The sequence below is a fragment of the Micromys minutus genome (assembly GCF_963924665.1).
Source record: "Micromys minutus genome assembly, chromosome: 22".
Taxonomy (NCBI): domain Eukaryota; kingdom Metazoa; phylum Chordata; class Mammalia; order Rodentia; family Muridae; genus Micromys; species Micromys minutus.
Genome location: NC_137957.1, coordinates 21,378,921 through 21,523,099, shown reverse-complemented (window position 1 = coordinate 21,523,099; position 144,179 = coordinate 21,378,921). Strand labels below are relative to the sequence as shown.

The 144,179-nt window shown below is 39.4% G+C and overlaps 4 protein-coding genes across 4 annotated transcripts; 1 reads left to right on the top strand and 3 right to left on the bottom strand.

The window, feature by feature from the left end:
* Positions 1–10,291: 10,291 nt before the first annotated feature.
* LOC308435126 (small ribosomal subunit protein eS7-like) lies at positions 10,292–10,921 on the bottom strand. The gene has a single exon (XM_080935741.1). The coding sequence runs from the start codon at positions 10,893–10,895 to the stop codon at positions 10,311–10,313; it is 585 nt and encodes a 194-aa protein (XP_080791867.1). The 5' UTR covers positions 10,896–10,921; the 3' UTR covers positions 10,292–10,310.
* A 6,819-nt stretch (positions 10,922–17,740) lies between these two features.
* Positions 17,741–44,617, bottom strand: GLIPR1L2 (GLIPR1 like 2; the record flags this gene model as incomplete). Its single annotated transcript, XM_080935370.1, has 6 exons — positions 17,741–18,012; positions 18,094–18,120; positions 25,855–25,940; positions 26,962–27,065; positions 29,113–29,364; positions 44,387–44,617. 6 exons carry the CDS (start codon positions 44,615–44,617, stop codon positions 17,741–17,743), a joined length of 972 nt encoding a protein of 323 aa, XP_080791496.1.
* A 24,324-nt stretch (positions 44,618–68,941) lies between these two features.
* Positions 68,942–74,919, bottom strand: LOC308434907 (GLIPR1-like protein 1; the record flags this gene model as incomplete). Its single annotated transcript, XM_080935369.1, has 3 exons — positions 68,942–69,046; positions 73,312–73,554; positions 74,710–74,919. 3 exons carry the CDS (start codon positions 74,917–74,919, stop codon positions 68,942–68,944), a joined length of 558 nt encoding a protein of 185 aa, XP_080791495.1.
* An 8,738-nt stretch (positions 74,920–83,657) lies between these two features.
* Positions 83,658–130,195, top strand: CAPS2 (calcyphosine 2; the record flags this gene model as incomplete). The annotated part of the gene is made up of 17 exons (XM_080935738.1): positions 83,658–83,735; positions 85,578–85,627; positions 87,736–87,781; positions 87,873–87,998; positions 88,963–89,118; positions 91,486–91,602; positions 96,537–96,604; positions 104,924–105,043; positions 108,434–108,508; positions 109,159–109,254; positions 109,338–109,431; positions 112,594–112,712; positions 118,315–118,394; positions 121,090–121,244; positions 124,094–124,219; positions 126,422–126,518; positions 130,020–130,195. 17 exons carry the CDS (start codon positions 83,658–83,660, stop codon positions 130,193–130,195), a joined length of 1,779 nt encoding a protein of 592 aa, XP_080791864.1.
* Positions 130,196–144,179: the final 13,984 nt, after the last annotated feature.

Below are 144,179 nucleotides of genomic sequence, written 5' to 3'. Positions count from 1 at the left end.
ACTAGTTACAATGAGCAAAAAGTACATGTAAAACAGGATGTAACCCTGAATTAGTCAATGTTTTCTTGGTGTGTAAGGATTGAGCATAACGATTTTTTTTTTTGTTTGTTTGTTTTCTTTTCTTTTTTTCTTGAACTTCACACAGTCTATGAGTTGTTTCTGGGGCAGTCCGAGCCTTTGGGGTTAGTATCCCACTGTCAGTGACTGCATATTATGTCTGTTCTTTTGTGACTGGGTTATCTCACTCAGGATGATATTCTCTAGATGCAACCATTTTCTTAAGAATTTTGTTAAGTCATTGTTTCTGATAGCTGAATAGTACTCCATTGTGTAAATGTACCACAATTTTTGTATCCATTCATCTACTGAACACATCACACTTGTTAAAGACACAAAGACTAAACCTTTCTCCCAAAATAGCATGTCCTTAAGTTGAAAACTAGAGTATCTTGTATCTTGTATTCTCTCCCACAGAAATAATATAAGCACAAAACTCAGCATCATATTTTGGAAGAATATAAACAATTAAGTTAATTATAAATTCTCACTAGCCGGCATCTGAGAAGCCACGTGGCCTTAGTGGCTTTAAATGTTCACTTTAAATGTTGAAAACTATTTTAAGGAATCAAATAGTTACTAATCTTTTTCTCGTTCTCTTTTCTCCCTTTTTTCTCTCTATCTTGTGTGTAAAGTCTCGCTAGCTGCCATCTGATGAGCCACATGTCCTTAGTGGGATAATTCACAAAACTATCACTTACAAATCAATAAGTAAGCAATGTGTAAAACCAAGACCTTGGTTTATGTATTTTGATCTGTCTAGAGTATCAGATCTTTATAAATAACTTCCCTAATATATGTCTGTATATACTCTGACACAGATTTCTTATCAATGAGAAACCGTTAACCTGCATAAACCACCACTCTCTAGGAGTCAGTGACTAATCTTATCTAATTCTGAACCAACATTTTATACATTTACTTAACAATCCTGTACTCCTGGGGACACTAGCCTCTAAGGCTTTCTTTACCCCCAAGGAAAGAAAAAGGCCTCTGCCTGCAGCACGTCCCTGCTCTCTCCAGCTGGGAGGAAACAGGGCTCAGGCTCCACCTCTTCCCACACAGGCTGACAATACTCTCCCATCAGGTGTTCTGCAGCCTCTAAGCCTTTGCATACAAGGCCCTGGCATGGTGGCAGCTGTTGGCCTCCACTTGAGTGCACCAGGGTCCCAAACAGCCTCAGCCCAGGGCACCATTCTCCCTTTCATGGTTGCCAGTGGCCCAGACTTCTGCTGCCCTGGCCCTTGATGTCTAGTCCTTCCAGATGTTTGTAGGGCACTCCTGAAAGCACCCACCCATCTCTTCAGTTACCTTCTCTGGCCGGAACGTCACACCACTGTCCTCCAGAGCCACTCTGGGGCCCATACTGGCTGTCTGGAAGCCTAAAGAAGCAGCCTGCAGCCAGAGCCCTCAGGGCTCTAGGGACTTGTCCATAGGAAGGGGTAGTACCATGTCTGCCCCTGGTGAGTCCCTGTGCTGCAGCCTCCTGAATCAGTTCATGACACTGAGTGCAAAAGGTATTGGATACCTATCCCTCCCCAGGGCTTTACAAGACATGTCTCCATGAATAGACATGTCACTGGCCCAGATGAGCCCTGGACAGAGGAACCAGGAGAGCTGTGTTTGTAATGAGCTGCAGGGCCATTTGTACTGCATTTTAAACTTTTTTTGTTAAATTGTGAAATGATGGAGGAGTTTTATAGAAAATAAAGTGAGATGGGAGCAAAAAAAAAAAAAAAAAAAAAAAAAAAAAAAAACAATCCTGTAAATCTAGGACCTTAGCCCAAAGTATTTTGATCTCTCTTCTCTCTTGGTCTGGAGAATCAGATCTCCATATTAATACCTAACTTAATATCTATCTGCATTCACTCTCTGGTAACTTGTATCTCAATTCTTTATACCACCTTAAAACAACCTTTTTAATTTTTGAAAACAATTTTTTAAAGAATCAAACAGTTATTAATCCCCTTTTCTCTCCTATCTCTTTCTCTCATTTACCTTTCTCTTTTTCCTCTATCTCTGTGTGTACTTGAGTCACCTGCTTTTTTGCCACAGGACACTATAGCCTGTCAGCAAAGGCTGTCTCTTTAAGGTTCCCATGCTGAAACACCATGTGACCAAAAATGGCTCTGATCTGCTCTTACTCAGAAAATGAACACTTTAACTCTTAGGCTTATAGTCGTAAACCTTTTATTGGATTCTTGCCTAACAGGCTGGTGTGCCACCTGTTGCAGTAAATATTAAATATAATTCTTATCTCTATCATCCCTGAGGTCTCACTCCTCAGGCCCAACCCTGATAAGGAGCCTGGTTCCAGCTGGTTGACAAAACTCCCTTCCCTGGCGGTTTTCTACCACCTATTCTCTGCCTCTGTCCCAGGGTATTTCTGTAACCCAAAATCCCACACAAACACAACTTTATAGCCCAATAGCTTTTCATACAGGTTTATGTGTTCAAATCTCAATCCACAAACCCTCTATGCAACAAGACTGCATCAAATAGACAAGCTGCCCTTTTATATGAGATACTAGACCTATAAAATCCTTATTCATAGCTATTTAATGCCAAGCAATATCATCTGGGTCTAGCTGGTTCTTGGGAAGCTCCACATCACCACGACCTTCCCCCTCCATTTTCTGACCTCCTCAGACCTCGGACCTATTCGCCTCTCTTGCCCCGCCCAGTCACTGGCTTTCTTTTATTTTACTAATTAAAATGGAAAGGTTCCGTAAGAGTCACGTGACTAGGTGGCCCTTTTCTTGGGGAAGTGGAATTAACATTAAAATACAAACAGCTTCTGGATAATCTACAGTTTTGTTTTTTTTTTTTCTGAGACTAAATTCAGATAGGTGAGGATTGAATAAAAATCTAGGCACCTCATAGGCAGTCTTGCTATGGGTACATAAGCAAATGGCCTTGCTAGACACAATCTCAAATTCTGTCTAGGATGCTGTTTCTAGAAGCATTGTTTTCTAGCATATGAATAGACCAAGCACTTTCTTAGCTGACGCTCAAGCCGTGTTTAGATCAATGTTGAAATAATCACCAGTGAGGAGGTTCTTCCTTGTAGGCCGAGTCTGAGTCTGCTTTACACCCCCTGATGCATTAGCTATGCTAGCTAGTTTTGTTTATTATTATTATTGGATATTCTCTGCATTTACAATTAAGGTGTTATCACCTTTCCACCAGTCCCATCCTCCCTCCCTCCCTCTCCCTCTCCCCCTCCCCCTCCTTCCATGAAGGTGCTCCCTCTTCCAACCTCTCTCTCCTACCTCAGCGACTTGTCATTCCCCAACACTAGGAAAAAAACGAGCCTTCACTGGACCAAAGGCCTCTACTCCCATTGATGCCAGAGAATGCTATCCTCTGCTGCATATGCACCTGGGGCCATGAGTCTCTCCATGACAACTCATTGGTTGGTGTTTTAGTCTCTAGGAGCTGTGGTGGGTTTCATTAGTTGATAATTTTGTTCCCATGGGGTTGCAAAAACCCTTTCAGCTCCTTCAGTCCTTTCTCTAGCTCCTTCATTGGGGTATCTGTGTTCAGTTAAATGATTAGCTGCAAGCATCCTCAACTGTATCACCAGTATGGCTCTGGCAGAGCCTCTGAGGAGGCATCCATACCAGGTTCCTGCCAATTAGCATTACTTGGCATCAACAATAGTGTGTGGATGATCTTTTCTCTAATCCCTACTCTTCTATTTGTCCCACTATTTCCTCCCAGGAATGTTTCGATCTCCCTTTTAAGGACTGAGGCATCCTTTTTGAGCTTCATAAGGTTTGTCAATTATTTCTTGGGTATTCCAAGATTTTTGGGCTAGTATCCATTTATCAGTGAGTACATACCATGAGTGTTCTTTTGTGACTGGGTTGACAGCTTCAAGTTCCATCCATTTTCCTAGGAATTTCATGAAGTCATTGTTTTTAATAGCTGAGTAGTACTTCATTGTGTATATGTACCACAATTTCTGTATCCATTCCTCTACTAAAGCACATCTGGGATCGTTACAGCTTTTGGCTAGTATAAATAAGGCTGCTACAAACATGGCTGAAGCTTCTTTTGGGTATATGTCCAAGAGTGCTATAGCTGGGTTTTGAGGTACTATGACCAATATTCTGAAGAACCACCAGACTGACTTTCAGAGTGGTTGTACCAGCTTACAACTCAGCCCACAGTGCAGAGTGTTCCTCTCTACATCCTCACCAGCATCTGCTGTCACCCGAGTCTTTGATCTTAGCCATTCTGATTGGTGTGAGGTGGAATCTCAGGGTTGTTTGGATTTGCATTTCCCTGACTACTAGGGATGTTGACCATTTCTTTAGGTGCTTCTCAGCAGTTCAATATTCCTCAGTTGAGAATTCTTTGTTTAGCTCTGTACCCCATTTTTAATAGGATTATTTGATTCTCTAGAGTCTAACTTCTTGAGTTCTCTGTATTGAATATTAGTCCTCTATCAGATGTAGAATTGGTAAAGATCTTTTCCCAAGTTGTTGGTTGCCATTTTGTCCTTTTTGACAGTGCCCTTGGCTTTGCAATTATATGAGGTCCCATTTGTCAATTCTTGATCTTAGAGCATAAGCCATTGGTGTTCTGTTCAGGAAATTTTCTTCTGTGCCTATGTATTTTAAGCTCTTCCCCACTTTCTGTTCTATTAGTTTTAGTGCACCTGGTTTTATGTGGACGTCTTTGATCCACTTGGACTTGAGCTTTGTGCAAGGAGATAAGGGATCGATTTGCATTCTTCTGCATGCTGACTGCCAGTTGAACGAGCACCATTTGTTGAAGAGGCTGTCCTTTTTTCCATTGCATGTTTTTAGCTCCTTTGTCAAAGATCAAGTGACCATAGGTGTGTGGTTTCATTTCTGAAAACCTAGGCTACCTAGGTTTTGAACACAGAACGAGAAACAGAACTTTACCAGGGAGCAAATTTAGTGTCATTCCTGGTTGCTCTAGCACCCCAGTTACACACATGCAGCTCTCTATCGTCCTGAAATGTGCCCTTGTTTTTGTTTCTGCGGTAAAATTTGTAGAAACAAGTTGGGCGAGGAAAGGGCCTATTTGCTTTATAATTTCACACCACACCCAATCCATGAGGGAAGTCAGGGCAGGACTCAAGGAAGAACCCTGAGGCAGGGACTGAAGCAATGGCCAAGGCCAGCCACTGCTGGCTTGCTCAGCTTACTTCCTGATAGCACCCAGGACCTCCTGCCCAGGGGTGGCACTGCCCACCGTAGGCTGGACCTACTTACAGTTGCCTACAGACCAATCTGAGGGACGCAAGTCTTTACTTAAGGTTCCCAGGTGACTCTCGTATGTGTCAAGTAGCCAGCACAATATTGAAATGCCCAGCTGTTTTCTCTACGCTCTAAAATAACTAAAAACAGTGTATCGTGCTATTTAACTTCTCAGACCCAACCCCCACCTTCTCTGTTCTCTATACCTCTCTGCAGCCAAAGCGCAGGGGTGGTTTACCACAGAGCAGCGGAAATGAACCACAGAGCAGCGGAAATGAATCCTGCTCGGTTCTCTGCAGCTTTACAAAGTGTTGGAGGAAGTGCTCTACCCCTTGCCTTCAGAATTTGCCACAGTGCCATTTTAGCAGTCTTTCTGCTTTTCTGTATTTTCTTTTACAAGTGGACCTATACTACCTTTTATAGTAAAAATTTTAGAGAGTTATATATGCACATTAACACACAGATACTGACTGCATGAGAGACCCGTCCACAGATCACAGCTTATCAGTTTCCCTGGTATTATTAGTACATGAGAGGGTGGAGGAAAACCAGCAGAGGAGCTGGTACCCTCTCACCCTGTCTGATTCTGGAAACTCAAGACTTCAAAAGCCTTCAGTAACTGCAGTTCAAGCTGTGGGTCTTGACCCCTTTGGAGGTCAAATGATCTAAGACCATAGAAAACCAAGTATTTATGAGTTACATTTCAATTTTTAACTGTAGCAAAATCAGTTATGAAGTTGCAGCAAAAATGATTTTATGGTTGGGATCTGTCACTATGTAGAGGAACTGTTTAAAGGGTCACAGGACGAGAGCCACTGCCTTAGGGACTTTTTCAGTTCCCAAAATTGTTCTATCAGCCACCTATTCTCTTTTAATAAGGTCTATTTTAATTTTGGTAGCTCATCTCCTTTCTAACCAGGAATTCTGGCTTTGGGTTTGTGTTTTGCTTTTTTGTTTTTGTTTTGCTATGTAGTCATACTCTCTAGCCTAGGTTTGCTTCATATTTGTGATCTTTGTGTCTCACCCTCGAGACAAGCATGAGTTAACACACCTGGCTTCTAATTACTGTTTCCAGACAAGGTCTTTGTAGTCTGTAGCCCTGGCTATCAGCACTTACTGGTTCTAGACCAGGCTGGCCTTGAACTCACAGAGCACCACTGGTCTTACCAGTGCTTGCATTAAAGCCATGTGCTACCAAGCCCAGCAAGATTCTTTACCATACTCTTTTTAGTCATGGGTATAAATAGAAACATAAAAATACATATAAATGTGTGTACATATACATATATACACATATATATGTGTACATTTGAGTACACACATGCATTTCAAAATTTCAGTGTAGTCATAATTTTATGCATTTTGTATCATTTTTCTATAACCATAATTTCATAAAAATGCTAGTGCTATGATAACTATACTTTGAGCTGTATTTTCTGCAAGTTAATGTACTATAATTTGCATACTATTACACACATATATACACAATATATATAGGCTATTCAGATTCTTTTAAAATTTTTCATAAATTATGTGGAATTTGCTAATTTATCTCATTAGCATATACTAATGTATATTATCATTAGCATATGCCTATCAGTCTGACTTCTTAATAGACACTAAGAGACTAAAGATTGTCTTTCTCATATTGCTAGCTAACACTAGAGTGAGACAGTAATGCATTGCCAGGACGGATTTTGTTTGGAAATCTCAGATCTGGGCTCACTTTCAAATACAATAAAGACACCTGAGGAATTATAGTTGTCACTAGCAATGTTAACTCAGTTTTAACACCAAGTGGTTGTCCCCTTGTTCTCTGCTTCATAAGATAGGAAGTTCGGAAATCAAAGTAGGAGAGAGGAAACACCCTCTGAACTGTTTTATTTTTGCTAAAGTTGGTCTATAGAGGTCTAGCAAAGGGTCCAAGGTCAAGGCTCATTACAGTGAGTGCTTAGAGTGTCCAGACTAGTGAAGAGTCTGTCAACACTCATGACTTCCCCTTTCCTTCCTTTTGCATGTTTGATCTTAACTGCTTCCTAACTTGAACTCCATCTTAGGGTGCAGTTTTCCCAAAGATGGATCTGAACAGGAATTTCCATATTTGCCCATGGATTTGTGATGTTATCTACCATGAACAAGAGCTCTCAACATTCCTAGTGCCAGGATCAACTTTGCTCACACAATAATGCCCTAAAAATGGTTTTGAAGGCAGTTACCAGCCAGGTTTCTCACTGCAGTGGCAAAATGCCCAGGAAGACACCTTAAGGAAGAAGAGATGGGTTTTTGTTTAGGTTTTCAGTGTGGCAGTGTCTAGGTTGGGGTAAGGCAGTGCCAAGAAGTCCAGCGAAGAGACAGTGCTGTGTATGCCAAGGTAGCTGGAAGCAGAGAGCAATGGGGAAGGATTGGGAGACAACATGTGCCTTTCCTGGGCATGTCACTAATTACCTCCTTCCAACTGGGTCCCACCTTTTGCTTTTCATAAGTCCAATAATTTCTCATGAACTAATAAGTTTCTCAGGGCCAGCCAACCAGCAATCACACCCCAAATGCATGAGCCCATGGGGACAGTTCTGTTTTTCAAATTATAATAATGCTGACACTGAAGACCATGCACATCTAAACTCTCAAAGATGGCTATAAATTACTGCAAATATATGTTATACTTTCCCAAGCTCTGGTAGGTTTCAGATATTTCAAAAGCATTTATAGTCTGCTGGTACATTTGAAGCTGAAATATGAGGAACTGAAATATGCCTTACATAAACCTCAGAGGTTTGATGTTTGAATCTGCCTGTGCACTCTGTCCAGCTTCACCAGTGAAATCTACTGGAGAGACGTGTGCCTCGGTGGTTACATTAGCAGATTCTAGTTATTTGAGAAGACCACTGTGCAAATGGAATGCTGTTTAGAAAAAGCAGCTCTTCTGTGGGATGGATAAGAGCTGCTGTGAAGTAACTATGGTAATGGAACTTCCTCTTTGGCTCTTGAACTCTGTTTGGCTACACACTTGTGCCTTTTCAGCTCTATGGATTTGACCCTAAGACTAAGTAAGGCTAACATACCAGGCATATGACTCTGGCTTAAAAGGGGCAGGTCACTGTGACCCGGGACCTTATGATTTTTTTCATGACCCAAGGTGCTGGTATTTCAGGTGCACACCAGACCTCAGGATAGGTACATATCTGATGAGTCCACAGGCCAGAGTTAGGAAACTCACTCAAGTTTACACAAAGAAAACAAAAAGTGAACTTAGGTTTCCTCTTTTCCTGGTAACAATGGCTTTCAGACCTTGGTAGCAACACAGTGACTGGTGATTTTCCTTTGCTCTTCCCAGAGCTTCGGGGACAATGACAGTTGGATAGTCACTACTAGATACCACAATGCTTTTCTCTGATGCCATTATCCCTGCTAAGAGAGGGCTTGGGCTGAATCATGTATTTCCTTCCCCATATTTTGGTATGTTGACATTAGAATCTTCCACCACAGCTTCCCGACTGCCATCACCAGGCCTCCCCTTAGTAACGTTTCACATGTGAGATTTTATACAAAATTCTACACTAACACCATCATCCTAAGATCTCTTTGATGGTCCTGGGAGACTCTGGCATTGGCCTATGAAATCTTTATCTCCATTTGAATTATCTAATGCTCTCCTGGACCAACTGTATTCTATGGCTTTTTAGCAAAATATGGAGTTGTGGAGACACTTACCAATTAGAATTGCCTCTCCTCCAAATTCCCATCCTTTGGTTGTATTGTTCTTGTCCTTGGTGCTTAATGTCTGTACGGCCTGCAACCAGACAGATGGTGGCTTCAGGATTCTCATATGTCTCAGCCTGTCATCACCAACTCTAACCCCATTTTTGCAAGCCCACAAGCCAGGATGCAATAATTACAAACATACCATGCACGAGTCTCCCTCTTAGCAGTGTAACCAGGAACCAGGAGTATCTGAAGAACTCCTCACTGCCTGATGAGGCCCTCCACACACATGCACACAGGTGTGTGCGTGTACCATATGCAAACCCATTGCCATAAATGCACATGAGCATGCATACACCCAACACCCACAAATCTTAGGTCTGGGGAGATGGCTAAGAGGTTAAGAGTGGCGAGAACCTGGCTTGAATCCCCAGGTTCATGGCAGCTCACACAACTGTCTATAACCCAGTTCCAAGGTTCTGATACTCTCTGCTTTCCCCGGGCACCCAACATACATGTGGTACACATACACACATGAACAAAATAGCTATACACATTGAATTATAAAATTACAAAATTAGAAAGAGGAAATGAAGAAGGAACAACAGACTCTTGGGAGATTCATATACTCGAGTTTTCATTCCTGGACAAGATTTCACCACCATTCTCAGTACTAGTCCAAAATACCTTACTTTTAGTAACTAGGAAATTCTAATAATGGAAGAAGTGTCTTTGACTACAGCGATTCTTTTTTAAATAGAAATATCCCGTATTTATCTGGTAAAGATTCCTTTTGTCTGGGTTGGAGTTCAGCAGTCAAGAGCACTGACTACTCTTCCAGAGGTCCTCAGCAACTACATGGTAGCTAACAGCTATCTGTTAGGGGACCCAGTGTATTCTGATGTATCTCAAAGACAGTGACAATGCACGCACACACGCATGTACACGTACACATGAACTCCTATATGATTCCTCCTGTTAAGGCCAAGTTTTCTCTATCTCCAATAACCGAAAGGGAGATATCCCTCAATTGCATTTTATTAGGTTAGCAGCACCCCCTCATTAAAACATTAAAATTAACAGAAAAGCTATAGATCAGGGGTTCTCAACTTTCCTAATGCTTCAACCCTTTAATACTGTTCCTCATGCTCTGGTTGCCCCAACCATAAATTTTTTTCATTGCCAATTCATAACTGGAATTCTGCTACTGTTATAAATTGTTGTGTAAATATCTAATATACAGAGTGTCTGATATGCAACCCCTGGGAAAGGGTCATTTTTTTTTATTATGAATGACATTTTATTTAGTCATTTTCTTTACAACTGAAACTCTGGGAATTCAAAATTAACATCCTTGCCTGTGAGCTTCTTGTACACACCAGAAAAAGTTTCGACCTTGTGCTCCACGTTGTTCTGCTGTGCTTTGTCTAAATGAACTTTTATGAGCCAGCTGCCATCCAGTTTCACACGGATTCTCTTACCCACAATTTCACTTGGGAACACCAAGTCCTCAAGGATGGCATCGTGTACTGCTGTCAGGGTGAGGCTTCTGGGGCGCTTCTGCATATTTTTCGTACGGCTTTTCCGGGTTGGCTTGGGCAGAATCCTCCTCTGAGCAATGAAGACCACATGCTTCCCACTGAACTTTTTCTCCAATTCACGAACTAGCCGGACTTGGATTTTCTGGAAAGATTTCAGCTGAGGAACCGGCACAAAAATTATGATAGCCTTTCGACCACCACCAACTTCAATTTCCTTGGCCGCAGTGATGTTGAGTTCCTGCAGCTGCGCCTTGAGGTCTGAGTTCATCTCCAGCTCGAGCAGCGCCTGAGAGATGCCAGACTCGAACTCGTCCGGCTTCTCGCCATTGGGCTTCACAATCTTGGCGCTCGAGCTGAACATGGCTTCGTCCTTACGGAGTGCCGGCTTGGAAAAAAGCGGAAAAGGGTCATTTAACCTCCAAAGGACTGAGACCTGAAGGCTGAGAACCATTACTAGAGACCCATGCTTTCACTAGAAGTAGATGCCAAAAGTCTCAGCAACATATCAAACCAAATAAAATATTAAGAAGGAATGCCAACATGGCTCAGTTGGTTTCATCTTAAGGATGCAAGAATGGTCAATGTAACAGATACAACCTAGTCTCAGTAAACATAGATAAGGAGTTTGCCAAAAGTCCAACATTCCTTTAAGATAAAATTCATGAGCAAATTATGCATATGATTGCTCAATGTAATATAGGCTCTGCACAATAAATGCACAGCCAGAACTGTACTGAGTGTGCGGGGAACTGGATTGAAACATACTATTTTAAAAAGCTGTCTTGAGGTTGTACAGGCAGTTAAACCTGAGCACATCTGAAATATTAGTCTTCAAACACAGGTTGGTTCATCTTCAACTTCACTCTTTCCAAGTTGCTTTCAAAGGGAAGAGAAAGTATGTTAGCTATACGAAAACATTCACTGTAGCTAAATGACGAGTCCCCTTTCTCAGCTCAGTAGTCTGAAGACTATTCTAAAACCAGCAAGCAGCAGTAAAATGACACCGTCAGCCTCTTAGGCTCTTCATCCTTGGTTCATGATTACTGGCACATGGCCTTTCCACTCATGTGTTTATTTGAATCTCATGATCATCTGACTCACTGCAGGCATACAAAGAATGGAAAGAATGGTGTTTGTCAGAGGGAGGGAGGGATAAAATAGAGACAACTTTAAGTGTTTAAACAGTAAGTCACTTCCAGAAAAATTACTCAGATGTCAGCATTCCAAACCAAACCCCATTGTAAAGGTTGAGTTGTGTCCAACTCTGTCCTAGTTTGGTTTCTGACAAACACTATGACCAAGAAAGCATCTTAGATAAGAATACAATGATTTCATCTTACACTTCATCATGTATGAAGAGAAGGAAGAAACCTGGAGACAATCCCCTCTCCCCTGAAGCAGAGATCAAAGAAAAATGCTGTTTGCTACATTCTTGCTCAGCTTGCCTTCATATATAACCAAGAACACCTGCCAATGGGTAGATCCGCCCATTATCAATCATTAATCAAGAAAATACCCCACAGACATGCATACAGGTCAATCTGATGAAGGCAATTCCTCAGCTGAGGTTTCTTCTTTCCTAGTGTTTCTAATTTGTGTCTACCGGACAAAACTAACCAGCACAACTAACTACCAAAAAGCTGAAATCCTGATCTCTAATGCAGAATGTGGAGGTCCTTGAGGGCGCAATTGAGTTAAACGGGAGGCCACTTGTGTTGCTTTGCCCAGTGTAACTGCTGTCCTTAGGAATCAGACAGCACCATATGAAAAGAGACAGGAGGAAGAGGTCATGCACAGATGGAGGCAGAGAATGGGCTTATTTACTAGAAGGCGAATAATTGCTTGGGCCAGCACCCATCCCAAGAGTCAAGGCATATGCTCCCTGGCCTTGGAAGGAACATGGTCTGTCCAAGACCTGGATTTTAGGGTTCCAGCTTCCAAAAATGTGAACAAATTTCCGATTTTAGTCATCTAGCTTGTTGTACTGTGGTATAGTAATCCTAGTAAGAAAATACTGTCTAGTCCCCATTAGGAGAGAGAAAGTATTGCTTCCCTGTGTCAGAACAGAGAGGGTGAGAACATAGCACAGGATCTACTTAGAGATTTTTTTCTTCAGTGCCACACAGGGAGGTTTCAAAAATAAAATCCCTGTACCTCTGGCAGAATCAAACCAGGAATGGTACGGAAATCATTCACAGCTCAGGGGTGAGGTTTCATGATGAGACATGTTTTCATTTACCTGCAAAAATATGTTCTAGCTTCTATGTTACATAAACTGACAGATCGTGTTAAAAACAAAATTATAGTCTATTATAAATATATACATTTTCAGTTTTTAAATATTAAAATAGAGGAACCGTGATGCATAGGCCACTTTGATGTTAACATATTTTCATTAAACTTATAAAAGCTATAAAGCTCTTAAGATAGAGTCCAGGCTAAAATGCAAAGATGCATCATGCCATGGGGTGGAAGGACAGGATGGTAAGAAAAAAACAACCATGAAAGAAAAGGGGGTTCGGGCAGAGAAAAAGGCTGGGTCTCTATCATAGGGCTACACAGCATTTTCCTTTCATCCAGGAGAGCTGAAGTTCCTGTCAACAGCCAGCCACATCTGTGTTGACACTTCTGCCCACATATTAGAACTGCAACTGTGGAGAGATGATACTCTGAAGGCCCAGAGGCCAAATTGTGTCAGACAACCTTTAGTCCCCTTTATTATCAGCCCCCTGCATTGGATTTGTGAGCATCTTGATAATTAGGATATAAGCAACTTCTACCCTCCACCTAAGGTCAAACAAAAGCATGAGCCCACCAAAGTGCACTCTGAGTTTATTAGGCTTCCTAATAGAGCACAGGTAAGTGGTGACTCACATAAGTGTAGGCACTCAATCCCAAGTGCCACACACCAGAACTCTATCAAGTAGAAATGACTTATAGGTGCCAGATGGAGGCCCCCCCCCCCACTATATACTCTAGCTTCTTCCAAGAGTCCTTGTGACATTATGGTAAAATTACATACAACAGTCGGTAGGGGTGACTGGTTACTCTGGTAAATCTTTCTCTTCTCATCCTCTATGAGGTGACATAAATAGCCCAGCTTAGAGGATCATTTGCAAGCAGGCACAGCCGAATTCCTTAAAATGGCCTTTGTTTAGCTCCCAGGATAGTTGGATAATCCAATACCTCTTCCCTTCCCTAGTCCTCCTTTCTGCCCTCCTCTTCCCAGAGGTTCTCAGAGGGTGGTGATGTAGCAGTCTATCTGTTCTCTTCTAAATGGAGTGAAGGGACGAACCCTGTGTCCTTGCATGATGCCTTCACCTCACAGCTATGAGCAAGTTAGGGGTTGTTGATGTGTATCTCTTACTACAAAACCCAAATGAGGAAATGGATGAGAATACAGGAAGTTTCCCAAATGGATGCAGACTGCACTGCTAAACAATGCAGTAGAAACCACGAACTGCAGCAGCAAACCCAAAGACAGAGAAGTCTTTAGCTGATGGTTGCTTACCCGGTCGCTGAAACCCTCCTGGCTATAAGTTTCTACTTCCCTGTACCAGGTGCGAAGTGATTTTTTTCCCACGAGAAGTTGTTCTTAAGGCTGATCAGAATTTGGGTCTATCCATAAGCACTCATACCACAGCTGTGACATGTGGCACATGCTGCCTGGCATTGTGACTGACCCAGTACCCAGAGCTGAACAGGACTTCTAGCCTTAAATTCTCTCTGGCCGTCTTAGCCCAAGTTCTGCCATTAGAAAAGCTAGGTAGAAGGGAGTGGACACTTTGGGCCCAGTCAGTCCCGTTTCTCTGTCAGCCAAAGCAGGCAGTATCTTTAGCAACTGAGCCTTTAGACATTCCGTTCTGAAATGCAGCTAACAACCGTGGCACGTTTCAGTGGTCTTTGAGGACAGCACCATGGTTACCAATTGTTTTAGTGTGACTATTGATTCAGTGAAACACCGTGACCAAAACTGACTTGAGGAGGAAGGGGTTTGCTTTGCTTACCCATCCACAGTGCTGCTGAGCATCGAAGTCAGAGCAGGAACTCAAACAGGGCAGGAACCTGGAGGCAGGAGCAGAGGCCATGGAGGAGTGCTGCTTACTGGCTTTGTCCCCCAGGGCTTGCTCAGCCTGATTTCTAATAGATGCCAGGACCACCCACAATGGGCTGGGCCTGCCCCCATCAACCACTAATTAAGAAAATGCCCTACAGCCGGATCTTACAGAGTATGTTCTCTATTGATGGTCCCTCTTCTCAGACGGCTCTAGTCTGTATCAAGTTGACATAAAAACCAGCTGGCATACCAAATAATCACCTCCATGGCTTCTAAGAGCATCAGCTGTTACCTTTTGGATACTCTTTTAACACGTGCAGGCACAATCTACTGCACACTTTCCCCCATTACCTTGATGGTTATCACTTGTATTCGATCCATACCTGGAATGTCACAGAAACACCTGGCCTTCTGCTCTATTTGTGATTTAAGGCCCCAAGCTCTTTTCAGATGCCCGTCTCTTAACCAAGTCTCTAAAGCAGTAAACTACTCAGAGTTGAATGTTATGCTACCCACATGTAAGAAGATGTTCATACAGGGGCTGGGCCTAACATGATGCAAAGTCCTGTGCTACCCCAAAAGGAATAGTGGCAGTGTGGACATAATCCTTGGCGGGATACCTTCAGGTCCATTGATCCCTAGAAACGTCAGTTTATCAAATAAGTTGAAAATGACAGGCAACCTTGGCCACCTCTGCAAGGGAGCAGCTAGGATGGTTTTCATCCTTAGCAGGAGGTACTGTGGGAATTGGTCGCCTGTTCCTCTCTTAGACCGAATTGCTGGTCTGGCCTTAGAGCCCTCCACTACAGGCTGACCAAGTTGTTCAGTTGCCCACCAGGTTTGTCTGTAGCGACCCTGGCTAGGTGCAAGTCCATCCACATCTGCATTAGGAAAACGTAGAAAGGAACTTTGCCTGGCCTTCTCTCCTCTCGATTTGCCCCGCTGGTTCTAGCACCTTGTGAATTACACTTTACACGCTGACTCAGAATGGCTGGACTGATCTACTTTACACAGGTCCTCGTAGCTGACTGTCACCAGCATTCAGTTTCTTTCTTGGGTCTCCCATAAATGCAGTCCCTCCCAGGCCTGTGACCTGGTCATCATATATGAATTCCCAACACCCAGTTCCTTTAGTAGTACCCACCCTTCTTCAACTGTTCCTTGTCCTTGATAGTCACAATCGACTACAGCTTCGATAAGCTCAAGCCCTAATGGCTTGTCTGAGCCAGTGCATCGGGGAATGATTGTCCCAAGACTGCCTTGCATTGTGAAGGCATTGTCTTAAAAAGGCTCCATTCCTATTGCCTTGCCTTTCTGACCCACAGCACTCAAGCTGACCCCAGCCGCTCACCTGGACCACAAGGCAGGTGGTAAGGGGCTCCTTTACTGCTTATTTGAAAATTAAGATATTAATGCCAGGTGCCTCATAGAAAACAGTAATAGCTTCTCAGAATGGTGCTGAGTGTTAATAGTTATGAGGAGGCACTCCGGGATGCTAGCAAGTAGAATACAAATGTACAATAATAACAATCAGTATGATCACTGTAGAGAACCATCTCTATTTCTCTACCCAAACCTTTTTCTCAGGATGCTGGAAATCCTGGGGATCCAGCCCATATGCAGCCACTAAACCCACACACTATTGCTGATGCCAAGTAGTGCTTACTGGCAGGAACCTGGTATGAATGCCTCCTCAGAGGCTCTACCAGAGCCATACTGATATAGAGGAGGGTGCTAGCAGCTAACCATTGGACTGAATACAGGGACCCCAATGAAGGAGCTAGAGAAAGGACTGAAGGAGCTGAAAGGGTCTGCAACCCCACAGGAAGAACAAAATTATCAATTAACTAAACCCACCACAGATCCCAGGGACTAAAACACAAACTAATGAGCACACAAGGAGAGACCCATGGCTCCAGTTGCATATGCAGCAGAGGACAGCATTGTCTGGCATCAATGGGAGGAGAGGCCTTTGGTTCAGTGAAGACCAGTGTAGGGAAATGCCAAGGTGCTGAGCTGAGAGAAGGTGGTTGGGAGAGGGAGCACCTTCATGAAGGCAATGGGAGGGGGAGGGGGATAGGATTGGAGGGAAAGGGGATAACACCTGAAATGTAAATACAGAGAATATCCAGTAAAAAAGCAGATGACTTTATAACAAAGAGCACATCAATTTCTAAAATTTACATCTCTTGAAAAACAAAAGAAACAAAACAGACAATAAGACCCTAGAAGCTTAGGTCAAAAGCTGGTAGTTCTTGTGTTTGTTGTTTTGGGGTAATTGTCACTTGTCTGACTGTAGAACAAGCTTTTAATATAATGTTGGTCACATAAAATGATTAGAGGTTATAAGAACAGATTTGATACAAGTTTGAGTATTTTGTCAGGCTAACATTTTATTCAATGAATTGATCAATATTACTATTCATATGTCAACTTATTTCTCCCACAACTTACTACTAAACATACTGAGTAACTATAAGCAATAACTTGAACTCTATTATGTAAATGTAGAGACAGCTGTATTGCTTACTTACAATGAGTGACTTTTTTCATTTTTTGGACTTATTTGACAAATATTACAGAAAGTCTGATGAATTACTGGCTATGAAGTAGAAATTATACATTTATATTCTGACACGAGGAATTAGTATTGAGTAAAATATTTTCCAAGTATACACAAAATGTAAAAACATTTGATGTTTTGATACCACATGGAAATTATAACCATTACCGATAACTATAATAGTAATAATAAAACAAGCTGATATTTATCGAATGCCTATTCTAAACTCAGAGTGGTCCTTACCATCTTATATGGACAATTTAATTCAACTTAAAACTTCAGATACTTTTAAACTCATATAAAAACTCTACACAGAGATAGAAATATGAATTATTTTCTGTTTTAATCAGACACCACAATAAAAGGCAACTTTTTGTTGTTGCTGCTCCTATTATCCGGTCTCTGGGTCTTTAAGAGCTTAATATTTTCTGTACAATTCAAGCCTTGTATTCATGCCATATTTGCTTTCCAATTTAAATTTGTTAAATAAGTATAGAAAAGAAATGAAAAATAATTAATTGAGGCTTGTATATTTTGTTTATAAAGTTCAGCATTCTATTTTTTGATGTTTTGGGATTTTTTTTTCCTATTGGGAATTGGCTTCTATTGGGTTATCCTCTTGCTGGATCTCTTCCTCTCCCTCCTCCATCACTCTTTCATCCTCAGGTTTTAGTCCCCCCTCTGCTGAAAATACCATCGGAGTTTCCCGTAAGACAACTGGAATCTGGGACTGTATTACCAGAACGATGATGACGCATAGTATCAGAGCTGACAATCTCAGGAATAAGGTGAATAAACACACTGGATTACACACGAGTGGGCGGGGCATTTCCCACGGTGGGTACCAGAACTGATAGTCTGTAAAAGAAGAGGCAATTGAGGAAAGCTAGATTCTACATAACACGGTTGATTTGTTTAACAAAAGACAGCAATACGTACATGTAGCTTTGTCACGATCTGCGTTACCTAGAATGAAGAAGAAAGACTATAAATACATTTTTTGATCTCTTTAAGAATTGTTTCCCAATAGCAGTACCACCATTTTTTTTTATGATTGTAGAGTCTAAGGCAGCTGTTCTCAATTAGTGGTTTGTGACCCCTTTGAGGTCACATATCAGATATCCTGCATATCAGATACTTACATTATGACTCACAGCTGCAAAATTAGTTAAAAAGTAGCAACGAAATAATTTTCTTTTTGGTTGGGGGTCACTACAACATGAGGCACTATATTAAAGGATCACAGCATTGGGAAGGCTGAGGACCACTGGTCTAAGGTGTCGAGTTCTTTGATGTCTGCTCCAGCAGAAGTACACACTATTCTTTTAAAGTAGAAGTCAGCGTGGTTGGTGAGGGAAAGGCAGAACTAGGCAGATATGGATTTAAGTGCTGTTGATGTCTCAAATGCTGGGGCACGCACTTCTGTACTCTCGAGGTCCTTTTCACACTGACCATGTAGAGCACCACAGTTCTTCCATCTTTCTCCACATTGTTACTCCAAATTAATATGGATTTACTCATTTCCTCATGCAATTCTTATATTTCATGAAATTCTTATATTTTCATTTCCGAGACTGCAAGGTTAAGTCTCCCACCTGAGTTTCATTGATTTTAATTATTGTTTTCAATGTCATAATTACATTGGAAAGGAGACGAATTCCTTCTCATCTGCTCCCTGGGTGGAGGGGTCAGCCAATCATCTTATTTCCCTTTGATTGAAGACAGATTCTTTTCTCACACAATACACCTGGTTTCAAGTTTCCCCCTGCCTCTGCTTCTCCCAGCCCCTTCCATCTGGACCCATTCCCTTCCTAACCAATCATTCTTGACTTCGACTAAGATAAGTACACATATCTAGGAGTGAAGGGTTAATGTGGGCTTTGTCTGGCATTGATATTATCTTTAAGGTGATATTTACTACTTATTTTTGAGGGCTCTTGGATATGAACTGAACTCCGTTGTACCTTTGATATATTTTAGTATTTTGATACTGGTCCTTTATACTTTATGTGGTGACTTCTGTATTGGAACATCCTTCAAAAAAGAACCCTTGTCTGTATAGTGTGTAGGCTCTCTTCCTGATGCATGTGTATTTATTCTGCCTTAAACAGAAGCAGGAATGTCACAGAGCATTTTTCTTGGCACATTTTTTTTAACTTGGTACCAATTGTTCTTGTTTATTATATTCTTTCATATTTGTTTAATTAAATATTTAAACTAACTTACATTTGTTTATAAATATATTGTTTCTCTACTTTGGAAGGAAAGATTTTAGACAGTGTGTGTGTTTATCTGTGATACCTGTATCCATGCATACAGGTGCGCGGAGGCTGGCGGGTGTTCTGTCTCCTGAGCTACCTGAACACTCTGTCTGTCAGCTTCTAAGTCTTATTTTTGGCCACTAGATAAAAAGTATAGAAAAATACAAATTGACATAATTCTCCCATTAATTACATAAGTTTAATCTTTTATTTTTGATAATTCCATATATGTATACTATTATTATTTATAGTGTACTAATTAAGTATACCACATATTAACCAGGTTTTTTCTTTTTTCTTTATTCTATCTGCATCTATCTATCTTTCTATCAGTCATCTACCATCTATCTATTTACTTATTTTAGTTTTTCAAGACAGGGTTTCTCTGTTTAACAGTTCTAGATGTACTTGATCTCACTTTGTAGAGTGGGTTGGACTCGAATTCACAGAGATCCATCTGTCTCTGCCTCCTGAGTGCTGGGACTAAGGATGCTTCCCCACCCAGCCACTTGCTCCCACCTTTCCCTGCTACCTGCTAGTATCCCTACTTCCCTGGAGCATCAAGTCTCTACAGGATTAGGCACATCCTTTTCCACTGAAGCCAGAAAAGCCACATATATGCCAGGAGCCAAGGACCAGCCCATGAATGTGCTTTGGTTGGTGGCTTAGCCTCTGGGAGATTTAAGGGGGTCTGGATTAGCTGTCCAATGGTTGGTAGTAGTATCAGCATCTGCCTTAGTCACCTGCTCATAGAACCCCCCAGAGGACAGCTGTGCTGGGTTCTCGTCTGCAAGCACAACATGATATCAGTAATAGTGTCAGGGCTTGGCACCTGAACATGGGATGGTTCCCAAATTGAGCCAGTCTCTGAATGGCCTTTCCTTTAGCCCCTGCTCCATTTTTGTTCCTGCATTTCCTTTAGACAGAAGTAATTCTGGGTCAAGAATTTTGAAGATGGGTAGGTGGCCCCATGTCTCAACTGGGACCACGTCTAGCTACTAGAGGTAGTCTCTTTATGTTCCATCTCCCTACTGTTGGGCATTTCTGCTAAAGTCATCCCCACTGGGTCCTGGGAGCCTTTCATATCTCTAGTGTCTGGAAATTTCTAGAGGTTTCCCCTGCCCACCCCCAATTCCCAATGCTACTGTTTTCTATTAATTTTCCTGACCCTGTGGAAATCTCTAGTTCCCCCCCCCCATACCTAATTCTGCCTCACTTTTTCTTCCCCCTTCCCCTCTCCCACCTAGGCCTCTTCCTTACTCTGCCTCTGGTGATTATTTGTTCCCCCTTCTAAGTGGGATTGAAGTATCCACACTTGGGCCTTCCTTCTTGTTAAACTTCATATGGTCTGTGTGTTGTATCATGGGTATTCTGAACTTTTTGGCTAATATCCATGTCAGTATGTACTTGTTATGTTTGTTCCTTTGGGTTTGGGTTACCTTATTCAGGATGATATTTTCTAGTTCCATCCATTTGCCTGTAAAATTCATTATGTTCTCATCTTTAATAGATGAGTAGTCTTCCATTGTGTAAATGAACCACATTTTCTGTATCCATTCTTCATCTGAGGGACATCTGGGTTCTTTCCAGCTTCTGGCTATTACAAATAAGGCAGCTTGTGTCCTTGTGGTAAGGTAGAACATCTACATGCCCAGGAGTGGTATAGTTGGGTCTTCAGGTAGAACTATTTCCACTTTTCTGAGGAACTACCAGATTGATTTCCAAAGTGAATGTATCAGCTTGCAATCCCACATGCATAAAGAAGTGTTCCTCTTTCTCTACATCTTCCCCAGCATGTGCTGTTGCTTGGGTTTTTGGTCTTAGTCATTCTGGTTGTTATAAGGTGGAATATCAAGGTCATTTGATTTACATTTCCCTGGTGTCTATTGATGCTGAACATTTCTTTAAGTGCTTCTCAGTCATTTGAGATTTCTCAGTTGAGAATTCTCTGGTTAGCTCTGTACCCCATTTTAAAAACTGGGTTGTTTGGTTTTTCTGGAATCTAACTTCTTGAGTTTTTTAATATATTTAGGATATTAGTTTTGTGAGGTCCCATTTGTCAATTACTGATGTTAGACCCTGAGCTGGGTCTCTGAGTGATCAGGCTTGTACTTTGGTGGTGGATCTGAAAAGCATTCTAAAGACAGAAACTGAACTTCAGAATGAAAGCCCACAGAAGAAACCAGCTTGGAAATTCTGACCTGGACCTAATCGGGGCATGCTTCCACAAGAGCCAAAGACTAAGAAAAATCCCAATTCCAGGCCTAAGAAGTTCTCTTATGAGTTCTTGTTCTGTGGATTCCAAGAGACTTCAAAAATATTATAGACTATTTTTTTTTTAGTTTTACTAATTCAGTTCTTTTTTAAAATTATTTATTTATTTGATGTATGTGAGTACACTGTAGCTGTCAGACACACCAGCAGAGAGAGAAAATCAGATTTCATTGCATATGGTTGTGAGCTACCATATAGTTTTTGTTAATTGAACTCAGGACCTCTGGAAGAGCAGTCAGTGCTCTTTTTTCTTTCTTTCTTATTTTATTTTATTTTTTTAACAATGAGCAAAAAGTACATGTAATACAGGGTACAACCCGGAATTTGTCAATGTGTTCTTGGTGTGTAAGGATTGAGCATGACTTTTTTTTTTGTTTTGTTTTGTTTTCTTTTTTTTCTTGAACTTCACACAGTCTGTGAGTTGTTTCTGGGGCAGTCCGAGCCTCTGGGGTTAGCATCCCACTATCAGTGACTGCATATTATGTCTGTTCTTTTGTGACTGGGTATTCTCACTCAGATGATATTCTCTAGATGCAGCCATTTTCTTAAGAATTTGGTTAAGTCATTGTTTCTGGTGGCTGAGTAGTATTCCATTGTGTAAATGTACCACAATTTTTGTATCCATTCATCTACTGAAGGACATCTGGGTTCTTTCCAGCTTCTGGTTATTATAAATAGAGCTGCTATGAACATTGTGGTGCATGTATCTTTGTTGTATATTAAAGTGTCTCTGGGGTATATGCCCAGAAGTGGAATAACTGGGTCTTCAGGTAGTACTATGTCCAATTTTCTGAGGTATCGCCAGACTGATTTCCAGAGTGGTTGTATCAGTTTACAACCCCACCAACAATGGAGAAGTGTTCCTCTTTCTCCACAACCTTGCCAGCATCTGCTGTCATCTGAGTTTTAGATCTTGGCCAATCTGACTGGTGTGAGGTGGAATCTCAGGGTTGTTTTGATTTGCATTTCCCTAATGGCTAAGGATGTCGAGCACTTCCTTAGATGTTTCTCAGCCATTCAATATTCCTCAATTTAGAATGTTTTGTTTAGCTCTGTACCCCATTTTTAATAGGGTTGTTTGATTCTCTGGTGTCTAGCTTTTTGAGTTCTTTGTATACCTTAAATATTAGGCTTCTATCTGATGTGGAGTTGGTAAAGATCTTTTCCCATTCTGTTGGCTGCCGTTTTGTTTTCTTGACAATGTCCTGAGCCTTACAGAAACTTTGCAATCTCATTAAGTCCCATTTGTTAATCTTTGACCTTAGAGCTTGAGCCATTGTTCAGAAAATTTTCTCCTGTGCCTATGTGTTCTAAGGTTTTCCCTACTTTCTCATCTAATAGTTTCAGTGTATCTGGTTTATTTGGAGATCTTTGATCCACTTACACTTGAGCTTTGTACAAGGAGATAAGAAGGGTCTATTTTCATTCTTTTGCTAATGTACCATAAGAGAGCTCACTAACAAACTAAGGGTGACAGAATAGTCTTTACACTGGAAGGTGACTAACAGAAATGATCCAAAATCTCTAAAGAGGAAAAGAAAAGAGAGAGACAAAAAAGGAATACATCGAGAGCATCAAGGAACCAACTGGGAAATAGCAACACCTCCTCTGTGTATGTCACACAAAATTCTAGGAGGAGACCTAGTGAGGTGGTGTGAAAAAATACCAGAAAGGAAGGAAAATGGCTTAAGACTTTCTGTGTCTGAAAAACATAAATTAGAGGTTCAAGCAGTTGATTATCCAGTTCACAGAATAAACTAAAAGCAACCCTCATTCCAAACATCACAATCAAACTGCTGGGACTAGATCAAAAAACTACCTTATAAAAAAAACCACAAATAACTAACTGGATTTCTTATCAGAAACCATTGAGGCCAGAAGGAGGCATTGCTGTAATTTTGAAGTGGTAAAATGAATAGACTACTCCAGAATTCTGTGTCACCCAGCAGTTAAAATAGTCTTTTAGGAATGAAGAAGAAGAAATAGAGACATCTACATCAGGAGGAACTCTAAATTGAATTCTAAAAGAATTGACTGCTAGTAGGTCCGTTGTGAAAGCGCTACTGAGATAAATTCCTCACGTAAGAAATAAATGATACCAGAAGAAAGACAGAAGATGAGGAACGAAGAGCCAAGAAGATGCAGACATAACTGATGAGCGGTATAGACACAATACATTCTGTATGTGGGTTATCAGCTCTTCAGTTCTTTGAAATAGAGTCAAGTACATGTCAGTGATGTTATTCTCAAATCTCAAGGTTTTTGTGGAATAACGTAAGCCAACTGTGGGATGTGGGGGAGAGTAAGGTGATCTCTATATTCCAACTGAAGAATGTGAACAGCATGAAAGTTTAAGCGTCCATGCAGTTATTACCGAAAGAGCTGCTGAAACTCTTAATACAGAGAAGTATCGGTCATTGTAAATGAACTGAACCGACTGCAAAAAAAGTTTTTAAAAATTCCAAAGAAAAGCATATGTAAAGAAAATAGAAAAAAATAAGACTTAAGCATAAACATCCGAGTCACCTTTTTCCTTATGGGTGGTCTGAGCATATTATATGTTAGCAGACAACTTGCATCTTGATTCAGGAAAAATGAAGGCTTGCAAGGGTAAGGCACATTCAACAGAAAGTGCTACACTGCCAACTAGTGGTTTTAGGGCAGTTTTTTTTTTATTAACTTTTTTTTTTTTTTTTTTGATGTGCACAAAAGAGAAATATACTCTGACCTTATTGCTCATGGTATTTACTAAGTGTTTATATCCCAGCTGTACTTATAGCTTTGGATTATAAATTCTTATATCTGGAGAAAGTAAAAGAAAAATTAAACATGACATACTTTCTACATTTTTTCCCCTTTGAGTATTTTAGGGAATATCTCCCCATTGACAGAAGACATTTAGGAAAGGCAAATAAGTAAGTTTCTGGAGATGGCCACTGTTTTGCATGCCTGTGACGGGTGAGCTCTGGAGAGCCGCAGCCCCAGAGGCTTCATCCCAGGATTGCTTCTTGCTGCCGATATGTCTTTCCTGCCGCTGTTACAGAGACTAATGGTTCTGGAGCATTACCCCACCCTACTGAGCAAATGTCCTGCAGAACAACATGAAGATGACCTTTCATGAATTAATGCTGTTTAGATGAATCAATTATGTTATAGCACTCCTGATTTGATTCAAATAATTTTAGAAAGTTTAAGGAGATGGTTTTAGTTGTTTTGCCAGAAAGATGTAATAAAGTTAGAGTCAAGAATAGAATGTGCCCCCCTCCCCAGGATAGTAAGTAAAGTCAGCACAATAAGAAATACAACGAGCTTCCATAAATTGCACTAAGAAGAGAAAACAGACTTAGAACAGATTTTTGATCAGGGACAAAAACATGCAAAGTTAGGCCCAAGGTTGAGGCCACAGTATATATTGTGAGAATGAGGCCACGTGAAACAGTTGCTTTGAACTTATAATGACCTTACAGAATGACTCACGGATTTGAACTTAGTATCAACATCCTTCTGCAACTCCCTTCTTGTGTAAAGTTTTGTCTATGAGGTAATTTTTCAAAAACAAAAACAGACAAACAAACAAACAAAAAAACCCAAAACCCTCTGTCTAAGAAGGCATAAAAGGGCAGAGAAAAGAAAGAAAGTGTGGCTGCTGGAGCTCGTCCCCATTCACCAAGTGTATATGTGTGGCTTCTGGGGCTCTGTGCTACCCACCAAATGTATATATCTATATATGTCTGTCTGTCCATGTGTATGTACACTTAGAAGTTTAAGAAGTTTACAGATTCTTGCTGGGCCTTCGTGCCGGATAACTAAGTTTTGTTCCATCCATAGGGCTGACCCCACAAATCACCTGCTCCTGTCAGGCCCCCACCTACCCCTGCTGGTTGCCATCCGCATGGCTCCAATTGCCAGCTCCCTTTCACTGCCTGCCTCCGTGAACCCTGAGATGTCAAATCTTGCTTTTGACGCCCCAGGGACTAAACAATTCTTAAATGTGTTACTTTACTATTTTTTTTCTTTTTGGAAACAGGAACAGGAACAGGTGACGCTGACTTGTTGGTACAGTGAGAACATCAGAGTTGGGGTCAACATTAACAGCACAATAATATGAGTGTCAACGGCTCTGTTCCTCCCTGTCTTACATCTTATGGATTTATTTTTATCTTACTGCATAGGAAGTCTGTGCATTTGTCTTGAGCACCACACCGAGAACAAAACTGCCCTGCCTGATAAGGCCTCCTTGTCAGTGATCCTCTAGAAAAAAAAGAAAAGCAGGAAGTAAGAAAAGAGTCAGGTGTTATGTTACAGAATGTTAATTAAATTTATGTTAATTGTGTCATTAATTTATGTTAATTAAACAATGTTGTCTCTACGTTCTGCTATTTTAAGATGGAAAATTTTTTAAGTTAGAAATATTCATTTATATTCTTTATCTAGGGGAAAACAATCAGTAAACAATGAGATTTATCTCTCTACAATTCTTCTCTCCTCTCTGGTTTCTTTCCTCTTTCCCCTTTTAGGTTTAGTCCCAAAGAATATTCTTTGATCCAAGTCTTTGTTTCTATTTAAGATGTTGGTTAGAGTGTTTCCTATTTGGAAAGTATAACACTTTTAAGAATAGAACTTTACAACTTTAGGACTTTCAAAGAGAGTGGTTCAGAGGTGCAGGCTATTGGGGGCAAGAGTCATTTGACATAAGTGGCAGGTGCTCAGGTTTAAAGAAAATAGTCACATAATGAGTAAGTAGAAAGAACCCAAGCTTCCTGTGGTTACTTTGACTCAAAGACTTTCAAAGTGCCAGTCGGTGCTGATATTAATGGATCATCCTATGACTTATAGTAGTCCAAACAACCACCTGTGGTCAGTGCAGTGTACTTCATGCTACAAGGCATGCCTAAAACAATTCTTACTCCACAAACTTCAACCTAGCTTGAGCTTTAAAACTTTTATTAGTGATATGAGAATATAGTATTTTGGAAAATAATGGAAACCCAACAGCAGCTCCTTTAGTTATTGTAACTAGTTAATGCTAAGCTTCCTTCTTGTAGGTGGAAACCACTAAAGAGTTTGTTCAGTACAGCCAATTTGCTCAAGGTATGACTTACTTCATATGAAATTTAGAATAGTTCATCGTGAAATCTTTTTTTAATATGTTTAAAGGTTTTGTAGTTAGTAAAAACTTCAAAAACATATTGCAGATTAGGAAAACTTAAAGTTAATATATTCTTATTTTATTTTTATCTCATTTAACTTTTATTCCCTTATGACCACTCACCCTGGTGCATAATTGCAGATGAAAAGTGCTGTATATGTAATAGCTCCAGTCCTTGTACACCGAGTAACAGCGCAGCCAACTTTGTAGGAGTCATCCCACATGAGCTGAAACAGACATGTCAAAGAAAACGGAAAGTTTATTTAGAAGTACTTATGTTATAAATACTATATTCCACTCACACAGAAGCTTCAAATTGAAAATCTATCAAAATTGTTTCTAGGCACAGGTAAGACACTTGTGGATTCAGGGGACATTTCTAGAACTGTATTAATGTAAGTACTGTCGTAGTTTCATATTATGGGGAAAAGCTGAAGATCACAGGATAGGCTCTAAGCCAGTGAAGTCGTATCTCATAAGATGGATTGCCGGTACCTGATTAGATTGGAAAGTTTTAGGTCTTTGGCACGAGGAAGGAAAATTAGAGATGAAGGGTTTTGTAAAAGTGGAAGTTTCTAGTAGAAGGTAGGAAAAGGAACAATGGGGGCCTCAGGCAGGAGCAAGTGCGAGGCGAATGTGATCAAGAGCATCTCGGCTCTCTTTCCTTCTGTAGAGAGGTGACTCACAAACTGAACCCAAGTTCGAATGTCACGTTAGACACGACCGAGATCCAGCTGCACACCACCTCAGAGGACAGCTTCAGGATGTAAAGGGAAAACATTAAAAAAATTAAGTTAAAAAAAAAGAAAGAAAAGACCAAGAAGAGATTTGCTCCCTATACCCAAACAAATAAAACAACAACAAAACAAAAAGAAAACAAACAAAAGCAAAAACCCACCCTGAATTAGAGGGGTTAAGGAGGAAAAAAAAAAAAAAAAAAAAAAAAAAAAAAAAAGACCAGAATAATGACAGGCATTCCAGAACCTCTCTGTTAGTAACCTTTCAAGTAATGAAAAGAAATTCTTCTTTTGGCTCATGACATCTGGGGAAGGGGAGTGTTTCTGTCTCCTACTCAATTCTTTACAATCGTTAGTTGTCTTAAAATTTTCATTCTTAAAGAAATAACAGGGCTATATTAAAGAACAGAGACAAAAGTCTGGCCAGGTGATGGTGGCACACACCTTTAATCCCACTACAGAGGGAGGCAGATCTTTGTGAGTTTGAAGCCAGCCTTGTTTACAGAGTTCCAGGACAGCCAGGGACACACCCAGAAAGAAACCCTGTCTCAAACAAATGAGCAAAAACCAAACAAAAATACCCCCAAAGCAACAGTGACAAGATGGAGGGTGAACCACTTGTCTAGTTAGGCCACGGGACCCCTCCTACCACTGCAAACAATAACAAGATAAGATAACAAAATGTAAGAGTCCAAGCAACGTCTAGCAGGTCCAATATCGGGAACAAGAATGTCTTGGTGGCCAGAATGACAGGGCAGGAAAGAGCATCAATACTGGAGGGGATGAGGACACAGGAAGGACTCCAGCCTTCCTATCCAAAGGTAGAAGGATAAACTGATTAAAAAAAAGAACTGATCAAGAAGTCTTTGAAAAATCCATTTGCTGGAAAATGAAGAGTAGAATTAAAAACCATGAAGAAATTTCAGAATTACGTTTTACATGAGATGTAAAGCAGCTTGGAGAATCGTGTTATGTTTTAAATAAATTCAACTTTATCCCAGATGTCTTTGATTTCTGACATAAATATTCACTGAAGTTAGTAGGGTCGTATTGTTTTGAGACTGGGTGGGTAGAAAGGCAAGGTCCCTGTTCTTGGTAGAGTTTGAGCTCTTTAAGGTCTTGTGTGGAATAGTAATGGAGACCATGGGAAATGAATAGTAGATGAGAATTCCTGGAGGGTGAGGTGAGACCTCGAGTCGTGAAAATAACACTAGAAGTTGGCCAGTTAGCCATGTCTGCCGTCTGATCTACGGAATCGGGGTGCAAGCTGCTTTCTTTAAAAGTCTTCCTTGCATCCACCCATCTCTACTGTGAGCTGGTTTCTGAACCCCCTTGGTCTTGTATGCAGACAATAGCTATCTCTTGTATGATTCACATAATGGATGGAGTGGTGGGCATTTAAAGATGGAGACAGGATTAAAATTTTTATCGTGTCGAGGGAGCAATTTTATCACTTGAGCTTGTAAATTTGAAACAGAAAAGTAGGTGAAGCACTTGGGAAACCTACTGATTTAACAACACTACCCGCACCAGATACCTGAACGTAATGAGAACAGTCCTTATCCTCCAGGCAAGTGTCGTTTAAGTAATTGTAGTTCTTCTTTTCTTCATGCCAACTTCTGATAGCTTTGCTTGCAGTAAAGTCCTTTTCAGGACCAACCCACATGTTCTCACCAATGCTAGTAAATACCGGATGAGACTCATAGACATCATCTAGATGAGTATTATGCTGAAACACACACTTTTTACCCCATGCTCTAGCAGTACGCGATAAAGCTACGTCCCAGGTCTGAAAAAGAAACACACACAAAAGCAGAGAAAACAAAATAATTAAAAATAATGTTGTCTTAATGCTCTAATTTATTTATTTTTTGGCATTTACTCCCTTAGGGAGAACTAGATCAACTTTATATTATGTGGTTGGTTTTTTTTTTTTTTTTTTCCTTCTGGAGCAGTATTTGTAAGGGGGAAAAAGTGTTTTCTGGTCACCAATAAGAAGATGACTGCTTTCTTCCTGAAGTTTTTAAATATGTCTGTAATTGAAACAGTCAAATGAAAGATTAAACTAATCGTTCTAATGCCTTTCATATACCTTTTCAGGATTATTATATAATAAGCTTACATATAGTTTGATCAGCATATACCTTCTTAGTATTTTGTCTTTTGTGCCCAGTAAGTTAAAATATCCATCTAATAGCTATTTATTGAGCATTCATTATATATAAAATATTATTTTCAGATATAAAAGTAGAAGTCAGGATACAGTTGGTCCTCACATTTTCAGCACTGCGGAAGTAGAGACAAGAGGATTGTGAAGACCTGCTGCCAACCCAGCTGAGAAAACAACACTAGATTAGGGAGATACCTAGTCCTAAAAGAGAGAATCAGAGAGGACACTGGACACCTTCCTCTGGCCTCTGCATGGGCATGCACCTCTGGGATTACACACACATACGCAAGCACACATAGTCATATGCACACATACATACACAAACCTTACAAATAGGCACACATGTGAACAAGCATCAAGCACCCACACATATGCATGTATACACACATAAGCATCACATACACATGCACACACTTGTACACATACACTCACAGACACATTCTAGTTTGTGTTCAGCCATTTTGACATTTGAATTTATTTATAAGACATTTATAAGAGGGCCTGCACTCTGAACTGACTCTGTGCCTCAGCTCTCTGTACCCAGATTCTTCAGGGAGAGAGCTGGTCTCCCAGAAATGCTGACATACCTGAAAGCAGAGGTAAGACCACCACTTCTTCTCCGAAGGACCCACCAAGACCCCTCAAGACACAGGAATAAAGGAGCAGTCTGGGACAGGATCCTTCCTGTTTCTGTCTGTGCCCTGAGCTGACCTTGTACCACAGTTCTTTAACCCAGATCCCCCTGGAAGAGATCTGGTCTTCCAGTAGTGCTGACACACCTGAGAGCATAGATGAGACCACCATTTCTGCTCACATTTCTGGCCCAAGAGGAATCCTAATGGAACCCTCAGAACATAAGAACTGAGAAGCAGTCTGAGACAGGATCCCTCCGGGTTCTGTCTGTGCTCGGAGCTCACCCTGTGCCACAGATATCTGTACCCAGATACCAGTGGGAAGGAGATGGTCTCCCAATAGTGCTGACACACAGGATTAGAGGAGGGTCAAGCCACCTTTACAGACAAGACCTGCTAACACCAGAGATAAGCAGATTCTGATTTAAAATCACAGTTCATGGTGATATTAGAGGACTTTAAGAAGAACACAAATGACTCCCTTAAAGAAGTACAGGACAACACCGGTAAACAGGTAGAAGCCTTTAAAGAGGAAATGCAAAAAACACAAAAATCTCTTAGAGAATTACAGGAAAACACATCCAAACAGATGAAGGAATTGGAAAGAAAAAAAAAACCCATCTAGGATCTAAAAATGGAAATACAAACTAGAAAGAAATTACAAAGGGTGACAACCCTGGAGATAGAAAACCTAGGAAAGAAATCAGGAGTCATAGATGCAAGCATCACCAACAGAATATTAGACATGGAAGAAAGACTCTCAGGGGAAGAAGATACCATAGAAAACATTGACACAACAGTTAAAGGAAATGCAAAATTCAAAAAGTTTCTAACCCAAAACATCCAGGAAATCCAGGACAAAATGAGAAGATCAAACATAAAGATAGTAGGTATAAAAGAGAGCAAAGATTACTAAATTAAAGAAGCAGTAAAGACACAGATGACATGACCATAAACATACAAGAAGCCTATAGAACTCCAAATAGTTTGGACCAGAAAAGAAATCTCTTCCATTACAAAACAGTCAAAACACCAAATGCACAAAACAAAGAAAGAATATTAAAAGCAGTAAAGGGAAAAGGTCAAGTAACATATAAATGCAGACCTATCAGAATCACACCAGACTTCTCAACAGAGACTATGAAAGCTAAAAGATCCTGGACAGATGTTATACAGACCCTAAGAGAACACAAATGCCAGTGCAGGCAACTATATCCAAGAAACTCTCAATTAATATAGATGAAGAAACTAAGATATTACATGACAAAAACAAATTTACACAATATCTGTCAGTAAAGCCCTCCAAAGAATAAGAGATAGAAAACTCCAACACAAGGAGAGAAACTACATCCTAGAAAAAACAAGATAGTAATCTTTCAACTAACCTGAAAGAAGATAGCCACACAAACATAATTCCACATCTAACAACAAAAATAACAGGATACAACAATCATTGGTCCCTAATATCTCTCAACACTAATAAACTCAGTTGCCCAATAAAGAGTCATAGACTAACAGACTGGATACATAAGAAGGGCCCCGCATTCTGCTGCATACAGAAAACACACTTCAGTGACAAAGACAGATACCACATTAGAGTAAACAGCTGGAAATTTTTTCCCAAGAAATTGGTCCCAAAAAACAAGCTGGAGTAGCCATTCCAATACTGAATAAAATTGACTTTCAACCAAAAGCTATCCAAAAAATAATGAAGGACTTCATATTCATCAAAGAAAAATTCCACCAAGATGAACTCTCAATTCTGAATATCTATGCTCAAAAAGCAAGGACACCTACATTTATGAAAGAAACCTTACTAAAGTTCAAGCATACATTGCATCTCACATTATAATAGTGGGGGACTTCAACACTCCACTCTCATCAACAGACAGATCATGAAAACAGAAACTAAACAGAGAAACTAATGGAAGTTATGAAACAAATGAATTGAACTGATATCTATAGAATATTTCATCCTAAAGCAAAAGAATATACCTTCTTCTCAGCACCTCACTGTACCTTCTCCAAAACTGACCACATAATTAGTCACAAAACAGGCCTCAACAGACACAGGAAAGATTGAAATAATCCCATGCATTTTATCAGATACCACAGACTAAGACTAATCGTTAATAACAACAAACACAACAGAAAGCCTACACACATATGGAAGCTGAACAATGTTCTATACAATGATAACTTGGTCAAAGAAGAAATAAAGAAAGAAATTAAGAACGTTTTAGAATTTAATGAAAATGAAGGAACAGCATACCCAAACTTATGAGACACAATGAAAGCAGTGGTAAAGGGAAAACTCATAGCGCCGAGTGCCTGCAAAAATAAAGCAGAGAGAGCACACATTAGCAGCTTGACAGCATACTTGAAAGCTCTAGAACAAAAAGAAGCAAATGTACCCAAGAGGAGCAGAACAGGAAATAATCAAACTCAGGGCTGAAATCAACCAAGTAGAAACAAAAAGAATTATATAAAGAATAAACAAAACTAGGATTGAGAAAATCAACAAGATAGATAAACACTTAGCTAGACTAACCAGAAAGCACAGAGATAGTATCCAAATTAACAAAATCAGAAATGAAAGGGGAGACATAATAATAGAAGCTGAGGGCATTAAAAATAAATCATCAGATCCTACTACAAAAGCCTATACTCAACAAAACTGGAAAATATGGAGAAAAATGGAAAGTTTTCTAGACAGATACAAGATACCAAAGTTAAATCAGGATCAGATAAACCATCTAAACAGTCCCATAACCCCTAAAGAAATAGAAGCAGTCATCAAAAGTCTCCCAACCAAAAGAAGCCCAGGACCGGATGGGTTTAGTGCAGAATTCTATCAGACCTTCAAAGAAGACTTGATACCAATACTCTTCAAACCATTCCACAAAATAGAAACAGAAGGAACACTACCCAATGTCTTCTATGAAGCCATAATTATGCTTATACTTAAACAATACAAAGACCCAACAAAGAAGGAAACCTTAGATTAATTTCCCTTATGAATATTGATGCAAAAAATACTCAATAAAATTCTGGCAAACTGAATCCAAGAACACATCAAAACAATCATCCATCATGATTAAGTAGGCTTTATCCCAGGTTGCAGGAATTATTCAATATTCAGACATCTACCAATGTAATATACTATATAAACAAACTCAAATAATAAAACCCCACATTATCTTTTAGTTAGATGCTGAGAAAGCATTTCACAAAAATTTAACACCCCTTCATGTTAAAAGTCTTGGAAAGGTCAAGAATTCAAGGCCCATACCTAAACATAGTAAAAGCAAATACAGCAAACCAGTAGCCAACATCAAACTAAATGTAGAGAAACTTGAAGCAATCCCATTAAAATCAGGGAGTAGACAAGGCTGCCCACTTTCTCCCTACCTATTCAATATAGCAATTGAAGACCTACCCAGAGCAATTAGATAACAAAAGGAGGTCAAAGGAATACAAATTGGAAAGGAAGACGTCAAAATATCACTATTCACAGATGATAGGATAATATACTTAAGTGACCCCAAAAATTCCACCAGAGAAGTCCTACAGCTGATAAACAACTTCAGCAAAGTGGCTGGATATAAAATAACTCAAATAAATCAGTAGTCTTCCTCCACCCAAAGGATAAACAGGTTGAGAAAGAAATTAGGAAAATGACACCTTTCACACTAGTCACAAGCAATATAAAATACCTTGGTGTGACTCTAACCAAGCAAGTGAAGAATCTGTATGACAAGAACTTCAAGTATTTGAAGAAAGAAATTGAAGATCTCAAAAGATGGAAAGATGCTCATGGATTAGCTGGATTAATATAGTAAAAATAGCCATCTTGCTAAAACCAATCTACAGATTTAAACAATCCCTATCAAAATTGCAACTCAATTCTTCATAGAATTGGAAAGGGCAATTTGAAAATTCATTTGGAATAACAAAAAAACCTAGGATAATGAAAACTATTCTAAATAATAAAAGAAATTCTGGGGAATCACATCCCTGATCTCAGACTTTATTACAGAGCAATCATGATAAAAACTGTATGTTATTGGTACAGAGACAGGCAAGTAGATCAATGGAATAGAAGTGAAGACCCAGAAATCAGTCCACACACTTATGGTCATTTGATCTTTGACAAAGGAGCTAAAACCACCCAGTGGAAAAAAAAAGACAGCATTTTCAACAAATGGTGCTGGTTCAACTAGCAATCAGAATTTGGAAGAATGCAAATCTAACTAACCATTCTTAGATCTTGTCCTGTACAAAGCTCAAGTTCAAGTAGATCAAAGGCCTCCACATAAAACCAGATACACTCAAATGAATAGAAGAGAAAGTGAGGAAGAGCCTTGAACACAGGGGCACTGAGAAAATTTCCTGATAACCAATGGCTTATCCTCTATGATCAAGAATCAACAAATGGGACCTAATTAAATTACATAGTTTCTGTAAGGCTAAGGATACTGTCAAGAGGACAAAACGGTAACCAACAGATTGAGAAAGATTTTTTTTTTTTTTACCAATCCTAAATCTGATAGAGGGCTAATATCCAATATATACAAAGAACACAAGATGTTAGACTCTAGAGAATCAAATAACCCTATTAAAATGGAGGGACAAAACTAAACAAAGAATTCTCAATGAAGAATATCGAATGGCTGAGAAGCACTTAAAGAAATGTTCAACATCCTTAGTCATTAGGGAAATGCAAATCAGAACATCTCTGATATTCCATCTCACACTAGTCAGAATGGCTAAGATCATAAACTCAGGTAATAGCAGGTGCTGGCAAAGATGTGGAGAAAGAGAAACACTCCTCCATTTTGGTGTTATTGCAAGCTGGTACAACCACTCTGGAAATCTGTCTGGTGGTTCCTCTGAAAATTGGTCATAAGTAAGCTAGATCTGAGGACCCAGATATGCCATTTCTGTGTATATACCCAATAAATGATCCAACATATAACAAGGACACATACTTCACTATGTTCAGAGCAGACTTATTTATAATAGACAGAAGCTGTAATGAACCCAGGTGTTCTTCAATAGATGAATAGACAGAAAATGTTGTAGTTTTACACAACAGAGTACTACTCACCTATTAAAAACAATGACTTCATTAAATTAGGCAAATGGATGGAACTACAAAATATCATTCTTAGTGAGGTAACCCAATCACAAAAATACAGCCATGATATGTACTCACTGATTAGTGGATATTAGCCAAAACATTTGGAATTCGAAAGATACAATCCACAGACCACATGAAGCTCAAGAAGTTGGAAGATCAAAGTTTGTATGCTTCAGTCCTTCTTAGATGTGAGAAAAAAAATATTCACAGGACAAAATACAGAGAAGTTTGGAGCAGAGACTGAAGGAAAGGCCAACCAGAGACTCCTCCACCTGGTGATCTAGCCTATATACAGCTACCTAACCCGGACAATATTCTGGATGCCAAGAAGTTTATGCTGACAAGTCCTGAGAGTCCAAAGCAGGACAAATACTGAGTCGGATGCTCATAGCCCATCACTGAAATGAGAAAGGTCTCCCCAATGAAGGATTAAAGAATGAATTGAAGGAGCTCAATGGGTTTGTAGCCCCATAAGAACAACAATACCAACCAACCAGAGCTCCCAGGGACTAAACCACCATCCAAAGGGTACAAACTGACAGACCCATGGCTCAAGCTGCATATGTAGCAGAGGATGGCCTTATCGAGCATGAATGGATGGAGAAGTCCTTGGTTCTGCCAAGGCTCGATGCCCCAGTATAGGGAAATATCAGGGAGGTGAGTTGGGAAGGGGCTGGGTGAATGAACACCCTCTTAGGAGCAAGGGGAGGGGCATTGGGATAAGGGCTATAAAAGAGAACCTGGGAAAGGGGATAACATTTGAAATGTAAATTAATAAATCCAATAAAATATTTAAAAAATGAAAGTCATTTAACATAACAAATAAAAGCAAAGCAAAATGAAAGGGAAAGATATTTATATGATATAAAATTTAAATTGTAAGATTTAAGTCATTTATAAGTTATAAATGATATAACTATATAAAATTTATATAGTTATATCAATAAGTATATTGAATCACACTTTAACTTATGGTGGCACCTGAAATCCTTCTCACATAAGCTTTCAGACAACTTTCTATTTTCATTACTGTTACATCTTAAAATTCCATTCTTATCCATAGTAATCAGTCTTTCTACTTTAGGACAAAATTCTTATTTACCTTTTGTGCAAAGCGTAGGAATTTATGAGGATGAGAGTTAGTGTCCCACACCACATATCCTTCATGCTTTTTATGTCTTTTGTAAGTCTGTCTATTACGAGCATTCCTTACTCTACAGAGCACCCAAGCTGACAGTCGTGGATGGATAGTTTGAAATTGTTTTTAGGAAGACATGTTAAACATTAAAAAAACCCCAACAACCTGCAGACATCCTTTCAAGTTCTTTCCTAGTTACCACTCACAATTACAGTATGTGCATGTCATGTATCAAAACATTCACAAACAAAAATACCATAAAAAGTTAAAATGTGTATGCTTCACTTAATATACATGAATGATATATAGCAGGAAATCACTTTCATTATATCTTCTTTTGTCTTTGTTCTGAATTGGAATTTATTATCTTTATAACCAAAATTATATAGTAAATGAAATAAACATTTTGGGCGAATAAACCTAAGTAGAAGAGGAATCTATGCTGTGCTATACTTAATGCTGATGTGGCAGACTAGGGACTGAACTACCACTTTATGAGTATATCTGCAAAAGACAAGGCTACTTTGAGGAGGTAGATGAAACTCTTCCTTATCTGGGCCTAAGAATGCATACATGTGTACAAATGGGAGAGGCTGGGAACTATAGAGGGCTTTATACAGCATAGCCAGATACATTCTGATTTTCCCCTAAGTCAGTCACTAGCCCACTAACCCACTTCCATTGGGGGGGGGGAATCTATTTCTAATCATGTATCCCTGGTGTACATCTTTCCCCACCCTTAGCTCCCTCACTGTTTCTTGTAGCCCCAGGAATAAATTAAAAGGCATGACACCTTTTTTCTATCTTCCCTCCTGGCAACTGAGAGATTTTCAGCCGGTCTGTAACTGTTATTTTTCCTTTCAAATACTAATAAAACTCTCTTTAAGTTCTCTGGTTTTAAATCTCTTAATTAATGTGATGAAAAGCTAAAACTAATGACTTGGAGGTCATCATACTTTTTATTAAAGCCATATTAAATCAGCTTAATTTGCCAAAGTACCACAGAAGCCAACTGCACCTCAAATAATCATCTGGATCAATTTTTGAATTTGTAAGAGTTTTAGAAATATTTAATCTATGTAAGTGCTTATTTAGATTTTAGTTAATTTTAATAGGACTTCTTTAAAATATTTGATAAATTTATTTAGTTATGCCATCCTGAGTTAAGAAAGTAACACACTATTCCACTTCTGGGCATATACCCCAGAGACACTTTAATACACAACAAAGATATATGCACCACAATGTTCATAGCAGCTCTATTTATAATAGCCAGAAGCTGGAAAGAACCCAGATGTCCTTCAGAAGATGAATGGATACAAAAATTGTGATACATTTACACAATGGAATACTACTCAGCCACCAGAAACAATGACTTAACCAAATTCTTAAGAAAATGGCTGCATCTAGAGAATATCATCCTGAGTGAGATAACCCAGTCACAAAAGAACAGACATAATATGCAGTCACTGATATTGGGATGCTAACCCCAGAGGCTTGCACTCCCCCAGAAACAACTCACAGACTGTATGAAGTCCAGGAAATAAAGAAAACAATATATATATATATATATATATATATATATATATATATATATATATATATATATATATATATATATATATATATATTTACAAAACAAGAAGACTTTGACAATTTCCATGTTGCGTTTGGTTTTGCATGTACTTTATGCTCATTGTAACTATTAGGTTTTCAATGCATACTGTCAAGCCCTTGAAAAAATCAAGTACTGACTAAAAAATATATTCACATAGTTTTATGTAAAAATTATTTTAATATCTGAAAAAACAGTACTGACAAAAATGTATAATTTTAAGCAAAATATGTTTAAAATCTGTACATTTATCTTTGTTTTGCAAAATAAAGTCGTTAAAAAAAAAGAAAGTAACACACACACACACACACACATACACACAGAAACATGTATAGAGAAAAAACTTAGGAAGGTAATAAAAGAGTAAGTTTGGGGATAATGGTCATATCCAGAGGCCATAAGTTAAACAACAGAGAGACCTACCCCAGATATTGAACACCACATTGAGCTGTTGATCCAGGGGTCCCAGACCTCCCACCAAACATTCCAGTCTATTGCTAGTTCTTTTCGTGACTCACCAGACCTTGATGGTAAGATCCTATTGCTGAATACACCACACACTTTCATTCATCACATATGAATGAAAGTAGTAATGACCTAGACACTTCTTCCTTGATGGCTAACTTTTACAGTGCCTCAAGGTGCACTATAGGCTGCAGGGTTTAGAGAAGCCATCAATGCCCTTACCTAGTTGTGAACTCTGTAAACTACAGTAATGTCCAGCTGGACAGCATGTGCCCACCGGTGTAATAATGGCATGAATATGGGGGATAACCAATTCATGTCTGGCACTGTAAACTTGGCTATTCTAGATTGCTTTATATTGTTGTGATAAAGACCATGTACCAAACCAACCTAAGCAAAGAAAGAGCTTATTTCATCTCACATCTTAAAGGTCAGGGGAGGAACTCAAGGCAGGAAACAGCAGAAAGAACTGAAGTAGAGACCATGGAAGACTTCTGCTTGCTGGCTTGATCCCCATGGCCTGCTCAGTTTGCTTTCTTATACGACTTGGGACCACTTGCACAGAAGTGGCACATCCTATATCAGTCACTAATCAAGAAAATGCTCCAGACACTTGCCTATAGGTAAAGGCATTTTCTCAGTTGAGGTTCACCTTCCTAAATCGTGGAGAGCATTTTGGCACTACTGGACAGTTGGCGGCAGACATTTTTTACTTCACCAGGACAATCAGAAACTAGTCAAGGCAGAAATCAGACTCTGGCCCTATACCCAGGAAACTGGCCCAGATTAAGTACATTTGTATTTTAAGCTTGGGGCAGAACACTTAAAATTTTAGCTTAGGGCAGGACATTTACACTTGTAGCTCAAAGCACATTCAGCCGATGTAGGTGTGATGGTCTCTTTGTCTCTTGGGACCCCCTCTAGTCCCTGATCTCTACCACGTGGCCTCTTGGATTTTTAATTATTGACTTGCTTGTTCTCTGACTCAGAACTGTGGTCATCTTTCTGCATGCCATTAAAGTGGTTTAAAAGAGGACTGAATAAAAAAGGCTTTGCTTCAGCCTCAGAACTGGCCGAAGTCATGTTACAATTTTGATTGTCTCTTTTTTTCTTTCAGTCCTCGCTCCTGCGAACCTGTTGATTGACTGAGCTGGTCTTGGGCAGGTGTTACTACAATGTGGACCCAGTACATGGGATTCAGTGAAGGACATTGCGGCGGGGGGGGGGGGGGGGGGGGGCTGGGGTGGCGGGGGAGTGGAAAGGAAAGTTTGGGCTAGCGGTGAATAATCCTTGTAAAAAGATACAAGGTAATGGTAGAGGTAATGGTAAAAATGTCTTTTGTGTATGTGTTTATAGGTATGCTAAAAATTTAGAGAAATGAAGATAATTCTCACAGGTGGTTTCCTGCCCTGGGGAGCCTGTTGTTTGACCAAGCTGGTCTCGGACCCTAAATGATTTGATAAGTTGACAGAAAACTAACCAACACACTGCCCCAGAACCAGTGGGAAAGTCAGAGGCTCTATCACTATTAGTTTGCTAGAACATATCACACTGACTTCAAAATTATTATCACAGACCCAGAGACTTACCTTTCATCACTGCAATAAGGAGTGATCGGCAGTTAATACAGAGACGCATAGCTGGCCAAAGCACAGAGTGAAAAGCACTGTTGCTCAGTAGTAAATATATCAGTGTCACACCTACTCACTCCCAAGGCTCAGGAACGTCACTAAAGAGTGTACACAAAGATTCTAAGGCCAGAGAGGGGGAAAGATTGCTGTGAATAATGTTTTCTAGTCATGATAAGATCTTTTTAGTTACGAAATTATAGCAGCTGGGGTTGCTAGCACAAGCCCTGTTCAAAATGAGTCCAGTCAGAGAAAGGAGAGATTCATGAGGCAAACAGAGAAACAGCAGGACCAAGGGGCCTCAAACTTCAGTACATTTCTGAATCATCTGTATGACTTTATTTTAAAATACAGATTAGACTACTGGATTCCAAACATGGATTTGGGATTCAGGAGGATCAAGGGAGGGCCTGAAAACTTATTTCTAACAAGCTCACTGGCAGTTCCAATGTTGTGAGTTTAGGGACTATATTTTAGGAATCTGTTAGGTTAATGAATAGAAGAAATGTCAAAATCAATCAAGGAAGCCAGTGTTGGGGCAGATGGGGAAAAGCCAGAAGTATCTTTGGGGCTCGCTAGCTGCCAGCATGGCATTATAAACTGAGTTCAATAAGAGATACTGTCTCAAAAGAATGAGGTTGAGAGTATCAGAGGAAGATGCTGGATGACCTGCTCTGGTCTATTTACACATGAATAAAATACACACACATGCACACATGTATACACATGCATATAACATATGAAGATTATCTTGGATACAGAAATCTGGAATTTACTATTCATACCCTGACTGAGTAAACTATTAAAGGATGTATTTTAAGTGCAGAGAATCTTAGAAAGAATTTGAGTAAAACAGGAGGGCACAAAATTAGCAGAAATAATTACACACATTTGTATACATTCACAATGAACAGAAAAATTAGGCAAATAATTTTACCACCACGGAAAGTTGTTGAAGAAAATCAAAGAAGACACTAATTAAAAGGCTGATGTTGATGGCCAGGGGCTGAGAGACTTAATAAGATGCCTCACTACACCAAAATATTCTGTAAAGTAGTGTGACCCCCGCCGAAAGCAATTCAGACACTTAAGGGACTGACTAGAATTATAAGAATAATAAGGTCCTGAAAGAAAACAAACTCAGAGGGCTTGGAAGACTGAAAGAGCTTAGAAATAAATTCCTGTATACACAAAAAAGTTGTTGCTACACAGGCTGCCAAGACCATTTAATTGACAAAGGCCAATACTTTAAAACATGTCTCAGAAAATCTGCACATCCATACAAAAAAGAATAAGACCCTTATCTTATACCATATCAAAAATATAATCACAAATCGATCAAAGTCCTAATTTTAAGACCTAAAAATGTAGAAGACAAACTTCATAAACTGGATTTGGCCATGGTTTCTCTAATACAGTATCAAAAGCATGTCCATGAAGGAAAAGGAGGAAACTTCATTAAGGTTTTAAGACCTTTTAGAAGTGTTTATTTTTACATGTATGAGTATTTTGCATGCATGTGCCATGTATGGACAACCTGTATGCCTGATACTTCAAGAAGACACAAGAGGGTGCTATAGCTCCTTGGAACTCGAGTTACAGAAGTTTGCGAGCAACAAGTGCTCTTAATCATTGAGCCATCTTTCGAAGCCCAAGTGTAAGACGTTTCCTATTGACAGACAACTCACACAGTGAAAGAAGGCATCTGTAGACACTCTCTGCTCTCTCACACCCACCTCTCCACTCTCCTGCCTGCTCTGTTAACTCTTTAAGTACGAATCTACCCTCTCATCTCCCTTCTTACTTTCTCCTCTTCCTCTTTCTTGGTGGGGGGGGGGGGGCAGAAAGGAAAGCACTGGAAAGGGGCAAAGGAAGAGAAGAAGAAAGAAAATACTGAGACAAACCTTACACTCACACCATACTTTAATTCAAAAAGAAAACAAGTAAATGCAGGGTAGAGCCTTAAGTTAAGCCTAAAATGTATCCTTTTTAAAATTTAAGTTATATGACATGAGCTCACAGGTCTGATGTTTTCTATTCTTTTTTAAAAATTGAAGTATCTTATGTGTTTCAAAGATCACAAAGCTTACAAAGGCTGTGCCAGAAACCACTGTGTTTACTCATTTTTTAAGAGGAAGGATCATTCAAATTTGGTGGAACAATTAGTAGAAAATACAAGATGCTGGCTGGAAATGAATATCTTCAGTAAGTGAGTGCTACGGTCTGGAGCACCCTCCCCCCAAGAATAGCTGTAGCCCTTTGGTTCCATGCCGGCCAGCCACTGACACACAGAATCGACTTGGCTCAGAGTAAGGACATGCTAGCCACATACCTTGTTTTGTTCTATCTGTTTTGAATGTCCTATATGAGGTTTGCTAATCTTAAGAAATTCCACAAAGCTTTATGTAGTATCCATCGAATCAAAGGTCAATATGAACTGTTAGATCTAAAATATCTTGAGTCAGGGCTGACCACTGCATAGCACTGCCTGCACCTGCGTATGAGCTCACTGTGATGTTTTTTCCTTTATAAGCAGACAGAAAAAGATACCTATTCTCATAGTTCAGATAATTCTAAGTGATGTCCCTGGTCTGACCAGTATTAGGGTGTGTATTCAATAAACTATTCTTGCATAAGATCAATGTTTGTATGGTTTGTGTGGTGATCCCTGAAACCCAACAGTGAGGAAGGATTGACCACACAAGACAGTGAAAGTGAACAAGAAACAGATGGCCAACTGAAGCAGCATTTCAAAAAGTAGCATCAAGCCCCAGGAGATGGCTCTGTTGTTGAAGGTGCACTTGAATTACATCCTGGAGTCCACAGGGTAGGACAGAATTGACTGTGAAAGTTATCTATCCTCTGATATCCACATGCCTGTCATGGCTTGCACTTGTGCCTGAGCGTATGTGCATAAATACACTGTAATAAAATACAATTTTAAATAGTATTTTAAAAAATTAGCATTAAAACCAAATCTCATCCTATAATTAATTCATCAAATGATTGAAAATACCCAAACCAGTGAAGATATAAAAAACACAACACTAGCATATTCCTGGTGTTTGCTGAACCTGCCACTGTCTTTGATAATAGTAACTGCTATAGTTAATCTTTTTAAAACATAATACTTTAAAAGTCTTCAGAACTCTTTGTGAAGGAATGAATCCTCAAAAAAAAAAAAAAAAAAAAAAAAAAAAAAAAGAAGACATATCTAAGGATAGCAGTCTTATGTAGTTTATAATGTGAATTAGAACTGCTTAACAGACTAACTAGGAAAGGGTTACTTACTTGCTAGATTTTTGCAGTCATTTTTTTTTAATGGAAATCATGAAATATCATCCAATTAATGACTTTTGGAACAGTTTAGGAATCACATCTCCTCCCAAGGCCAGATATATCTCATGTTTCATTTCTCTGACCATAAATTAAAAGTCCTGCTGTTCTTGGCTTTAGAAACTATAGATTATATAAAATCTCCCAGACTTAATGGCTTCTGATCCTGGAAATACTCAACTAGCTACCTAATTAGACCTTGGGAGCAAAATTCAGTGCAGGGATAAAAACAAAGAAAACTTTGGAAAACTGGAAGGAAAGAAAAGGAAGAAGCAAACAAACATTAATCAAGTTTTTGTTTGTTTTGGCAGAATCAGTGGAAAATTTACAATGGAAAAAATTCAAAATAAGATCTGACCTTACATTCGAATTATCCTGATACTCTCGCTTTCTACTAATTCACATTCGAGGATCATTGATAAGATTGTATTGATTCTTGATATTTGAAAAACAGCTGCATTAAAACACAATTTCTAAATTGGTGTGCCTTAAAATTTGCACTCCTGGGGAGTACTCCAACTTCTTCCACAATTGGTCATAGGTAAAACAATGGAACTGATTATGTATTAGAGACGCAATGGTTATATTTTTAAACTGTATCTTTTTTTTTAACTCAAATGAGAGTGTCTCTGAGTTTCCCCATCCTTTGGAGCAGAGGCCTGGGAAACAGCTTTCTGGCCTCACCATGAAGCGCAGGTTAGCCCCTGAGGGGAAGACGGTGCCTCGGAGCTCATTATGGAGACCCACATATTCATTAATAAAGTCTACATCCTCTTCATGTGGAAGTTTGGCGTTCAAACCTGAGCCCAACAGTAGAAGCCACAGCTCACACAGCCACAGCTTCAGGACACCTCTTAACCTTATGGAACTCGACTGAGGACGACACACCACAGACAAAGGCAGAGAGGCCTTCATGCTCACCCAAGGACAAGCCAGTGCACATGCGCAGGCCCACCCCTGTGACCTGCCAATCTACGGGTCGGCAGAGGGCTCTTAATTGGGAAGAGAAGGAGGCGCGAGTAGCAGGGTAGAAAAATGCATGATTTAAAAAAAAAAAAAAAAAAAAAAGCTTTCATTTTTTTTTTTAAGCGCCATCTTTAAAATGAGTTTTTTCTGCCTTCCATCCCGAACCCAACAATGGTCACATCCTCTGACCAATTATATCGGAAAGTTCCTGTCTCCTGGTAGCTGATTCCATTGATGGAGACCTCAATTATGTTACTAAGTATTTCTATAATACTTCCTATAGAGCCCATGATGCTATAAAGGCTGCGAGAAGTAGAAATGAGTCTATCCACAAATAATTTAATAAACAGTGAATTACAATGTGGTTGTGAAATTTTAAATTATTTAAATTAACCTTATAAAACACATCATTTGTTTCTCCTGAAACAGATGTAAGAATCATTTCTGAGGGAGGTCAAGAATTTGTCTAAAGAACTTTTGCCATTAAATCTCAAAGGTAATTTTTTATTTTATTTAGCTTTTTTAAAGAAAGGATGAGCTCTTTAGGGGAAAAAATCTGTAGATTGAGAAGCACAGATATGACTTATGTGATCTTTCTCCTCGAAACCCATGAAGTTTTCTCCACTATTAGCATCCTTTGCAAGAGCTAAGTGTGGTGCTATTTTCCTCTAATGCCAGGACTCAGGAGTCGGAGGCAGGAAAATTATGAGTTTTACACCACCTCAGGCTACACAGCAAATTTAGATTATCTCAAGCTATGTAGTAAGATTATTTCAAAGCAACAAAATGGAAAAAAAAAAAAAAAAAAAAAAAAAAAGTAAAACCAAAACAACCCAGTAGTTTGTGTATTTGTTATAATCAATGAGGCCACTGTGGCCCCTTCCTGTCCAGGTTTCACAGTTCACATTAAGGTTCATTTTGGATGCAGCACATTCTTTGGATTTGGACATATGTATGATTCATCATTACATATTACACACCATTAAAATTAATCATTTTTCTGTTACACAGAGGAGTCTCAGGAATTCCTCTGTGCCATCTACATGTCCTTCCCTCCAACACCTTGACCCTCTCTTCTCTCTTTACAATTTGCCCTTTTGAGGGTGTTACACTGTACACAAAAGCTGTACAGAACTATACTCTAACATATGCAACATGTAAGCAGCACATAAGCTATCCACATTGACCAGTGAGTGTCACATTTAAACTTCTTCCGTGTCTTTTAATTGTTTGCTAGGTCATTACTCTTTAATACAGTAACAGTCCATTTTCTCAATGCAAAAACAAAACAAAACATTGCTTTATCAATTGAGGAAGTGGCAATATTTGTTGCTTTCAAGTTTGGGAAGTTATAAACAGTTACCACAAACACACCTTTAAAGAATTTTGTATGGAAATTACACCTCTTGCAGGTAATTCAAAAGAACGTAGTTATTGATTGTATGGGAGGTAAGGTTTGTTTGATGAGGATGAGGATGAGGATGAGGATGATGATGATGATGATGATGATGACGATTTTGTTACTGTTTTCATGTCTGTGTTTGAATACTTGTTCCATGGCAGAGGCACACATGTAAAGTCAGAGGACAACTTGGGGGTGACATTTGCACCTTTTGTGTGTTGGAATTCAAGTCACTGGGCTTGCTTTCAGGTCACCATGTTTGTGTAGCAGCAAGCAAGCACTTTTACCAGATGGGCTATCTCATAGACCTCTGAGCTCAGCTTGAGAGGGAACTGGGCATATAACTTTCCAGTGTGTCCGTACCCTTTGCAGCCCCACTAGGACTGAGAATTCCTTTTGCCTCACATACTTGTTACTGCCACGTACAGGAGCCTTTCAGTGGGTGTCCAGTGCTGGGCATTTAGTCTTCCTTTCCCTGTGAGCACCTTTTTATATGCTCCTCACCTTATCGTGGATGCTAAAATCTTTGACCCACTTTCTTCCCTAATAACTTTAGTATTAATTCTTAAGTTTCAAGAGTAATTTACATATTTCGGATAACAATCAAGGATCAGGTATGTCTTTCTTTCTTTCTTTATTTATTTTAGGGCTGAGAACTTTATTTCTTCTTAAGATTTATTTATTTTATGTATGTGAGTACACTGTAGCTGTCTTCAGACATACCAGAAGAGGGCATCATATCCATTACAGATGGTTGTGAACCACCATGTGGTTGCTGGGATTTGAACTCAGGACCTCTGGAAGAGCAGTCAGTGCTCTTAACCACTGAGCCATCTCTCCAGCCCCAGGAATGTCTTTAAAAAGTATTTCCTGCTTTTGGTCAGTAACTTACGAGTCGTAAATTTCAGTGGCTTCTAGGTTATCTCTGTGTACTCTGTCACCAACTATGCCCTAGTGTGTGTGCAAAAACTCATTGCCAAATAGAGTTAAGAAGCCTTTCTTTTGCTTTTTGTCTTCTACACTTGATTGTAGAGCACTATTATGACAGCATCCTTTCTGATTTTTGTTTTCTTTTGCTTGTTTCAAGACAGAATCTATCTGTGTATCTCTGGCTGTCCTGGAGCTCACTCTGTGTAGCACACACTGGATTAAAACTCAGAGATTCAGATGCTCCTGCCTATGTATAATAGTACTCTTAAATGCTTGTGAAATTTTACTCGTGAATTTATGTGTATGACGCTTTTTATTTGGGAAATTAATTGACCATTTTGACAATTTATTTAATAACCATACACCTATTCAGATTTTCTTTTTATTTTTGTATGAGTTTAATTTAGCAATTAGAATGCTACGAAAAGTATACAAATTTAAAATATATTTTTCTGCACATTTAATGAGAACAAATAAAAAATAAAACAGTACACAATACATCAGAGTTAAAGACTGGAAAATTTTCCAATCAAATGGTCCCAAGAAACAAGCTAGAGTAGCCATTCTAATATCAAATAAAATTGACTTTCAAACAAAAGTTATCAAAAACAATAAGGAAGGACACTTTTTATTCATCAAAGAATGAAATACCTATCAAGATGAAATCTCAATCCTGAACATCTATGCTCCAAATACAAGGGCACCCACATTCATAGGAGAAGCTCTGCTAAAGCTCAAAGCATACATTGTACCCCATACCATAATAGTGGGAAAATTCAACACCCCACTGTCATCAATGGACAGATCATGGAAGCAGAAACTAAGCAGAGACATAGTGAAACTAACATAAGTTATGAACCAAATGGATTTAACAGACAGTGATAGAACAATTCATCCTAAAACAAAAGAATAAAACTTCTTCTCAGCACCTCACTGTACCTTCTCTAAAACTGAACATATAATCAGTCACCAAACAGACCTCAACAGACAAAAGAAGATTGAAATAATCACATGCATCCTATCAGATCACCACAGACCGAGGCTGGTCTTCAATAACAACAAAAACAACAGAAAGCCCACATACATATGGAAGCTGAACAATGCTCTACTCAATGATAACATGGTCAAAGAAGAAATGAAAAAAAAATATTAAAGACATTTTAGAATTTAAGGAAAATGAAGGCTCAACATATCAAAACTTATGGGAACACAATGAAAGCAGTGCTAAGAGGAAAACTCATAGCTCTGAGTGCCTCCAAAAAGGAACTGGAGAGAGCATACACTAACAGCTTGACAGCACACTTAAAAGCTCTAGAACAAAAAGAAGCAAATACACCCAAGAAGAGTAGACTACAGGAAATAATCAAACTCAGGGCCAAAATCAACCAAGTAGAAACAAAACAAACTATACAAAGAATAAACAAAACCAGGAGCTGGTTCTTTGAAAAAAATCAACAGGATATATAAACCCCTAGCCAGACTGACTGGAGGGCAAAGGGACAGTATCCAAATTTACAAAATCAGAAAAAATGGTAGACATAACAACAGAAACAGAAGAAATTAAAAATACCCCATAAGATCCTACTACAAAATTCTATACTCAACAAAACTGGAAAATATGAAGAAAATGGACAATTTTCTAGACAGATAACAGGTACCAAAGTTAAATCAGGATCAAATAAACAATCTAAACAGTCTCATAACCCCTAAAGAAATAGAAGCAGTTATTAAAAGTCTCCCAACCAAAAAAAAAAAAAAGCCCAAGACCACATGGGTTCAGTGCAGAATTCTGTCAGATCTTCAAAGAAGACCTAATACCAGTACTCTTCAAACTATTCCACAAAATAGAAACAGAGGACATACTACCCAATTCCTTCTATGATGCCACAATATCAAACTAAATGGGGAGAAATGAAAACAATCCCACTAAAATCAGGGACCAGACTGGGATTCCCACTCTCTCCCTACCTATACAATGTAGTACTAGAAGTCCTAGCCAGAGTAATTAGATAACAAAAAGAGATCAAAGGAATAAAAATAGGAAAGGAAGAAGTCAAAATATAACTATTTGCAGATGATATGGTAGTATGCTTAAGTGGCCCCAAAAATTCTACCAGAGAACTTCTAAACCTGATAAACAACTTTAACAAAGTGGCTGGATATAAAATTAACTCAAACAAATCAGTAGCCTTTCTCTACTTAAAAGATAACCCAGGCGGAGAAAGAAATTAGGGAAATGGTACTCTTCTCAATAGTCATAAACAACATAAAATAATTCGGTGTGACTCTAACCAAGCAAATGAAAGATCTGTATGACAAGAACTTCAAATATCTGAAGAAAGAAATTGAAGAAGATCTCAGAAGATAAAAAAATCTCCCATGCTCATGGATTGGCTGGATTAATATAGTAAAAGTAGCCATCTTGCTAAAAGTGATCTACAGATTTAATGTAATCCCAATCAAAATTGCAATTCAATTCTTCATTGGAAAGAACAATTTGCAAATTAATTTGGAATAACAAAAAACCTAGGATAGTGAAAACTATTCTAAATAATAAAAGAACTTTTGGGGAATCACCATCTCTGATCTCAATTTGTATTACAGAGTAATCATGATAAAAACTGTATGTTATTGGTGCAGAGACATGAAGGTAGATCAATGGAATAGAAGTAAAGACCCAGAAATTAACCCACATGCCTACAGTCACTTGATTTTTGACCAAGAAGCTAAAACCACCCAATGGAAAAAAGACAGCATTTTCAACAAATGGTGCTGGTTCAACTGAAGGTCAGCATGTAGAAGAATGTAAATCTATCGATCCTATCGCCTTGTACAAACTTCTAGTCCAAGTGGATCAAGGACTTCTACATAATACCAGATACATTCAAAGTAATAGAAGAGAAAGTGAGAAAAAGCCTCATACATATAGACACAGGGGAAAATTTCCTGAACAGAATACCAATGGCTTATGCTCTAAGATAAAAAATTGACAAATGGGACCTCATAACATTACAAAGCTTCTGTAAGGCCAAGGACACCGTCAAAAGGACAAAATGGCAACCAACAGATTGGGAAAAGATCTTTACCAACCCCACATGTGCTAGAGGGCTAATATCCAATATATACAAAGAACTCAAGAAGTTAGACTCCAAGAATCAGATAGTCCTATTTAAAAATGGGATACAGAGCTAAACAAAGAATTCTCAACTGAGGAATAGCAAATGGCTGAGAAGCACCTAAAGAAATGCTCAACATCCCTAGTCATCAGGGAAATGAAAATCAAAGCAATCCTGAGATTCCACCTCACACCAGTCAGAATGGCTAAGATCCAAAACTCAGGTGGCAGCAGATGCTGTTGAGGATGTGGAGAAAGAGGAACACTTCTCCACTGTTGGTGGGATTGCAGGCTGGTACAACTAGTCTGGAAATCAGTCTGGCGGTTTCTCAGAAAATTGGACATGGAACTATCTGAGGATCCAGCTATAATATTCCTGGGACTATACCCCAAAGATGCTCCAACATAAACAGGACACATGCTCCACTCTGTTCATAGCAGCCTTAGTTGTAATAACCAGAAGCTGGAAAGAACCCAGATGTCCTTCAACAGAGGAATGGATACAGAAAAGGTGGTACATTTACACAATGGAGTGCTACTCAGCTATTAAAAACAATGACTTCATGAAATTCTTAGGCAGTTAGAAGGAATTTGAAAATATCTTCCTGAGTGAGGTAACCCAGTCCCAAAACTACACATAGTATGCATTTGCTGATAAGTAGATTACCTAGGATACAATTCACAGACCACATGAAGCTTAAGAAGTTGGAAGACCAAGGATTGGATGCTTCAGTCTTTAAAAAGGGGGAACAAAATATTCACAGGAGAAAATACAGAGACAAAGTGTAGAGCAGAGACTGAAGGAAAGGTCATCCAGTGACTGCCCCCCCCCAGGGGGGGAATCTATCCCATATTTAGTCACTAAACCCAGACAATATTCTGGATGCCTAGCAGTGCATGCTGAAAGGTGGCTGATATAGCTGTCTCCTGAGAGGCTCTACCAGAGTCTGAGAAATACAGAGTTGGATGCTCTCAATCAATCTGAGAACTGAGAACACCCCATTCTCAAATGGGTCCCATATGGGTCCTAAATGGAGAAGTTAAGAAAAAGGATTAAAGGAGCTGAAGGGGTTTTCAACTCCACAGGAAGAACAACAATGTCAACCCACCAGAGCTCCTAGAGACTAAAACACCAACCAAAGAATACACAAGGAGGGACCCATGACTCCAGCCACATACGTAGCAGAGAATGGCCTTATCAGGCATCAATGAGAGGAGAGACCCTTGACCTTGTGAAGGCTCAATACCCCAGTGTAGGAGAATGCCAAGGCAGGGAGATGGGAAGGAGTGGGTGGGTGTGTGAACACTCACACAGAAGCAGGGGGAGGAGGAATGGAAGATGGGCATTCCAGAGGGGAATCCGTGAAAGGGGATAATATTTGAAATGTAAGTAAAGAAAATATCCAATTAAGATGTCCCTGATATGTCTGGTTTCAGACTGTGTGCTTGTAGTAGAAGCTGTTCATCTATTGGAAAGTCGGAAGCTCTCCTAGGGCCTGGGACCTTGAATTTTGTTTCTCTCTATGATTAAATAAAGTTTTGAAAATGAGGTGGCAGTATTTAGAATATGTTTTTATTGCTTGTTCCCAATGATAGATCATTTTTTTAAATTGAAAAGTAGAGATCAAATTTAGGTTTCAGTCAAGAATGTAGAAAATGTGAGGAGAGCTAAACAGAAACTGAGTTCCAACTAGTCAGAAAAATATTCTTTTATTTATCATTTAAAATATCTTCTGAATGGAAACAACAGCTAAAGTAGTCTCTGAAGAATAAAACTGAGCACAAGTAGATTGCATGCTTTCAGCTGAGATGCTCTCCCAATCTTGTGGTCTGTCGGTAAAACACAATGGTACAAGCTCAAAGATCGTCAATAAAACATAGTGACCAAAAGCTCAATAATCTATCAATAAAAAGCAATAATCAGAAGCTCAATGATCTATCAATTAAAGACAGTGGTCAAAAGCTCAATTTAATAATCAATAAAATACTTTTTAGATGTACTGTCATGTATAAATTATGGGGTTTTAATGAAAGAAAGAAAAGCCACATAAAATGATAAACATTGTTTTTTTTTTTTTTCTTTTTCTTTTTGGCTTTTAAAATAAGTTAGTCAATTAGAAAAGACTCTTGATCATAAGAAAACAAAAACTTTCAAGCCTAACCGGATTTACAAGCTCTCCAATGCTACCTACCACTAGTGTCCAGTCAAGACATATTCCTAGAATGCCTCTTGTGTTAGAGGCATAAACATCTAAGTTAGGTAGAACTAAAAAAAAAAAAAAAAAAAAAACAGCCCACAGCAACAACAAAAATTTTATTTTGACACTCAGCCATGACTGGCTTAAGTCTGTGAGGAAACTTCAATTCTTTTATGTGGACTTTAAAACATGATCTTCATTGCTGTGGTGGCACCCCAAACTCATCGTTCCCATGTCTGTATTTTCTCCTCAGTTTTGAATTTTAGTGGGACCTTGTGATTAGAAATTTGTTCTTTTCATTTGCTTTCTACCCGCTTTTACTACCTTATTTTTATCCACTTCCTATTACATGCTGTGGTTTTAGGCTTCAGATACATTGTTTCTCAGAAAAGAGAAAACAGCAAAGGATAAGCTATCGTTATTTTTGAAAGATTTGTTAATTTATGCATATGAGTGTATGTGCACCGGAAGAGGACATCAGATCCCATGGGACGACAGTTATAGATAGCTATGAGCTGTCATGTGGTTGCTGGGACTGAACTTGGGACCGTCGGAAGAGTAGCAGGTGCTCTTGACCATTGAGCCATTTTTTCAGCCCCTGTTATTAATTTTTATATGGAATGAATACAAGAAACAAACCTGGTTATTTTATGATGCTAACTATGAAGGATATATATCATATTAACCAAATATAACGAGGGACGTCTAATGACAGCTAAAATCTGATGTTGGCTTCCTGTGCTTTTTGTGTTCATGTTTCTTTGTGTGACTTATCATATCTAATTCCCTTAATGGCCTCTCAAGTTAAGTTGTCTGATTCCAACACCAACATATTGAAGCATTACCCATGTTCTCATCTTTTAAAGAAAAAAGCCAACCAACTAAGCAAGTACATTAATGAAGGCTGATCAATAAACAGAAAAGGAGAAGCACATATGTTACAACTCACAGGGCTTAGGTGGAATGCAAGTGCAGGCAAAACAGTTAGAAACTACAGTATCACATAGTCACTAAAGAAATTCAGAAATTAACACATATATAACACATACATAATATGAACAAGGTTTTTTTTTTTGAGACTGCCTCCCAAATATAAATAAATAAGTAAACAAACACACCAACATTGTATACATTGAAACCACAGTTTCAAAAGAAGTAAGGCTTCAGCACCAAGCTTTTTTTACTTGTAGCTATTACAACCTGAAAGCCAAAGTCTTTTGAAGAGGACTGGGGATGGAAAACCATATGGCAACTCTAACCCTTAAACTAAATGCCAAAAGCTATAAAGAAAATGTTCTTGATTATCTAAGTCATTTATTAAGGAAACTTTCCAACCAAACTGGGTTTGTCCTAGAGAAGTAGTAAATCTGAGTTGGATCACGGTCTTATCCCAACTCCTAGCATCTTTAGATTTTTACTGTGTGGTTGTGTTGTGATAGAAATTCTTAGTATACTTTAATATACCAATGAAAACATAAAACTCTATTAAAATATTCAGTGGGGGGACTTTTAAATTAAGTATTCTTTTGAGTTAAAATCTTTCATCCTATAGCAGGGCCAACTTAAAAAAACAATCTGAAGCAAATGTATACAATGTTGAAGTGCTGTGTTTTTCAAAGTCAGGAACAAGAGAAGCTGTCGAACGTTCAGCCTAAGTTCAACACTGAAGGAAGATGAGATGCCTATTGCTTCCGAAAAATGAATATTGGATAAAAAGATTAGACACACGACCTAAAGTTACATTGATTTCTACAAGTAACAAGATTGTTGTAGATAATCCAAGAGAATCTATAAGAGATTAGAAATGTATAAAATTTGGTGAATAACTCAGTAGAGTGGTAGACTAATCTGTAAACACATACTTTTTTATATCAAAAAATGAAGAAATATAATTTAGAATATTTATAAAAGCAACAAGTCTATTTTGGCAAGGAATCTAATTTGAAATGCAAAACCATGACTGTGAACATTTCAAAATCCCAAATCACTGTTTTCAATGAAAATAACCCATGTGATAATATTTCTCTCCCAATTTGTCATGTTTAAAGACTTTCTTTCTAATTATGTATATATGTTTATGTATGAGTGTGGGGTTGTGCACATGATCACCAGTAACCTCGGCAGTCAGAAGAGTATATCAGACACCCTGAAACTGGAGGCACAAAAATGGTGAGCAGAGAACTGAGTCTGTATCCCCTGAAAGAGCAGGGTACACTTTTACCCATGAAGCTACTTCCACTGCACCTCCATTTATGACTTTGTATTAATTTTTAAGTGAGCGTAGAAAGTTTGATTTATCTCTAAATTCAATCAAGAGTCAATTATATGGGATGAATAGTTTTTCTCTAAAATGAATTTGTAAGACCTAAGGGGCAAGGGAAAAAAAAATCAAATTTCTGAGTAATTTGGGAAAAGACAAAGATGGAGAAACATTTTCCCAGCAGCTATCAAACCACAATATACTTTCTGCTCCGGCGCTACGTGGTTTTATGTTATATCATATCTTTGGCACTGGGTATTAAAATTTCTGGATGGTGTAATTTGTGACAAACGCTCTGATCAAGCACCACTGTGACAGCTAAATCACACACCACAAAACAATGCTAATGAACACCGGAAATTTACTGGAGCAGCCCACAGAAGAAATGTAGGTCTCGCAGCGGGAGACCCACAGAGAGATAAGCTGATACAATACAATAAGCACCATTTTTATTTTTCACCCTGGATCTACTGGTTGATTTTGGATTGGGGATTAAGGATAAAAAATTCTAGAACTGTGTGTGTTAGCCAGAGGCTAATGTTTGGCAAGAGACAAGCCAGGAGTACCCTTAGTAGCATTCCAGTGTTAGACAAAATTAAAGAACTGAAGATTCAGGTGTAAAGAGGAGGAGAGGGATATAATCCTCTTTTATATTGCTATCACATGATTTGTTTAATTGTGAAGGGGTAATAGAAAAGGAAACGTTAAATGGCTAGGCTAAAGGGCTCTGGAGAGACCCATGACTCCAGCTGCATATGCAGCAGAGGATGGCCTTATCTGGCATCAATGGGAGGGGAGGCCCTTAGTCCTGGGAAGGCTCAGTGCCCCAGTATGGGGAAATGCTGGGGCCGTGAGGCAGGAGTGGGTGAGTGGATGGGGGAGTACCCTCATAGAAACAGGGGTGAGGAGACAGGATAGGGGTTTTGCTGAGGGGAAATTGGAAAGGGGAATAATATTTGAAATGTAAATAAATAAAATAACCCAAAGGGGGAGGGCCTCTGGAGAACAAAGCAATTATGGACTTCTAGAATGGTCAGCTCTCAGAACCCACCAAGGGAAGAGCGGCAGTAGGGTTCACGTGACTGGAAACCCAAGAGAGATGACGAAGCAGAAGTCATCCAAGCTTTATATAAATTCTAGCCCAGACTTAACTACATTTTGTTTGGCTTATGAATCTATCACCTCAGCACTGTGAAACATTTTTTTGGTCCTGCTCATGTTTAATTTTTAATTAAAAATTTACTAGCCACACAATGTGCTTCCAAATATCGCCAACATTTAATGTCTGAACACTAGGTGTGATGCTATACACCTGTAAGTCCACAACATAGGAGGTAGAGGCAGAAAGGTTAGGGAGTGCAAGGTTATCTTTAGCTCCACAGCAAGTTCCAGACTAACCTAAGCTACAGTGAGACCCCACCTTAAAACAACCAGAAATAGCTAACTAACTTAACAAATAAATAAAGCCTTAATGGCTTAAACTTCAATAATCATTTAGCATGATTTTATCTGAAGTCAGGAATTGTCAGGGTTCCGTATCATGACAGTGTTTACATAAAGCTCTTTTGGGATTGGAATGGGAAGGGGTCTTTCTGCTCCTAGAACCTTTAACGGAGTCACCTTCCAGTAAGAGACTGTGAGTGTCTTTATATGCCTCCAGGCTTCCAGTAGAACAAAAGTCTAAAGCTTGTTTCTTTTGTAGGATATCCCAAGAACTAGGAAACCTCTATTCAAGGGAAAGACAATTGCTCTTCTTTCTTTCCTTCTTTCTTTCTTTCTTTCTTTCTTTCTTTCTTTCTTTCTTTCTATCTATCTATCTATCTATCTATCTATCTATCTATCTAAATTGTCATGGTTTGAATATGCTTGGCTCAGAGGATGGCATTATGTAGAGGTGTGGCCTTGTTGGAATAGACGTGTCACTGTGGGCATGGGTTTTAAGACCCTCATCCTACCTGTATGGAAGTCAGTCTTCCACTAGCAGCCTTCAGATAAAGATGTAGAATGAGAATGCTCAGCTCCTCCTACGCCATACCTGCCTGGATGATGCTACGTTCCTTCATTAATGATAATGGACTGAACCTCTAAACCTATAAGCCAGCCCCAATTAAATGTTATCCTTATAAGACTTTCCTTGGTCATGGTGTCAGTTCACAGCAGTAAAACCCTAACTAAGACAATTACATTGTAAGGGTCTGTGATTTGCTGAAGAAGCAAATAGTATGCAGAGCAAAGGACATGTTATTCTGCAGAAGTGCAGCATGTGGGAGGGGTCTCCATTTTGGCAAATGGTGGTGTGTGTGTGTGTATGTGTGTGTGTGTGTGTGTGTGTGTATGTATGTATGTATGTCTCCAAGCCCACCCTTATAGTGACACACTTTCTCCAACAAGGCCACACCTCCTAATAGTGCCATGCCCTGGGCCAAGCATATTCAAACCTCCTCAGGTACCCAACACAACAACCACTAACATGGATTCATTTTTACTGGTTCAAAACCTAATATATATTGAATAATTTAAAATGCACTAGGATAGGGATGTAACTCAGCTGGAACAGTGCTTGCTGACCATGCATGGAGCTCTGGCTGGTGGTGTGTATCTGTAATCCCAGGAGGTCAGAAGGTAAAGGAAGGAAGGTCAAGAGCTGAAGGTCATTCTTGGCTGTGCAGTTAGAGGCCAGCCTGGGATACATAAGGGCCCTGTTACATTTTTTAAAAGGGCATTTTTTGTTTGTCTTTTTAAATGGCATATAAATAGAGAAGGAACCAATCAAGGAAAGAAGCCTTCAAAAGACCAGAGGGAAATCTTTGCCAGCTATACAGAGGACACACATGTAGACTAAGATATACAGAGGACACACATGTAGACTATTTAAGCTATACAGAGGACACACATGTAGACTATTTAAACTATACAGAGGACACATATGTGGACTATTTAAGAAACAGAAACGAACTGCAAACAAATGAAAACCTAATACCAAAAATATAAATCAATTTAAAAACGTAACGCAAACAACAAATTGGTATAGATGTGAATGGAGAACTCTCAAAGGAAATATAGATGGTTAAAAATACTTCTAAAGATGTTCAACATCCTTAGCCGCCAGAGGAATCCAAAGTCAAACTGCTCTGAGATTCCATCTTACCCAGTCCAAATGGCTATAATTAAGAAATCCAATGATGACAAATGCTGGGGAAGATGTTGCTTATCTACATTAGTATCGGGTCAGTCTGTCTTCTGAATATTTGTGTTTAAACCCACAGGAAAGCAACAGTCTCAGCCTTAATCAGCTTCTCTACTTAGTGGCTTATGTGAGAGAAAAAAGTTGTGGCTGCATAAGGCATGAAGCATAGGCAAGAGATGAGTGCTCAGCCCCAAAGGAGTCACTTACATCATACACTGCAAGGACCAGCAACATGGTGGAAAGGGGATCAGAAAGAATGTAAGAGCTATAAGACAAGAGGAAACGATAGGCGATGTCTTCTTTTGAACAAAACACAGACATTCAGTCCTGGATGCTTACAGTGGGTCTGCAGAAGGATGGGCTTCCCAAGAGCCAAGTAGAATGGAGTGGTCCCTAACCTTACTGCTGCATTTTGTCTACCCATAGGTTCAGGGTGTAAGAATCTCATTTCCTTCAGTTGTCTACCTACTACTGACCTCTTAAGGGTCCAATGGGCATTTCCAATCCAAAGGGCTCCGAAAATAAAACTATAAGTCATGTGTGAGACAGGAACTGGTAGACATGGGGCAATTTGATAGGGAGGAAAAAGAAATTGTGTGTGTGTGTATGTATGTGTTTGTGTGTGTGTGCATGTGGTCAGAATGTATAATATAGAAGTATGAAACTGTCAAACATAAACATTAATTTAAAATGCTGATGACTTTTTAAATCACAATTAATTTGGGGAGCGACAAAATGGTATTTACTTCTGAAGAACTCACTGCTCTAGTAATAAGGAAATGACAGGGGTTAGAAGGCTATGCAAATGAACGTTCCAATCAACAACAATTTTGAGCACAGCTAGATGACAGTTGTAATTGTTGTCTTCTTACATGAAAGGGGGAATATCAGGGAAGAAAAGAAATGATCTGAAGTAACCATATTTAATATAATTTATGGTAAATGCTTTATGCTCTAGTAGAAGCAATCAAGTCATGTAGAAATTAGGAACAGGAAGGACCACATTTCACTCTATCATGAAATCGTCTAACGTTATTCATTCCTGTTTACTTACTGCAGAGTTTCTCCACACACTCATTTTCTCCACACATGGAGCAGGGTTCTCCTTTCAGGTAAGGCTTCATGCCTCTAACATTTCCTCTGCCAAAACAGGACCCACTTATTAAGCAATGCCACTATGTTTACCGACGTCTATGCAAATTCTTCTTTCACTAAGTCATGATTGTAAAAAAGAAAGAAAACAGCAATGCCCGGTGTTTACTAGAAGAATCATTTCCTATACACTAAGAAACCATTAAAATGTGTATTTTTAAGTTTAAAATTTTATTTTATATTTTTTAATTATTTTAATTTAGTTTTTTTGTTTAAAAATTGTTTATTTATTTTTATATAATTCTTAATATTTATAAAAATTAGAATATAGGGTGACTGTACAAGCCTGTAATCCCAACATTTATGAGCAGAGGCAGAGGCAGGTGGATCTCTGGGAGTAAAAGGATGGGTCCATCTATGGAAAGAGTTTTGGGCCAGCCACAGATACATGATGAGACCTTGTTTCAAAAAAATATAAAAAAAACCAAATAATAATAATGATGATGGAAAAATAAGGAATACATATAATTTCCCTCTTACATTTTCTTCCTCCAACATGTCTTACCCCCCCCCACTCAAACTCACAGCTTTTGTTTTAAATTATTAGTTTACTCACACATGCACACACGTGGGATGAGTAAGGAGAACTTGCTCTGTCCATTTGGCATTGCTTATATGTATATGTTCACGATGTCAGGACTGACTACTTGATGTTGAATAACACACTTAGGGGACTCATTGCTGGGCAAAACAGATTCCCCAGCTCTCAAAAGTCCCTAGCTGCCTGAAGTTCTTTGTGCAGGGGTGGGGCTCTGTTTCCCCTCCGTGCTGGGATTTGTTTTCAGGTTCTTGTTTGCCACTTTTGTGCCTTTTTCTATCCGACACTCAACAAAATACATCCTACAAGTTAAATATGGCTCTTGTCTCTCTTGTAGGGTCTATGAACTAAAAAATAAGGGGTTACTGCAAACATAAAAACAAAGATCTACATGCAACGGCGTATCTATAGCAAGCAAAACAACATACTGGCTCTTTAGTACTTTACAAAAAGAGATTGTGATATTAGCCATAATGTTTACTATTGGTTTTTATAGATGCCCTTTATAAGGGAAAGTGTGTCCTATTTTGAATTTGCTGAGTTTTTTTTAATTGTGTGTGTGTGTGTGTGTGTGTGCTATGTGTGTGAGTGTAGGTTTCCAGAGACATAGGAACTCCCCACTTCATCTCAGTGGTCCTCAACCTGTGGGTCATGACCCCACAATCTGGTGGGGGTTGGGCTCACATGTCAGATATCCTGCATATCAGAGAATCACATTTTGATTCACAGACTTGGAATAAAAACCAAATGTTCTCTCTGTATTCCTCTTTCAATACAGCCTTTTACTTAAGCAGAAGCTTGTCTCATCCAGATACTTCATGTGGAGTAGTGACCTCTTTTTTTGTGACCTGGAACTTACCCACCCCCTTTGTTTTACTGACCCCCCCCTTTGTTTTATTGACTCCCCCTTATTTTCTTACTTCCCTCCCTCTACTCTTCCCAGTTCCTTCCCAACTACCCTCCCACCTGCATCCACAACCTTTCCATCTCTCTTTCGACAACAAAAGGCTTCTAAGGGATCATAATAAAATGAGATGTAATAAAACAAAGCAAAAACTAACACACCAGAATAGGACAAAGAGCCCAACAGAGTCCAACAGAAAATGCAAGAAACAGACCCACTTGTCCAGGGCTAGGGATGTGTGCTTGTGTGTGTGTGTGTGTGTGTGTGTGTGTGTGTGTGTGTCCACTTCTATCAAGGACATTTCTTTCTAGGACCCGAAGTGATGCAGACCCACACTGGCACTGAGCTTTGTTCCTCAGTCTCTGAGCTTGCATGAGCTTTGACTTCGCTCATTTTGATTTAGAAGGCCTTGTTTCCTTGGTGTTCTCCCACTCCCCTGGCTCTTAGACTCTTTCTTCCTTCTCTTTCTAGGGCTTCCTGGAGCCCAGGGGGAAAAATTTAATGGAGCCATCCTGTTTAGGGCTGAGTCTAAACTTATTTCTAACAACCAGGAGTGAATATTTTTCTCTGAATAATGAAATTCACGTTTCATAGTGATCAATGTCATTCATTAATTTGGTATTTCAGAATGTTTAGATCCACTTTTTGTATGAGAAAACTTCTTTCCAGATAATTATGCTTTTTTTAAAAGGTTTTTTTTTTCCTATTGGATATTCTCTGTCTTTACATTTCAAATGTTATACCCTTTCCCCTGACTCCTATCCCTCATCCCCCTCTACTTCCTTCCATGAGGGTGCTCCCTCTCCCAACCAACCTCTCCACCTCAGTGCCTTGGCATTCCCCTTCACTGGACCAAAGGCCTCTTCTCTCATTGATGCCAAACAATACTATCCTCTGCTGCATATGCAATTGTAGTCATGGGTCTCTCCATGTGTGCTCATTGGTTGGTGTTTTAGTCCCTGAGAGTTCTGGAAGGTTTGGTTGGTTCATAATATTATTCTTCCCTTGGGGTTGCAAAATATTCCAGCTCCTTCAGTGTTTTCTCTAGCTCTTTCATTGGGGTCTTCATGTTCAGTCTGATGGCTAGCTGCAAGCATCCTCAACTGTATCTGTATGGCTCTTGCAGAGCCTCTGACGAGGCCTGATATCTGGCTCCTACCTGTAAACAGTTCTTGGCATCAACAATAGTGCTTGGATTTAGTGGCTGCATATGGGTGGATCTTCATGTGAGGTACTCTCTGAGAGATCTTTTCTACAATCCTTGCTCCTCTATTTGTCCCTGTATTTCCTCCTGGGAGGATTTTGTTCTCCCTTCTAAGAAGGACTGAGACATCCACCTTCTGGCCTTCCTTCTCTTTGAGCTGCATAAGGTCAAAGAGACCTTGTGTTTGTTTCTTGGGTATTCAGAGCTTTTGGGGGCTAGTATCCACTTATTACTGAGTGCATACCATGTGTGTTCTTTTGTGACTGGGTTACCTTATTCAGGATGATAGCTTCAATTTTCAGCCATTTGCCTAGGAATTTCGTGAAGTCATTGTTTCTAATAGCTGAGTAGTTCTCCATTGTGTAAATACCTTTTCTGTATCCATTCCTCTGTTGAAAGTCATCTGGGTTCTTTCTAGCTTCTGGCTATTACAACTAAGGCTGCTATGAACAGAGTGGAGCATGTGTCCTGTTTATGTTGGAGCATCTTTGGGGTATAGTCCCAGGAATATTATAGCTGGATCCTCAGGTAGTTCCATGTCCAATTTTCTGAGAAACTGCCAGACTAATTTCCAGAGTGGTTGTACCAGCTTACAACCCCACCAACAATGGAGGAGTGTTCCTCTTTCTCCACATCCTTACAAGCATCTGCTGTTACCTGAGTTTTTTTTTTCTTAGCCATTCTAACTAGCGTGAGGTGGAATCTCAGGGTTGTTTTGAGCTGCATTTCCCTGATGACCAGTGATGTTGAGCATTTCTTTAGGTGTTTCTCAGTCATTCAATATTCCTCAGTTGAGAATTTTTTGTTTAGCTCTGTACCCCATTTTTAAATAGGATTATCTGATTCTCTGGAGTCTAACTTCTTGAGTTCTTTGTATATATTGGATATTAGCCTTCTATCAGATGTAGGATTGGTAAAAAAAAAATTCTTTCCCAATCTGTTGACTGCTGTTTTGTCCTCTTGACAGTATTACAGAAACTTTGTAATTTCACGAGGTCCCATTGGTCAAGTAAGTCTCGATCTTAGAGCATAAGCCATTGGTGTTCTGGTCAGGAAATTTCTCCTGTGCTCATATCTTTTCCACTGTCTCTTCTATTAGTTTCAGTGTACCTGGTTTTATGGGGAGATAATAATGGTTTTATATTGGATTCAATTGATACATTTTTGTTTAGAATTTTTATGTTTGTCCTTCTAAGGTATAGTGTTACACAGCTTTCCTTTTTTTGTTTTTTTTTTTTTTTTTGTTTGTTTTTTTTTCACCGTAAAATTTGTATCTTTTAAGGAACTTTGCCATTTATCCCAAGCCACTACTACATTTGTGGACATGATTGCATTATTTTCAATATGTTATATGTTCAGTATATCATGGTAATTTCCGAATATTGTTGATGTCTCTCTTTTTCTTCCACTAAGAGCAGTTTGGGAAATCTCTGGCTTTTTGCTGATTTTCTCTCTTTTTTTGTTATTTTTATTTGTTTTACTTATTTAACTAATTCTGTTTACTTTGGGCTTAATGTGTCCCTCCCCCAAGTCTCTTAGGCAGGTTATAGGAGGCAGAAAGATTCATGGGCTCACATTTAAGCATTTAGAAAACCAATAATGGCTTCCTCTTCAAGATGGAATAAACGCTTTGCTGCAGAAGGATCCTGGTGTTCTGTGTGCGTTCTTGTCGGCGAGATGGTAGCGCGGGACAAATAGTAAATATAGAAAATAATGGACATCTAAACAAGTTGTAGAAAATAAAAGACTAACTAATGTGAGAGACAAGAGATGAAGCATGGCATGAGATTACCCTACATCTTTTACCTCTCGGTATGCACGGAAAACCATTTCTTTTAAAGAAGAGGGAGAATTACATAAGGAGGAGGACTACCCAGGTGCAACAGAACGTTCTGCCAAGCAGCATCTGTTGCCTGGGTGACCGTTCTACTTGGCTAACTACCTGACCACAGAGAGATCACCTGATTTCTGGAAAAAGGCCTCTATCACAGTGAACAGAAACCTAAGCCTCGATCTATGCAAAATGGCATTACTCAGGCTAAGGGAAATTTTTACTTCTATCAGCTCCCAGCACTATTTTGGAAATAGAATAATATTGCCATCAGGAATTGATCAAGTCTAAGAGTAATCATCAAGAAGTAAAATATACAGAGTACATAAATGGTGAAACAGTGGTATCTTGAAGACAATGACAAATTATGACATGAAAAATAAGCTTAGCTTTATTTTAGCAAGTCTATTTTCCAATTAGTGTTCTAAATTTTTACCATTATTTTTGCTACAACAACCTCTATCCTGACCTATGTATTTAATAAGCCAAGTCATGTCTTTAAAGAAATGTAAAGGTATCAGGAAAGGAGCATTTATTTAGCACTTAGTGTATGTTAGAATTTTTGTAATCCATGAGCCTTTAGCAGTTTTTGTGGGTAAGAAAAGAGTATGGAAGAAAAATATGATTCACTATATGAGAAAGAATAAAATTATAAGGCATGTCCCAAATGAGACAAAAGCATTTACTTCGTGTGAGTCAGGAAATTAGTAGAAGTGACCTTTTATAAGATTCCAGGAATCCACTCATTCTTTATGTAGAATCACCACTGATGGATTTTTCAGTGTGTGAGAGAAAAGATTAGGAATGAGGTGGTAGTGAATAACTTCAGAGTCATTACAACAGAAGTCTCTTGGTGATTTGGGAGAAATAAGATTTGAAACACGGAATCAAATATGAAATATACAAAACTTAATGTAATTTTATGGTATAGCCAATATCATTGCTTCAATGTATGTCACTTCTTGCTAGGATCACAATTGATAGCTCTATTAATTTTTTTTGTTTACAGGCAATTTTATGATTAATTACAGATCTAGTAAGACTTCATTTAGAGATATGGCACTGACCTATCCTCCTCTGCTTTAACTAGTATGATTACTTTTTTTTTTTAAAAAAAAGAGGTCTATGCAAATTAAATGATTTCATACAAGCACAGAAGTATAGAGTTACAATACTTTCTCAAGAATTACATATCCTTCATATACTTCATTTAGTCAATTGGTTCTTTTTCTTTTTTTTAGATTAAAAGGAAGGACCCCAGATCTTGTGCATGTTGGAAAAGTTATCATTAAGACACAGTCTCATCTGTTTCCTCCTCTTCCTCTGTTGCACATCTCCTCTTCATAGAATCTGTTCTACACTAAAACCTAAAATTAGAAAAATAAAAAATAAAAAAATAAAACCCAACCAACCAGCAAACAAAAGATCCTTTATTTTAGTCCTTCAATTGAAGAAACCATTTTAACCCTAAGTACAAGTATTATAGTAGGACTTTAGTCACATTATCCAAATGATTTGAAAATTCACATATAAATATGCATATAATTATGTGAATTTATACGAAAGAGGATGATAGAAAATATTATAAAAACATTAAGAAAGATTAAATTAGCTGAAGAAAACATCAAGTTCATGGATAAAGTTATGGAGGTTCAATGAAAACTTTATCTATATGTAAATTAGTGATTTTAAATGTTTTCCTTTTCTATTAAGTTCTTAACATGAATCCTAAATTGATTTCCAACTCCCTACGGAGCTATATTCCCCCTGACAGCATGGAACTCTTTCTGCATTAGACTCTAGAGTGCTAAAATCAGCAGATACTAGCTCAAAGCTCGGAATACCCAAGAAACTATCCACAGTACTTATGAAGCTCAAAGAGAAGGAAGGCCAGAAGGTGGATGCCTCAGTCCTTCTTAGAATGGAGGGAAAAAAAAAAACACTCATGGGAGGAAATAAAGGGACAAATAGAGAAGCAGGGATTGGAGAAAAGATCATCCAGAGACTGCCACATCTTGGAATCCACCCCATATGCACCCAATCAATTCAAGCACTATTGCTGATGCCAAGAAGTACTTATTGGCAGGGACCAGATATGGATGCCTCCTCAGAGCCTCTGCAAGAGTCATTTAGATACACCTAAGAATACTTGCAGCTAGCCATCAGAGTGAAAACGGGGACCCCCAAAGAAGGTGCTAGAGAAAGGACTGAAGGAGCAGAAAGTGTTTGCAACCTCATCGGAATAACCACATTATCAACAAACCAAACTCTCCATAAATACCATGGACTAAAACTCTAACCATTAAGCACATATGAAAAGGTCCATCAATCTACTCGTATATGTAACAGAGGAAAGCAGTGTCTGGCGTCAAGGTAAAAAGAGATTTTTGGTGTTCCGGTGATTACACGCTTTCCCAATGTAGGGGAATGGCAAGGCACCGAGATGGAGAGGATGTTTGGGAGAGGGAGCACCTTTGTGGAGACAAGTTGAAGGGGAGAGAGGATGGCAATGGAAACGGGGAGGGATGGGGAGAGCGTTTGAAATGTAAATACAAAGAGTATCCAACAAAATAATTTAAAAAATCCAGATGTGATTTTTAGTTTTTCTCAGGAAAGAAAATTTCATTTCATTTATGAAAATATATTATCCCAACAAAACAAAACAATAAATATTTTGGAATTAAAAAAAAAAAAAGAAAACCAATAATGTTAAACACAAAGTGTTGTCTCTTTAAGGGGGGGTGGGAGGCATGTACAACCTGTTTACCCAGAAGTCTGGGAGTGGAGGTAGTTAACACTTGGGACCCTTTTGCTATTTGTATAGCCAGGCTAGGCTCCCCCAGACCCTGTGTTTATCTCAGACAATCTATAGCACTAGTCTCTTCTAGGCCCTTATCAGGAGCACTGCTTACTTTGAGCCTGCTCTTTCAGGTAATCTATTCATCCTGCCTTTAAGGAAGATGCCACGTATGCTTTGTAAGAGTTTTGAAGACATCATGTCTTATGCTTTGCTGTATTTGCAGGCTTGAGTTATTTTATTATGAGGGAACCTATTTCTAAATTGCACTGTGCTTACATATTGCTAAAATAAACGACCCAGTGTCAGAGTCTTAAAGTTTGAACCAGCACTGGCTACTGTGTCATGTTGATTCGGGTTTCCTTCTTGCCTCCCCGGATCACGCTCTGCTGGCATAGGGTCTGCAGAGAACCCCCACAGTGGGCTGAAAAGCATTCTCATGTCCGTTGTGGTCCCCACTGCTGTTACTCACCTCTTACTTCAAAGTTCAAGCATTGGTTTAGTTTTGGTTTTCATCCTCCCCTCCCCCATCCTCCAGTTCGGTTCAAAATACTAGTTTCCCCGTGATCCCTTCTCTGATTCACAATTCACCAGTAAGTGTGTTCATGTTGAAGGTGCCAAGGGCCATTCTACTATTGACTTGTGTGCACTTACATTGAGACCTGACAATAACCTGTATTATTTTAATGTGCCTAAATGTATTAAAACCTGTTTTATGAGCCAGAACTCTCCTCAGGTGTCTATTTCATGCCCATGTATTCCACTGCCTTGATGTACAGTCTGCTGGTATCAGGTTGTTGGACGATTGAATTCAAATCAGAAACCCGACCCATCATTGCTCCTCTTGTTCTTCTGCATTTCTCTTCTTCATTTCTTTTCCTTTCCATCCTCTTCTTTTCCTTTCTTCCCTCTGTCTCTATCTCTCACCTCTCTCTCTAACCCTTCCTTCTCTTCCAAAGCCCAGTTTTTTAGGGACTTATATTGCGCCCTAGTGATGTTCATCAACAATTAGTCTTCTGCGGTTGGAGAGATGGCTCAGCAGTTAAGAGCACTGACTGCTTTTCCAGAGGTCCTGAGTTCAATTCCCAGCAACCACATGGTGGCTCACGACCATCCCAAGACAGCTACAGTGTAGTCATATACATGAAATAAATAAGTAAATCTTTTTATTAAAAAAAAAAAAACCCAATTAGTCTTCTTAAAAGAACGAATGTGATGTTGCTTAACAGCAGTTACACAATCTCTTTGCTATTAGGAGAGACTGTATCCTGCCTGAGCCTTTAGGGTGACACTTGCCACTGTCACTTTAGCAGCTTTATGAAGGGCCAAAGGAAGAACAGTGATAGATTCACACATACCCTTCTCCCCATACCGTAGCTGACCTTCTTATTGTCTGTTCTGTGCATTTATTCTGTGTTTTCATGGACAAATATTTATCTTTAAACTTTTTATTTGTTGAAGAATCACATTGTTACATCTTTTAATATTTCTTTTATATATTAATATATATTTGGGTTAGAGGTTGGGATTTTTAAATTTTTATTCCTTTTTTTTTTAAAAAACCATTTGTTTATTTTAATCTATGAGTTGCTATCTCCAGGTACACCAGAAGAGGGCGCCAGATCCCATTAAAGATGGTTGTGAGCCACCATGATGCTGGGAATTGAACAGGACTTTGGGAAGAAGTCAGTGCTCTACACTGCTAAACCATCTCTCCGGCCCCTAGAACTTTATTTTTAGACCTAATTGTGTTTACATTTTCCTTTAAGTGTGAACTCACCCATAGGGCATTTAAAAATGGTTCTCTTAAAAAAGCATTTGAAATGTAAACACAGAGAATATCCAATTAAACATTTTTAAATCATTTTGTTTTCTTAATCTATTGTGAATATTCATTGGAGCTGCATTTTCTAGGCTTTCTGTGTTTTATACTAGGTAATCTTATGGCAGTTTATTTTATATTACTTTTGCCTCTGTGTTCGTGTGTGTGTGTGTGTGTGTGTGTGTGTGTGTGTGTGTGTGTGTGTATAAACCAAGGTTAGGTGTCTTCCTCCATCACTGATGTTCCAGCATATGTTTTGAGAGGGTCTGTGGCTCCTGACAAACTTGACTGACTAAACTCACTAGCAGCAGATCACTTCTCGGCAGCAGTGATTTTGGTGGTAGCAGAGACAGATCTTCCCGACCTCCTATTCAGTTCTGAGAGTGCTGATAATATAGGCATGCCCACTGTGCTTGGTCTTTTACATGGGTGCTGGGGACAGAACTCAGGCCCTAATTCTTTTAAGACAAATGTTTTACTGACCAAGCCATTTTCCCAGCCTCTACTTTTCAAATGTAAGAAACACTTTCCATCATTTCCATCCTTGCTTTGGAACAGTTTGGGGGAAGAGCGGCTTCCTTCTCACTTACACAGATCTCTATCTCCATCCCATTTTCACACTTAAAATTAATTTTGCAGAGAGAGATGTCATCAAAGATACTTGAGGGTCTATTATTCGATTCCTTTTTTTGGTAAACACCTGTGTTGTTGTTGTCATTGTTTTGTTTTGAGACAGTGTCTTTTTATGTAGCATTATCTGTCCTAGAAATCATTATCTAGACATGGCTGGCCCAGAACTCCCAGAGCTCCAATGCCTCTGCCTCCTGAGTGCTAGAATTAAAGGTGTGCTCTGCCACATCCAGCTTTGTAAACATTTGTTAACAGCAGTTATTTCAACTTAAAACATTTTTTTTTTTTAAAAAGGAGATTAACTTACGCTGGTACATAATTACATGTAATGAGTGCAGATGAATATCCCGTGAGATGAGGACAATTTGAAACTGCACAACCAACTTTCAGTGTTTCGGCCCAAACTACCTACGAGAAAATGAATTAAAAAAATAACACATTAAACAATCCATATTAAAATATAAAACCCTTTCATGTTAAAAGTGTTGGAGAGATCAGGAATTCAAGACACATGTATGATTAAAGCAATATATAGCAAACCAACAACCAACCTCAAGTTAAGTGGAGAGAAACTAAAGCAGTCCCACTAAAATCTGGGAGAAGACAAGACTGATTACTCTATCCCTATTTATTTAATATAGTACTCAAAGCAATTAGACAACAACAAGAGGTCAATTGTAAAGGAAGAAGTCAAAGTATCACTATTTGCAGATGATGACATAGTAAGCATATATGTTCCCAAAGTTTCCACCAGAGAACTCCTACAGCTGATAACTTCAGCAATATAAAATTAACTAAAATATCAGTAGCTTTACTTTACACAAATGATAAAAAAGGGTGAGAAAGTAACTAGGGAAATAATACCCCTTACAATAACCACAAAAAGTATAAATTATCTTTGTGCAGCTCTAACCAAGCAAGTGAAAGATCTGTATGACAAGAAATACAAATCCCTGGTTAAAAAAAAAAAAAAAATTGAAGAAGACTTCAGAAGATGGAAAGATGTCACATGTCCATGGATTGGTAGAATTAACATAGGGAAAATGGCCATCTTTCTAAAAGCTATCTACAGATTCAATGCAATCCCCATCAATATTCCAATATAACTCTTCACAGGCATGGAAAAAAATTCTCAATTTCATATGGAAAAAAGAAAACACAGAATAGCTAAAATCATCCTCAACAATAAAAGAACTGAGAGAATCTCCAGAATCAGACGTGTCAGTCAATGGAATAGAATCTAAACCCATCTTCAGTAAGTGGTGCCAGTCTCACTGGTGGTCTGTATGTAGAAAAATTCAAATAGATCCATATTTATCCCCTTGCACAAAGCTCAAGTCTATGTGGTTCAAGGACCTTATCATAAAACCAGATACAATAAATCTAATAGAAGAGAAAGTGGGAAAGAGCCTTGAACTCATTGGCACATGGGAAAATTTTCTGAATAGAACACACATGACTGAGGTTCTACGATCTACAGTTGATAAACAGAACCCCATGAAGCTAAAAAAGCGTCTGTAAGACAAAAGATATCATCAATAAGACAAATCAGCAACCTAGAGATTGGGAAAAAAACTTCACTAACTACATCTGACAGAGACCTAACATTCAAGAAGTTAGACTCTGAAAAACCAAATAACCTGATTTTAAAAATGGGGTACAGAACTAAACCGATAATTTAGAAAAGAATCTCAACTGGCCAAGAAGCACTTAAAGAAATGCTCAATGTCCGTAGTCATCAGAGAAGTGCAAATCAAAATGACTCTGAGATTTCACCTCATCAATCAGAATGGCTAAGATAAAAATCTCAAGTGACAGCACATGCTGTGGAGGGTGTAGAAATAGAAACACTTCCCCATTGCTGGGGAGACTACAAACTGGTAAACTACTCTGGAAATCAACTTGGAAGTTCCTCATAAAATTGAAAATAGTTCTACCTGAAAAACCTAGCTATACCATTCCTGGGCATATATCCAAAAGATACTCCACCATACTACAAGGACACATAGTTCACTGTGTTCATAGCACCCTTGTTTGTAATAGCCAGAAGCTAGAAACAACCCACATGCCCCAGAATGGAAGAATGGACAGAAAATAGAAAACTATTCAGCTATTTAAAATTAGAACATCATGAATTTTACAGGCAAATGGATGGAACTAGAAAATATCCCAAGTGAGTTAATTCAGACACAAAAAGGACATACATGGTATGTACTCACTGATTAGTGGATATTAGCCAAAAAGTACAGAATACCTAGAACACAACCCATAAACCACAAGAAGTGTGACCAGTAGAAAGGCCCAAGTTTCAAGGATGTTTCAATTTCACCTAGAATGGGGACGGAAATAATCAGGGGAGGCAGAGGGTGTGAGGGATGGAGAGACCTGGGGTGGAGGGGGGGAGGGGAGTGGAAGAGGAATGTAGATTGTCCAGAAGCTGTTTGTATTTTAATGTTAATTCCACTTCCCCAAGGAGGGCTGGCTAGTCACATGACTCCAATTGAACGGACTCATTTTAATTTGTAAAATAAAGGAAAGCTAGTGACTGGGCGGGGAGAGGGAAGTAGAGTGGGCTGAGAGGTTGGGGGAGGTCAGAGTTCATGGCCACATGGAGCTTCCCAAGAACCAGCTGGACCCAGGTGGGATTTATTGGTGTTAAAAAGCTATGAACATTAAAGATTTTACAGGTCTAATATCTCATACAGAAGGGCAGTTTGTATCTTTGTTTATTTGATGCAATCTTGTTGTGTAGAGGATTTGTGGATTGAGAGTTGAATATCTAAACCTGTATGAAAAACTATCAGGCTGTAGAGTTGTGTTTGTGTGGGATTTTGGGGTACAGAAATACCCTGGGACAGAGGCAGAGAACAGGTGGTAGAAAACCCCCCAGGGAAGGGAGTTGTGTGGGCAAGTTGGGCTGTGTTGGCTCAACATGCGGAGAGCACCTGGCTCCAGAGGTGCGCGGAGCTGCAAACTAAAACCAGGCCTGAGGAGTGAGACCTCAGGGCTGGTAAAGAGATAAACCCTTTATATTTTTTTTTAATAATTACTGCCACAGCGGAAAAGAGAAACAGGATCAGGTATGGGATGTGGGGACAGGAAAGAAGCCCAAGGGACCAAGAGAATGAATGGAGATAAGCAGCAGGGGGAGGGGGCAGAAGTCAGGCCTTTAGAAAGTACCAGAGACGGGAGGCAAGAGGCTCTAAGGACCAAGAGGTGTGGCAGGAATGGGAACGTAAATACAGGAATAAAAATAAAAAAAGAGATAGATGGATATCGTACAAGGTACCCCCTAGAGGAATAGAATTCAGAATTCAGTAAATAAGAGAGATTGACAAAAATAATCTTTTCTTAATTTGTAGCAAGAATTGAAGGGGTCTGCAACCCCATAAGAACAACAATACCAACCAACCAGAGCTCCCAAGGACTAAACCACTATCCAAAGAGTACACATGGAGGGACCCATGGCTCCAGCTGCATACGTAGCAGAGGATGGCCTTGTTGGGCATCAGTGGGAGGAGAAGCCCTTGGTTCTGCCAAGGCTTGATGCCCCAGTGTAGGGGAATGTCAGGGCAGGAGATGGGAGGGGGTTGGTTAAGGGGGGTGAACACCCTCATAGAAGCAGGAGGAGGGGGCATGGGATATGGGTAGGGAGTGGGAAACAGGGAAAGGGGATAACATCTAAAATGTAAATAATATATTCAATAAAAAATTAGACAACTTGACAGGTTGTTTTTTTTTTTTTTTTTTAAAGATTTATTTATTTATGTATGTGAGTAGCTGTCTTCAGACACACCAGAAGAGGGCATCAGATCCCATTACAGATGGTTGTAAGCCACCACGTGGTTGCTGGGAATTGAACTCAGGACCTCTGGAAGAGCAGTCAGTGCTCTTAACTGCTGAGCCGTCTCTCCAGTCCCGACAGGTTGTTTTTAAGTATTTAGAAACACTTGTGTGTCTACACACATGTAACAACAATGAAAGAAATGAAGGTTGTAAATTTGAAGCCAGCAAGCAGGGGTACATAGAAGTATTGGAGGGAAGAAAAGGATGGAGGAATATGATGCAATCATATTTTAATTTGGAAAAGAAAAAAGTAAACTAAGTCAAAATAGTGGGACATTAGCATGTAGAAGAAACTATTACGGGTTAAAGACAGAGTAATAAAGTTATTAAATTGATCACAGAGAAAAAATACTGTAAACAAAATAGAGACATGAAACTGGCATGACTCAAGCGTACTTCCAATACTGGTAGCAGACAACTAGGAAGAGAAAACTATTGTGAGAAACAGAAACCCATGGTTTTCAAATGTATTTTAATCAATAGATTTAGCATGGCAAGTTCAAGACACTATAGTACAAGGGGTGTTTGGAGGCCAAGGCACCATATGTACCTTATGCAAAGTCGATCAAGATGGGAAAGAAGTAAAAGCAACCATAGGTGGGCAAAAGCCAGAGGATGAACAAGAGATCACAGCAGATTTCTTGAATGTAATGTAAAGAAAATGTCAGCAGAGTCACATTGTGAAAGATTGAAAAAACTATACTCAGTACATGGAATCCCCAATAAAGTAGAGGTCTTTTTTTATGAATGCAAAATAAAATACTAAAAAGACTGTTTTGTAACTAAAGTGAACAAAAGAACTAATGAATAGCCTGCCAAGTACCTACCTGTGTATAATGTCCACATACGTTAGTACAGCTATTATTATCATAAGTATAATCTTTAGTTTCATTATACCAAGTACGAACAACATCTTTTGGTTGGGCATCTACTCTACCCAAATATATATTTTCCCCAATATAGTCATAATCCTTAAGACATCCATATCGTGATGAAGTACAGGGATTATGGACAAATTTGCACTCTCTAGTCCATGATTTGGCTAGTTGTGCCAGTGACTTGTCCCAAATCTGAAAAGAAAAAAATAGAAAAAATTCAATTGAGTAGTATGTATTTGCTTACAAATTTTAGTTAATTCTAGCCCTTTAGTAAAAGCATTTTTTTTTGTTATTCGTTGTCTTAGTTACAGTCTTATTGCAACCAATTACCGGAAAGAAACAGCTGAAAGAAGAAGTTACTTTGTAACACCATTTCGGAGAGTTCAGGACACTTACTTGGCACCTTGTTTCTGGTCCTATCATGAGGCAAACATCAAGGGCTTCCTCACAGTGAGCAAGGAGCAAAACGAAATTGGAACAGGAAGTGGTCAGGGCAAAGCCCAGGGGCCCTGCCTAACCCTGCCTCCCCAACCCTGCCTCCTCAACCTCCCTGATCCTCACCAAAGCAACCTGCCTCCCTAAAGACTAACAATGTACCTCCAGACATGTAGGAAAATAAAACAGCTGTGTTACTTCAGCATCAAAGGCCTCAACTCAACCTCTTGCAATCTTTCTGTCTCAGGGATGTCAGCCAGTGTGACATCCTTAGTGACAACCTTAGTGACTGCCTCCCATCTCAAAACAATGTCACATTCAGGCCTTCAACTTCAGATCATTGCTCTCTAAAGTGTCACCCAAGCCTTTCATCCATCAAGTGGTCAAATTTTCGACAGATCATTAACACCTAGCTGAAGGACACCATAGGAGCACATTCCAGGAATATAATAGACCTCCATTGCTTCTCAGTGATGTGAGATGTACAAGCACAATTGTTAAAAATTAAAACATCCACTCTCTAGTACTCAAACCATGAGCGCTTCCGGCCTCACCAATAATCCGTGATGCTTAGTACAAACATTTAGAGCATGATTAGTAAATAACCCATGATGTTTGACCGCAGCTGGCCATCCTCAAGAACGACAGATGGAACTGAAGTGTACTGTTTTCCCAAACAGTACACTTATCCAGATATACTATGACTTCCATATGCCATGCACAATGGTCCGTGAAGTTAAAGCCATTTACTTTCTCTTCAGCGTTATAAAAAAGGATTCAAGGGCGATTCTTCCTTTTTCTTCTGAAAATGCATCTCCTAACATGTTGAAGTGAATTCTGGTCTGGTAAATCACGCCCCATCTCCCTCCCCTGCTTAAACTCGTTGTTCCGCATAGCGCCCCTGTTTCTCACCAGGTGATTCATATTGGATGCTGGGGGCTGGACCTTGCGTCGCAGTTCATTGTGGGCGGTGACGAATGCACTTGTAAATTTCGGATCATCGATAGTTGGCACCCGAGGAATTTTTCCGAATGCCTTGGGCAGTCTGCTGGGTACTAAATAAAAAGCTACCCAATACAGAGCTAATGTCCATAAAAAATTAAGTTTTTTCTTCAGGGTCATGGTAGGATGCGGAAGATAGCCCTAGTGAATATGGCAGAACAGAGATTACACTCTACACTGGCTCTGTTTTAGGATTAGACAGGCGTTCTGTGTACAAGTGTTGCCATGGAGATCGAGGCTTGGGGCGTTCTTGAGCATCTAAGTCTTAGAGTCTCAGGAAAACCCGAGGCGCCCTCTGGTGCACAGTTCGAACCATCTGCCTAGCTTTCTGAGGAGCCAAGCCAAACCAAAGAGTGGTTGTGAATGCACTGCAGGGTTCGGACAGCGGGGCTGGTCTGTGCTAACAAACACTGAGTTTGTTGCATACATTGGCGCAGATGATTTAGTTGCTGCGCTCAGGGGACAGAGGCAGGACCCGGTGAATCTCTGTAAGTGTGGATTTGAGGCCAGCCTGATCGTCATACCAAGCAGGCTAGGCAAGAGTTGAGACCCTGTCAGGTTACAGGGAGAAAAATGCAAAAAGATTATGAATTTCATAGACTCCATTTTCCACGAGAAGTTTTAAAAAATTCATTTAAAATAAACTGCATATTATTTGGTCCCTTTCTTCAGATAATGGGAACATCGAATAGGCAATTGGTAAACTCTGTGGCATCCTGTGGCCTTTAATTTTTCCCTTGTCAAACATTTAGGAATTTGCTTCTATTTCCATTACAGTGACTACCTAGAGAAATAAAAATGCTATAGACATGTGGAAAATTAGAGACAGATAGTTTCTTCAAGTTAAAATCTTTGTGATAATTTAGAATCTATGCATTGTATATGTTGACTAGTAGATTTTAGATTATTTTGATTTTAAAAACTAGGACTCACTTTACTGAAAAGAAAGTGTAAGTCAACTTTATTTGGTTTAAAGCTTTAAACCTGTCAGCTATTCACTTACAAACTGAAAGTTTCCTGTAACGTCTAATGCTATTTTCTTTTCAGTATTTATAGGTGAATATCCTTTATACTCAGGCTGTTTAATTTAATATCCAGGATAATTATAGTGCCATGTAATTCAAGCAAACACATCTACACTTATCTAGCGTCCTTTCCTCGACAATTTACCCCACAACCAAAGCAATCAAAAACGTATTTCGATGAAACTAGCCACCACTTTTAGCAGAAAGCAGAAATTAAGGTATACAACAAAAACGAACCCATGAACACAGCCAACAGTAACAAATACAAGCATTCTAACAGAATTGCTATAGAGTTGGGGAGGACATGTTTATGATTTATTTATTATTTGCAGATGGGGGCTTGCTACGTGTACTGCTGTGGTGCCGCACACATAGGCAAACCAAGTTTCTGGCAGTTTATTCTCCACTACAAATATAGATATGCATGTTTTTGCATACCTAGCTAGACATATAGGCACATGCCCGTTCTTATGTGCATAGCTACATACCTCTTCATTATATAATCTGACTATGATGACACTCTGGACCCATTTGCATATACTTCCTTGGGTCAGCAGTATCTGTCAGGTTGAGAAGGATGCTTCTTAGTGGTTTCTATCAGGTCCGCTCCTTGCTGAGCCTCTTTGTGCAGCACAAACTCTTTTTTTTTAATTGAACACTTTATTTTAAAAAACAGAGATAAATGTACAGATTTTAAATGCATTTTTTGCATAACAGTATATGAATACATTTTTGTCAGTACTTGATTTTTTTTAAAGGTTTGATATATGACTTAAAATCTTACTAGTTATAATGAGCATAAAGTACATGTAAAACAAAATGTAACCTGGAAATAGTCAAAGTTTTCTTGGTGTGTAAAGATTAAACATAATGATTTTTGATTTTTTTTTTTTTTGGCCTTTGTTTTTCTTGAACTTCATATAGCCTGTAAGTTGTTTCTGAGGTGTTCAGATCTTTCTGGGGTTAGTATCCAATTATCCATGACTGCATATGATGTCTGTTCTTTTGTGACTGGGTTATGTCACTCAGGATGATATTCTATAGATGAGTCCATTTTCTTAAGAATTTCATACAGTCATTGTTTCTGATAGCTGAGTAGTACTCCATTGTGTAAATATACCACAACTTTTGTATCCATTCATCTCCTGAAGGACATCTGGGTTCTTTCCAGCTTCTGGCTATTATAAATAGGGCTGCTATGAACATTGTGGTGCATGTGTCTTTGTTGTATGTTGGAGCGTCTCTGGGGTAGATGCCCAGAAGTGGAATAACTGGGTCTTCAGGTAGTACTATGTCCAATTTTCTGAGGTATCGCCAGACTGGTTTCCAGAGTGGCTGTATTAGTTTGCAACCCCACCAACAGTGGAGAAGTGTTCCTCTTTCTCCACAACCTCGCCAGCATCTGCTGTCATCTGAGTTTTTGATCTTAGCCAATCTGACTGGTGTGAGGTGGAATCTCAGGGTTGTTTTGATTTGCATTTCCCTGATGGCTAAGGATGTTGAGCACTTCCTTAGATGCTTTTCCACCATTTGATATTCCTCAACTGAGAACGTTTTGTTTAGCTCTGTACCCCATTTTTAATAGGGTTGTTTGATTCTCTGGTGTCTAGCTTTTTGAGTTCTTTGTATACCTTGGATATTAGGCCTCTATCTGATGTGGAGTTGGTAAAGATCTTTTCCCATTCTGTTGGCTGCGGTTTTGTTTTCTTGACAATGTCCTTAGCCTTACAGAAACTTTGCAATCTCATTAAGTCCCATTTGTTAATCTTTGACCTTAGAGCTTGAGTCATTGGTGTTTTGTTCAGAAAATTTTCTCCTGTGCCTATGTGTTCTAAGGTTTTCCCTACTTTCTCATCCAATAGTTTCAGTGTACCTGGTTTAATGTGAAGATCTTTGATCCACTTCCACTTGAGCTTTGTACAAGGAGATAGGAAAGGGTCTATTTTCATTCTTCTGCATGCCAGAAGTGCCAGTTGGACCAACACCATTTGTTGAATAGGCTGTCCTTTTTCCATTGAATGTTTACAGCTCCTTTGTCAAAAATCAAGTGACCATTTTTGTGAGGGCTCATTTCTGGATTTTCTATTCTATTCCATTGATCCACGTGCCTATTTCTGTACCAGTACCATGTAGTTTTCAGCCTTGTAATATAGCTTGAGGTCAGGGATGGTGATTCCCAAAGTTTTCTTGTTGTTGATTTCACTATTCTAGGTCTTTTGTTATTACAGATGAACTTGCAGCATGGACTGTTAAATCTTCCCTAATTTTTCTGCAGTTCCTACCTGAAGGTACCCATTTTCCTCACTGAATCAATTGCTAACTAAAATGACATCCCTTTCTGTAACACCTGCCCACCAGACTGTGCCCTTCACATACACAGTGGTTTTCCTTTCTTTACTGATTTTCTCTAAATCTAAAACAGGCCCGTTAGGCCTCCAATAAATGTTGGTTGGCTAAAGAAAGAAACAAGCATGCTATTATTTCACTCTATGCGTTTAAACCTTCTGAACCCTGGAAATTGTTTATTTGTCTTTTGTAGGGCCTAATAAATATTTTGATTCTGTTTGTGATTTAAGAGGCAATGATATATAGGCTTCTATACCTTTCTTACTATAATTTTTGGTATATTAGCAGATTGCATGTGCTCAACATATCCTGGACACATGGAAGAAGGAATATGCAAATGAATGTTGGAAATAAAACACAAACTTCAAATGAAAATCTTGTAGCGGCTAGAGGTGGCTCATTGGGTGTCTTAGTCAGGGTTTCTATTCCTGCACAAACATGATGAACAAGAAGTAAGTTGGGGAGGAAAGAGTTTATTCAGCTTACACTTCCACATTGCTGTTCATCACCAGAGGAAGTCAGGACTGAAACTCAAGCAGGTCAGGAAGCAGGAGCTGATGCAGAGGCCATGGAGGGATGTCACTTACAGGCTTGCTTCCCATGGCTTGCTCAGCTTTCTTTCTTATAGAACCCAGGCCTACCAAGGAAGGCACCACCCCCTATGGGCTGGGCCCTCCCCCCTGGATTTGAGAAAATGCCTTACAGCTGGATCTCATGGAGGCATTTCCTTAAGGGAGGTTCCGTTCTCTGTGATAACTCCAGCTTGTGTGAAGTTGACACAAAACCAGTCAGTACAGGGGGTGAGAGTCTACAAGCATGAGGAACGGAGTCTGAGTCTCCAGCACCCACATAACATTCCATGCATAATAGATATGTGCACCTCCACAACCCCAACCCTGGGAGGGGAGCAAGGCAGACAGATCCTAAGATGTTTTGTTTTTCTGCTTTTGTTACATGCTCTCAAGTAGCTCATGCTGTTCTTCATCTCACTACATAGCTGAGAATGATCTTAGACTTTGAGTCCTCCTGGCTCTACCTCCTGATTGCTGGGATTAACAATCACATTAGCATTTTAAAATGTAGGGGATCAAATTCCCTTCTTCAGCCATGCCAGGCACCTGAGCTGTATCCCACTTATGGGTTTATGTTTTTAAAAATTGTTTATTTTATGTATTTACATTTCAAATGTTATCTACCTTCCCACTTTCTCCTCCACAGACTCCCTACCCATTGTCCCCTTCCCCTGCCTCTGTGAGAGTGCACCCCACAGACCACACAATCCTGCCATGGGCCCTAGCATTCCCCTATTGTGGGTCATTAAGCCTCCAACTGAACAAGCGGCTACCCTCTCATTGATGCCAGCTAAGGCTATCCCTTGCTACATATGCAGCTAGAACCATGGGTGCCTCCATGTGTAATCTTTGATTGGTGGTTTAGTCCCTGTGAGCTGTGGAAGTTCTGGTTGGTTAATATTGTTGTTCTTTCTATGGGATCAAGAAGAGTTTACAGTTTTTATACCTACAAAATATATTTGAAATTTTGACCTAAAACTGTTTATTATGTGCCCGTTTTGAAGAAAGTTGATTTTAAAAAAGCTATTGAAATTTTTACAGTTTTAAGCCTCATAATATTTACAAACTGACTCTGTACTGTGGGAGATACCACCTATTGTTATTGGCTTAGAATTTTACAACTATCTCATGCTATCCTTGGCCCAAAGATTTTGCAAACATAGTTAATATTTTTGTGGGAAAATTAGCGATAGGCTGGGGTACAGGATACTCTTATGTTGTTTTCTCTTTGAATATCAAACTGGACTCTGGACATAATGGTAGTTGCTCTGCGAAATAATGTTCAAAGGAATTCTACCTACGTGAATGATCCACTGTGATCCTTGCCGGGTTTTGGTGCTCTCCTGGTGCAGGAGAAGCTCGCTGTGCAAGAGTCCCTTCCTAAAGTCCGGGCCAGGGTTTATCACACCTCAGAGTTGTGCTCTTGGTTCTGGGAAGCTGCACCCTAAAAAAAAAAAGCCTTTGGATTCCGGGTGAGTTTGTCTGCTAGTGCAGGGTTTTTTGGAGTGTAGGAAGTAGAGGCAGCCCAAGAAGTGGAAGTGTGGGAACCCAACTTGGGGCCCAGAGATGGAGTTGGAGTCCCTTTTATTTCTGGGGAAATTGGAGAGGGTGAGGAGGCCTAGTGAATCTGAGCCAGTTGCCTAGCAACCAGAGACGCTGGTCTAGACTGTTGTGTTTTCTGGGAACTGGGCTGAGCTTGCCTATAGGAAGGAGCGCTCAGAAGGAAGTTGTTGGTGGAATCACCTTGGTTTACACCCCTTCCAGCCCTTCTATTTCTGGTTGCTCCCTAGTGTGGCCCTGAGTCCTGGAAGAAGCACATAGTGGATTCCTTTTGGAGCACTCCAGGTACTGTGAAGTAAGATTGTAACTAAATTAGGAGTGATGTGTTTAGTTTCAGATCTTGGGTCTGTTGTCACCATGGATTCAAGGTGTACTTGGTCCTTGTTCTTTATGGAATTTAAGTACTGAACGGTATTTATTAATCGGTTCCTTGTTTATGAACTGGATTAGATCCCTTCATCCTTTGTTTTCAGCTTTTCACATGTGTTCTGACCTTGCACCAACAAATTAAATGCCACAGATAGACTGACCAGGAGAGAAATGATAATTGCTGGAGTTGGAAATGGTCCTTGTTAAGAAACAAGGAGGGGTTAATGGCACCAAAGACATTAGTCAATGATAGTAATGCTCTCCCTGTAGTATAAATTCTTAATAAATACTTATCTAGTTAATAGACAAATTGATGCATCCTAAATGTCCATATACTTGGAATAAACCCATGCTAGACTAATTCCTCTGTCCCTAACTATGACGATCACAATACCAACTTACAAGTCTTTCTAGGAACAACTGGGTAAGGTGTTTGCAGCTCTAAGTAGCAGTAAATATTCTTCAGTAAAACTGTAAGCTTATTAAGGTGATGACTCCTGCTGCTGCTCACTTTATAGCTCAGGGCTTAGTAGGAAGCCTAGAAGATAAGAGAATTCAGTCAATTAGACATGAGCTAACTCAGACTTGCACAGCATAAAAAAGATTCATTCCGATGCAAATAAGAAGGGTGAGTGGGAAATGCTGCTATGAAGGCACACTGCAGTCCACAGGATCACGATTTGCCCACCAGCACTCCAAATGGAGAATCTAACGATTTGGACGGGGGCACCGCAAGCTTGATTCTATAGTTAAGATCGCCCAAGCTTTTGATTTTTGCACGGAGCAAGCTGAGACCCAGAAGAGTGAACCTCACCACAGCCTGGCAGTTGGTAGTCATCATGGCAAATACAGTAAATTGTTCTGGGGTTGAACCCATGGGCCTTCGATGACATGTGGACTACACGTTAGGCCAGTGGGTTACAAAGCTACCCTACAAAGGTAGTAACGCTTGTGATGTGACCAAAGCAGGGACCTAAGGCTTTGAACATAAAAATTGCTTTTTATCACGAGAGAGCACTGAAAAGGGGACCATAGAAAGTCTGGTTTGGATTATTTCCAAATCTGATGATCCATGCCATTTTCGGAGTGTGTGTATTTTGGCTTGGTAAATACTATTCCATTTACTACTAGGGTAGGAGTCCTGGCTGCAAATGCGGGACTTTTAGAGGAGCAGGATCTGGGGTGGCATGGGAAGAATGAAAGAGAAAGGGATCAAAGGGATAGTGGCTAATTGTACTGGGTATAAAATACTTGTGAGAGTGGCCGTGCATGAGTGTTGCCGCGTTCCATCAGGATGGGGAGTGTATTAATAGTCAAATTATTTTGTACATTATGAACATGGACTCAGAGAGATTCATTTTTTTCACCCTCCTGCTTCAGTTGTGGGAACTCAGCAAAAATCAGAATTTTGAGTAAAAGTTTATCTAACTGAAGCTGACACTGCCATCCTGTATTTAAAACAGCAAATAAACACAATAAAAATAAAAAATAAAATAACTCCAGCATAATATAATTAATGAAAGAGGGAATGAACTTCAAGTGTGGGGAGGAGGAAGGAGGGGGAGTCTCTGAATGACTCAGCAGCCTGGCTGACCCTGGGTACATGTTTAAGCTCAACACAATTTGGTGAAAATTATTCTGGTGCTGATTATATTAGCCCCACATGCACAACAAAGCACACATAAATCTTGAGATAGTTTGGAAGGTAAATACTGCCTGGATCTGGGTATGCTGAAGTTCTTTTTAGGTCCATGGGGATGAGTACTGTAGGTTACCTGAGTAAAACAGGTTTATGATTGACCGAGAAAAACACATTTACAATAAGGCTCTGGTGGAGGGGTCAGTGCCAGAAAAGTCTGCGCAAAGGTCACCGGGCTTTGGCTTGGAAGCTCATTTGCTCCAGCTCCATGTTCCTAGACAGGAAGAAGGTATAACATTCTTTCCTTTGAAGATAGACCCTTGTGTGTGTGGTTAACATTCCAGAAGTCAACATAAAAACATGTAAAATTTTGAGAACAGGTAGAGTCATTTGACTTAGCAAGCAGTGTTTTTTTTATACCATTACATAATTATTATTAACTATACAGAAATACTAATTATACTGTTGGCAGAAGTTTTGTTTGTTTACTTTATTGTTTTGTTCTTGAGACAGGGTTTCACTGTGTGACTTTGGCTGTCCTTGAACACACTCTGCAAATCAGGCTGGCCTTGAACTCAGGGATCTGCCTGCCTCCACCCTCCAGAGTACTGGGATTAAAGGCACGTACCACCAGCCGTTAAGAAATATTTTTATTATTTTACCCTGACACTATTAAAATCCAAAATGGCTTGAGAACTGAGTATAAAGAAGAGTAAGCTCATGGTGTAGAGAATTATTATCTGCTTCCCAAAATACTGTAAAACCTTGGCATAGACCGAATGGCTTTAAATAATGCAAGTGTGTTATGATAGACCCTGCTCTTGGAGGTCAGTGCACGTGTCTTGTCCGGAAAGCAAGCTGCCAGCAGGACTGGCTCCTTTTGGAGGTCCCAGAGGAAGAGTCAGCTCTTGTCTCTTGGGCACCCTGGAAACTGCTCGCATCTTTCCTGTCTTCGGTGGCAGCTTACCCAGATCCTCCCGCCTCCCTCTTCTAAAGATCTGTGTGGATCTAGTGAGCCCAATAGATTCGTTTTCCCTCCTCAAAATTTTAACTTAATCCCTCCCGAAGTGTCCCTTTTGCCATGAAAGAGACATTCGCAGGGCCCGGAGATTAAGGTATGGATCTTTTGTGGCATATGCTATGAAGACAGCCACGAAGCATCATGTATTCGCATCACCCAAACTTGGTTTTAGTTTATCAGGTCATTAATGACTTATTATTAGCCACAACCATTAAACGCAGTGGCTTCTTTCTATGGAAACGTACTGTGTGTGAATTTTTAAAAACTATAATCGGAATGACCACTTTGCACTTGTTTACATCTTTCCAGAGAACACAAACTTTTGGATGGATTTAGAGGTGAGAGGCGTGGCCGCGTCTAGGAGCCAGACTCCGCTGTTTTCGGGAAGAAAGAATTCACTGCAAGTATGTGAGCCCTAGAGTTTTCCTCTTGCAGAGTTTCCCTTAGTTGCTCCCAGTGTCCTTTAACTAATCCTGTTCTTATGACTGTTTACACTCACAAATACTTTGGATAAGCACTCCTTAGGTTTGTAAGTGTAGGACCACCAAAATTAGCGATAATCATTATTCTAATATTCGCCACTGATTCGTTTAGTTCTAATTTGTTCATTTTAAGCTTCTTGCTTTATTGTTGTTATTTTTAAAAATCACTCGTGCACTTACAGAAGGTATAAAAGAATGAAGAAAATATAAAGGAGGGAAATATCGTTTGCCTTACAATGGCACCCATATTACATGCTAGTGTATTTATGTTTAATTAACTGGTACATCACTGTAAACTGCCTCTTAGTAGCTTACTCTCTCAGCATTTTATATGTTAAACAATATAGAAAGTAGCGCTAAAAGTAGTTTTAGTGGTCACATAAGATATAGTGCGGTTAATATACAATGGAGGATTTAAAAGATCACAAACTAAACTTTCTCCAAATTGTATGCTGTTTACTTAAAATGAATTTTCAGTGATCGAATCCCTAGTTTTGTGTAATTTGTACTCAGAACTTGCTTAGCATGGTGCTAAAGACCCAACAGTGACCTGAAGACTTAGCCCAGGAAGGCTTAAGTCTTAGAGCTGAGATTCATATTCCAGCAGTGTTGAAAATTCAACTAAGGATAAATATTTAACAGAGAACCACAGGCGTTTAAAGCTGAGAAGATAGTAAAATGTAGGCTGAAACAGAAGGCTTCAACGAAGATGACATCTTTATTCTTGCTTGTTTAGGATTCTAAAGGCAAAAGGGCTGTAGGCTCAAAGCACGGAGCTACAGACATCCATCACCGACTTGCTATTTTTGTATTTAAATCCAAGCTAAAATGTTTGCAGAGCTAATTCTACATTTTTCATGTTAGTTACATAAGACAGGTATCTGGGTTTGGACTGTGAGAAACCTCCTTCTCAGTCTTCAAGACACTACAAGAACTGTAGTTGAGGGAGTAACAAGACACAGTTTCCCTTTCTCTGGCATTTTATAGTGATTTTTCTCACTTGTTTATTGAGAATTTCATACATAGATATTATATTTTTATCATTGTCTGCTCACGTACCTCCCTCCAACTCTTCCCATCTCCCCCAAAGTTCCTCTTATTCTTTGATTATTACAATAAATTATAATATATAACATATAATATATTGCATATATATTATATATTATATCAATATAATTACATATACTATATACCTATTATGTAACATACACATATGTATTTATAAATTTATGAATATAACCTGCTGAGTCCCTCAGAGCTATTCATATGTATATGTATAGGGCAGACCCCAGGGTTGGTTAACTTATCAGAGGCTTGAGAAGAAGGATCTCTCTCTCTGTACAGCCCATAACTGTCTGCAGCACTTAGTACCTACTTCATGTCGGGTAGGGCTCCATCCACAGTTGACACTAGTATCATTGTTCAGGTCTTGTTTAAACAACCATGCTGTTGAGATTTCATGGGTACAGATTTTCTGTCATGTACATGTCTAACAGGAGACACCCAATCGCTCTTCCTGCCTGGCCCACCTTGGTAATAGTTTGGAGGCACATCTTCCCTAGCTCAGAGTGCGGGGAATTTCTTAGCGATCAATTTCTCTGTGTCGTAATCGCACTGAGGAGGGTTTGGGAGATACATTGTCTATGGAATTTACTGAGAAAAGAAAAGTCAAATTCTCTTTATTTTATCCAGTTGTGAATTATCTGTCAATCTATAAGGTACACTGATTCTGTTTTTTTTTTTTTTTTTTCTTTTAAATTAAAGCAAGGATGGACTTCCAGATCATGGGCAATCCAAAATTCCTGCCTGCCAATGTAAGCTATATTTCTTCACGTATTTACTGTTGAGCAGGCATACATTTGTATCTGATTAGTTAAAAACCATATGTGCATATTTACTTATATACAGATGTGTGTGTGTGTGTGTGTGTGTGTGTGTGTGTGTGTGTGTGTGTATATATATGTTTGATTGTGAAGTACAGAAAAGGCTGTGTAGAGAGAACCTGAATATTATTGTGGCAGAATTAAAAGTCCTCTTCTGATAGGATAGTAAGAATATGAATAAAATTATGTTGTTCTTATTTTATTTAATGCTGTTCTTTCATTTTTCTGAAAAAGACGAATTGTTTCAAAAATTCATTTTGTCCTTTTAAGGTTCAAGTTTACTTTAAAATAATGCACATTATTACAAAATGGTATGAATTATTGGCATTGCTTAATTTTTTAGTCTACAGAAAGTATCAGGGTGGTATAGCTCAGCCTAGCAAATTGCTACTTTTAAAGGAATTCTGTAAGGACTTTTGGTACACACATAAATCAGAATAAGCGTACCTACTCTAAATGTATATATTAAAGAAAGGTATGACATCATTTTATGATCGGCATAGTAAAAGTTATCTAGTAGTAACTATATTTGCATTTTAAACTGTTACACAGAATAGGAGAATGTAAATTGATATTATTTTATATTTATATATTTTATATCGATACATTATTTACATTATTAAAGTTTTCTTTTTATTTAAACATGTCATATGTTATAGTTTCAGATATTTGAAAAGTCTAAAACACTTTAAAAATTCATATCCTTTTAGATTAGAAGACATCATCTTTGACATAGGCAGTAAAAGAAGGAACTCGCTAGGCTGAACCACACCACACTGATACTTTCTGTGGACTAAAAATAAGCACTGTCAGCAATTTCATCGGTTGCTATACGATAGGTACCTGTACCTTCAGCACGACATAAGACATGTTATGCTTAAGTACTGAACACACAATGGGGTGACTGTCAAAGGAAAGAGTATCAAGGGCTGTGCCAGGTGTGCCCTAGAGCATGTCTTGCAGTTGGTGTGAAACATACTACTTACTACAGCTTTAGTTTCTTGTGACAAAAATTAAGTGCCTGTTAAGTTGATCAGTTTTTGTTAGGCAAATTATATTAGCAAGAAATGTATGCAGGTAATGAATATATTTAAATCATTACAAAGTTTATTTAGCCGGTTCGTACCCACAGAGTGCTTTGCCTATATCTGCAGTGACGAACTAGTTCCAGTGTGAATGTTATTGATAGGTTTATTTGCTATAAAATATTATGAATGGCTTCTTGGGGAAACCAATTTTGAATCCTTAAAATACTATTGCTGAACATTCTCTGGAGCTAACGACAGCTCCAAAAAATGGTGTATTTAAGTTTGATTTGCAGTCTGAATATTTCTCCCTCCACTGCTGAAGTCTCAGAAGTCAACAAGACACGTAGTAAACCAAATTCTGATTCAGAGTCTTTGCTGATTTCTATGTTAAACACCCAAGGCCAGCTGGTTCCAAGGGAACAGAGTTGGAAAGACAGGGGCAGTCGTAATACAACTGAGATATTGATCTCACTAACCCCTCAGTGCTCACCTCTGCAGGACGTGGTGGGGTGTAATGGGAATGAAGATGATGGGCTTGAGGGCATCTTGCCTTTGTTCTTTTCTTGTTCGTCTGTGCACGTGCTTTGAGTGCATCTGTGCTTCGGGGCATCCCTTCCCATCCTCCAGGGTGCTGGTGACAAGCAGCTGCCCCTCCTACCCAACTTTTATGTGGGTTCAGGGACTGCATCACAGAGCTGCCTGTCCACTGCCTTGTTCATTCAGGCATCTCTTCTCACCACCGTTGTGACTGTGACTTATTTAATCATGATTTTGTACGTTTTTTAAAATTTTATTGCCATTGTATTCTAATCTTATTATTCTTCATTAATAATGACTATATTTAATAACCAAAAGTTATCAAATATTTGTCAAAAGCTAGGCAGTGGCAGTCAACATACCATCAGCTTCATTTTTTTTTACCTTGTATACATAATGTATTTGATAATGATTTTTCTGTTATTATAGGCTCACTTAAAATTTTATGAGCTGCATAAATTATTTTGTTTTTAGGGTCCCACCACTTGATCTGGGAAGCCTCGTTGACTCTGATGAGGAGGTAATTTTAACTTTATGTTTAATAGAATAAACATTTGACTGCAGCAACCCTTATCAGCATGTTTTAAGTCTTATTCCATTTCACTGTTTAGGATAATTTTTCACAAGCACCACGTGGTACAGTCCATGCTCACCTTGACCCACCACGGGCACAACCTGCTTTGGGTTGGGTTATGCCCTGTCAAAGGCCATATATTCAACATCATCTACATGAAGTGGTCAGTATGTATTTTATTGTTACAGGACACATCATTAGACCTGTTCTTAACTTATCCCCCCCCAATTAATCAGCGTGTCTTCGGTTTGCATAAGTTGCATATAAAAATGTCCAACAATGCTACTGATGAAATAGTTTTATAGTTTCCAAATACTGAAATGACATTCTAAATACCTGTAAAGTTGGCAAATTACAGGCGTGTCTGAGTATGGATTCCAGGACTTTAAAAAATAATGGTCAAATATGAGATTATAACATGTTATTTGAGCGACAGATTGATTTCTTAGAAATTAGTTCAGACTTCAGAATACTAAGAAGTAGGGACATACTCAAACTTAATCAATAATATAATAATAATAGTAATAATAATAATAATAATAGCAACAACAATAATAATGATATCACCTCAGTCTGTATTTTACAATGGTTATTGCTCTACATTCTGTTATAATAATAATTATTCTTTTATAATGCAGAATTATTGAAGCCAACTACCCATTCTGATGAATTTTTAATTTTATTATACATATATTAATTGTATGTAATATATAAATATTAAATTATATATGTATATATGTATATATGTGTATATACATATATATATTTTTTAAAGGCAGTTTCCCTGTGTAGCTCTAGCTGTTCTGGAATTTGATTTGTAGGCCAGGGTGGCTTCAAACGCACAGACCTGCCTTCTGACCGCTTGGCTCTCTCGGCTCAATTCTATCTGCTCTGATCAATGCTTGCCGAGATAAAGGCTTTTTCTTTTGCTTTCCGTTACTTACTTAATTAATTCATGCTAGCTGAATGTTTTAAATGTCCCTTCTGTTCAGACACAAACCATGGTGATCTTTTTGAGAGTTAAGTGGTAAGACAAACGGTAAGCATGGCAATGTCAGCAAGAAAAATACCATGTCTTTAAATTTTTTTTTTTTTCTGGTGGGCTGCATATTTTGTTTTACTCCCAGGAACAGGACGTAATACCTGAGGATTTGCCGGCGCCAACGGGCAAATATAAACTAAAATACCAGCAGTGCGCAAGTGAGATGAGGGACGGCTACAAGCTGTATGTTCAGAGGAGTGCAGAGAGACCCAAAGCAGCAAGTAGGCCTCAGGCGAACGAGGTAACACACGAGCCTCCGGAGGGAGGACTAACAAAGTGAACGGTGTGGGCGCCTTAGAAATGTCGCTTTTGCTGTTAATTATAGAAAGGATAATGCTGAACATTTAAATCACTAAGCCAGGGCTATTTAAAACAGTTTTACTTATAACCAAGTGGTTTACTCTTATGACAAACCCAAAGCCCCGTTGTCAGATTTCTCATATGGAAAATTTTGTTCCTATCCTCACATGTGTGTTTAACCCTTTTCATGTAATTAACTGTATACACACACACACACACACACACACACACACACACACACACACACACACACATATATACATTTTATACCTAGGAACCAGGGCCACATGACAGGCTGCAGCTGCTGACTAATCTGACTGATGAACAGAGACACACAATCAGATGAAATGATAAACTAGGCTGATCTCCTTGATTCTGCTTGCTAATTTGCCTTTGTTGAGTTTTCCTTCCACTTATTGTGACAGAGGTTCGGAGTCTCTCTTTCTCCAGTTGTTTCACTAACTGCATTGGTTACTTTTGTTCATTTCTGTGGCCAAATACCAGACAAAGACAACTTAAGGAAAGGATTTACTTTGGCTCAGTTTGGGCACCCAGCCCACTATGGCAAGGGAAGCGTGATACAGCTGCTCACATAACATCTGCCATCCAGAAGGCGGATGCTCCTAATTTCTCCCTTTTATTTTAGCCCTGTACTCCATTTTCTAGACTAGTGTTTACAGAAGGAAAGAACTATTCGAGAGTCGGCAGTGGGAGATTTAACTTGGTATATGGAGTGGGAAGCTTACTACTCGCTTTCTGTGGGAAGTTCAAAGCAAGGTGAATTTGCTACTCAGGGTCTCACTGTGTACCCCTTGGTGTTGTTGAATTCACTCCGTAGACCAGGCTGGCCTTGAACTCAGATCCACCTGCTTCTGCCTCCTCAGTGCTGGGATTAAAGGCGTGGACCACCACACCTGGTTAAAGATGATGTTTCAACTCAGACATAATGCTACTTCAGCACATTTTTTAAAGTTGATTTCTTTAGTTTACATCAGCACTAGCTAGGCATTTTCTTGGTGTTCATTTAAATAAGTTAGTATTTAGAAAGATATTGGATATTAGCAGGTAAGTAAATCATAGTGTAAAGCATTCGCTTTCCCAGCTTTTGACACAATAGTTATGAGGCTTGGGGCCACAGCAGTCATGAAGTACCTGTCCCCATGGAACAGATCTCATGTTAGGAGATACAGACAAGAAGTCATAAGCAATATGCAGTAGTATTTCATGTAGCAGCAAAAGGCCATGAAGTCAGGGAAGAATCTGACATCAGTGTGACCTTCCAAGGAAGATAGACAGAAATCCCGGAGGAGAAACTCTTGAAGTCTGGCATGTTCCTGACTCATTGCTTATTAGAGTGTTTTGTTAGGTAAGGGGTTATATAACTCATATTTACAGAAAATTTGGGTGTTTATCTTTTTGAGATCCCAAAGAGTCCCTTAGTACTTGTGAATATAGACTAGACTTGACCCATCCATGGATCCAGGGGTGCACCCGGCTGGGGAGTGAAGAAATGAAGAAAGGCAAACATATGGTCACACAGAAGAGCTGGGCTCTTGATGGCAGACTCGCCACCCCTGAAGCTCAGCCTGTTTATTACATAGAGTTGAAAAGGGAGGCAGGGTCATTCATTCAGATGAACAAGGAGCCAGGGTTACTCCATTCTGCTGAACCAGTAGGTAGGTTTAGCTAATTGACCGAGCCATCTTTGTAGGGCAGCAGTCTTCAAGCTGTAGTGATCTGGAGGGAGAAAGCTATGGCTGACATTTCCTGCATACATTATTGACATTTGCACTTGGATTAGGAAGGAAGGCTTTGGCATTTCCCTGAGTCTAGCCTGGGAAAGACTCTTGAGATCGCCCGTGGGGCTGAGGTCCTGCCCAGGTCAACAACACACATTCCTCCCAGGACTTCATATCACACAGGATGCCCTCTAACTCCCAACAGGACATATTCACATTTACTGAGATTTTAAGGATTCAGTTTGTACAGTGATAGTTATGACCCTTTCTGTCTTTTACTCAGTTTCCTGTCTATCAGGTCATTTTTATGAGCAGTAAGAATATATCATCTCATTTGTCATCCTTCTGATGCAGTATCGACTGTTATTACCAGTTTATGATTAAGATGAAGCCCAGAAAGGTCGCTTAGCTGAACAAACAAAGACCTGCATTCCAAGACTGGCTTGTACTCTGAATTCTCAAACAACCTTTGAGATACTTGGTGGTCTATTCTCTCCGGTTTTGTTAAAAGCAGGTATTGTGAACACGTGCCTGACGATCTGGTTATTGCCTTCATTGTGTAGTGTGATCAGGTGGACAAAGCCAGTCTGGATGACCTTGTGACTTGGGATCGGAAAGCTCTCCTACAGCTAGGTTATGCAGACAGCCCTTGCCGTAGCCGGAGCAGCACAAGGAAATCAGATGTGGTAAGCCATCAGCAGTTTTGGTTTTGTTTATTTGCTAAGCCATTAAAGTATTTACCCTCTGCAGAGAAATTTTAATCCAGGCAGCATGGCTGCTCTGGCAAGGAATCGCGTCCAAACACCTTCTAGGTCTATGTGATCTGGCTGGAATGCAGACATGCTTAGTGTGTATCTTTAATCACCAATAATGAAAGTAAGGTTAATTTGTAGAAGGAAGAAGCCATGTTTGAAAGTGCTATCTAATTGAGGGGCAAACAAAGTGATAAATCAGAGAAAGATTTGACCAAATGAGTCAGAGCTAGGATACACCCAATTTACAGGACAACAGCATAGAAAAGAGGGGTTATTTTAGAAATTATCAAAGAGAGAAGTTTATTGCAGTTCTAGCAGGACAGTATTTACAAAGACAGGTGTTGGGGAGAACAAGCTAAAAACAGGTGAAGACAGAATGAGTGAGAGATAGAGAAGGGGCCAGAAGATTAGAACTATTGCCAAAGTTAGTATGAGACCAAGCAGAGCAATTCAGTCAAAACCGGAGAGAAGCTGGATTGAATCAGTCATCTCGGAAGATTAGATTTACGGAAGCTAGAAGCTTCTAGGCCTGGGCATAGTTAAAACAGAGAAAGAAAAGCTGCGGGCTCAGCCCAAGCAGTGAATTTGCAGAGCTTGGGTATACAGTTCTCATCTCTTCCCTCCATCTGAGGAAATAAAAGTGAAATTTACAGCCTTCGAAGATTTTACAGTTATAACTGAATAAAAAATTATAACAGTGAACTTGGACTAGGCTAAATACTCACTGATACCTAAATCGAATTGAGTCTTCAGTTTTTATAAGTGATTTCCTTGCATTAGGTTTATTTTTTGAGAAAAAAAATTGGAATCATTGAATTTGTGAAAGTTTAGTTTACTGTGCTCAACATAAGACTAATATTTTGGTTTATTTTTGAGATTATGTTGTAATTACATTTCTCCCTTCGCTTTCTTCCTCCAAACCCATCTCTATCTATATCTATATCATCTATGTCTGTCTACCTATCTATCATCTATCTATCTATCTATCTATCTATCTATCTATCTATCTATCTATCTATCTATTATCTATCTATCTATCTATCTATCTGTCTATCTATCTATCTATCTATCTATCTATCTATCTATTATCTATCTATCTAATTCACAAGGTACTGACATTATAGAAATTCAGGCCGGTTATGGAAAAGGCCAGGAGTCAAATAAGTTTTCTTTGGATAAAATGAAGATTCTAAGCTTTGGGGCTAGAGAGATGGTTCTGTCAGTAAGTACTTGCCTGGGACTGCAAGGTCTAGAGTGTGTTCCTCAGAAGCCACATACACAAAGCTGAGTGTGCTTGTGTGCACTTACATTCTCCATGCTAGGAGTAGAGATAAGCTGATCCTGGGGCACGGTGGCCTGTTTGTCTAGCCTTATCGGTGAGGTCCAGGCCAACCAGAGATTCTGTCTTAAAACAGAACCATAAGCAAAAAGCGGTAGATGGAATCTTCGGAGCAGTACCCCAGGTTGTCCTCTGAGCTGCACACAGTTGCTCACATGAAGACACGCTCACCCCCAACTCCCATCCCCTTCAGACTTTTAATATTAAACCTAAATTTATGCTATTTTTTTCAACTCAGTAAAATCGGTGACTAGTACTTAGTCCAGGCCTTTTGTAAATAGACAATTAATTACACCTCTTTGTTAGGGAGAAGCTTCTTAAAGGTGGAGTCTTTGGGCTGATAGAATACCAACACGGTAACATCCAACCTGGAAATCTGTAGTTTAGATGACCTAAATAATAATGAAGCAATACGTTTTCCCAGCTCCACAACTGTTATGAGTTAAGGCCACAGTTCTCAACCTCCCCAATGCTGAGACCTTTTAATCCAGTGCCTCCTGTTGTGGTGACCCCTAATGATAAACTTATTTTTGTTTCTACTTCATAACTGTAAGTTTGCTTCTACTATGAATCATAATTTAAATATTTGGTATGCAACCTCAATTGGGTCACCACCCACGGGTTGAAAACCAGATTTTAGAGGAAAAACAATGAAGGCAGTCATTCTGCTGCTGTTATACAGAATTAATCTACAATGCATTATAGTTAGAAGGGGACACTGGTTTTTTTTTTTTTTTTTTTTTTTTTTTTTTGTGGATGCAAATCTGTTACAGTTCGTGCTATCCAACTGCACAAGCAATTTTCTGTGCCCATCACAGTTCAGATATTATGTTTAATTATGTTTAGCGGAATAAGGAGTATTACCAAGGTTATCGTACACACAACAGAAGCTACTCAGGAGGGAAAATTCTGTCTCAAATATGGCTGACCCCATTTCCTCCTAAAGTCGTGTTTGAAATGGATATCAACCAGTATCTAAGTTCCATATATTTTGTTTGGCCTGGTCCAAACCATCTGGGTATGAATGAATTTCATTTCTTTACAATGGCATCATCAAGTAAGCCCAAGGTTTACTTCCTTGCTAGAGCACTCCTGTGTATAACTTGTTCATCCCCCTAATGCACATGTCTGTATGAGTGAACTTTCAAGGTAGCTGGAGTAAATATCTCTTGAGTATAAATAAAGAGCTGGTAGAAGTATCTTGATTTAGTTTCTAGCTATACATGAAAAACAGCTGTGATTTTTATGACCCTTTTCTCAAGTCCCTCTGTCACAGTGTGGATTGGTACCTTGGTCTTTTAAGCTTCCTCATGCATGCTGACCTCTAGGGTCATCTAGGGTACTTCCAATATTTGGAAGAAAGATTAAGCCATTGTAAACCTTAGCCCTCAAGCCAGGCTGTCTACAAGGAGACCATGAGAACCCCTAATCGCTCTCTTCTGCTTGCTTTTTGGGTTTCACAACTATGTTTTGGCCAATGTGCACCCTCCCCCGTCTACAATTTAAGTATGTTTAAGCTCTTGTCTGCTCTTTGTACCACACCTCATTATAGCAAAGTGCACATTGCTTTACTTAATGTCTATTTAATTGCTACTTTAAATCCATTATTAAATAAAAATGATAAAGCCATGATCTTAGAGAACATCACAGAATGCAGTTGTGCATTAAGTGCTAGAAGCTCCATATGGGGCATATTTGGATATATGAATGTTACATCTTAAATTTCGGCCAAATAGCTAAATTTAATTCTAGACTACCATGTAAGTGACTGTATACATATCTTAGGTTTATTAGGAGTTTTACCTTTTCTTTCAGTGCTATGGCTTTGATATTTTCATTTGCTATTTTGTGCCTGCTTCAAATAAAACTATGGCTGCAAAGGCTCCATTTAAACCAGTTTTTATTTATTGGAGTGATCAGTCGGTATGGCAGGAATTACATTCTAAGATCAGAACAGGCTTCAATTCAACTCCTTAAAATAAACTCTTTTGTCTATTTTCTTTCAAAAGAAACATTTTAGTGTTTACAGTTGCATGATAATCTAACTGAAATTGAATGATCACAAAACTTCCAATTAGATGTTTTCTCAAAAGCAGCAAAAAACACCTTCAGGTGATTTGGGAAGTAAAAAACTAATGTGAAGACAGTTTTCATAACTTTCTTTCTTTGAGAATTCCATACATATGTACAAGGATATTTGCCCCTGTTTGATTCCTCTAACTTCTCTGGCTATTTCCACAACACATGTCCACTCTCAACTTGATGGATGTGTGTGTGTGTGTGTGTGTGTGTGTGTGTGTGTGTGTGTGTCAACTGGAGCATAATAACCTTACCAATGGCCACATCTATAAAGAATGATTTTTCTTTCTCCAGCAGCTTCTCAGAAAGGGGTGGGATGTGGAGTGATTTATGTCAGGATTTGGGTTATCTTGATCTTATATAGATCTTGTGCAGGTATCTTTTGCTGCCATGGGCTTATGAGTCCAGTAGTCATATCATGGCCAGAAGGAAGCGTTTATGAAGGCAGCTTAACAAAACCAGTGAAAGGAAAATTTACTATAACTAATTGATTATATGCAGGGGGAATTCTTTCTTTCTATGATTTAAGTCCTTTTTTAAACATGTAATTGACTCATTAATGTAAATTCATTATTTTTTTTCTGGTTTTGTGTTTTTATTGGGGTTTATTATGGACAGGAGCTGCCACCATAAGGTATGCCCCTCCCACCAAACAGGTCCATCCTAATCCCCCTGCACCTTCTGTAACTTTTCCTTTCTGCTACCCTTTGTGAATCTAGCAGCAGCCTCTGGCTCCTCCTTAGAAAACTTCCTTTTCTTCTTAGGGGTGGTGGGGCTCGCTGCCTCTTCTGGTTCCCTGGCCATTTCCTCCTTAGGTGAAGGTTTCAATGTAAATTCATTTTTAATTACTATAGTCGAGTGTTGTATATGTATGGGGATGCATATGACACAGTGAGCTTCGGGTAGCCAGGAATGGCTTGCAGGGATCAGTTCTCTCCTTTCATACTGTGGGTCTCAGGGATCGAACTCCGATCATCATGTTTGACAGCAGGCACCCTTTCCTGTTGAGCCACCTCATCAGGTCTCTTCAGGTTTTTGGTGAAAATTGAACGATTCTGAATCTGTTTGTCTTCTCTCCTGCGACTTGCTTCGACTACATTCTTTTTGTGTGTGCATGTGTGCTGGTTCTGAGGATCTCCCTGCAGCTAGTTGAGGTGGGGTTTCTAAGATGCCTCTCCAGGGGAACATAGAGGAAAGGGCCACCATGGCCTTCTTCATTCTGTGAAACGCAAGGCGACTTGTTGAATATAGGTCATGATGTCCACTGAAATTTAAGTGCATTAACTTTTAGGGAATGGCAATTGAAGACTTATCAATTGGAATTTGACATATTAACAGTAGTGATCGATACTTAGGGAGAAAATTGGAAAAAAATTATATTTTATGATGCGCATTAAGTGTTCTGCTTTATGGAAAACAAAATTGCCTTTTAACTTTATTTTCTCAGGAGACTGTGGCGATAGAGAAGAAGAAACAGATCGTCACAGAGCAAATGATGATAGATTACTTATCCAGGTGGGTGCGAGTAATGCTCACCGCAGCTGTGAACCCCTGACTATCTTCTTCACGCAAAGCGACTCTGTGCTTATCAATCAGGACTTAGCTGCTAGCAGTTCTTAACCTTTCTGCTCACTGTACCCTTGTCATTTTAGTGAGTTCTGTTTCTAATAAATACCCTTAGATGGATAGAAATACTTAAAAATTCAGGCTAGAGAGATAGTTCAGTCTGTGAAGTGCGGGCCATGTGAACAGAAGATCTTGGTTTGAAGTCTCAGAACCAATGTGGAAAAGGTAGGGATGGCAGCAAGTGCCTGTAATTTTAGTGCTGGGGAGGAGACTTGTCAGCCAGCCTCACTTGCTTGGTGAGCTCCAAGCCAATGAGAAATTTTGTATCAAAAGACGAGGTAGCGGGTGGCTCTAGAGTTTGACCTCTGAAGTCCATTCACATGTGTACGTACACATGAACCCACATGATCATGTTTTCACACATAGGCAGGCACGTGTGTATGGATGCCCCCCCCACTTGAATATTCTTATTGTCTCATAAACTATTTTTATTTAAACTACTTAATAATTATTTCCTGACCACTTAATAAACATTTTTTTATCACATATAAATCAGAAGACAGCATTTAAAAAGAATCCACACATAGAGTTACAGATTGTTTTTAATGGTATGTATACTTCTTTCAGACACTGTAGAATCTTTTAGACTTGCACTTCATTCTGTTCTTGGTTTTCACATGATACTGGCTGTTTGTCATAGCACCTGTAGAAAACTTGGCTTTCAAAGACGTGATATGAAATAAGGAGATTAGTGAGATATCTTGTCAAAACGAGGGTCTATGTTGAGCCGGTTGCTATGGTTTCTAAATGGTGATGAGCATCATATCTTTCCATTAGAAACAAATATCCCGCAGGGTCACTGTGGCACCCAGTGACTTGTGTAGAGTTGAACACTGTGAAGCTAATTGTTGATCATTTATAAATCCCCCAGCAACTGTATAAAATAACTCATAAAGCGATAAACTGTAGTGTGAGTAGTGAGTCACCAAGGAAAAGCGTGCTTAGTTTGGTGACCGTTCACATTTGACTTGCATATTCTCCTGGCCTCCTTTCTGTGTTTGGTGATAAGTGACCATGGGGGCTTCCACAGGCTGGGTAAGTGCCAGCAAGTCTTCAAAGTCACTGTCTGCAACATGACTCTCCCTGTTCATAAGAAACATGGTTGCACCATGTCCCTAGATAAGGGGCTTCTCAGTTTTCATCCTCTCGGTCTTTAGTAGTGTCTGCCTCATTTGAGAACTTTCAACTTTCTGAAGCAACTGTCTCCTGTCATCGGATGTGGCAAATGAATTCTACACCACCTACATATTTGCCTCCTGGTTTCAAACGTGTTCTCTGTTCTGATGCATCTTTAATCTTCAAGATTTTGATTTTTCTTTTTATCTAATCTAAACTTTCTCACACGACCAAATCTGCTTTAATTTCCCTCCACAGCAGTTTCAGGTTTGAAATCATTTACTCCTCAGGTCCTGGAGACACCTTTGACCCATTTCCTTCTTTCAACTCAGATCAACTCTGTCATCAAAGACTCAGTTCTAGCAAAATACATTTATTTCACCTGTTGCCTCTTTCTTGTTACTGCCTCTTTCTATAATCTGGAAATTTTCTTTTGGTTCCTCCTGGGTTTCATTGAGTTTCTATTAGCCTCTCATTGGCTTATTATCAACCCACTCACTGGAGTAAAACTATTGAAAGACAATAAAATCATCTGTCAGTTCCCTGTCTCAGTCCCAGGAAATTCAATAAAGCTTGGGTATCGGTTATATGAAATGTCAAAATTTAGTAGCTGAAAGTAGTTTTTGCCCATATGCCTTTAGGGCAGCCGTCCAGGCTTGGTTTGTCCCATCATCCTTTTTACTTACTTAGGTGACTTCCAAACTCACAAAATAAATATGTCAGTTCTGAGCATAGACCTTAAGAATTTGCATGCATTTCCATTTGTGCTTTGTGGCTTTTTTCAACTCTAAAGGATGCTTCACTTTCAAAAAAAAAGGTTCCTCTATAACTGCAGCTAGGCTACATAGCCAGTAGCACCCTAGATCAGCGGATTTCCAACCAACTCACTTTTGTCTGCTTAGTTCAATGAAGAACAGCAGAGCCATCAGAAAGTACATTCCGTCTAACCGGGGCCACAGCAAACATATGGATCAGAAGTGTTGATAAATTGGGGTTGCCTGCTGTTTGACCTCACTTTTGATCTGCTACCCAGTAGAACTCTATCTACTCTTTCCCGTTCTGTCCTCTCCTGTGCTCAATGCATGTCGGCTTGCTACCTTACTAGAACATGCCAAGTCCCCCTGGTGCCTCTATTCTTTTTCATTATTTCCCCCTTTTTTTCCGATGGGGCCTTTTTCCTAGAAATCTATGCTGCTGTGTGCTAAGTTTACTTCGTACTCTTATGTGGAAGTCACGTGAAACAGCTTGCCATGGACACAGTACTAATTAGGGGGAATATTGCAGTTATGAAACAGAATGACCAAAGCAAGTTGGAGTGGAAAGGATTTTTCTGTTTATGCTTCCACTTTGTTGTTTATCACTAAAGGAAGTCAGGACAGGAACTCAAATAGGGCAGGAATCTGGAGGCAGGAACTGATGCAGAGGCCATAGAGGAAGGTTGGGTACTAGGTTGTTCTTTATGGCTTGCTCAGCTTGCTTTGTTTTTAGAATCCAGAAACACCTACAATGGTCTGGGTCCTCCCCCATCAATTGCTGATTAAGAAAATTCTTTACAGCTGATCCTATGGAGCCATTTTTCTCAGGTGAGGCTCCCTTGTCTAAGATGACTCTGTCTTGTGTCAAGCTGACACAAAACTAGCCAGAACGAACATCTAATAAATGACTGACAGATTCTTGCTCATAACTTCAAATCTACTCGCTATTTCTTCTTCCATATCATCCAGGAATGTGTGGCTTACTTTACAGTCTCCTACTTAATTTATCATCTGTCCTTCTCTTTAAAGCATGTGCTCCCCAAGGGCAGGGCACTGTGGGAGCCTTCTCACTGCACTGGGGCGTTCCTGTGGCCTGGTGCAGTATCTGCAGAGTGTATGCTCTTGACCAATCAATGAATGAAAATCAGAATCAAGGACCTACTGGGAAGCAGCAAAGCTGAGTCTTATGTTTAGCCATGTGACTGAAAAAGCTGAGACAGCTTCATGTTTTCTTTCTCCATTTCGTGATCTTTGTCTCTGCCCAAAGAACTTCAAATTTTCATAGCACTCTTACATTCATGGGTATGTATGTAGCCGTGGACTCAGATGGTAGAATTGTTACAATCGAGGTCGGGAGGGTGGTGGGAGGGAGGAAAGAGAAAGGAAGAGATGGAAAGACACCTTTTGGTAGCTTTTTCTTGCCTTTTCTTTTTAGAAAATTTAAAAACTTTCTGATCCTTAGTTAAAACAGTGGTTCATTGGTTTCCCAAATAAGATCTAAGTATAGCATAGAAATAGCTAAAACTTTCTTAGGTGTTCCTGTTATTGGGGAAACTTAATCAGTTCGTACGTTCTATTTCTCAAGTGGTGTTTTGTCTTTATAGTTCTGAAGGCTCAGGACACCTTTTAAAACTGTTTGCTCATTTGTAACTTTTAGTATGTAATTAATTAATTTAAAGAACTTTACACATAAATACCGTATTTACTTCACCACCACCCCTTCTCTGAATTTCTTCCCTCTAATTTCTCCTGCTGTGCCCTCCCTAAAACTAATGGCCTCTTATTCTTGTTTTACACACACACTACCACCCCCAACTCAACAAACAAACAAACAAACCCAAATGACCTTTTACTTTTGTTTTGCTCACACATGCACACACACACACACACACACACACACACCACTGATAAATACAACTTGCTGAGTCACTTTAGTGATATTCATATAGACTCACTTGATATTTTCTAATCTATCGGGAGACTCATTTCTGGAGAAAACTGATCCTCCTCTTAGCAGTCATGAACTGCCTATAGCTTTTCATCTACACATGGGCCTCGTGAGATCCTCCATGGAAGTTAGTGTGTGTGTTGTCATTTTCCAGGTCTTGTTCAGGCAACAATATTGTTGAGACATTCTAAGTGTAGCTTTTCTCTCTGTCATAACAGAAGATGCTATTTGACAGGGGATATCCTGGTTCTCTGGCTCTTATAACCTTTCTTCATTCTCTTCTGTGATGTTCCCTGAGCCTTAGGTATAGGGTCTGTGTTGTAGATATATCAGTTGAGGCTGGGCACCACATAATCAGTTAGTCTCTTCATTTTGACCAGCTATGACTTTCTGTAATGGTCTCTGTCTTCTGAAAAAGAAAATAGAAGCTTCTTTGATGGAGGTGAGATATACACTCATCTGCAGGCATAAGGGTATTTAGAATATAGTTAAAAATTATAATGGCTTAGATAAGTGATTTCTCCTAGGGCTCAAGACACCACCAAACATGGCAGTTGACTAGGTTTACAGTGCCAGGTATGAATTCCCTTCTACTGAGCCTCAAGTCCAATTAGACAACTGTTCATTAACCCCAGGCACAAAGTTCCACTGTCACACTGTCTCATCATTGTTGCCATTTATAGACTGGAGTTGGGAGGGCCATTCATCACCTTCTCTCTTGGCAACTTGTACAGCTCCATTTGGGGCTCTAAGAGTTAGTCCTTAGGGAGGAGGCTTCTAGGTCAGATCCAGTTCGATTCCTTCAAGCCCTTTGTCCAAAGTGCATCTTTAGCAATATGATTCTACTTTCAATGACTAGGATGTAACCAAAGGCAATGGCAAAATTGTCCAGGGAGTCTTTGAATTCCCTCAACTAGCAACTAACTCAATAGGTAGCTTCCTATGCTGAGCAGTTGGATTTTTGTTAGATAAGCTATGACTTCTGGGAGGAATATTATCATCCCAAATAGCATAACTTTATTAACACACACACACACACGTGCTTATATAAATCTTATATGTAATATTAAGTAAACAATAATATTTCCTTCAGTCTATTTAAATTACATTAGTATTTATCATGTTGATTTAATGATAGAATTTATTCTGATTTCTGATCTCATCAGAGGAGGAAGCACTCAAGAAAGCAACATTTTTAAGGGGAAATAGAAGTTTATATTTTGATTAAGTTGAAGTTTCCGAGGTGGGTGAGGAGGGACAATAGAAAAGCCTACTAAGCTATGGCTAAGATATCTCTATAATGATGATAAACCAACTCCACACTTCCATCCCATATATGGACTAGTTTCCTTTTATACCTTAGTGGTGTTATCGATCTTTCTGGCTAATGGCCTCAAAGTCAATTTCTTGGTTCTCTTAGTATTTCCAAATCTGGTGTCTGTGTTATTGTATTTCTATGGTGCTGAACCTGGGCCCTTGCTATCCTCTATCTAGTCCATTGTGGTGCCCTGATACATTGCTATGACTCTTCACATTTGCATTTAACAGTAACATGCAATAATAGGCTTAATTATTGAATTCCTCTGTGAAATGTATGACGGCTGTTTTCAGCAGTGTTTAATTCTCACAGAAGTAATGTGATGGAATGTCCTAATCTTTTGGGTTTTAACCGTGACCAAGGGAACTTACATAAGAGTTTATTGGGGTTCTGCAGGTAGTCATGGAGACGGAGCAGAAGCTGAAAGCTTTCATTTCTATCCCCAAACTCACACACACACACACACACACACACACACACACAGAGAGAGAGAGAGAGAGAGAGAGAGAGAGAGAGAGAGAGCTGGGAATGGGTGAGCTTTTGAAACCTCAAAGTCACTTTCAGTGAAAGGCCTCTTTCATACTTCCCAGTCCTTCCAAAACAGTTCCACAACTGGGGACCAAACATTCAAATTCATGAACTTATGGAGGCTATTCTCATTGAAATTATTTTACAAAGGGGGTGGGTAAAGAGGGCAGTGAGAGAGAGAGATGGCGGGAGAGAGCATTATAACCTTTTTTATGGCTGATGGAACTGTTGCATAGCACTGCATTACTAGGAAAGGGCATGCATATTACTGGAAGAAGCAAGAAGTGAAAAGATCTGTGTAGCACTAGCTACATGCTCCAGGTTCTCAAGCTTTGTTAGACTCTATCTCACTCTGAGACCTCACACACAGTTGTCTCCCTGTGAAGCCTTTCTCCTTTTCGAGTGTTAATCTCTCCTCATGATTTAAGAATCAGTTCAATGTGTGGGAAGGCCTAGGTCCAGACTGTACATGTTCCTTAGTTGGTGGTTCAGACTCTGATTGCTCGGAAGGTCCAGGTTAGTTGACTCTGTTGGTCTTCCTGTAGAATTCCTATTCCCTTCAGTGCCAGCGATCCTTCCTCCTATTCTTCCGTAAGAGTCCCCAAGCTCCATCCACTGTTTAGCTGTGGGTGTCTGCATCTGTCTGAGTCAGCTGATAGGTGGAGCTTCTTAGAGGACCACATACTCCTGTCTGCAAGCATAACAGAGTATCATTAATAGTGTTAAGATTGGTACTTTTTCATGGGATGGTTCTCAAGTTGGGCTAGTTATTGGTTGGCCATTCCCCCAGTCTCTTCTTTATCCTCCAGTCCTGCGTTTCTTGTAACTAGATAAATTTTGGGTTCAAAGTTTTGTGGGTGGGTTGTTGTCTCCATTAGGGTTCCTGCTTGGATACAGGAAGTGGCCTCTTCAGGTCCCAATTTCCAATGTAGTGAGTCACAGTTAAGGTCATCCCCATTGATTCTTGGGTGCCTCCCTTACACCAAGTCTCTGTCTCATCCAGGAGATGCCCGGGACCTCCCCACCCATGTCAGTTGCAGATTTCCATTTATCTTCATGGCCATGTAGGCATCTCTCCTGTCCTTCCCCAATCTGATCCTGAACCCTCCAATCCCTTCCATCTCTACCCTTCTTCCCAGTCCCCTCCCTCCATCTTTCTCTTATGACTATTTTATTTCTCCTTCTAAGTGAGACTCAAGCTTTCTTGCTTGGGCCTTCCTTCTTGTTTAGCTTCTTTGGGTCTATGGAGTGCAGCATGGTACCTGTATTAGATGGCTAATATCCACTTATAAGTGAGTATATACCATGCATGTCTTGGGTGGGTGTGACTGGAGGGGGTGACAGAGAGGGGGGCAGTGAATAGAATGTAAAGTGAATAAGTAAAAATAAATTAAAATGTTTTTAAAATAAATATAAATTTAATAAATATAAGAAAAAAAGAAGAATCAATTCAAGTGGTTCCATGGACTCCCTATATATGTCTTTTAATTTTGTGTATGTGGTATGTGTGCACATGGAGGCCATAAGTTGATGAAAGTGTGTTTTCTGCAATGGTTCTTCATCGTGACTTTTGAAACAGTCACTGGACCTGGAACTCACAGTTTCGATCAGCTAGCTGGCCAGTGATGTCCAGGGTTATTTTTGTCTCCATCCCCTTCATCCCTGGGATTACAGATGTGTGCCACCTTGCCTAACCTTTGTACACATCCAATGATCTAAACTCAGCTCTTCATGCTTGTGATGCAAGCACTTCACTGACTGAAACATCTTCCCAGACCCCTATGTTTTTCTTTCTAGAAATCATGTCCTGTTTCTTCACGCTTTCCCACTCATGTTCTGTCCATTGTGCCCATCACTTTATACTTTTGAGATGGCTGGTTCGGTTGACAATTTGACATACCCAGGATGGAGGAATCTCCACCGAAGAATTGTCTCTACCAGATTGGTCTGTGGGCACGTGTGGGAGGGCATCTGATAATCAGTGTCAGAGGACCTAGCTCTCTGGGGTTGGTACCATCTGTAGGCAGGTGTCCTGGGTTGGAGAAGAACTGCAACCTGGGAGAAAGCTAGGAAAGAGCCATCCTCTTGGCCTTTGCTTCAAGTTTGTGCTTTGGCTCCTGTCGAAGTTGACCTGTAATGTGTCAGATAAAATAAACCTTTTCCTCCCCAGGGTGTCTTTGGTCAGTGCTCATACAGTATCAGAAAGCAGTTTAGAAGAAGTCTCATTTACCAATATTCCATCCCATGTTATCAGAAGCCAGCAAAACCTCTATTTGAAGAGAGCTAAGAGAAAGACATAAAGTTCTTACTTCCAGCCATAATTTCTAGGTGTTCTTATGTTCTGTTTGTGTGAAAGTATGAATAACTGTATTCATTTTTTTAAGGGTAGTACTTTTAATAGTGAAATACACTCGTATATGACAAACATTATTATGACAACGGGACAAAGTGCCACCTGATGCTTGAGAGTTTCCAACTGCTCAAAAGTAAGTGAGCACATATTTTGTAGCACTAGACATCAGACTTTGTGTCCTCCTGCTTAGGGCTGTCATCAGTGATCCAGAACAAGATGTAAACACCAAGAACCAAGAGAGTTCTCATGTCCCTCCAGACTCAGAGAGGGTGCCATTTCGAGTTAGGAGACGAACTCTGCATGAAACGAAGTAAGAAAAGTTTAATGTTGTTAAAAATACACATCTGCACCTTGCTGAATAATTTTGCATCTCTTTAAAACCATGTACAGCAAAGTAAAAGTTTTACGATTTCAGATCTAAGTGCTGTCTCCTTACATGTTTTCTTCTACCTTCTTTGCATTCCATTTTTTAAACGTTAATAATCTAGAAGGGAAGTCATAATTCTTTTCAGGATAACAGAGATGAAAATGAGAAATATAGTAATTTAGACATCTCTGCCTAAGGATGATACTCTGCTTGGCTAACTCAGATTCATGTAATATATGAAGAATTAATTTGCAGAGGCAAAAGGCCATCATTCCACACATGCTCTGCCTCTGAAGTGGCCCACTTCTCTTTAGAACCATAGGGGGCTAACCACATCTTTATAAAGACTCTCAATGTAATATGCCTGATGTCTTTTCCTCAACATTATACTGAGGAGTATCATCCATGTTGTGATTTATAGTAGTTTTTCTCTTTGCTCTCTGTTACTCCATTATATGAATATATGACAACTCCCCACTCACAGATGCTTAGCATGCCAGCTGACTTATGAATTATACTGTGGTGAACGGCGTTGTGCATACCTTCTGGTAAACACACAAACTCCCTTATGTTGAGTGAATATTTAGACTCCCTGGACCACAGAGTTTGCCCTTGTTCAGCTCCACAGAGCACTGGCAAATAGTCACCCCAGCTGCGGGATGAGTGGTCCAATGGCTAAACATCTTTGCCAGCACTTGGTGCTACTTATGTCTTTTCATTGCATTTCTCCTACTCAATGCATGTTGGTGATTTTAATTTGCATTTCACTGGAGACTAATGATGATTAATTTCCACCTCTGCATCGTTCATCTGGATGTCCTTATGCAAAGTGTGACCAACTTACCAATCCACTCTTACACTGGGAGTGCCTTTCGTATCTTCCTCTAATAAGTCTGAGCCTACTCGGAAGTACGTATCACCCTGAATTCTGAATTTTACTGCACCGTGTGTCAAACCATTAGCACTGCCAGATAATTTGATTCCTGCTTTTCAGTCTCATTTCTCTGCTTTCTTGCAGCCACCTTTGCATCGGTTCATAACAAGTGCACACTGTTGTTTAAAGTCAATCCAGTTCAGAGAAAACGATGGGGTTTCTTGATTAGGATTTTCAGAACCATGGCTTCCCACTCTCTTTGTTCTCTCCAGAGAAGAAGGAAGGAAGGAAGGAAGGAAGGAAGGAAGGAAGGAAGGAAGGAAGAAAGGAAGGAAGGAAGGAAGGGAGGAAGGACCTCTGCTGCATAAGTTGGCAGCAAGATTGGTGTATGTAGCGTAACCCCTCTCTTCTCTTTTCTCTGGAGGCAGCTTCCTGCAGACACACATTTCACCCTTGTACTGAACTTTACAGGTTTTTCCCTCGGTACAAAGAAGCAGTTAGTCTGTATAACTCTAGTGACAAACACTTATGGTATTATTGCCATGTGCGTAAAACACACTTTTTTCACCAGCTTTGGGAATGATGGAATTCGGCTTTGTTTATGTGCTTAATTCTTCATTTTGGTTTGGACTGGTTCAGGACGTACACAGGGAAACACACATACTATTTTCTGGCTGCCTGGAACTCAATGTGGCACTCGGCACTTGATAATATAAATATGCATTTATTTGTGTGCTTTTCTGATGATGTTAGGCTTCCTTGGTGCAACTGGCTCTCCACATTGCTCACCACTAAGAAATAAGGAACACAATGGTTAGAGCAAGGTTGTCTTCCAGACACGTCAGGTGCTCATATGGCTGCAAGCGACTATTTGTCCTTCTTCTCCATGATTCAGTGCGTCCTTCACAGTTCTATTGCAAGCATTAAACAAAGCCGTGCATAGTGAACTGAACGAATAGTAACTAGTGTCCGAGGTCCTCAATAAATGGCCGTTGGTATTGCTGCTGCTGCTTCCCCAGAATGTAAAAACATTTCCAGAACATAGTGAATATCCAGTGACTGCACTGGTACCAGTGACTCAGACTGAACCGAGGGGATGGCGCCTTCATGGATCCTTTCTGTTCCCAAGCTCCTAAGTTAGCAGGCTTTAGCTCCCCACCTCCAGCTTCCTTTTTGCAGGACCTAGACATTAGGGAGGGGAAACTTTCCCTGTTGTCAGGGACTGTGGCCCACATGCTTACTATGACATCATGGCTATTTTATCTTTCCTGCAGTTTTCATACAACCAGATGAACAGTAATAATACATCAAGGATTTATCTCTTAAGATGAAGTAGAGGGTATCATAGTGTGTTCATCCGAGTTCTGCTTTACATTTTAAAGACTATTAGGGCTATGAGTCTTCAGAAGGTCAGCAGTGTTATCTGTATGCAGATACACATACATATATATGTACACACACACACACACACACACACACACACACACACACACACACACACAGAGCTTGGCTCATTCAGTACTCCTTCCCACCATGGTTTCAGTAAAGAGTAGCATCAGCTGTAATGGAAACCTGACTGAGAGGGCTCACTGTGTCAGATTTATTTTCCTGTGTAACCACCTGCTTGGAAGTGGGCATATGTTGGTCTTGGTCCTACGGCTCAATGCTGCTGCTGCTCCAGACTGTATCCCTTTAATATTCACAGGCAGAAAACTTCTTTCCATCGTAAAGGACAAGAATCTTTCCTGTTGAGATTACTGGAGGAACCGAGATTGTTGGTCATAATCACAGCGCTAAGAAACTAAGTGCTGTGGAGAAGGCAAAAACACGGGGTTAGCAGTGGCTTGTGAGCGGACATGAAGGCTCAGGTCTGCAGTCCAAGCATATGCTAGGCCAGCATATACTATACAATACGGGCATAATGGAAAAGGATCAGAAAAAGAAGGAGAAGGGAGGGGAGAGAGAACAGAGGGGGCGAGGAGAGAGGAGGCAAGTTTTCTGGGACCGCCCTGCAAGCAAAGATGCTGTGCTCTGTCTAGAGCGCACCTTTCCAGCACCCCGTCTCGCCCGGTCCTGGCCTGAGGACCGATGCAGTGTAGACTGCGTGTGGCTCAGGGTACTATGTCTTCTGGGTCTTTATGTATTCACAATCTGGATTTTAATTCTCGTCTTTAATCTGTGACATCTCAAAACATTGCCATAGCCCCTTGGTGTGTTTGTTGTTTCTGTCAAGTGCAACTGTTCTAAAACACACACACATATGCACACAACTGTTCTAAAACACACATATGCACACAACTGTTCTAAAACACACACACATATGCACACAACTGTTCTAAAACACACACACATATGCACACAACTGTTCTAACACACACACATATGCACATAACTGTTCTAAAATGCACATATGCACACAACTGTTCTAAAACGACGACTTACAAGATGTATTTTCACAGGATAAGAACCAACTCCACACTAACAGAGAATGACCTTTCTCAGAAAGTGGAATTCGAGGGGAGGGTCTTATCAAGGTAACTGTCGCTTTATTCATTTGTTTAACTTCTGTGATTACAATAGTATATTATTTTCTTTTATAGAACTGTCAAGATTAGATAAATCATACCAGTCCCAAAAATGTGGACTTTTGGGTTATTTAATTTTAAGCACACCAATTATTATTGTATAAAATGGAACACCATAAGACAGATATTTTAACTAAGAATATTTGAAAATTGATCTTAAAAGTCTTGGGAAAGTTTGGCTTTTAATTTTTTTTTACCTCAATCTTATAAACTTTGCAGGCCCAGAGTGTTTTTGCTTTGTTTTGTTTTAACTTGGATATTCTCTGTATTTACATTTCAGGTGCTATCCCCTTTCCACCAGTACCATCCCCCCATTGCCTCCATGAAGGTGCTCCCAATCTCTGTTGATTGACTACCTGAGTTGTGACAGAGCTGACTGTCCACAGTTAAGCTCACACCTTTTGCTTTATCCAAATCTAAAGAGTTGGGGATTTCTGCAAGCCATGGCATACTTTCCCTAAATCTGTGGTGACCCTTATTCACTGCTGCACACCCTAGGGAGTTACAGTATCGACACTTGAGATGCATGATCTCGGTTTACTACTCACTTAAAAACATCACCATATTTAAAGGTCTTTGGCATCGTCTTGTTTTTCTAGAAATGGACGAGATGCCTGCAGGGAACTGATTGGGTTTTTCTTTACCCATGACCAGTCCCTAACTGTGTATGAATATCGAGTGTTTGGGAAAAACAGGTATGCTTGAAACACTGTCAGAACCTAGAGCTGCTTCCAAGAGGAACTGAATGCCTTCATTTTCACTGTTGCTTCACTTCCAGAACAAGCGTGCTTCCTTTTATTAAAAAAGACATTTATCATCATCAATATGGACGAAGAAAAGGAAAGCAATATGAGCCTGGTGACTTCTATACTGTAAGTGTGTGTGCATGTGTGTATGTTTGTGTATGTGTGTGTGCATGTGTGTATGTGTGTACATGTGTGTATGTGTGCATGTATGTGTGTATGTGCATATGTGTGTGTGTGTGTGTGTTTGCACATGTGTGTGTGCATGCACTGTAAGTTTGTATGTGTTCTGGCCCCATAATGTAAGTTCAGGTGTGTGCTGGCACTTTACCTCTGTTCATCTCTCTGGTGTGCAGCAGGGCCACTGGTCCAGTTTATTTTCCTGATAAATAAACACATTTATTTGTGTGAATGGTGAATGGTTGATAAATCCCAATCATCCAAACCTTAAACACAGTATTTATTTCTCATAAACGTTCATACAGTGTTTCTCAGTGGAGACCGTGGCCAGGAGGACTATTTCTTGCTACTGTCTTAGCTCTCTGTACAGGCCTGTTCTGCACAAGTGCCTACCTCAGTAGCCCCGGGAGTAATAGGTCACAGAAGGAGGAACTTGATTTTCTCTGTGGAGTGGCACTGCCCTCTGGAGCTTCACCTTTGACAGCCTGTCTTCTAGTTGCTCTCCGACCTTGTCAAGTGTACTGAATTTTTAAGTCACATCTAAAGAAACATTCTCTGCATTGATCATTCAGGCGATGCCTTTGTATGCTCACATTGTAAACACTAGAGAAGGAATGCTGAGTAAATTACAATTGTTCTTTGCTTCATGGCAATCGCAGCATAATGGGAATCACATAGGAGTCACATTGGAGACATTGTGGGTCGAGTTCAATGGCTAGAAGAGTTTCTGGAGAAAGTGACACCCGATGTTAGTTAAGAACTCTGTGTGGGTACTGGAAAGGCTTCAAGGTGGAGAAGAATATGTATAAAGATCAAAGGCTGGAAAGTTCATGGATTACCTGGAGACTGAAAGTAGGTCAATTTGTTTGACTATAGACATAAAGAAAGGAGACTTGTGATAGAGAGATAGTTCAGTTGGCAGAGTTTAATCTTGCTAGCATGGGACCTGGAATAAATTTCCAGAACCCATGTCAAAAATTCAGGACTTGGTAGCACAAACTTTAATCTCAGTGCTGGAGTGACAGAGACTGGTCGGTTTTTTGGATTATTAGCTAGACACAGCTTAGTCTACCTGGTAAGTTCTGGACCACAGAGAGACCAGGTCTCATAAAAAGAAAAAGGGTGATTAGTACCTACGGTGCTACCTGAGGATGTCCTATGACTTCCACATACAGATACCTATGCTCACCACGACTAATAAAAAAGGAGTCTTACACTAAAGAGCAGTGTGTGATGATGTGTCACTGAAAAGAGGATGTGGGTAGAGAAACTACATGACTAGATTTGTCATTTAGAAATATCTCTCTGAATTCAGTATGTGGAACGGTTAAGAGCAGACATGTAAGGCATGGATTGGATGGATATTAACCTAGGAGAGAACTCATGGAACCTTGAGAAACAAGTGACAGTGGCTCCAAAGGTAGTTAAAAGACAAGTCTTTAGGAGATCCAGCCACCGAGATGTGATGACCGAGTCGGAAAGGAGTAAAGGAGGAGGAAAGTCTACACATCTTAACCTTGGGTTAGACAATCCATACCTGTGACATTCCTACTTGACTCTTGATGTCTAGAGAAAGTGAACTCCAGCTCCTTTTGTGCAGTCTGAAGATAACACTTAATTTCTATTGAACGTGACAGTCAATACCAGTTCTGAGCTGCTGCTAGTGCAGTTCAGTGTGGTTACTGATCCATTCTTACCCTCTTTCCTCATATGAACCAAATGTGGAAATTCACTTCCTTCTTTAGCTCAGGAAAGTGAGGAAACAAGGAAGTAGAGATGAGGCATGAATGGAGAAAGGGGGGTGGAGAGGCAAGAAGGGAGGAAGGGGGAAGGGAGGCATCACCCCCACACAGGATATGTTGTGTTTACATCACACATTTAGAAGGGTTATCTCAGCAGGTTTATATAGACAGTGTATTTTGAGTGCTGTCTCTCCCTTTTTTTTCCCCTTTCCTAGACTGGTTTATCATCTTGGGAAACGACTCCTTGGCCACAACGCTAACAACAAAAAAAGAATTCATCTCCACCTCAAAGGGACGAGAACATGCCAACATCACACTTATTAATTTTATAAAATAATTGTTCCAAGAGGGAGGAAGGGGAAATCTCTTTCCTTATGCTCTGTAGGAGGGACAAAGCCTCTTTTATACATTGGTCACATTTGTCACATGTGAAGCAACTCTGAAACTAGAAAAGTAATTCTCAAGGTTACGTTAAGCTTTGATGATCTAATTAGGCTAAAATTGGGTTTTGTAGTCTTGTGATGTCTGTTATCAAAAGTCCAGGTGAAAGACTGTGATCAATGTACTAGGATTCCCCAATCTCTGAGGCATCATCTTTCTGCGAACCAAAAGCTCTAGTTCTGAATTTGTTTTGAATTATATTAGTTTTGTTTGTTTTTGGTTGTTGTTTTGTTGCTGTGATAAAATGCCTTGGATAAAGAGGGAGAAAAGGCTTCTTTGGCTGGCAATTCCAGATTACAAGTCACAGAAAACTCAAGGTGGTGGGAACTTGATGCAACATGTCATGTCATATCCACAGCCAAGAGCAGAGGATGCTGAACCAATTAGACACACATGCTAGGGCTCAACATGCTTTCTCCAGTTAGACATCCCAGGATCCCCTGTCTAGGGAGTGATGCCACCCACAGTGGATGGGTCTTTACAACTCTACGTTATAAAAAACGACAACTCCCGTGCTCACATGTCAGCCTAGTGTAGACAGTTCCACACTAAGACTCCTTCCCCAGGAATTTCTGCATATTATGTTATGTTGACCAAACTGACCATCACAGAAGTTACCACATATTCAGTGGAACTCATGCCATACCTTTTGTGGTTTCTTGTTTAAAATAGGAATTCTCTTTTATTCACAAGAGTTATTGTATAGGCATGTACTGTATTAGGGTTTGGGGGGATTAGTTCATTTTTTAAATAGTATTAGTTAGATGTGGTCCTTAAATATTTGTCAAACCTACTATATTTTGGCCACGTTTTAAGAACATATCAAGGCAACAATGATAAAAATCAAATCTCTTTAATCAGAATGAGTTGTGTTTTATTTTTGGATATTTTCTAGTTTTAAGACATTTCTTTCTGTTCATTTCCTCAGGGTGCGACTTTGACATTTTTGAGCTGTGAGCATCCTAGCCTTCCAAAGAGTATAAAAGAAAATGCATTACTTAGACTTCGAATTACAAATGTTGATCAAGTAGCTCTGAATTCTCTGAAGTAAGTCAAATGCGTGTGTCATTCATTCTTTTTTTTTATTAGATACTCTCTGTATTTACATTTGAAATGTAATCTCATTCCCCCTACTTGTTCCTATCCCCCTCCTCTTCCACTTGTCTTCACGAAGGTGCACCCCTCCTTATCACCCTCTCCACCCCATTGCCCTGGCATTCTCCTACATTGGGAAAAATATGCCCTCCCTGCACAAAGGCATCTTCTCACATTGTTGCCAGACAGTCTTCAGCTATATATGCAACTGGAGCAATAGGTCTCTTAATGTGTGCTCAGTGGTTGGTGTTTTAGTTCATGGGAGTTGTAGAGGGTTTGGTTGGATGATAATGTTGTTCTTCCCATGAGCTTGAGACCCCTGTCAGTTCCCTCAGTCCTTTCTTTAGCAGCATCATTGGGGTTCCTGTGTTCAGTGGTTAGCTGAAAGCATGCTCAGCTGTTTCTGTATGACTCTGGCAGAGCCCCTGGGGAGGCATCTCTATCTGGTCCCTGCCAGTAAGTACTTCTTGGCATCAGCAATAGTGCTTGAGTTTGGTGGCTGCATATGGGGAGGATGTACAGGTGAGGCAGCCTCTGAATAATCTTTCCTTCAATTCCTGTTCCTTTATTTGATCTTGTATTTCCTCTGTTGGGTGTTTTTTGTTTTTTTTTGTTTTTTCCTCTCCCTTATAAGTAGGACTGAGGCATCCCAATTTTGAACTTCCTTCTCTTTGAGCTTCATAAATTCTGTGAATTGTTTCTTGGGTATTCAGTGCTTTCTGAGGCTAGTATCTGCTTATCAGTGAGTGCATACCATGTGCGTTCTTTTGTGACTGGGTTACCTCACTCAGGATAATAGTCTCTAGTTCCATTCATTTGCCTAGGAATTTCATGAAGTCATTATTTCTAATAGCTGAGTAATACTCCATTGTGTAAATGCACCACAGTTTTTGTATCTATTCCTCTGTTGAAGGACATCTGGGTTATTTCTAGCTTCTGGCTATTATAAATAAGGTTGATATGAACACGGTGGAGCATGTGTCCTTGTTATATGTTGGAGCATCTTTGGGATATATATCCAGGAGTGGAATAGCTGGGTCTTCAGGAAGTACTATATCCAATTTTCTGAGAAACCACCAGACTGATTTTCAGACTGGTTTTACCAGCTTACAATTCCACCAACAGTGGAGGAAGGTGCCTCCTTTTCAACCTCCTTTCCAGCATCTGCTGTCATCTGAGTTTTTGATCTTAGCCATTCTAACTGCTGTGAGGTAGAATCTCAGGGTTGTTTTGAGCTGCATTTCCCTAACGACTAGGGATGTTGAGCATTTCTTTAGGTGTTTCTCGGCCATTCAGTATTCCTCAGTTGAGAATTCTTTGTTTAGCTCTGTATCTCATTTTTTAATAAGATTGTTTGATTCTCTGGAGTCTAACTTCTTGTGTTCTTTGTATATATTGGGTATTAGCCCTCTATCAGATATAGGATTGGTAAAGATCCTTTCCCAATCTGTTGGCTGCTGTTTTGTCTTCTTGACTGTCCTTAGCTTTACTTTGTAATTTTATGAGGTCCCATTTGTCGATTCTTGATATTAGAGCATAAGCCATTGGTGTTCTGTTCAGGAAATTTCCCCTGTGCCTATGTGTCTAAGCTTTTCTCCACTTTCTCTTCTAATACTTTCAGTGTATCTGGTTTGATGTGGAGATCTTTGATCCACTTGCACTTGAGCTTTGTACAATGAGGTAAGAAAGGATTGATTTGCATTCTTCTGCATGCTGACTGACAGTTGAACCAGCACCATTTGTTGAAGAGGCTGTCCTTTTTCCATTGAATGTTTTTAGCTCCTTTGTTAAAGATCAAGTGACTATCGGTGTGTGGGTTTATTTCTGAGTCTTCAGTTCTGTTCCAGTGATCTACTGCCTGTCTCTGTACCAATATCATGTGTTTTTTTTTTCCTTTTTTTTTTTTTTTTTTTTTTTTTTATCACAATTGCTTTGCTATATAACTTGAGGTCAGGGATGGTGATTCCTCCAGAAATTCTTTTATTGTTGAGAATAGATTTCACTATCCTAGGTTTTTTTATTATTCAAGATGAATTTTCAAGTTGCTTTTTCCAACTCTATGAAGTTGGAATTTTGATGGTGACTGCATTGAATCTGTAGACTGCTTTTAGTAAGATGGCCATTTGGCCAATTTTACAATATTGATCCTTCCAATCCATACGCATGGGGCATCTTTTCATCTTCTGAGATCTTCTTTAATTTTCTTTTTCAAAGATTTGAAGTTCTTGTCATACAGATCTTTCACTTGTTTAGTTAGGGTCATACCAAGGTATTTCATACTGTTTGTAACTATTGTGAAGGGTATATTTTCCCTAATTTCTTCTCAGTATGTTTATCCTTTGAGTACAGGAAGGCTATTGATTCTTTTGAGTTAATTTTATATCCAGTCACTTTGCTGAAGTTGTTTATCAGATGTAGGTGTTCTCTGGTGAATATTTGGTGTCTCTTAAGTATACTATCATACCATCAGCAAATAGTGATAATTTGACTTCTTCCGTTCCAACTTGTATTCCTTTGACTTCCTTTTGTTGTTTAATTGCTCTGGCCCAGACTTACAGTACTATATTGAATAGGTAGGGGGAGAGTGGGCAGCTTTGTCCACTCCCTGATTTTAATGGAATTGCTTGAAGATATTGGTATTAAGTCTTCTATAAAATCTAATAGAATTCTGCACTGAACCCATCTGGTCCTGAGCTTTTTTAGCTTGGGAGGCTTTTGACGACAGCTTCTATTTCTTTACATGTTATGGCACTGTTTAGATTGTATACCTGGTCCTGATTTAACTTTGGTACCTCATATCTGTCTAGAAATTTGTCCATTTTCTCTATAATTTCCAGTTTTGTTGAGTATATGTTTTAGTAGTAGGATCTGATAATTTCTTGAATCTCTTCAGTTTTTGTGTTATGTCTCCCCTTTCATTTCTGATTTTGTTAATTTGGATACTCTCTCTGCGCCCTCTAGTTAATCTGGCTAAGGGTTTATCGATCTTGTTGACTTTCTCAAATAACCAGCTCCTTGTTTTATTGATTCTTTGTATGGTTCTTTTTGTTTCTACTTGGTTGATTTCTGCTCTGAGTTTGATTATTTCCTGCCTTCTACTCCTCTTTGGTGTATCTGCTTCTTTTTGTTCTAGAGCTTTCAATTGTGCTGTCAAGCTGCTAGTCTATGTTCTCTCCAGTTTTTTTTTTTTTTTTTTTTTTTTTGGAGGCACTCAGAGCTATGAGGTTTCCTCTTGGTACTGCTTTCATTACACCCCACAAGTTTGGGTATGTTGTTCCTTCATTTTCATTAAATTCTTAAAAAGCCTTAAATTTCTTTCTTTATTGCTTCCTTGACCATGTTATCATTGAGTAGCACGTTGTTCGGCTTCTATGTGTATGTGGGATTTTTGTTGTTTTTGATGTTATTGAAGACCAGTTTAGTCCATGGTGATCTGATAGGATGTGTGGGAGTATTTTGATCTTCTTGTATCTGTTGAGACCTGTTTTGTGACCAATTATATGGTCAATTTTTGAGAAGATACCACTGTTTTCTGTCATGGGAGAGGTGGATTCTGATGTTGCCATGATGTCTTGGGACTTTCCTCTTGCCATCTTGTTGTCTGTGATTATAGGTGATTTTGTTTTTTCTGGCTGGGGCTTGTGCCTCCTGTGGGTCTGAGGGTCCGTAGGCTCAGGAAGGAGATTGCTCCTCGGTTTTCAACTATTTGCTGGCAGGCGGTTAGTTCTGATGGAAGTGACTCGGTTCTGTCTCTGTGAGCTCGGGTGGAAGAGTGCTTGTGAGGCTGTTCTGGGTGCTCATCCTTCTGTGGGAAGATTCTGAGTCCTTATGGGGGTGACCCAGCTCTCTCTTCTGGACTCAGGTGGGAGAGCCCTTGTGAGGTTGTTCTGGGAGCTCAACCGTCTGGAGAGCAGGTCCTAAGTCTTGATGGCAGTCACTCAGCCCTCTCTCTGGGCCAGAAAGGACCTGTTCCCAGAGAGCACCACACTATCTGCACTCCGACAGTTCCTGGCATTCTCTACCTAAATAGCTGGTGGGGATGTGTGCCAGACTCAGTGTGGGCTCAGGTTGGAGAGAGCTTGTGAAGATGTTCTGGGAGCTCAGCAGTCTGCGTGCAGGCCCTGAGTCCTGATGACGGTCACCCGGCCCTCTCTCTTTCATGTGTCATTTTTAAAGTATGTGATAACACCATAGTTTGTATCTCAAAAGGAGTTTCTATCACAGAACATTGCACACTTTAGAAGATTTATAGTTTACAAATGGCAGCTATGTATATCTACTGTATGTTCTGTATTATAATTAAACCTCATGTTTTAGAACAGATATGACAACTAAAAAAATAAATTGTTCTTTTTTTATAATCAAGATAATTTAATTTATTTATTTTTCCTTTTAGTTTCTTAAATGCTATCAAAGTGAGGCTTTAAAAAATAGACAGGAGCCTAGCATGGCTGCTCTCGCCAGACAAGCAGCTGACAGAGTCAGATGCAGATACTTACACCCAACCAATGGACAGAAGCTGAGGACCCCTGTGTTGGAATTAGGGAAAGGCTGGAAGAAGCTGGGGAGGAGGGCGATTCTGTAGGAATCCCAGCAGTCTCACCTAACTTGGACCCCTGAGATCTCTTAGACACTGAGCCACCAACCAGGCAGCATACATCAGCTGATATGAGGCTCCCGACACACATACAGCAGAGGACTGACTGGTGTGGCCTCAGTGAGAGAAATTGCACCAAACCCTCAAGAGATTTGAGACCCTAGGGAGTGGGAGGTCTGATAGGGTAAGTGGCTGGGGGTGGGGACATCCTCTTGGAGCTGGGGGAGGAAGAATGGGATGCAGAACTGCCGGGGAGGGAACTGGGAGGGGGATAATGACTGGATTGTTAAAAAGATGAAAGAAGAATAATAAAATACACAAATAAAAGATAGGGTATGAGTTCAGCATCATAACTGTTCCCTACACTGCCGGTGTGATATCGTCTATAACACAAAAAGCTATGTCCTTATGGTGATGCTAGTCATTCATTGACTGCATAGTGACAAAATAAAATGAATAAAAAATTACATTAGAAGGTTATTTTAAGTAATAGAAATACACATTCATTTTGTTGAATGTTTCTTGACAGTAATTATTTAAACGGTAATAATTGATGTATTGTGTGTGTGTGTGTATATATATATATATATATATACACACATATGTGTGTGTGTGTGTGTCTGTGAGCGTAGTCTACAATGTAGCTCTGAGCATCTTTTTTTTTAAATGCATCTTCAAGGCATTTAAAGCATATTTACAGTTTATACTTAGGCAAGCTAAAGCTGCTTTTCAATAGGTAGTTGGAGTTAAGTACTTAAAAACATTAAAGCAGTTATGAAAATTAATATCTTCAAAGATTGCAGGGTTTTTTATAGCTCTGGATTTAATTCTCCATGGAATCAAAATCAGTGGGGGCAGATCTGGGGCTCGCTCTGGCTTGCGCCTCCACAGCTGTTGAGAGCATCGTTGAGTCTGGAGTGGAGGAGCACGGCCTGGTCTGTCTGTTCTCACTTGCAGAGCTGCCTCTGAGGAACCTGGGGAAGAAGATCCAGTCAGTCAAGAGGCGCATGATCAGCAGGTGCTGCAGGCCATTCAAGGTATGCTGTGCCTTCTACACGCTCATGCACAATTTCCTTGTTGGCACATAGAACAGTATTTTTGATACTTCCAAGTTTTATAGACTTTGATTTATAATTTTTATTTTGTAAGAAAGTACCATATATACTTTCTAGAAACATTTCATATTACATAAACATTACATATTTTGTTATATATGTGCATGCGTATTATATATATATATATATATTTTTTTTAATCAGAAACATTTGTGTGAATGGCAAATCATTGATAAATCCCAATTGCCTGAATGTTAAGCACAGTATTTAATTTCCATAAACATCCACATATTATTCCTTAATAGATATTGTTGCCAATATTGGCTCTTGGTATCTTTGTGTGTGTGTATACATTATATATATTTATATTATATTTATACATTTTTATTTATATATAATGTTTTAGGGGGCTGGAGAGATAGATGATTAAGTAAATAAGAGAGCTTGCCACTACTCCAGAGGACCTGAGTTTGGCTCACAACACCCATGTCACATAGCTCACAATCCTCTGTAGCTCCACTGGTGGGGGATCTGAGGCCCTCTTTTGGGATCTGTGAGCACCCATAAGCATGTGCACATTTACCTTCACACACTTGCATGAATATATGCATAAATAGTTAGCAAAATAACTTTTGACACCCAAATATATACATAAATAATAAAATAGTTCTTAAAATATTTCAAGTTTTTTATTAATGGCATTAAGTGAAAGGATGGGATTATAACAACAGTTTTAGAAATATTAGATAATATGAGTTTAATTATAAGCTAAATAAGATGTGAAACTGAATTTTTTAAAGATTAGAAGTATATTTACTGTGTATCTGTGTGTTTGTGCATGTGATATAGCACACAAGTGAGGTCAGATGACAACTTGCAGGAATCAGGTTTTTTCCTGCAACTCAAACCCAGGTCAGCAGGCACCTTTCCCATTGACCTGTCATCTCCATGGGCCGTGATATATATGTATATGAATATGAATATGTACACACATATATATATACACATACATAGACACACAAAGTGCATATGTACACAAATATGTATATGTGTATATACCTATGTATGTATAGATAAGTACATAGATGTACACACACACACAAAGTGTATATGTACACAAATATGTATATATGTATATACCTATATAGATAGATAGATAACTAGATAGATGTACACACACAAAGTGTATATGTACACAAATATGTATATATGTATATACCTATATATATAGATAGATAAGTAGATAGATGTACACACACACAAAGTGTATATGTACACAAATATGTATATATGTATATACCTATATATGTATAGATAAGTAGATAGATGTACACACACACACACACACATACACTCATACAAAGGCTCATACATTGACTCAGGTAGATTGCATCTCACTTTGCAAACCTGGCTGTCCTGCACCTCTCCTCTTAATCTCCAGAGTCTGGGATTATAAGCATAGACCGCCATATACTTGTTTTATGTCTCAGATGATATCACGAGGAGGCTAGTGGCTTAGCGCCTGATGTATCTCCAGCTCATCCTCCAGTGACTGTGCTTTGATGTCTGTGAACAGACTCTGCTGTTCAGTAGACATGCAACTGCATAGATCCTTTGCATCTCTTTCTTGACTTCTCAGTGAGGCCAATGTGTCTTAAACCTTTTCTGGGAAGCCAGAGGGAACAGAGGAGATGTTGATAGACTCCGGACACTGGAGCATTTCTACAAGTGTCTAAGGCCTGACCTTACAGCCAGTGCAGCATCCTAGCTGCAATCTATAATCTGTTGGATTTCGTCATCGAGGAGGGAGAAAGGTATAAAACAATTCATCACAGAAGTCAATATATACGTCTAGAATTTTGATCAGTCCGTCCTTAGATATTATTCACAATAGGACATTTAGGAACTGAGCAGCTGCCTGGAGGGTTGGGAGAGACCGGTGCCACCCTTGTTAACACGCCTTTCTCTCCCTGCTCTGTCATCCCAATGCAGTTTTTGTCACTACTGAAGCTTGTGGCGGCTGTGTTCTCTTTTCTAATGCATGTGTTGTAATACTATACAGGCAGCATTAAATGGGCCAGAAGGAGAATTTCAGAGCCAGAGTCTGTGACCTATAAATTTTTCTGGATGAAATGTTTACTATGAACATGTAACCAAACACTAGTACCTCAAAACCCAGATGCCACTCGGCACATTTATTTTTTCAGCTTCAAACTTTCAAACTACTTCAAATTCTTTGAGCTGGTATTGCTGGTGTGTGATCTGTGAGGCATCAGTTCTGTAATTCAGTAGTGTGGATAAAGAAATAAGAAAAGAATGGGGCAGTTAGATAAGGAGATCTAAGCAAGAGGAACTAAGATCCTACATGTAATACTCAGATTATTTACTTATGCATAGAGAAACATTAATTTTTTTTTGTGTGCAACATGGAACACTTTCACCACACAGTGGTGCTGTAGTTCTGGCCGATTCTGAATATGCCGTTGTGTCTGACATTGTCCTTATTAAAAATATTCTCCGTTCCAAAGTCTTTTGCCAGCCGAATGCATCTGCCCATTGAATATTCTCATCCGTTTTTCCAATGCTATCCACGTGTTTTCTCAAAGGAGAAACAACTGCAGTTTGATTGCTTGGTGCACAGAAGCAACCAGCTTCCATTTCTCTTTTATCTAAACAGAAAAACTAAAAGAACAAGTGCACCAGAAAGGTGTTCGTATTTTGACTGGATTGGGCAAATATTTTCAACGTCTGGACAAGGAAGGGAATGGGCTTTTGGAAAAGACAGATTTTCAGCAAGCTCTGAAAACCTTTCACTTGGAAGTGTCTGAGAAGGTATGTACCACACAGCGTTTTCTGCTCTGGGTGTATTCTTGTATGGCCATGTTCGCTTTTCTAATGGAATTTTAATAGCTTTTATTTTTTTTTTTAACGCCACTCTAATCAGGGTTAAGCCACCAGGCAACAAGTCCCATCGATTTTTTTTTAAAAACATTGACTTTAATCATTTTATTATATGTTTTTGAAGTGTTTAATAGCCAGGCATCTCAGGTGTTAAACTCAGAGATTTTGTATCCTCCACCTCGAAATCTTTACAATTGAGGAAATGGCTGTACAATTCGGTGTCAGTATGACATGACCTGTCACTCTTGGGACATAATTGTCCCTTGGTTTGATGGCACTGAAGCTTGTGGTATGTCTGGTGAGACAGACCAGGAACCATTCACCTTCACATCTTATTTTCATAGATGAACAAATTAAGGAACAGTGGAAAATTAGAACACGGTGGTATGTTTTTGTTGGACAAAGGAGTAAATCCTAACTGAGAGAGGGCTGGTATCCACATAGCCTGGCCCTGTGGAGGGTGGGAAAGTACTGTATTACTCCGATGCTTCTGCATTTCTGAAATGTTTATAACTAGTGAACAAGGACAATTGTCTAAGACTTCTGTTTTAGTTACTTTTCTAGTGCTGTGACAAGACTCCATGGCCAAGACAATTTATAAATGAAAGCATTTAAGCTGGAGGCTCTTATTTTCCCACAGGGTTAGAATCCAGGACCATTGTGATGTGGAGCATGGCAGCAGACAGGCAGGCATGTTACTGGGACAATATAGACCCTACATGTTGACATGACAATCACAAAATGTGTGAACTAACAGGGAATGGCATAGTCTTTTGAAATTCTAAAGCCCACCGCTAGAGTCCGTACCCCGTCCAACAAGGCCACACCTTCTAATCCTTCCCAAATAGTTCCACCAACTGGAACTAAAGCATTCAAATATATGAACCTATGGGGCCCTTTTCATTCAAACCATCACAATTACTAAGAAGGATAACCTAAGAATGTAAGGTTCGTCCTTTCTTATTTGTTTTGTTTCATTATAAACTTGATTTTTTTTTTTTTTTAAATTTTAGAATTGCCCCTAGGGTCTTATACACGCAAAGTAAGTATCTTTCCATTGTCCAGCCATATCACATATTTTAACTAATATTTTTATTTTGTTTCTTGTTATATTCCCTATGCAGTATACATGCTTATGCAACCATAAGCGCATACAGGGAGATGTGTGAATAAGATTTTGTAATCACCAGCCTGGGTCTCACTGAGAAGCAGAACGTATTTGTGAAAGGACACAGTCGCTCTCTCTGAATCGAAATAAAAAGTGCTATGCTCCACAAAGAGCCAAGTTTACAGAGAAATATTATCAGTGAAGCATAAATTCCAGTTGAATTAGTTTTTATTCTGAATCATATGTAGACATATGATTTTTTGTTACTTAATTGCATTACTTTTTTTTTTTTTTTTTTTGAAAACCCTTCTTCTGAGCCTTCAGAAGTCCTTTTAAGTTTGGTATTGTTTTAGTTACATAAACACATTTGTCTACTGTTTGTTTTAACTCATGATTTGTAAAACTGAGACACAGACTCAGTGATACCTCAACTGCACATGCACACTTTTTCTTTGTTATGTGTGAGGCATTTTGACACACAGGAAAGCTGTATAAGGAGGCAGGGTATTTTGAATCTTACTTTCTAATTACAGTTTAATTTGAAAAAGTTAGGACATGGAAGAGAATAATTTCTGAGTATCTATTTGCCATGCTGGGTGTTTTATTTACGGTCTCATTTAAAGCCAACACCATGACAGAAGCACTGAAAATCTCTTTCTCTAAGCTTTAATAAAGGCGTGGGGTGATTTCTTTTGTTATCAAGAACACTGAGTAGAGCAGGGTTTAAACAGAACCATTGCTAAAGAAGCACAAACTGATATAAGGAGTTCAGTTAGTATCATACTCTTCAGTGTAAATTTTGGAATAGTTCAGAAGTCATTCAAAGCTTCTGTGCTCCCAAGAGCAGAAGAAACCCCATTAATGGTTTCGGTGTTACTGGCATTTTAGAACCTGAATAGACTTTGAAATTATCACAGATGCAATACACTTAAAAACAGTGGAACATTCAAAATTGAGTGCACAACAACCATCTTACTTTTTATAAAGACACTGAGAAGTAAGTGGTGGGGGTGGGTGTAACATGTACAAAGAAATGGAGAGGCTGACCATGTGGCATAAATTTTCATTTGGATCAGAGGATGAGCTTTATCTACTACACAGCCTGGTGAATGTAGTCAAGAATAATCAATAATGTCCTGTGCATTTAAAAATAGCTAAGACAGGTTTTAAATATTCTTACTCCTTGTTTTTACCAAATCTTACTAAATATCCTTACTAAAATGTTAAATATTTGAACAGAGATGATATCTAGGCTGGCTTGATCTTTCCGCAGCATACATGTGCATTGAGATATCATGTTACCCTCTCTACATGTACTATTATTCATCAATAAAAACATGATAAGATCCTTAAGATGGAGACCAGTGATTGAAGTTGCAATCCACAGATCACCTGACATGCAACAGGTTCAACCCTTAGCATTTCTCTGCTGGCAAATATCATACCTTTAAAAGGGATATACCATGAGTCATCACTCCTTCAGAAGCGGCCCTGAGCTTAGGCATTCACTCCAAAATTCCTTTTACTAGGTTTATCTGTAACTTGATACATTTTATTACTCAGTAGCTTACCTTGTCTAGAGCCACAGATGATCAAAAAAAATATGACTCTAATCCTGTTATGACTTACATAATATAAGGATGTAATGGCAGTTTCTACGGGGCCTTTTTAGGACTTTGAGTCTTCCTGGCTAATCCTGCAAGCCCATGACCATGGCAGAAACAAGGCTGATTATGGAGAATTCAGACGTGCCATTTTTGGTGAAATGAGTGAATATAGGAAATCATTTGTTCGCAAGGTAACTACTAACTGACCTCAAACTATTACTAGATTGTTAGATTCATTCTTTAGCACCTTTAATGGGCCATCAATTGAAACATGTTATATCATTTTGGCTGTAATGTACACTGGGTTTAGTAAGACTTAAGATAAACAAGCTTATGTATTTGTATAAGTCTTCTTAGAATAAAACAAATTCTCATATAGATCACAAATGATATATATGTCAGAAAATATTTAATACAAGAAAAATAAAATTCAAATTGAATTATCTTAATACATTACTGTTTCTGTGAAACTAGCTATCTAACTGTATAAAACTCCGAGCCCCATTTGTTGTTCCACAGAGAGATTGGATGTGATGATTCCATTCTTAGCATTGCACCTATTACAGTGTTGGTGCTCCAATGCGTTACTCTATGATAATGATTAAAGTGTTTCTGTGGTTTTGTGATATACATGATAAGTGTTAAAGTGCACACAACAAATGACACATATTAAGTTGGAATTAGAGTCCTGGGGCTGGAGGGATACGTCATTGGACAGAGTTTGTGGTACAAGTGTAAGGACCTGAGCTCAAATTCTCGGGTCCCATGTAAACCCAGTCCGGGATCCCTGGGCTCTTATGGAAGGCTGAGAGGCTCAGATAAGCAACTCCAAGTAGGTCACAGCTCACTAGCATGAGTCTCAGACTAGGTGGGGTGTGAGAACTGACACCCTGAGTGTGTTGCACACACTATACATGTACACATACATTAATTACACTTACATACACACAGACCCTTAATTTTTAAAATAAAAATATGGATTATCTCAGTTCTATAGGACATGTATACTTTTGCTTGGTACAGTTTTTCTTTGAGGTATGTATTTAGTGCAATAGGTATATGTATGTCATATTTATAAAAAGTTATTCTATGTGGGATAGGATAGGTAGTTATGGCAGGTGTCAGTCACAAACAAAAACACAAACAAACAAAACCCCCAAATTAAACTAAAGCTCTCTACCCCCTACTCATCAAGAGATGCAATAAAAGCTCTAAGTAAAGCAAACTTCTCCCCCATTTGCAATTTTATACTTAATTGTTATTTACATGGCCACGGTACTAAGTTTGAGTATCAGAAAAGAAGCTGAACTGGTGTCTCATACATAAGTCACTGCAGTTAGAATAAAGGACCAAAATAAAATTAAAAATAAAATAAAGGTAGGAAGGAAGAAAAGGAGGAAGGAAGGAAGAAAAGGGTGGGGAAAAAAGAGCAAACAGCCAGAGACAGGCTTGTCAAAATATTTTTTCATTGTTCATAGTCTAGAGGTCCAAGTAGGGTGTGCATATCTGAGCATTTCTTCTGAGCCCTCTCCCTGTGGTCTTCTGGTGGTTGTTCCACTGTTATCCTGTGGCTGTCCCTCTGTGTGTTGGGCTGTCCTTTGTCAAAGGAATACTAGTCATCCTGCACTGAGGCCTACCTTCTGTTCCATCTTAATTACTCCCTCAGAGACCCCAGCTCTACATATAGCTGTATTCCAGGGTTCTAAGTATAAGGATTCAGGAAAGGAATTTAGGGTATAACTGAATCTAGAGCAGGTCAATATTTCTGTGACTTACATATTCAGAATAAACAAAGATGTTTCTGGTTTTGATTGTTGGCTGCTCAGGCTGCTGCTTCAGATAGCTTGGTGTCTCTGCATATCTTCCTTCCTTAGTATTGATTTGGAAGAACAGTAAGTAAGCCAGGCAGGAACTGGAAAGGAAGTATTACATGTTAAGAAGTAAGTGTTTTACCTGTTCATTGCTTCTAGTGATCTGGAGTTTGCAGGCTTACTTTTTGAACTAAAAGCAAGAAAGCAAACAAAAAACCTTCAAATAACTTCATTTTGGTCATTTGTCAACTTCATGAATCCTGGAGCTGAAAGTTACCAAGGTCTTTGACCAGACGCTTCAGTAAGTTACCAAGGTCTTTGACCTGACGCTTCAGTTCTGAGCAAAGCCAGCCAGGACAGTGGGGATTGATAGCTTTCTGCAGGTCCGGGTGCAGACAGAGAGCACGTGACTCACCGGCAGGGAGGTTTCCCAGTGATTCAGTCATCTTCCTCTGTGTATATGATGCTTTCTCAAGCACCCACTTAGCGCCTTCAAAACAGTTTACAGTTCATAAATGGTTGACCACAAAACAGCTTATCGTGTCTAATAGTTTCACAGAGAGAAACCCTGTCTTTCTTCAGGCCTTCATGAAACTGGATTTTAACAGAACCGGCACCGTGTCTGTTATAGACATTAGGAGGTGTTACTGTGCGAAGAAGCATCCACGTGTGATTTCAGGTAACCATTGCATGTCCAATGCTTTTGATTTCTATGGTACTCATTAGTAAAAGAGTCTTCTTCAAATTAGACTCATCTAAAAGCATTGTCTGAAAGGAAGGAAGGAAGGTTTGTTTGAGCCAATAGCTTGGGAGCCATCTTCCCTTTCTCATTTAAAGGTTCTTCTGTCCGTAGTTTATACTTACTGATTTCTCTCATAGTTATATGATAGAACTCTTGTGTCTCTTGTTTGGAATGAGTGGTGAATTGGAGTGCAAACCTTTGGCAAAACCTTTTTAAGTCTCTCAGTTACAGTCACTGTGTCTTCTGGAAGAAGGCCACAGTCCTGAGGATTGAGGAAGTTTTATATCTTTATCTAGAGTGGGATTAGACATAGAACGACATGTGCTTATCTGTGGAAATCCAGCCAAGTGCGGTAGCACACACCTACAGTCAGCGCGTAGGAGTGGAAGGGGCAAGGGGAACGCAATGCTGAGGCCAGCCTGGGCCATGGGATGAGGCTTCACCTCAAAAACAGCATAGCGGATTCTTAAAAGCAACACTAAAGACTAACTTCTTACTGTAGTTTCCATGTAGTGGACTTACGAATGCAGCTTGTCACAGTGTTTGGCCCCCAAAACTTTCTTGATTTCATTGCATCCTTCTTCAGAAGAGCAAAAGTTGTAATCATGTAACATATTGTTTTCAGCCACTTCCTTTATGACTTTCATAGTTGCATATACATTTGCTAATCTACGTTAAGATGTCATGTTTTATTTGCCAAATATTCTATTAATAATCAAAAAATTAAAATGGGTACAGACACTCTCCTATTGGTGGGCTTCTAATTTCTAACTGTTGATACGTATCCAATGAAGAACACATGTGTTTATCTGTGACCCCTTAGGCTCCTTTTTTTCTGATTGATACCTAGAATTATTTGGATATCCACATTTCAAATATCAACTGATATTTCCAAATGCCGTTGTAATGATAGCATGTTCTACACTAGACTATACTGCCTTTTTTTGCGGAATTATATTGTTCAACAACCTAAGCCTACTTCATTTATATTCCATTGACTAATACAGAAGTAAAAGATTTTCGTTACTTAGTTGAACATTTTCTAGTTTTGTTTTCAGACAGGATCTTACAGTGTAACCCAGACTGGCCTTGAGAGTCTTTCAGCCTTACTTACTTACTTACTTTATTTATTTATTTTACCAAACATCATATTTTTATTAACTATTTGGGAATTTTATACAATGCACCCTGATTTTTCACACCCCATGTTCCTCCTCGGTACACTCTTCCATCCTTTTGCTCCCCCCCCCCAAAAAAAAAAGAAAAATGAAAAAACAAAAGAGAAAAAAAACAAGTCAGCAAGAGTGGATTGTGTTGCCTATATAATCGCTGGAACATGGTCAGTCTCCTAACCTCACCGTCTTCAGTGTGGGCGTTCCAGTGCTCCTCCATGTTCTGGTCACAAAGCCATTTGCTTACAAATACTGCTGACTCTTTTCTGGGTAGCTACACAAGGTGAATGCAAAAAAATTTTTTTCTTAAAAATGTAATCCTCTTGTACTTTATATTAACAAAGACACATTACAATTACCCTGGCTTCTTATCATTAAGAAATATCGAATGTGGTGGAACCTTGGCTCAGTTGGTAGAATGCTTGCCTAACATGTAGAAGGGGCTGAATTTGAAATTCCAGCTGTGAACAAAGGAACTTGTGGTACACACTTGTCATCTCAGGACTCAGGAGGCAGAGGCAGAGGGATGAGAAGGGTGAGGTCATCCTAAACACACCATCCTCTACATCTTTCTATTTAGTTAGTCACAGCAAACACTCTTGCTTATTTCAAAATGTGGTAACTTCAACATCATTTACCTTTTCTCTTGCAGTTAGCTTGCATGAACAGTTTTGGCTCTATTATTGGCCAGAGATGATGGCTCCAGTTGGTTTGCTCATGTCGTTGGGAAATCTTGGTTCCTTTCAGGAACTCCTTACTTTGGCTTTGCATTCGTGATTAAGAGGAAAGCCAAGCAGGCTGTACATGTCTAAAAGGGAAAAATCTAGCGATACATTTAATGTAACAAAGAAATCCCTATTTCTATGTTTCATTACACATTGCAATCTATTTACATAGCAATTTCCAGGATAAAAATTGTCTGCTTCCTCCTTGTTCCCTTTCCTCCTCTTCTTTCTCTGCGTCCTCCTCCCTCGACAGGATCTTGTGTAGACCAAGATGGTCCTCTGCCTGTGGCTTTCCTCTGCCTCTGCCTCCTGCATGCTTGTCTTCATAGTTTAATTTCAGTTGTAGGAGACATTCTCTCTCTCTCTCTCCCCGCCCCCACGTCTCTATCTGTCTTTCTCTGTCTTTCTGTCTTTCTCTCTCTCTGTCTCTGTCTCTCTCTCTCTCCCCCCTCCATCTCTATCTGTCTTTCTCTGTCTCTCTGTCTCTGTCTCTGTATTTCTCTCCTTTACTTAAGCAATTTGTTAGGAAAAATGGTTTTAATATAAGTGGCTCATCCTAAAAGCAGTTTGTGTAATGATAGAAATCCAATATTTAATTTTGTAGCAATTTCTGGTCTATTATAGCAAAGAAAGAAAATCTCCTATGGATGATGAGAGATGGGTGATTTTTAGGTGGAGAATTTAAGAATGTATACGATTCTTGTTACTTGAAGCATAAATTTAATTAAAAATGTTTTAATTAAAACTTGTTTCTATATACATTAGATGTGGATTAGATTTTGCTTTGCCTAACAATCTCAAGTATCATAGGGGGTTATTGTTGCTTAGCTCAATATCCTGTTTCTTTCCATTCAAACTTCTATTTTAGAAAAGGATAACTTTTCTTCCTATTTGCTGTGTATAGTTTTAAATGACAGCAATAGGTTTTCCTTACGTTTATTTCTCACATGTGTGTGCTTATTTGTGTCAGTGTGTAGGGATATAGGTTACTTACAGAGACCAGAAGAGATGGTGTCAGAACCTCTGGAGTTGAAGTTACAGGACAGCCATTGTGAACCACGAAATGTGGGTAACGTAGGCCAAGCTCGGGTTCACTGGAAGTGTAACACACGTTCTTGACCACTGGCCATCTGTCCTGCTCTCTGACTTAGAAAAGTATACATAAAGGTCATTTTAAAGGTCATAGATTATTGCCTTTTTTTCCTTTTGTTATTTTATTTTGGGTATTTTTGACCATTTTCAGAAGCTTTTCATTTTTGAATCTTTTTACTATTATGAATCTTTTCTTTTTTTTCTATTTTTTTTGTGCCAATTGCTTGAGAACAGATTAATGGATGAATGAAAGAGTGGAATAGTAATGGAGAGGCCGAGTGTGAGACAAATTAATTCTGGTTAGTGTTGAAATAAATCAGAGGGAAGTTTGGCATGCAATTTAAAATTACCAAAATTATCTCAGAAGACGAATAAGTACCCCTCTATCATCTTCTGTCATTTTGCTGAACTTTTACAGAAAATATTTCAAGTCGGTCCTCTTCCTGCAGGGCATTCGACAGAGGAGGAAATCAAATCATCTTTCTTAGAGACATTAAAAGATGCCTGCAGCAAACATGATGAAGTCTCATACAGCGAATTTGAAGACTATTACGAAGGCCTAAGTATAGGGATCGCAGGCGATGAAGACTTTGTCAACATCTTATGTACTCCATGGGGAATTTAGTTTTCAGAAACGCACATTCTCACCAGCACCAAGCATTTCATAGATAATAGGCATTTCATATAAAATATGATCAGCTTGTAATATATTTTCTAATATTCTTCTTCACTTTTTTTCCCCCAAAGTGAAGTCTGTAAAGACCAATTCAGAACTAACTATGTGTTTTTGAGCACACAGGCATGCCTACATGTCTATACATTTATAGCGACAGTTTTTTTGCTCATTCCTATTATATGCTTATTATATGTCTTATAATACTTACAATACTTACACTTATCATATCTTTGATCCTATAAGGATAAGATGGTCCTTATCTTATCCCCATACATTGTACGTCTTACACTTATCTTAGAAATGTAGTTGAAATTTAGCCTGAATAGAAAAATGACATTTTCATTAAACTATATGAGGGTTTATATAGTGATCGTTTTCTGTCCTTTCTCAGTTTTATTATAACCTTTCTCTAGAATACAGTTGCCACCAACTATTCTCAATTTAATGATGTGGGATTTGGACCAAGACTGAAGGAGTTAGTGCAACTTGTTTGAAACATGAAACATTCAGTTATCTGCAAAAGCAATGTTAAAGTCAGTATGATTGTGGGTGTTTTCTAAGCATTGCATTTTGAATGGCTGGTGTTTACTTCTCAATGTTTATTTAAAGAGGATTCTCATTTATTCTTGTCTTCAAAATTATGTGCTGTCTTTTGTTCACTGGGAAAATTGCATTGTATTTTCTATTTTAACTGTCATATTATCTGCATACAAACATATGTAAACAACAAAATATAGGAAACCTTGGACTATATAAATATTCCCTTAGACTATTAAATGAAGAATTCAAAGATAACTAAATTATTTTTATACAAAATGCAAAAGCATTCTTTGTTTCACAAAATAAAAATTCCAAGTACCTCTTTTTGATATAATAAACTATGAGGACATTTTCCTCTAAGTATACTGTGTTTAATAGCTTCCTGTTGTATGCGTATTCCTTCTAAATTGTATTCTTCACTTTTCCCTGGATGGAATGAACTGAGTGTTGTAATTATGGCTATGTAACTTTGAAACTGTTAGTTTCTTATCTATATTATCAAAGCTAAGTATCACACGCTAGGGAAAAGAACACAGAAAGAAGAAGGGTGCCAGATGAGAAACCTACCAGTGGGAAGTGTAAATGTCTGTCCGTCCATCCATCCATCCATCCATCCATCCATCCATCCATCCATCCATCCATCAATCTATCTATCTGTCTGTTAGAGTTGCTGATACAGAACAACATTCTGATCTTGATTAGAACCATGGCAAACATTATTCTTAATCCTTGGCATAGTAGAAAGTTATTTAGTACACAGTTTAGTAGAAGAGCATCTGAAGGAAGTGAAATTTTAAAACATTCACAACATTTAACAACTGGTGTTTCCTATTCACAGTAGTCTTTAGGATTCCCAAATGCCTTTCACATAGCTTTAAAATGTTTTATGTTGTGAATTTTGTTGCATGAGTTGGGCAGCAAATGGATTTTATAATTAGCTAGGTATTTGCCAGTTCCATGCTTGAGATGGTATAGAACCATTCTCCCAGTTCACTGTAATAACTTCATCGAGCGCTGTGTATCGATCATGCTGTCTCTATTGTACATTTATTGCAGAGTTTTCAGGAAAATGGAGATATAATCTAGGGATTTCAGATTGTATTTTAGAAAGAAGAACAGACATTCACAAGTTGGAGAAGTTATAGGATGTTAATAACCCCAGCATTACAGGGTAAAGGTAGGCCTATCCCTAGAGCTCTCTGGCTAACAAGCCTAGCCCCAAAATGAGAGACCCTGTCCTAAGACAGTAAGGAGAGAATCAGAGAAAGACAACAGATATTTTACTCTGGTCTCTGCGTGGTTGCCCTCTGCACACTCACATATCTGCATCTCATACACATGCAACACACACACACACTCCCTCTCTTCTCCCCCCTCCCTCTGCCTCTATGAGGGTACTCTTTGCCCCACCCACCCACTCCTGCCTCAGCACCCTAGCATTCCCCTACCCTGGGTCATCTCTACAGGATCAAGGAGCACCCCCTCCCAGTGATGCTGATAGGGCAATCAATCATCTGCTACATATTCAGCTGGGATCATGGGTCCCAGCATGCATACTTTTGGTGGTTTAGTCCCTGGAAGTTCTGGGGAATCTGATTGGTAGATATTGTAGTTCTTCCTATGGAGTTGCAAAACTCTTCAGCTCCTTCAGTCTTTGACCTAACTTCTACATTGGGGTCCCCATGCTCAGTGTGATGATTCGCTGCGTGCATCCCTCATCTGTGTTGGTCAGGCTCTGGGAGAGCCTCTCAGGGGACAGCTATATCAGGCTCCTGTCAGCAAGCACTTCTTGGCATCAGCAGTAGTGACTGGGTTTGGTGTCTGCTGGTGGGATGGATCTCTAGGTGGGGCAGTCTCTGAATGGCCTTTCCTTCAGTCCCTGCTCCACTCTTTGTCCCTGAATTTCCTTTGACATGATTAAGAAGCCTGGCAGAATTGTACATGCCTGTAGTCCCGGCACAGAGAAGGTAGAAGTAGGAGGATCAGGAGTTCATTAGCCTTTGCTACATAGTGAGTTTGAGGCTAGCCTGGAATATACAAGACCTTGTCTCAAAAACAATAAATAGTAAGCATGTCAAGTGTTGGATTGTTGACTAATTTGAATTGATCATTCATCCTACATTGTAACATATGTCAAAATATCACAGCCCACCCTGTGGTAATCTGCAGTGATCTGTCCATTGAAATATAACACAAAATGCACAGACTTTATCAACAAGGCTTTACTTCTTAGGGACTACTGTGTTCAGTTCCATGGAACTCAGATTGTCTTGAAAGGACCGAGTAAGAAATTTTCCTGTGTGACAGAAGAAGGTTCTGTATAAGGAGAAAGTGTTCCAGTCCTTGCTGAATTTGTCTTTTCCTTTTATTGTGTTTGAATGAGGCTTCTGAGCATGGTTACATTAGTTTAGATATGAAATGAAATGCTTCTCATCTTTGTAACACTACACTGAATTTCCTGGAATTTGTAGATGTCGTTAAAACCAATATAAAGCAAATGCATATAGCTCAGGGAACTTAGTATGTGCCACTCATGTGAGTACACTCACCCAGCAGCTGGAAGGCCTTTTAGAGATGAACTTTTTAGAAAATATGTATCGTCAAGAAAAAGTAATTTTGAGAAAGCATTCAGATGGCCTCACCATCAGGGAAAAGTGTGTATTTACATTAATATTTTAATATAACTGGCATTGTGGAAAGAGGACAGGCTCAGCCATTTCTGAATATTGATTTCAAACTTAAGCTCTTCTCCAAATTACCTGCGTCTTTTTGGGAAATATTCACAGACAAGGGGTGTACAGATTGAAAAAAAATGTGTCTATCCACAGAGAGACTGATGTATATGTGGATAAAATGTTCATTACAGTGCAGCAGGCAAAGTTTTACTCCTACAGAATAATTTGTTTTTGAAATAATTGATTAATTAAAATATTTTGTTATTTTCTGATTATAATATACTTACGTATTATACATTATTTATTCATACATAATATATTATACAATAATATAATTATATTGTGATTAATGTATAACATTAACAATGTTCTTATATCCTGATTTATTTCCAAATGATAGTTACACAAGCTACTCTCTTAAATAGATATTAAGGTAGAGATAACTTTCGATTGATTCCTTCTGAGTCTACTACAATTCTAAGGAGAACTGTATTCAATTTTCATTCTTCAGTAGAGCTCCTGAAGAAGAATACAGTTTTGTAATAAGGTTGCTTGCTAGCTTTTTCCCTTCAAAAGAAGTATACTAAAAACAGGGATTAATTAATATGAAAAATTTTATTTAGATTAATTGTAAGATGGGTGGTGGTATGTGTCTCTCTGTGTGTGTATGTGTGTGTATATATATGTGTGTGGATGTGTGTGTGTGTGTTTGTATCTGTGTGTGTATATGTGTTTGTGTGTGTATTATCTGTGTGTGTGTATGTGTATGTGTGTGTGTATAGGTGTGTATGTGTGTGTATGTGTGTGTGTATATTTTGTGTGTGTGTGTGTGTGTGTGTGTGTATGACCATCTGGAGATGGGCCTATGAGTATGTATGTGGGGATTATGTTATGTCAGCGGAGATGGGAGCACCTTTCCACTGTAAGTGGCACAATCTTATAAACAGAAAATCTTGGAGTGTATGAGTAGAGAGGGAAATCTGGGCACTAATATGCATTCATTCCTTGCTCTTTCTCACCTCCACCATGGATATAACATGACCAGATGTTCCATAATTTTCCTGCTGTGAACTCCTAGTCATGATGGACTATAACCTAGGCCTTGGAGGTAAAATAAACCCTTTCTGCTTTATTGCTACAACAAAGAAAAACCCCATAAATATTTCATAAGCCATTTGAACTAATTAATATCCAGAATGTTAAAGAATGGAAAAATCAATGAATGCTGGAAACATCTTATTGGGGCATTCTGATGGGAACTTAGAGGAAAAATACTGAGAAAAATGAATGCTTGAAGCTAGGCTCCCAAGATTCCAGAGGGGAGCAAAGAGTCTATCAGTAACTGGACTAGGACTCATTCACGTGGCATCTGGCCCAAGAATGTGTCTTCATTCTGTGTCTACAGTGAAGACCTGTCCAATATGGGTGGTGCCATTCCCTTGACAGGGTATTCTGGATTTTATACTAGTGGAGGGAAAATGCTGAACACTAGCATGCATACATTTCTTGGTTTTTCTTACTGTGCATGGGTGTGATGTGACCAGCTACTTCAGGCAAGTCAACTTGCCCACCACGAGGAAACTGTACTTTGAACTTTGAACAAAAAACCGCTTCCTCCTTAAGTTACTTCTTTAAAATTATTTTTTATTTTTTCTTTTCTTTTATTTGATTTTTCTTTATTTACATTTAAATTGTTATCTCTTTTCCTGGTTTCCTCTCCAGAAAACCTCTATCTCATCTCCCCTCGTTCTGCTTCTATGAGGGTGCTCCCTGACCCACCCACCCTCTCCCTCCCACCTCCCTGCCCTGGCATTTCCTTACACTGGGACATTGAGCCTTCACAGGACTAAGGACCTCTCTTCCCACTGATGCCCAACAAGGCCATCCTCTGCTACATATGTGGCTATAGCCATGGGTCTCTCTATGTGTACTCTTTTGTTGGTGGTTCAGTCCCTGGGAGCTCTGGGGGGAGGGTCTTGTTGGTCTTCCTTCAGCTCCTTCAGTCCTTTCTCTAACTCCTCCATTTGGGGACCCCATTATCAGCTCAATGGTTGGCTGCAGGCATCCACCTCTATATTTATCAGGCTCTGGCACCTTGGCATATACCCAAAAGATGTTCCAATACACAACAAGAACACGTGCTCCACTGTGTTCATAGCAGCCTTATCTATAATATCCAGAAGCTGGAAAGAACCCAGATGTCCTTCAACAGAGGAATGAATACAGAAAATGTGGTACATTCACACACTGGAGTACTACTCAGCTATTAAAAACAACGACTTTATGAAATTCTTAGGCAAAGAGATGGAACTAGAAAATATCACCCTGAGTGAGGTAACTCAATCACACACACACACACACACACACACACACACACACACACACAACCCCACACATGGTATGCACTCACTGATAAGTGGATATTAGCTTAAAAGCTCGGATTACCCAGGATACAACTAACAGACCACGTGAAGCTCAAGAAGGAGGAAGACCAAAGTGTGGATGATTCAGTCCTTCTTAGAAGGGAGGAAATATGGAGACAAAGAGTGGAACAGAGACTGAAGGAAAGGCCATCCAGAGACTGCCCCACCTGGGGATCCATCCCATATCCAGACACCAATCCAGACACTATTGCTGATGCCAAGAAGCGCTTGCTGATAGGAACCTGATACAAATGCCTCCTTAAGTCACTTTTATCAGGATATTTTATTACAGCAATAGACAAGAAACAAAACAAGCAGAACTAACTTGCATCTATGGAAACTGTCTGTAGTGTTTCTAGTATCTTTGATGTGCACAGATGACCCTAAATCCTGTAGTGGGTAAGGCTTTTCAGAAATGGCAACTGAATCTATCCCCTTATATATTTCTTTTTAATATTTTAAACTTGATTTCACATCGGAGGTAGTGCCCATGTTCCCTTTCAAGTCCATGTAACTGGTTACTTAGACTGGGAAGGTGTTGAAATATCATTTCCCATTCGAAAACAGTTTACCTTCTGTTGTATTTGTTGGGATACTTAGGCTACCATATGAAATCTGGAAGTTCTGAACTGGAGCAATTGCACGGCAGTACTATGGTTAACTATGGAGCCATTAATTTTTATTTCTTGCTCTAAGATATAGTCAAGAGTAAGATATATTTCAGCCCTAACTGAAGAAGTCAGGAAAACTTTTGTTTTCGTTATGCTCAAGTCAGAAACAGATACTCTCAAGGAAAACTGAATTTTAACTCTCAGTGAATTGCAACTGAATTCACATCTGAATCCTCCTCTGTGTGTGACTCTGTATGTATATATTTATGTATCTATCTATATATATATATACATATATATGTGTATATGTGAATGTGTGTTTGTGAGTGTACATATGTATGTGATTCTTTGAGTGTAAATATATTTTTATGTGATTGTGTGTATAAGTGACTGTATATGAGACTATATGTGAATGTGTGTATATGTTAATGTGTATATATGTGTTAGTGAGCATATACATGCATGTGACTGTGTGTGTGTGTGTTTGTGCTACTGTTTGTGTATATGAATATGTATGTGTGGCTGTGTGTATGTGTGTGCTGTTTGAATAGTAATGAAAATATATAAATCTGTCAGATAGGAAACATCTGATAATTTCTCCTGAGACCAAACAGAAAAATCTTTGTGATCCTGAAAGTCATGGTCTCATATCATGTTCCCTGGAGGCACATTCCCAGGGAGATCATAGGTTTTCAGAGGAAAATATTTGCGTAGACACTGCATCTAGCCTGTGAGTCCCAGGTATGACTCCCAGATGTCAGGCTTCATCAACTAATTCATCCAATTGTTCATCTAGTGCACATGTTTTGAGTAGGATTATGGGCAGACTTTATTCAAGGTTTAAGAAATATCACCATGAGCAACACACGCAAATTTTTTGCTTCAAATAGTGAGGGAAGCCGGTGGACAAATAAATGAATAAGATAATTTTAGTTGAGCCCTCTGAAGAGTAGACAAAATAAACAGTGTGGGCAGAGTCTGACTGAGGAAGCCTTCTCTGAGGAGATCATTCTACCTAACCTAAATCAGGCAAACAAAAGGAGAAAGAACATTTTAGGCAGAAGAAACGGAGGCTAAACAAAACCCTGGAGTGGAAATGAGCTTGGTGTGTTAACCGGAAAAAATAGGGTGTTCTAGAAACATAAGTGTTTTTCTCTGTGCCCCCTTCCTGTGTGTGTGTTTGTGTGTATATGTGTGTGCATGTATATATGTTTGTATTTGAATGTGAGTATGTGTGTATAAGTGTGTGTGTGTGTGTGTGTGTTGTGAGTGGTGTGCATGTGTGTTTATGTGACTGTGTGTATATGAGTGTGTGTGTGTGTGTGTGTGTGTGTGTGGTGTGAGTGGTGAGTGGTGTGTATGTGTGTTTATGTGACTGTGTGTATATGAGTGTGTGTGTGTGGTGTGAGTGGTGTGTATGTATGTTTATGTGACTGTGTGTATATGAGTGTGTGTGTGTGTGTGTGTGTGTGTGGTGTGTGAGTGGTGTGTATGTGTATATGAGTATGCGTGTTGGCACTCCTCACTTAAGCACTAAAGGAGCCTGTGCGGTCAATCCTGGTTGCTAACTTGATGTGATTTATAATCACCATTGAAAACAAATCTCTGGCCACAACTTTTGAAGGAGTTTCTAGATCAGGCTAAGAGATATGAAAAGATCTGCCTTAACTGTGGCATTTGAATAGAAAGTAATAGATAGAGACAAAGATAGGTCAGGGGAGGCAAGGATTAGTTTAATAAAGCCTTTCTTGCCAGGAGAAGAGCCTGGATTTATAGACTAAGTTGAAAGAGTGGCAGAGCAGCATTGTGGTTTGATTTTCACCTCTGAACAGGCTCAGAAAAGTAGCACACACGTGGGCTGCACTTGGGGGAGGAGACATGCTAAGACGGAACTTTCATAATTCAGTTCTTAGGTTGTGGTGAGTTGGAAGGGCAAGGCTTAAGCTTTGGAAATGGTGAGGTGTGTTTAGATTTGTGACATCATCTAGAGATAGCAAGCCTGTAGGTGGATTACAGAAAGCAGAGAATAGAGAGGAAGCAAGAATCCTAGACTGAGCGATCAAGTGGGTAACACAGCTGTGTACTGAAAATGGGGCTCAGCTAGAAAGGAAACAGGCTTAGGAGAAACTCTGAATGTTGTTGTGTCATGATTAAAAATTTTATTAAGCATATACATGAGAATATCAAGTAGGCTTATGTTTTTTGTATTTGTTTGTAAAGAGGAAATAGGAAATCAGGAGTGCACAGTATAGAATCTCCAGCAAATAGGTAGCATTTAAAATTATTAAGATGTTGGTGAAGTAGCCAAGGATATGGTGTAGACACAAAGCAACAACAATAAAAATGGTAGTCAAGGTATGAGCCCACATATACAGGTTTAGTAAAGAGTGGACAGTGCTGTCCTAGTTTGCTTTCTGCTGCTGGGTTAAAACAATGACCAGAAGCAGATTTTTGGGAGGAGAGTGTTTATTTCATGTTACACTTTAAGGTAATGGCCCACTGAGGGATATAACAGCAGGAACTCAAGGTAAGACCCTGAAGGAAGAAACTGAAAGAACACGAATGAATTCTGCTTCTTGACTTGCTCTCCATAGCTCAATCAGCTTGCTTTATTATACAATCTAGGGAAATCTGTCTAGGGGTGGCACCACCCAGAGTAAACTGGGACCTCCCATATGAATCACTCATGAAGAAAACCCATAGAAATGCCCATGGATCAGTCTGAAGGAGATAGTCTCTCAGCTGCGGTACCCTTTCTTAGTTGACTGACTGTACATTGTATACAGTTGACACAAGAAAACCAACGAAAGTAGCCAATCAAGGCATGGTGATCCCTACCTGTAACCCCAGACCTCAAGGAATCAGAGCAAAGGAAATGCTATGAGTTTGAGGTCTAGAACACACAGTGAGTTCTAGGTAAGCCAGGACTATAAAGCAAGACTTTGCTTCAATAAGTCTTGGGAGGTTAGGTGGTGGGGTGGGAAGGGCAGTGCAAAGGAGAAGCTGGTTGGCTGAGGAAGTAGGAGGGAAGTCATGGATATCAACAGGTCAATGTGTAACAAGAGTGAGAACTTGTAAACCACATGGAAGAAAATGAGGACAAAACTGCCGCTATTGGCCCTGATAATGCTATGAAACACGTTGCCTCAAAAAAAAAAGTGGCAGAACAAATATATTAATGTAATGATTTACAGGCTAAAATTAATTTTAAAATATCAAAAATACACTAAATATCATCAGAGGTAGAGTTGGTTTGGGTTACATTGGATACTGAAGCAGGAGGAAAATAATATGGATTTTATATATTAAATGTTTAATATTTTATTTCTCATAGGTGTTATTACATTAATTGTTCCTGTTTTTATAGGCAAGAGGATATTAGAGGTCTGTCCCCACTCTTGATGTTTTTCATTTTAGACAGTCTTTCACTGAACGTGGAGCTTGGCTGGCAACTAGCACTCCTCTACAATGCTCCTGCCTCTGCTGCCTAGGTTTTCCAGAGTGCTGGGGTTGCAGGCACATGTGTGACCACTGTCATCTTCTTATATGGGTCTGGGAAGTTGAACTCATAACATTGTGCTTGCTTACAAATGCCCTCACCTATCAAACCACCTTCTTTGCCCTTGTTGCAGTGATTTTTACAGCAAATATATTCTATTAAAAGACAATTGATCTTAATTACTGACGTGTTAATGTCCAGTTTTGTGTCTGGGGCAGGAGTGTCTACTACATGACACTGCCCTTGCTTGCAATCCCAGTGGATAGCAGTACAGCCCAGAGACCGCCGATTTCAAGAAATGAAGGAACCAGGTTCTCTGACTGTTGACTTCAGAATTTTTATTTTTTCAGTCCTTGGATTTACTGCCTGAAATCACAGTGTCAACGTTTGTTTGCCACTGAGAGGTCTGTGGTTGGAAAGCTTTCGAAGTCTGGCTCTAATACTTCATTAGAAATTCTTTTTGTGTCTACTTCAGTGACTTGTCTGGCACAGAAGCTGGAAGGAGGTCAAGTGGGCTATTGTGCAGAATACCATGCTTGGCTGGCCACAGTAATAATCCTTAGATCTCTGTTATGGAGAAGAGATTGTCCTTAAAAATTAAAGCAATGGAATGCTAAGTTCTTGAAATACACTAGGTGTTTGGGAAGGCATAATTATTGCCTAAGTTGGATGGTGACATCCCTGTTAGCATTTCTTCTAGGCCCTGTCCCACAGTTACTTGGCAACAGCTAGGTATGCCTGACTCACCCTAAAAGGGGTTGTTTGCTCCCTTCTCATCCTCTTGTTATCCCCTCTCCTTCTCTACCCCATCTCTTCCCTCCATTCCCCTCCCCTCCTCTCTCCATGTGTTCATAGCAGGTCTCTCTCTCTCTCTCTCTCTCTCTCTCTCTCTCTCTCTGTCTCTCTCTGTCTCTCTCTGTCTCTCTGTCTCTCTCTCTCTCTCTCTCTCTCTCTCTCTCTCTCTCTCCTCTCTCTCTCTCTCTCTCACTACTCCTTTCCCAACTTTTCTTCCAATGCCCTAAATAAACTCTATTTTATACTATAACTGTCCTGTGGCTGGTTGGTACCTCATGGGAACGTAATGCCTGCAGAGGCCCCCCCTTCCCCAATACCATATATCATTCTACCAAACATATTCCTAGCTTCCTTTTCTCTTTCTTTCTTTCTTTCTTTCTTTCTTTCTTTCTTTCTTTCTCTTCTTCTTCTTCTTCTTCTTCTTCTTCTTCTTCTTCTTCTTCTTCTTCTTCTTCTTCTTCTTCCTTCTTCTTCTTCTTCTTCTTCTTCTTCTTCTTCTTCTTCTTCTTCTTCTTCTTCTTCTTCTTCTTCTTCCTCTTCCTCTCCTTCTCCTTCTCCTTCTCCTTCTCCTTCTTCTTCTTTTTTAATAAAACACAACAGACCCAAAAGACACTCCAACATGAACAAGGACACATGCTCATGCTCCACCATGTTCATAGCAACCTTATTTATAATAGCCAGAAGCTGGAAATAACCTAGATATCCTTCCATAGAGGAATGGATACAGAATTTGTGGTACATTCACACAATGGAGTACTACTCAGCCATTAGAAACAATGACTTTATGAAATTCCTAGGCAAATGGATGGAACTAGAAAATATTATCCGGAGTGAGGTAACACAGTCACAACAGAACTTACATGGTACTGATAAGTGGATTCTAGCCCCAAAATCTTAGAATACCCAAGAAACAATTCACAGACATTATGAATCTAAAAAAGAAGGAAGGCTAGAATGTGAATGGCTCAGTTCTTCCTAGAAGGGAGAACAAAACACTCACAGGAGGAAATACAAGATGAAATAGAGGAACAGGGATTGAAAAAAAGATCATTCAGAGACTGCCTCACCTGGGGATCCACCTCATATGCAGCCACCAAACTCAAGCATTATTGCTGATGCCAGGAAGTGCTTCCTGGCAGGAGCCAGATATGGACGTCTCTTCAGAGGCTCTGTCAGAGTCACATAGATACAGTTGAGGATGCTTGCAGTTAACCATCAGAATGAACACTGGGTCCCCTATAAAGGAGCTAGAGAAAGGACTGAAGGAGCTGAAAGGGTTTACAACCCCATGGGAAGAGCAACATTATCAACCAACCAAATCCTCCAAAACTCCCAGGGACTAAAACACCAACCAATGAGCACACACAACCATAGCTCCAGTTGCATATAGAGCAGAAGTTAGCATTGTCTGGCATCAATGGGAAAAGAGGCCTTTGGTCCAGTGAAGGTGTGTTTCCCCAGTATAGGAAAATGCCAAGGTGCTGAGGTGGAGAGGGTGACTGGGAGAGGGAGAACCTTTATGGAAACAAGTGGAGCAGGAGGAGGAATGGGAGTGGGGGGGGGAAGCAGATAACATCTGCAATGTAAATACAGAGAATAGCCAATAAAAATGTCAACTAAAAAACATAACAGTCTTTATTCTTTCAATTGTTATGTTGACTTATTTAATCCTAAGACCTCAGAATGGGACTGAATTTTCAGAAAAGCTATTATATAAACAAACAAGTTGAAACAAAATCATTAGGTGCTTCCCAAACCACTGCTTTTTCTTTCTTTTTTTTTGCATATATACAGAACGACAACCATGTGTAGGTGAAGGGGAAAACCAGTCATGAAGACGGAAGGGCTGCTAGCTGGCTGGAGCACTGCAAGTCTGGCTCTGGTAGGCCTTCTTTGCCTCTCCCCTAGCTCCTCTGCATTGCTTAAGTCTGTTACATTGCATTCCTAAAGCTAGCCACCAATGTCTATTTCCTTATTCATCCACTTTCCCCTGAGGCTGACTACCAAGGTCCAGCTATTGAAGTCCATCCATCAAAAACTACTTCCAACACTGGTCACCTAATTAGCATACCCAATTCAAACTAAACCAAACTAAACCCCTCGTCCTAACACTGGAGTTCCCCTGCTATCTTTATAAACTGCCATTTGCTGATGGCCACCTCTGTCTCCTTTCTATCCAGAGGCAGTCCTTTGTCCTCCAGGACAAATATCCCATCCATCTGCCAGATCCTTTTCCCTTCTCCCTAGTCCTTTATCCTCTGCCTTTGTCTATTATTCCCTGTCCTTTGTCTCTCTGTGGCAAATCAATCTCCTCCATGCAGAGTTTTGGTCTTAAATGTCTTGTTCCTTCAAAGACCAATGGGAGAGGCCTGGGCAAAATTCTCTCTCATTTCTCTCAGAACCTGTTTCCCTGGGACCTTCCATTCTGACTTCCAGCTTTCATACCTAAGTTTCTAGTGTTTAATGAGTCTAGTTTGTGGGCACTCTTTAAACTTCCCTAACAAGCAAATTCATTTCTGTCTGCCTGTTAATTCTGCTTCCTTCCTGTCTCCTAGTCTTGCAAAACATAGTAGATCTTGCTACTAACCTCAGAGTTACTAACCACAGAGTTGGTAACTACAGAGTTACTAACTACAGAGTTACTAACCTCAGAGTTACTAACTACAGAATTACTAACCACAGAGTTACTAACTACAGAGTTACTAACTACAGAATTACTAACTACAGGGTTACTAACCACAGAGTTACTAAGTACAGAGAATTCTTCAGTAGAGAAGGCCACAGCCCTTTTCCATACAAACATGACCACCCAGAGCCTGCCTCTTTGTTCCTCAAATCCACCTACACACACACACACACACACACACACACACACACACACACACACGTTAGCTAACTGGAGGATAAATTCTGACAGAAATGGTTGTGGTAATTCATTATGAGACACAGCTCTCTTGTAGTTCTTTCCTGGAGAAATTTTAACAGACTGTGCTCCCATAAACATTTTTCATTTTATAATCATGATTTGTTTCTGATAAAGAAATACAAGGTTTCCAGGGTATTGTGAAATTATTGTCCGATGGGCTCAGAAGTTTAAGCTCACAGAGATTCAGAACTATTTAATAGCCAGGTTTAAATTCCTCTGATAAATTTATAGCTTTACATTTTTTAAAGACTTAATTTGTTTTATGATGTTAAAGATTTAGTTCCATGTGGAGTCCATGCTTTTAACAGGCGATGTCGAGTCACGAACAGCCAACAATATAATTAAACACTAAACAAAGTATTAAATGGACTTCCTATATGAAACATAATGTTAAGAAACTTGCACACAGACATGTACAGATGGATACTGAGCAATGGTTACATCTAGGTGATTAACATACAGTA

Bases quoted from the DNA above. Each gene is read 5' to 3' on its own strand.
- LOC308435126 (XM_080935741.1), bottom strand. From the start codon at position 10,895: ATGTTCAGCTCGAGCGCCAAGATTGTGAAGCCCAATGGCGAGAAGCCG.